The sequence below is a fragment of the Anopheles marshallii genome, chromosome 2, assembly GCF_943734725.1.
Source record: "Anopheles marshallii chromosome 2, idAnoMarsDA_429_01, whole genome shotgun sequence".
NCBI lineage: Eukaryota > Metazoa > Arthropoda > Insecta > Diptera > Culicidae > Anopheles > Anopheles marshallii.
Window position 1 is genome coordinate 60,043,124 of NC_071326.1, and position 144,179 is coordinate 60,187,302.

General features: G+C 40.4%; 4 protein-coding genes and 10 pseudogenes across 4 annotated transcripts; 3 read left to right on the plus strand and 11 right to left on the minus strand.

The window, feature by feature from the left end:
• Nucleotides 1-45,015: 45,015 nt before the first annotated feature.
• On the minus strand, nt 45,016-49,172 carry LOC128718259 (uncharacterized; annotated as a pseudogene).
• Nucleotides 49,173-49,582: 410 nt separating this feature from the next.
• On the minus strand, nt 49,583-53,739 carry LOC128718260 (uncharacterized; annotated as a pseudogene).
• Nucleotides 53,740-54,149: 410 nt separating this feature from the next.
• LOC128718261 (uncharacterized) lies at nt 54,150-58,306 on the minus strand (annotated as a pseudogene).
• Nucleotides 58,307-58,716: 410 nt separating this feature from the next.
• On the minus strand, nt 58,717-62,873 carry LOC128718262 (uncharacterized; annotated as a pseudogene).
• Nucleotides 62,874-63,283: 410 nt separating this feature from the next.
• Nucleotides 63,284-67,440, minus strand: LOC128718263 (uncharacterized; annotated as a pseudogene).
• A 410-nt stretch (nt 67,441-67,850) lies between these two features.
• Nucleotides 67,851-72,007, minus strand: LOC128718264 (uncharacterized; annotated as a pseudogene).
• A 3,269-nt stretch (nt 72,008-75,276) lies between these two features.
• LOC128718265 (uncharacterized) lies at nt 75,277-76,574 on the minus strand (annotated as a pseudogene).
• A 4,324-nt stretch (nt 76,575-80,898) lies between these two features.
• LOC128718266 (uncharacterized) lies at nt 80,899-93,976 on the minus strand. The gene is made up of 4 exons (XM_053811915.1): nt 93,826-93,976; nt 91,870-92,194; nt 91,644-91,795; nt 80,899-81,116 (listed from the first exon to the last, which is right to left on the minus strand). Exons 1-4 carry the CDS (start codon nt 93,974-93,976, stop codon nt 80,899-80,901), a joined length of 846 nt encoding a protein of 281 aa, XP_053667890.1.
• Nucleotides 93,977-110,987: 17,011 nt separating this feature from the next.
• On the minus strand, nt 110,988-112,679 carry LOC128718269 (putative nuclease HARBI1; annotated as a pseudogene).
• Nucleotides 112,680-113,125: 446 nt separating this feature from the next.
• LOC128718271 (uncharacterized) lies at nt 113,126-114,263 on the plus strand (annotated as a pseudogene).
• A 224-nt stretch (nt 114,264-114,487) lies between these two features.
• Nucleotides 114,488-115,457, plus strand: LOC128718272 (uncharacterized). Its single transcript, XM_053811919.1, has 3 exons — nt 114,488-114,956; nt 115,274-115,402; nt 115,453-115,457. Exons 1-3 carry the CDS (start codon nt 114,488-114,490, stop codon nt 115,455-115,457), a joined length of 603 nt encoding a protein of 200 aa, XP_053667894.1.
• Nucleotides 115,458-127,119: 11,662 nt separating this feature from the next.
• On the minus strand, nt 127,120-128,069 carry LOC128718273 (uncharacterized). The gene is made up of 3 exons (XM_053811920.1): nt 127,971-128,069; nt 127,244-127,690; nt 127,120-127,170 (listed from the first exon to the last, which is right to left on the minus strand). The coding sequence occupies exons 1-3, from the start codon at nt 128,067-128,069 to the stop codon at nt 127,120-127,122; spliced, it is 597 nt and encodes a 198-aa protein (XP_053667895.1).
• Nucleotides 128,070-129,513: 1,444 nt separating this feature from the next.
• LOC128718274 (uncharacterized) lies at nt 129,514-133,572 on the minus strand (annotated as a pseudogene).
• Nucleotides 133,573-141,860: 8,288 nt separating this feature from the next.
• Nucleotides 141,861-142,861, plus strand: LOC128718275 (uncharacterized). Its single transcript, XM_053811921.1, has 2 exons — nt 141,861-142,068; nt 142,413-142,861. The coding sequence occupies exons 1-2, from the start codon at nt 141,861-141,863 to the stop codon at nt 142,859-142,861; spliced, it is 657 nt and encodes a 218-aa protein (XP_053667896.1).
• The last annotated feature ends 1,318 nt before the right edge of the window (nt 142,862-144,179 follow it).

A 144,179-nucleotide genomic window follows, 5' to 3' on the forward strand; every position in this document is an offset into this window, starting at 1 on the left:
ACACAACAGTAGAAAAACACACGAAACACTAAAAAAGAAAGAAATGAAAATACTGGCAACAAAAAACACCACAACAATTTCACTGCAGGCACGAAAAATTTGCACAACACTATAATGCGTTCAGCATCCACGCACTAACATCATCACAGCATCGCAGCTGATCGATGCGTCACTGACCGGCATTAAGTTCAATGCGCTATGCGTAGAACAAAATTTGCTTGATAGCAACGTTGTCGCGCGCTATCGCCGTAGCATCGTCTTAACACGGGCACCGCAAACACACGTGGTAAGTTACATGTCTTATAATCGAAGTTCAATTCCGTTTTCTCTTCCTTCACTTCCTTAGTAAAATACAGACCTGAGGCGAGAGCTGGCAGTAATCACTTCACACTTGTTCTGACGCTGTAGGCGATTTGTGCTATCCACGACACAAGCGCACCACACTTACCTTACATCGATCACTCTCCCCTACACACATGCAACGGTATTAGCAAATTCGGACATGTAAAACGTTGGCGGTTGGCATGGTAACGCGTAACGCGAATATCAAAAACACCCGACACACCAACAGGGAAATCATATGGCAAAACGAGCGTCAGCTGAATATGCAGCGGTGTGGCAGTAGGCGACAAAACAGCGCAGCGCGCATATCTAAGCCCCAAAAAATAGCTAGGCAGCGCGCGAGCGTGTGAACGAGACGATTGACAAGTATAAGCGTCCCAGCGAGTAATTGAAGCACGCCCAATCAAATTTTATTTGGCCTACACGCGACGTGAGATAAAAGACAAACACACACGTCATACACACGCGAAATCACGGTACGCCCTCGATCGCGCGTGTACGGACGTACGAAGCGCACCAACACATGCAAAGCGACCGACCGCAAGTTCGACTTCCGCATGGTTCTGTGGAGTCCCGCTTCATGGCATTACCGGTGTGTAATTTCGGTGTTGCATTTCATGCATTTAATAGCATTTAATTTATTATTTATTTACAAACCATCGATTGCAAAGTATTGACAACACTTTAAGCTAACATTCGGAATACTTTTTGCTAAGATATTTTGAAAAACAAGAGCTTAAATTCATTGACCAATACTTGGTATAATTAGATACATTCCGAGGCAATGCATTGCGGCGGTCGTTTGAGACGGGTGTTTGAGAATAGCAAAAAAAGCATAATTTAAATAATTTTATTAAAAAAAGGAAATGTATTTCTCTATAACTTTCCTATGTAAAATTTTTACTGCCGATAGAATGAAAAAAATTCAAATAAATATAAATAAAAGAAGACTTTTTAATTTTGAATTTTAATTTTAAATATTATTATTCAGAATTTATTTGCTGTTATAAGTTATTACATAATTGCTTTAAATCAATAAACTAAATTCTGGTATACTTGCAACTACTTCTTCCATTACCCGTCAATTTTGCCCGTTAAGCAGCGTGTTTTAATTTTAATTTTTAAAAACCAATCACTGCTTCTGTGGTCGGTGTCCCGTAACCGCATTTACCGACCTCTCTCAACAGATTAATAATATGAGTTTTGTTAGAGAATTGGACTTTTGGGCAAGTTCTGCCGGTACCTGTCCACTTGTAACTGCCAAACAAATGTTTATCTAACATCAGGTCCAGAGCGTCTTGCATGCGGTTCTTTGGATCATCGCGACGGATTTGGTCACTTAGCCACGCTGTCATTGCTGCCAAGAACTCTGCATCTGTTTCCAACCTTTCCTCCAAACTGTCCAGTTGTTCCGGTGTATTTATTATTTCGAAATTAAAGCCACTTGGAGCCTGCGATGAAGGGACTGTCCTAACGATATCGTGCACTGTTGAAACGATCGCCTGTACATTATCGCTCTTTAAAGCCTGCTTTTGCGAAATTGCAATGAGTTGCTTGTTTTCCAACCTGAGCTGCTTTACGTCCCCTCTAAGCTGTTTTACGTCCTCCCTGAGTTGTTTTAGCTCCTGCAACACCGCTTCCATTGTATTGTTACTGGTGAAAGAAGAAACTCTGGCTGGACCTTTGCGTTGACTCTGTACTATGTTTACGGTTGGCTGTGGTGGTTCTGGCAAATCTGAGCAATACTGTGGATGTTGGAGTCCTGACGTTGAAGGCTGCTGGAGTGTTGTCGTTAAAGTTGGGACTATTTTTTCGGTGTATTGTTTGCTACCGACCGAAGACATTTAGTTTTCAGGCTCTAAAGTTGAATGCTGCTGGAGTTCTGTTGTCGAAGTTGGGACCAAATCCGCAATGTCCAAAGACGGCAATTGGATATTGGCTACAACGTGAACACCGGTGTCGATGATATCCATTTCTTGGATGGAGGATGGAGGTGCGTACTTCATCCTGTCTTAATATACTCAAATTTTAGGCTTAATAACTTACCTGTACCACATATAGGAATGGGTATATTTTTACATCTCCCTTTATGCATCTTACTTACGTACACCTATTGGATTTTCCCTGTTTGGTTCTAGTGTCAGGTACTAAACATAAAACATGTTCTAGCTGACACCCGTGTTAATGGGCCAACATATGCATATTTATCCGTATTTTCAAGATTTCCTTGTGAAGCTCAAATTATCTTAGCTTACGACCTGTTTCATATTATGCAATTTGTTTTGTCACTTAAAAACAATATCAATCAGTCACATTTTAAAACTTCACGTTTTAACTGATTGCATCGTTCATCGTACTTTCCTTAAATTACACAAAAACGCATATACGAAAGAAAACTTCGGAATAAGTTAATAAGTTTTTCAGTGTTGCTTCATATACGGCTTGGAGTTGCTTGAGATCCGATTACTGTTCACAATAAACACATTTTTTTAAACGAATGTTATTATTAAAACTGCTTAACAAATTGAATGTAATTATAAATGAATCCGGAACATAAACCATTCAGGTAGAGTATGTCACACATAATAAATTTGTTCAAGGACTGTGATAAAAGTTGTATTCTAAACTTTATAGTACGCAATACTGTTATTCTTTTACAAATTTTGTGTATTAGACTCAAAGTTTTTAATCGATTTTTTATCAAAGCTTAGCCATATTGTCAAATGTGTTTAAGGTGGACATGCACCTTCCACAACTTACTCAAAGTAATATTTTTGTATATAACAGTGCACAGGTGTACATTTTGAACGTAACGTTGTACAGAAGTTGTTAAAAAAGGTAAAATGTTGTGCATATGAGAACTAACAGGTAGTTTGTACGGTATGCAAAGAATATTTTTTACCTTTAATAACTTTGCACAAACGGTCTAAAGGTTTTACATTCGGTTCTTTGAATCATCGTGACCGACTGTTGAAACTACGAGCACCACATTACGCAAGCGTGGTCGTCCTAAAGAAAGCTTTCCATGAAGCAGCATACAAGAATTTTATGCTGTTATTTTGTGCAGCAACATTCAACATGAAGCAGCATGTTACAAGAATTTTATGCTGTTATTTTGTGCAGCAACATTCTTATCATCTTCCGTATATGACAGCGAATGGGAACTTACAAAATAAATGCTGGATCAGTTCGTCAATGATTTTCCCACTATTTATGGAGAAAGAAGTATTTCAAGCAATGTTCACAATATTCAGTATGTTTACGAGGACGTCGTAAGATTTGGACCTTTGAAAGAAATCTCCACGTATGCTTTCGAAACCGAACCAACACCTGAAGCGTCGGATGAAAGGAAGGAGCAAATTTTTGGAACAAATTGTTAACAGAGTGTATGAACTACATCATGAAAATGTAGCCACAGTAAACAACGAAACCAGCAATTACCCAACGATAACTACAAAAGGGCATAACATTTCGTTACACATCACTCCCAAATTCAGCTTAAGGAAAGGACCCAGGAACGATTGATTTTTATTGAAGGACAACACCATAATGAAATATTGCCAGAGCCTTTGCGTGCTTTAATTTAAGTTTTAAAAATTCTGCCACATACTGTGCTGTTGGTAGTAGCGAATCGTTACCTCCTATGGTTCTGAACAATTGCAAAACATTCGCAAACTTATTTAATTGCACCTTGCGTTCCAAGGCCTAGTGTCACCAGTCCACGATATTTGTGCAAAAATTGGTTTGCTGAACAGCAAATCGATCGCCTGATGCAGACGATTGTTGACGTCTGCGCGAGGAATTTGCTGGCGTAAAAATTGCTCTACCTTTTCCCTATACTCCGAATCTGCCTGCAGGCCGTGATCGAAATCCTCCAGCTGTGCCTCCGTTTCTAGCGGTGTAAACTCAAACTCCGGCCGCCGAACAAACCCTTCGCGCGGCTGTGTTGCCGCCAAAAATTCCTCCATCGCCTGTCTTTGGCGAGCAGTATCCCGCGTGATCGCGTCCAATCGTAAGTCGATACGTGTTTTCAAATACGCGTTCTCTTGCTCCAGGTCGCGAATCCTTTGCTGGGCTTGCCGCAGCAACTCACTACAGTCACAGCAACGTCCTCCGGGGAAAGAGGTCGGGGTATCACGAGCTAAAAAGTCGAAAATGCGTCTTAGTTTGTTTTCTTCACATTTTACTAAGCTACATTAGCAAGCACTGATATTCTTACCATGTGAGTGTTGTGGTGCACGACCCATTGTCCCCGCTTCGGAACGTGTAGACAGTACCGGGGACACTGACGAAGACGAGACATCTGGTGACAACCGGACAACAGGAACGGGGACACTGGGACACGACGAACTGACCGGAACGGCCGCATTTGATTGCGAAACGCCGGTAGCGGTTCCGGAACTACCTGTAGAACAAATTAGGAAAACACATTTCACGCCCTTTTGTCGCTTACACATTCACAACAGTACCGTTTGGCCAGACTTACCAGCATTCCCCGCATTGATGGTGTAGCTAGCAGATGGTTGCGCATGCAGCGGTGGTTGAGTGGGCGCTGCAAAGGAAAAAAAACATGCATTAATGCACATGTTACGCAATGTTACTCTGCACAACACATCACTTACATTGCGGGAGTTGCAACGAAGCAACATTCGCGTCCGCCAGCGCGGTCGACTCGGGATTAACAATCAGTAGTGGGACGCCGTTTACATAAACAATTTGGCCTTCCATAGCACACACACAACAATGCACACAACAGTAGAAAAACACACGAAACACTAAAAAAGAAAGAAATGAAAATACTGGCAACAAAAAACACCACAACAATTTCACTGCAGGCACGAAAAATTTGCACAACACTATAATGCGTTCAGCATCCACGCACTAACATCATCACAGCATCGCAGCTGATCGATGCGTCACTGACCGGCATTAAGTTCAATGCGCTATGCGTAGAACAAAATTTGCTTGATAGCAACGTTGTCGCGCGCTATCGCCGTAGCATCGTCTTAACACGGGCACCGCAAACACACGTGGTAAGTTACACGTCTTATAATCGAAGTTCAATTCCGTTTTCTCTTCCTTCACTTCCTTAGTAAAATACAGACCTGAGGCGAGAGCTGGCAGTAATCACTTCACACTTGTTCTGACGCTGTAGGCGATTTGTGCTATCCACGACACAAGCGCACCACACTTACCTTACATCGATCACTCTCCCCTACACACATGCAACGGTATTAGCAAATTCGGACATGTAAAACGTTGGCGGTTGGCATGGTAACGCGTAACGCGAATATCAAAAACACCCGACACACCAACAGGGAAATCATATGGCAAAACGAGCGTCAGCTGAATATGCAGCGGTGTGGCAGTAGGCGACAAAACAGCGCAGCGCGCATATCTAAGCCCCAAAAAATAGCTAGCCAGCGCGCGAGCGTGTGAACGAGACGATTGACAAGTATAAGCGTCCCAGCGAGCAATTGAAGCACGCCCAATCAAATTTTACTCGGATCTCTCTTTCTGGCCTACACGCGACGTGAGATAAAAGACAAACACACACGTCATACACACGCGAAATCACGGTACGCCCTCGATCGCGCGTGTACGGACGTACGAAGCGCACCAACACATGCAAAGCGACCAACCGCAAGTTCGACTTCCGCATGGTTCTGTGGAGTCCCGCTTCATGGCATTACCGGTGTGTAATTTCGGTGTTGCATTTCATGCATTTAATAGCATTTAATTTATTATTTATTTACAAACCATCGATTGCAAAGTATTGACAACACTTTAAGCTAACATTCGGAATACTTTTTGCTAAGATATTTTGAAAAACAAGAGCTTAAATTCATTGACCAATACTTGGTATAATTAGATACATTCCGAGGCAATGCATTGCGGCGGTCGTTTGAGACGGGTGTTTGAGAATAGCAAAAAAAGCATAATTTAAATAATTTTATTAAAAAAAGGAAATGTATTTCTCTATAACTTTCCTATGTAAAATTTTTACTGCCGATAGAATGAAAAAAATTCAAATAAATATAAATAAAAGAAGACTTTAATTTTGAATTTTAATTTTAAATATTATTATTCAGAATTTATTTGCTGTTATAAGTTATTACATAATTGCTTTAAATCAATAAACTAAATTCTGGTATACTTGCAACTACTTCTTCCATTACCCGTCAATTTTGCCCGTTAAGCAGCGTGTTTTAATTTTAATTTTTAAAAACCAATCACTGCTTCTGTGGTCGGTGTCCCGTAACCGCATTTACCGACCTCTCTCAACAGATTAATAATATGAGTTTTGTTAGAGAATTGGACTTTTGGGCCAGTTCTGCCGGTACCTGTCCACTTGTAACTGCCAAACAAATGTTTATCTAACATCAGGTCCAGAGCGTCTTGCATGCGGTTCTTTGGATCATCGCAACGGATTTGGTCACTTAGCCACGCTGTCATTGCTGCCAAGAACTCTGCATCTGTTTCCAACCTTTCCTCCAAACTGTCCAGTTGTTCCGGTGTATTTATTATTTCGAAATTAAAGCCACTTGGAGCCTGCGATGAAGGGACTGTCCTAACGATATCGTGCACTGTTGAAACGATCGCCTGTACATTATCGCTCTTTAAAGCCTGCTTTTGCGAAATTGCAATGAGTTGCTTGTTTTCCAACCTGAGCTGCTTTACGTCCCCTCTAAGCTGTTTTACGTCCTCCCTGCGTTGTTTTAGCTCCTGCAACACCGCTTCCATTGTATTGTTACTGGTGAAAGAAGAAACTCTGGCTGGACCTTTGCGTTGACTCTGTACTATGTTTACGGTTGGCTGTGGTGGTTCTGGCAAATCTGAGCAATACTGTGGATGTTGGAGTCCTGACGTTAAAGGCTGCTGGAGTGTTGTCGTTAAAGTTGGGACTATTTTTTCGGTGTATTGTTTGCTACCGACCGAAGACATTTAGTTTTCAGGCTCTAAAGTTGAATGCTGCTGGAGTTCTGTTGTCGAAGTTGGGACCAAATCCGCAATGTCCAAAGACGGCAATTGGATATTGGCTACAACGTGAACACCGGTGTCGATGATATCCATTTCTTGGATGGAGGATGGAGGTGCGTACTTCATCCTGTCTTAATATACTCAAATTTTAGGCTTAATAACTTACCTGTACCACATATAGGAATGGGTATATTTTTACATCTCCCTTTATGCATCTTACTTACGTACACCTATTGGATTTTCCCTGTTTGGTTCTAGTGTCAGGTACTAAACATAAAACATGTTCTAGCTGACACCCGTGTTAATGGGCCAACATATGCATATTTATCCGTATTTTCAAGATTTCCTTGTGAAGCTCAAATTATCTTAGCTTACGACCTGTTTCATATTATGCAATTTGTTTTGTCACTTAAAAACAATATCAATCAGTCACATTTTAAAACTTCACGTTTTAACTGATTGCATCGTTCATCGTACTTTCCTTAAATTACACAAAAACGCATATACGAAAGAAAACTTCGGAATAAGTTAATAAGTTTTTCAGTGTTGCTTCATATACGGCTTGGAGTTGCTTGAGATCCGATTACTGTTCACAATAAACACATTTTTTTAAACGAATGTTATTATTAAAACTGCTTAACAAATTGAATGTAATTATAAATGAATCCGGAACATAAACCATTAAGGTAGAGTATGTCACACATAATAAATTTGTTCAAGGACTGTGATAAAAGTTGTATTCTAAACTTTATAGTACGCAATACTGTTATTCTTTTACAAATTTTGTGTATTAAACTCAAAGTTTTTAATCGATTTTTTATCAAAGCTTAGCCATATTGTCAAATGTGTTTAAGGTGGACATGCACCTTCCACAACTTACTCAAAGTAATATTTTTGTATATAACAGTGCACAGGTGTACATTTTGAACGTAACGTTGTACAGAAGTTGTTAAAAAAGGTAAAATGTTGTGCATATGAGAACTAACAGGTAGTTTGTACGGTATGCAAAGAATATTTTTTACCTTTAATAACTTTGCACAAACGGTCTAAAGGTTTTACATTCGGTTCTTTGAATCATCGTGACCGACTGTTGAAACTACGAGCACCACATTACGCAAGCGTGGTCGTCCTAAAGAAAGCTTTCCATGAAGCAGCATACAAGAATTTTATGCTGTTATTTTGTGCAGCAACATTCAACATGAAGCAGCATGTTACAAGAATTTTATGCTGTTATTTTGTGCAGCAACATTCTTATCATCTTCCGTATATGACAGCGAATGGGAACTTACAAAATAAATGCTGGATCAGTTCGTCAATGATTTTCCCACTATTTATGGAGAAAGAAGTATTTCAAGCAATGTTCACAATATTCAGTATGTTTACGAGGACGTCGTAAGATTTGGACCTTTGAAAGAAATCTCCACGTATGCTTTCGAAACCGAACCAACACCTGAAGCGTCGGATGAAAGGAAGGAGCAAATTTTTGGAACAAATTGTTAACAGAGTGTATGAACTACATCATGAAAATGTAGCCACAGTAAACAACGAAACCAGCAATTACCCAACGATAACTACAAAAGGGCATAACATTTCGTTACACATCACTCCCAAATTCAGCTTAAGGAAAGGACCCAGGAACGATTGATTTTTATTGAAGGACAACACCATAATGAAATATTGCCAGAGCCTTTGCGTGCTTTAATTTAAGTTTTAAAAATTCTGCCACATACTGTGCTGTTGGTAGTAGCGAATCGTTACCTCCTATGGTTCTGAACAATTGCAAAACATTCGCAAACTTATTTAATTGCACCTTGCGTTCCAAGGCCTAGTGCCACCAGTCCACGATATTTGTGCAAAAATTGGTTTGCTGAACAGCAAATCGATCGCCTGATGCAGACGATTGTTGACGTCTGCGCGAGGAATTTGCTGGCGTAAAAATTGCTCTACCTTTTCCCTATACTCCGAATCTGCCTGCAGGCCGTGATCGAAATCCTCCAGCTGTGCCTCCGTTTCTAGCGGTGTAAACTCAAACTCCGGCCGCCGAACAAACCCTTCGCGCGGCTGTGTTGCCGCCAAAAATTCCTCCATCGCCTGTCTTTGGCGAGCAGTATCCCGCGTGATCGCGTCCAATCGTAAGTCGATACGTGTTTTCAAATACTCGTTCTCTTGCTCCAGGTCGCGAATCCTTTGCTGGGCTTGCCGCAGCAACTCACTACAGTCACAGCAACGTCCTCCGGGGAAAGAGGTCGGGGTATCACGAGCTAAAAAGTCGAAAATGCGTCTTAGTTTGTTTTCTTCACATTTTACTAAGCTACATTAGCAAGCACTGATATTTTTACCAGGTGGGTGTTGTGATGCACTGCCCATTGTCCCCGCTTCGGAACGAGTAGACAGTACCGGGGACACAGACGAAGACAAGACGGGTGGCGTCAATCGGACAACAGGAACGGGGACACTGTGACACGACGAAATGACTGGAACGGCCGCAGCTGGTTGCGAAACGCCGGTAGCGGTTCCGGAACTACCTGTAGAACAAATTAGGAAAACACATTTCACGCCCTTTTGCCGCTTACACATTCACAACAGTACCGTTTGGCCAGACTTACCAGCAGCCCCCGCATTGATGGTGTAGCTAGCAGATGGTTGCGCATGCAGCGGTGGTTGAGTGGGCACTGCAAAGGAAAAAAACATGCATTAATGCACATGTCACGCAATGTTACTCTGCACAACACTTCACTTACATTGCGGGAGTTGCAACGAAGCAACATTCGCGTCCGCCAGCGCGGTCGACTCGGGATTAACAATCAGTAGTGGGACGCCGTTTACATAAACAATTTGGCCTTCCATAGCACACACACAACAATGCACACAACAGTAGAAAAACACACGAAACACTAAAAAAGAAAGAAATGAAAATACTGGCAACAAAAAACACCACAACAATTTCACTGCAGGCACGAAAAATTTGCACAACACTATAATGCGTTCAGCATCCACGCACTAACATCATCACAGCATCGCAGCTGATCGATGCGTCACTGACCGGCATTAAGTTCAATGCGCTATGCGTAGAACAAAATGTGCTTGGTAGCAACGTTGTCGCGCGCTATCGCCGTAGCATCGTCTTAACACGGGCACCGCAAACACACGTGGTAAGTTACACGTCTTATAATCGAAGTTCAATTCCGTTTTCTCTTCCTTCACTTCCTTAGTAAAATACAGACCTGAGACGAGAGCTGGCAGTAATCACTTCACACTTGTTCTGACGCTGTAGGCGATTTGTGCTATCCACGACACAAGCGCACCACACTTACCTTACATCGATCACTCTTCCCCACACACATGCAACGGTATTAGCAACTTCGGACATGTAAAACGTTGGTGGTTGGCATGGTAACGCGTAACGCGAATATCAAAAACACCCGACACACCAACAGGAAAATCATATGGCAAAACGAGCGTCAGCTGAATATGCAGCGGTGTGGCAGTAGGCGACAAAACAGCGCAGCGCGCATATCTAAGCCCCAAAAAATAGCTAGCCAGCGCGCGAGCGTGTGAACGAGACGATTGACAAGTATAAGCGTCCCAGCGAGCAATTGAAGCACGCCCAATCAAATTTTACTCGGATCTCTCTTTCTGGCCTACACGCGACGTGAGATAAAAGACAAACACACACGTCATACACACGCGAAATCACGGTACGCCCTCGATCGCGCGTGTACGGACGTACGAAGCGCACCAACACATGCAAAGCGACCGACCGCAAGTTCGACTTCCGCATGGTTCTGTGGAGTCCCGCTTCATGGCATTACCGGTGTGTAATTTCGGTGTTGCATTTCATGCATTTAATAGCATTTAATTTATTATTTATTTACAAACCATCGATTGCAAAGTATTGACAACACTTTAAGCTAACATTCGGAATACTTTTTGCTAAGATAATTTGAAAAACAAGAGCTTAAATTCATTGACCAATACTTGGTATAATTAGATACATTCCGAGGCAATGCATTGCGGCGGTCGTTTGAGACGGGTGTTTGAGAATAGCAAAAAAAGCATAATTTAAATAATTTTATTAAAAAAAGGAAATGTATTTCTCTATAACTTTCCTATGTAAAATTTCTACTGCCGAAAGAATGAAAAAAATTCAAATAAATATAAATAAAAGAACTTTTTAATTTTTAAAGACTTTTTAATTTTGAATTTTAATTTTAAATATTATTATTCAGAATTTATTTGCTGTTATAAGTTATTACATAATTGCTTTAAATCAATAAACTAAATTCTGGTATACTTGCAACTACTTCTTCCATTACCCGTCAATTTTGCCCGTTAAGCAGCGTGTTTTAATTTTAATTTTTAAAAACCAATCACTGCTTCTGTGGTCGGTGTCCCGTAACCGCATTTACCGACCTCTCTCAACAGATTAATAATATGAGTTTTGTTAGAGAATTGGACTTTTGGGCCAGTTCTACCGGTACCTGTCCACTTGTAACTGCCAAACAAATGTTTATCTAACATCAGGTCCAGAGCGTCTTGCATGCGGTTCTTTGGATCATCGCGACGGATTTGGTCACTTAGCCACGCTGTCATTGCTGCCAAGAACTCTGCATCTGTTTCCAACCTTTCCTCCAAACTGTCCAGTTGTTCCGGTGTATTTATTATTTCGAAATTAAAGCCACTTGGAGCCTGCGATGAAGGGACTGTCCTAACGATATCGTGCACTGTTGAAACGATCGCCTGTACATTATCGCTCTTTAAAGCCTGCTTTTGCGAAATTGCAATGAGTTGCTTGTTTTCCAACCTGAGCTGCTTTACGTCCCCTCTAAGCTGTTTTACGTCCTCCCTGAGTTGTTTTAGCTCCTGCAACACCGCTTCCATTGTATTGTTACTGGTGAAAGAAGAAACTCTGGCTGGACCTTTGCGTTGACTCTGTACTATGTTTACGGTTAGCTGTGGTGGTTCTGGCAAATCTGAGCAATACTGTGGATGTTGGAGTCCTGACGTTAAAGGCTGCTGGAGTGTTGTCGTTAAAGTTGGGACTATTTTTTCGGTGTATTGTTTGCTACCGACCGAAGACATTTAGTTTTCAGGCTCTAAAGTTGAATGCTGCTGGAGTTCTGTTGTCGAAGTTGGGACCAAATCCGCAATGTCCAAAGACGGCAATTGGATATTGGCTACAACGTGAACACCGGTGTCGATGATATCCATTTCTTGGATGGAGGATGGAGGTGCGTACTTCATCCTGTCTTAATATACTCAAATTTTAGGCTTAATAACTTACCTGTACCACATATAGGAATAGGTATATTTTTACATCTCCCTTTATGCATCTTACTTACGTACACCTATTGGATTTTCCCTGTTTGGTTCTAGTGTCAGGTACTAAACATAAAACATGTTCTAGCTGACACCCGTGTTAATGGGCCAACATATGCATATTTATCCGTATTTTCAAGATTTCCTTGTGAAGCTCAAATTATCTTAGCTTACGACCTGTTTCATATTATGCAATTTGTTTTGTCACTTAAAAACAATATCAATCAGTCACATTTTAAAACTTCACGTTTTAACTGATTGCATCGTTCATCGTACTTTCCTTAAATTACACAAAAACGCATATACGAAAGAAAACTTCGGAATAAGTTAATAAGTTTTTCAGTGTTGCTTCATATACGGCTTGGAGTTGCTTGAGATCCGATTACTGTTCACAATAAACACATTTTTTTAAACGAATGTTATTATTAAAACTGCTTAACAAATTGAATGTAATTATAAATGAATCCGGAACATAAACCATTAAGGTAGAGTATGTCACACATAATAAATTTGTTCAAGGACTGTGATAAAAGTTGTATTCTAAACTTTATAGTACGCAATACTGTTATTCTTTTACAAATTTTGTGTATTAGACTCAAAGTTTTTAATCGATTTTTTATCAAAGCTTAGCCATATTGTCAAATGTGTTTAAGGTGGACATGCACCTTCCACAACTTACTCAAAGTAATATTTTTGTATATAACAGTGCACAGGTGTACATTTTGAACGTAACGTTGTACAGAAGTTGTTAAAAAAGGTAAAATGTTGTGCATATGAGAACTAACAGGTAGTTTGTACGGTATGCAAAGAATATTTTTTACCTTTAATAACTTTGCACAAACGGTCTAAAGGTTTTACATTCGGTTCTTTGAATCATCGTGACCGACTGTTGAAACTACGAGCACCACATTACGCAAGCGTGGTCGTCCTAAAGAAAGCTTTCCATGAAGCAGCATACAAGAATTTTATGCTGTTATTTTGTGCAGCAACATTCAACATGAAGCAGCATGTTACAAGAATTTTATGCTGTTATTTTGTGCAGCAACATTCTTATCATCTTCCGTATATGACAGCGAATGGGAACTTACAAAATAAATGCTGGATCAGTTCGTCAATGATTTTCCCACTATTGGGGTAGATCACGGGATAAGCCAGTTTTTTGTATGCGTTTTGACGTTTCCAGGCTTATAAGCTTACAGCTTCCCATACAAACTGCCAAGCCAGATAAGCCTGGGAATCGATGGTTAGATTGTTTTGCTTATGAAAGTGCTCGACAGCTGCTCGACAAATATCAAAACAAAGCATTTTTCTAGCAGGTTTAAACTAGGTTAGGCCATATTTCCCATAGGCTTAGGATGTTAAAAAAGGAAAAAAAATACATAAATACGCATTATTAATAAGTTTTTTTTTTTTTTTAATTTCTGGTGTTCTGGTGTTTAACAATTATTATTTTTATAAAAAAATCAGTTAAAAAAAAATTATCAAAAAAGGTAAATTATTATTTCAATTTACTTGCAGTTTTCCAGTTCACAGTTTACAAAGTCTAAACATCACTTAAATATTGCCTTGAAAATAACACGAAACATAAATTATGCTTTAAAACTGAACCGAAGTTTGCGTCCTCCGATTATTTCTCTCGATTATAATAGCATACAGAATATGAACATACCGTTTGTTGTTGCGTTGTGATGCGCAAGCTCATTTAATTTAGCTCACCCTCGTAGCTTCTATCCTTTTAAAAAATATGGTGATGTATTACTTTCTACTTCATGGAACTGTTTCGTGCATTTATACATTTTTACTGTTTGATGTCAAACTTCAACAACACGGAACCCAAACTAAGCGATCTAGAGTAACTAACATTTTGTAGTCCTTTACTTTAATTAAACCCGTTGCGGTTTACCGTTGTACATGGAATTTTATATAAAAGACCCTGGCATTCTGTTAGATTCGAGATTCACCGACTGCTTTAAAATTAAGCATGTGCTGTTAAGAATAAACAGAGATCTTAATTACCTGCACCATTTGGATTGTCAGTTTTGGATAATGGGATGCTTGAGAGTGCTATACAATTTCTTTGGCTGAAGTATGCTTCTTTGATTGGTGTCCTTCCTTAATACAGCTATAGCACGAGGGGAATGATTCGACGAAGTTTTCACACGACAGCGCAAGGTGTATGGAAATACATGTTCAACAAAACCTCAGTACTCTAAGCGTTGCCAGTTAGTTCGTTATAGCTCTTCTCTTCAAAGCCATGAACGTCCGTTCCTTATACTTCTCGATCTCTGGCTTACTCATGGTACAGCAATCATCGCTCGTAATGAGAACGTCATAACCATACTGACGGGAAGCCAGCAAATAATTCGTCCAGCTCTCATCAATCTATCAGCATTATAGGCTGCTTCGATGGTCAATCACTGTTTAAAAAAGTTTTTTTAGTGCCGCACCATGACCGTCACGATCTGGATTATATTCTTCGAGTCCGGCCGTATCAGTGTCTTCCACTTGCCATGTTCTTCATCGTTGATACAGTAAAATGCTTCGGATATATTCGCAACGTTGTTCTAAGGATCATGCTTCAAACTCGAACGTTTGTCAGTTAACACACTGAACACTCGAAAATGCGACATGCATGTGATTTCTCCTTTTATTTATACACCAGATTTAGCTACATACGGATCGCATACCAACTACAACGCCTACTTTGAACACAACTTACACAACACAACAAAACTGTGATGTTTCTTTAATCACAGTATTCAAACGAATGAGAACGAAAGCGCGAATGAGATATAATCCTTTGATTTTTTTAACATGTGGCGTGACGGGTGACGGGTTAGTTGTCAGCATCGGATTGAATTCTTGAGTTCTTCGCTCGACTCAACAATTGATAATTTTTTAAGTTGAATGTTTTTTTTAATGTTGAAATAAAGGAATTTCATCCTTTATAAATTACATAAAATTGTTTTTGACTCACGATACTTGAGGAAATTTCTTAGCTTGTATTTACGTATTCCCATAAGTATGAGTATAAAAAACGGTTTGAACATGCTTGAACCAATCTTTTGAAAGACATGTAAATACCGAGTAGGATTAATAAGCTCATAAAGGTTTTGAACCGGCTTTTCTTGTTGAGACGGCTCAATTGACTGATATATAAATAAGGTTAATTATTATAAGTATCTATGTATATAAAAAATGTAGATACAATTTTAAACTAAAATAAAAAATAAATATCCTGAAAATCTCGGTACAGAATACCTAATGTCATTCTTTATGCCAAAAATCTATGTCCGTATGTGATTGATGCAACCCGTTACCGATTCGCCGCTCGAAATCTGCTCGATTATTTGACACATACCGGCTTAAGCTTAAGCTTTCTAACTTTTGGGATGATCTACCTCATTTATGGAGAAAGAAGTATTTCAAGCAATGTTCACAATATTCAGTATGTTTACGAGGACGTCGTAAGATTTGGACCTTTGAAAGAAATCTCCACGTATGCTTTCGAAACCGAACCAACACCTGAAGCGTCGGATGAAAGGAAGGAGCAAATTTTTGGAACAAATTGTTAACAGAGTGTATGAACTACATCATGAAAATGTAGCCACAGTAAACAACGAAACCAGCAATTACCCAACGATAACTACAAAAGGGCATAACATTTCGTTACACATCACTCCCAAATTCAGCTTAAGGAAAGGACCCAGGAACGATTGATTTTTATTGAAGGACAACACCATAATGAAATATTGCCAGAGCCTTTGCGTGCTTTAATTTAAGTTTTAAAAATTCTGCCACATACTGTGCTGTTGGTAGTAGCGAATCGTTACCTCCTATGGTTCTGAACAATTGCAAAACATTCGCAAACTTATTTAATTGCACCTTGCGTTCCAAGGCCTAGTGCCACCAGTCCACGATATTTGTGCAAAAATTGGTTTGCTGAACAGCAAATCGATCGCCTGATGCAGACGATTGTTGACGTCTGCGCGAGGAATTTGCTGGCGTAAAAATTGCTCTACCTTTTCCCTATACTCCGAATCTGCCTGCAGGCCGTGATCGAAATCCTCCAGCTGTGCCTCCGTTTCTAGCGGTGTAAACTCAAACTCCGGCCGCCGAACAAACCCTTCGCGCGGCTGTGTTGCCGCCAAAAATTCCTCCATCGCCTGTCTTTGGCGAGCAGTATCCCGCGTGATCGCGTCCAATCGTAAGTCGATACGTGTTTTCAAATACGCGTTCTCTTGCTCCAGGTCGCGAATCCTTTGCTGGGCTTGCCGCAGCAACTCACTACAGTCACAGCAACGTCCTCCGGGGAAAGAGGTCGGGGTATCACGAGCTAAAAAGTCGAAAATGCGTCTTAGTTTGTTTTCTTCACATTTTACTAAGCTACATTAGCAAGCACTGATATTCTTACCATGTGAGTGTTGTGGTGCACGACCCATTGTCCCCGCTTCGGAACGTGTAGACAGTACCGGGGACACTGACGAAGACGAGACATCTGGTGACAACCGGACTGACCGGAACGGCCGCATTTGATTGCGAAACGCCGGTAGCGGTTCCGGAACTACCTGTAGAACAAATTAGGAAAACACATTTCACGCCCTTTTGCCGCTTACACATTCACAACAGTATCGTTTGGCCAGACTTACCAGCAGCCCCCGCATTGATGGTGTAGCTAGCAGATGGTTGCGCATGCAGCGGTGGTTGAGTGGGCGTTGCAAAGGAAAAAAACATGCATTAATGCACATGTTACGCAATGTTACTCTGCACAACACATCACTTACATTGCGGGAGTTGCAACGAAGCAACATTCGCGTCCGCCAGCGCGGTCGACTCGGGATTAACAATCAGTAGTGGGACGCCGTTTACATAAACAATTTGGCCTTCCATAGCACACACACAACAATGCACACAACAGTAGAAAAACACACGAAACACTAAAAAAGAAAGAAATGAAAATACTGGCAACAAAAAACACCACAACAATTTCACTGCAGGCACGAAAAATTTGCACAACACTATAATGCGTTCAGCATCCACGCACTAACATCATCACAGCATCGCAGCTGATCGATGCGTCACTGACCGGCATTAAGTTCAATGCGCTATGCGTAGAACAAAATTTGCTTGATAGCAACGTTGTCGCGCGCTATCGCCGTAGCATCGTCTTAACACGGGCACCGCAAACACACGTGGTAAGTTACATGTCTTATAATCGAAGTTCAATTCCGTTTTCTCTTCCTTCACTTCCTTAGTAAAATACAGACCTGAGGCGAGAGCTGGCAGTAATCACTTCACACTTGTTCTGACGCTGTAGGCGATTTGTGCTATCCACGACACAAGCGCACCACACTTACCTTACATCGATCACTCTCCCCTACACACATGCAACGGTATTAACAAATTCGGACATGTAAAACGTTGGCGGTTGGCATGGTAACGCGTAACGCGAATATCAAAAACACCCGACACACCAACAGGGAAATCATATGGCAAAACGAGCGTCAGCTGAATATGCAGCGGTGTGGCAGTAGGCGACAAAACAGCGCAGCGCGCATATGTAAGCCCCAAAAAATAGCTAGGCAGCGCGCGAGCGTGTGAACGAGACGATTGACAACTATAAGCGTCCCAGCGAGTAATTGAAGCACGCCCAATCAAATTTTATTTGGCATACACGCGACGTGAGATAAAAGACAAACACACACGTCATACACACGCGAAATCACGGTACGCCCTCGATCGCGCGTGTACGGACGTACGAAGCGCACCAACACATGCAAAGCGACCGACCGCAAGTTCGACTTCCGCATGGTTCTGTGGAGTCCCGCTTCATGGCATTACCGGTGTGTAATTTCGGTGTTGCATTTCATGCATTTAATAGCATTTAATTTATTATTTATTTACAAACCATCGATTGCAAAGTATTGACAACACTTTAAGCTAACATTCGGAATACTTTTTGCTAAGATATTTTGAAAAACAAGAGCTTAAATTCATTGACCAATACTTGGTATAATTAGATACATTCCGAGGCAATGCATTGCGGCGGTCGTTTGAGACGGGTGTTTGAGAATAGCAAAAAAAGCATAATTTAAATAATTTTATTAAAAAAAGGAAATGTATTTCTCTATAACTTTCCTATGTAAAATTTTTACTGCCGATAGAATGAAAAAAATTCAAATAAATATAAATAAAAGAAGACTTTTTAATTTTGAATTTTAATTTTAAATATTATTATTCAGAATTTATTTGCTGTTATAAGTTATTACATAATTGCTTTAAATCAATAAACTAAATTCTGGTATACTTGCAACTACTTCTTCCATTACCCGTCAATTTTGCCCGTTAAGCAGCGTGTTTTAATTTTAATTTTTAAAAACCAATCACTGCTTCTGTGGTCGGTGTCCCGTAACCGCATTTACCGACCTCTCTCAACAGATTAATAATATGAGTTTTGTTAGAGAATTGGACTTTTGGGCCAGTTCTACCGGTACCTGTCCACTTGTAACTGCCAAACAAATGTTTATCTAACATCAGGTCCAGAGCGTCTTGCATGCGGTTCTTTGGATCATCGCGACGGATTTGGTCACTTAGCCACGCTGTCATTGCTGCCAAGAACTCTGCATCTGTTTCCAACCTTTCCTCCAAACTGTCCAGTTGTTCCGGTGTATTTATTATTTCGAAATTAAAGCCACTTGGAGCCTGCGATGAAGGGACTGTCCTAACGATATCGTGCACTGTTGAAACGATCGCCTGTACATTATCGCTCTTTAAAGCCTGCTTTTGCGAAATTGCAATGAGTTGCTTGTTTTCCAACCTGAGCTGCTTTACGTCCCCTCTAAGCTGTTTTACGTCCTCCCTGAGTTGTTTTAGCTCCTGCAACACCGCTTCCATTGTATTGTTACTGGTGAAAGAAGAAACTCTGGCTGGACCTTTGCGTTGACTCTGTACTATGTTTACGGTTGGCTGTGGTGGTTCTGGCAAATCTGAGCAATACTGTGGATGTTGGAGTCCTGACGTTGAAGGCTGCTGGAGTGTTGTCATTAAAGTTGGGACTATTTTTTCGGTGTATTGTTTGCTACCGACCGAAGACATTTAGTTTTCAGGCTCTAAAGTTGAATGCTGCTGGAGTTCTGTTGTCGAAGTTGGGACCAAATCCGCAATGTCCAAAGACGGCAATTGGATATTGGCTACAACGTGAACACCGGTGTCGATGATATCCATTTCTTGGATGGAGGATGGAGGTGCGTACTTCATCCTGTCTTAATATAATCAAATTTTAGGCTTAATAACTTACCTGTACCACATATAGGAATGGGTATATTTTTACATCTCCCTTTATGCATCTTACTTACGTACACCTATTGGATTTTCCCTGTTTGGTTCTAGTGTCAGGTACTAAACATAAAACATGTTCTAGCTGACACCCGTGTTAATGGGCCAACATATGCATATTTATCCGTATTTTCAAGATTTCCTTGTGAAGCTCAAATTATCTTAGCTTACGACCTGTTTCATATTATGCAATTTGTTTTGTCACTTAAAAACAATATCAATCAGTCACATTTTAAAACTTCACGTTTTAACTGATTGCATCGTTCATCGTACTTTCCTTAAATTACACAAAAACGCATATACGAAAGAAAACTTCGGAATAAGTTAATAAGTTTTTCAGTGTTGCTTCATATACGGCTTGGAGTTGCTTGAGATCCGATTACTGTTCACAATAAACACATTTTTTTAAACGAATGTTATTATTAAAACTGCTTAACAAATTGAATGTAATTATAAATGAATCCGGAACATAAACCTTTAAGGTAGAGTATGTCACACATAATAAATTTGTTCAAGGACTGTGATAAAAGTTGTATTCTAAACTTTATAGTACGCAATACTGTTATTCTTTTACAAATTTTGTGTATTAGACTCAAAGTTTTTAATCGATTTTTTATCAAAGCTTAGCCATATTGTCAAATGTGTTTAAGGTGGACATGCACCTTCCACAACTTACTCAAAGTAATATTTTTGTATATAACAGTGCACAGGTGTACATTTTGAACGTAACGTTGTACAGAAGTTGTTAAAAAAGGTAAAATGTTGTGCATATGAGAACTAACAGGTAGTTTGTACGGTATGCAAAGAATATTTTTTACCTTTAATAACTTTGCACAAACGGTCTAAAGGTTTTACATTCGGTTCTTTGAATCATCGTGACCGACTGTTGAAACTACGAGCACCACATTACGCAAGCGTGGTCGTCCTAAAGAAAGCTTTCCATGAAGCAGCATACAAGAATTTTATGCTGTTATTTTGTGCAGCAACATTCAACATGAAGCAGCATGTTACAAGAATTTTATGCTGTTATTTTGTGCAGCAACATTCTTATCATCTTCCGTATATGACAGCGAATGGGAACTTACAAAATAAATGCTGGATCAGTTCGTCAATGATTTTCCCACTATTTATGGAGAAAGAAGTATTTCAAGCAATGTTCACAATATTCAGTATGTTTACGAGGACGTCGTAAGATTTGGACCTTTGAAAGAAATCTCCACGTATGCTTTCGAAACCGAACCAACACCTGAAGCGTCGGATGAAAGGAAGGAGCAAATTTTTGGAACAAATTGTTAACAGAGTGTATGAACTACATCATGAAAATGTAGCCACAGTAAACAACGAAACCAGCAATTACCCAACGATAACTACAAAAGGGCATAACATTTCGTTACACATCACTCCCAAATTCAGCTTAAGGAAAGGACCCAGGAACGATTGATTTTTATTGAAGGACAACACCATAATGAAATATTGCCAGAGCCTTTGCGTGCTTTAATTTAAGTTTTAAAAATTCTGCCACATACTGTGCTGTTGGTAGTAGCGAATCGTTACCTCCTATGGTTCTGAACAATTGCAAAACATTCGCAAACTTATTTAATTGCACCTTGCGTTCCAAGGCCTAGTGCCACCAGTCCACGATATTTGTGCAAAAATTGGTTTGCTGAACAGCAAATCGATCGCCTGATGCAGACGATTGTTGACGTCTGCGCGAGGAATTTGCTGGCGTAAAAATTGCTCTACCTTTTCCCTATACTCCGAATCTGCCTGCAGGCCGTGATCGAAATCCTCCAGCTGTGCCTCCGTTTCTAGCGGTGTAAACTCAAACTCCGGCCGCCGAACAAACCCTTCGCGCGGCTGTGTTGCCGCCAAAAATTCCTCCATCGCCTGTCTTTGGCGAGCAGTATCCCGCGTGATCGCGTCCAATCGTAAGTCGATACGTGTTTTCAAATACGCGTTCTCTTGCTCCAGGTCGCGAATCCTTTGCTGGGCTTGCCGCAGCAACTCACTACAGTCACAGCAACGTCCTCCGGGGAAAGAGGTCGGGGTATCACGAGCTAAAAAGTCGAAAATGCGTCTTAGTTTTCTTCACATTTTACTAAGCTACATTAGCAAGCACTGATATTCTTACCATGTGAGTGTTGTGGTGCACGACCCATTGTCCCCGCTTCGGAACGTGTAGACAGTACCGGGGACACTGACGAAGACGAGACATCTGGTGACAACCGGACAACAGGAACGGGGACACTGGGACACGACGAACTGACCGGAACGGCCGCATTTGATTGCGAAACGCCGGTAGCGGTTCCGGAACTACCTGTAGAACAAATTAGGAAAACACATTTCACGCCCTTTTGCCGCTTACACATTCACAACAGTATCGTTTGGCCAGACTTACCAGCAGCCCCCGCATTGATGGTGTAGCTAGCAGATGGTTGCGCATGCAGCGGTGGTTGAGTGGGCGTTGCAAAGGAAAAAAACATGCATTAATGCACATGTTACGCAATGTTACTCTGCACAACACATCACTTACATTGCGGGAGTTGCAACGAAGCAACATTCGCGTCCGCCAGCGCGGTCGACTCGGGATTAACAATCAGTAGTGGGACGCCGTTTACATAAACAATTTGGCCTTCCATAGCACACACACAACAATGCACACAACAGTAGAAAAACACACGAAACACTAAAAAAGAAAGAAATGAAAATACTGGCAACAAAAAACACCACAACAATTTCACTGCAGGCACGAAAAATTTGCACAACACTATAATGCGTTCAGCATCCACGCACTAACATCATCACAGCATCGCAGCTGATCGATGCGTCACTGACCGGCATTAAGTTCAATGCGCTATGCGTAGAACAAAATTTGCTTGATAGCAACGTTGTCGCGCGCTATCGCCGTAGCATCGTCTTAACACGGGCACCGCAAACACACGTGGTAAGTTACATGTCTTATAATCGAAGTTCAATTCCGTTTTCTCTTCCTTCACTTCCTTAGTAAAATACAGACCTGAGGCGAGAGCTGGCAGTAATCACTTCACACTTGTTCTGACGCTGTAGGCGATTTGTGCTATCCACGACACAAGCGCACCACACTTACCTTACATCGATCACTCTCCCCTACACACATGCAACGGTATTAACAAATTCGGACATGTAAAACGTTGGCGGTTGGCATGGTAACGCGTAACGCGAATATCAAAAACACCCGACACACCAACAGGGAAATCATATGGCAAAACGAGCGTCAGCTGAATATGCAGCGGTGTGGCAGTAGGCGACAAAACAGCGCAGCGCGCATATGTAAGCCCCAAAAAATAGCTAGGCAGCGCGCGAGCGTGTGAACGAGACGATTGACAAGTATAAGCGTCCCAGCGAGTAATTGAAGCACGCCCAATCAAATTTTATTTGGCATACACGCGACGTGAGATAAAAGACAAACACACACGTCATACACACGCGAAATCACGGTACGCCCTCGATCGCGCGTGTACGGACGTACGAAGCGCACCAACACATGCAAAGCGACCGACCGCAAGTTCGACTTCCGCATGGTTCTGTGGAGTCCCGCTTCATGGCATTACCGGTGTGTAATTTCGGTGTTGCATTTCATGCATTTAATAGCATTTAATTTATTATTTATTTACAAACCATCGATTGCAAAGTATTGACAACACTTTAAGCTAACATTCGGAATACTTTTTGCTAAGATATTTTGAAAAACAAGAGCTTAAATTCATTGACCAATACTTGGTATAATTAGATACATTCCGAGGCAATGCATTGCGGCGGTCGTTTGAGACGGGTGTTTGAGAATAGCAAAAAAAGCATAATTTAAATAATTTTATTAAAAAAAGGAAATGTATTTCTCTATAACTTTCCTATGTAAAATTTTTACTGCCGATAGAATGAAAAAAATTCAAATAAATATAAATAAAAGAAGACTTTTTAATTTTGAATTTTAATTTTAAATATTATTATTCAGAATTTATTTGCTGTTATAAGTTATTACATAATTGCTTTAAATCAATAAACTAAATTCTGGTATACTTGCAACTACTTCTTCCATTACCCGTCAATTTTGCCCGTTAAGCAGCGTGTTTTAATTTTAATTTTTAAAAACCAATCACTGCTTCTGTGGTCGGTGTCCCGTAACCGCATTTACCGACCTCTCTCAACAGATTAATAATATGAGTTTTGTTAGAGAATTGGACTTTTGGGCCAGTTCTACCGGTACCTGTCCACTTGTAACTGCCAAACAAATGTTTATCTAACATCAGGTCCAGAGCGTCTTGCATGCGGTTCTTTGGATCATCGCGACGGATTTGGTCACTTAGCCACGCTGTCATTGCTGCCAAGAACTCTGCATCTGTTTCCAACCTTTCCTCCAAACTGTCCAGTTGTTCCGGTGTATTTATTATTTCGAAATTAAAGCCACTTGGAGCCTGCGATGAAGGGACTGTCCTAACGATATCGTGCACTGTTGAAACGATCGCCTGTACATTATCGCTCTTTAAAGCCTGCTTTTGCGAAATTGCAATGAGTTGCTTGTTTTCCAACCTGAGCTGCTTTACGTCCCCTCTAAGCTGTTTTACGTCCTCCCTGAGTTGTTTTAGCTCCTGCAACACCGCTTCCATTGTATTGTTACTGGTGAAAGAAGAAACTCTGGCTGGACCTTTGCGTTGACTCTGTACTATGTTTACGGTTGGCTGTGGTGGTTCTGGCAAATCTGAGCAATACTGTGGATGTTGGAGTCCTGACGTTGAAGGCTGCTGGAGTGTTGTCATTAAAGTTGGGACTATTTTTTCGGTGTATTGTTTGCTACCGACCGAAGACATTTAGTTTTCAGGCTCTAAAGTTGAATGCTGCTGGAGTTCTGTTGTCGAAGTTGGGACCAAATCCGCAATGTCCAAAGACGGCAATTGGATATTGGCTACAACGTGAACACCGGTGTCGATGATATCCATTTCTTGGATGGAGGATGGAGGTGCGTTCTTCATCCTGTCTTAATATAATCAAATTTTAGGCTTAATAACTTACCTGTACCACATATAGGAATGGGTATATTTTTACATCTCCCTTTATGCATCTTACTTACGTACACCTATTGGATTTTCCCTGTTTGGTTCTAGTGTCAGGTACTAAACATAAAACATGTTCTAGCTGACACCCGTGTTAATGGGCCAACATATGCATATTTATCCGTATTTTCAAGATTTCCTTGTGAAGCTCAAATTATCTTAGCTTACGACCTGTTTCATATTATGCAATTTGTTTTGTCACTTAAAAACAATATCAATCAGTCACATTTTAAAACTTCACGTTTTAACTGATTGCATCGTTCATCGTACTTTCCTTAAATTACACAAAAACGCATATACGAAAGAAAACTTCGGAATAAGTTAATAAGTTTTTCAGTGTTGCTTCATATACGGCTTGGAGTTGCTTGAGATCCGATTACTGTTCACAATAAACACATTTTTTTAAACGAATGTTATTATTAAAACTGCTTAACAAATTGAATGTAATTATAAATGAATCCGGAACATAAACCTTTAAGGTAGAGTATGTCACACATAATAAATTTGTTCAAGGACTGTGATAAAAGTTGTATTCTAAACTTTATAGTACGCAATACTGTTATTCTTTTACAAATTTTGTGTATTAGACTCAAAGTTTTTAATCGATTTTTTATCAAAGCTTAGCCATATTGTCAAATGTGTTTAAGGTGGACATGCACCTTCCACAACTTACTCAAAGTAATATTTTTGTATATAACAGTGCACAGGTGTACATTTTGAACGTAACGTTGTACAGAAGTTGTTAAAAAAGGTAAAATGTTGTGCATATGAGAACTAACAGGTAGTTTGTACGGTATGCAAAGAATATTTTTTACCTTTAATAACTTTGCACAAACGGTCTAAAGGTTTTACATTCGGTTCTTTGAATCATCGTGACCGACTGTTGAAACTACGAGCACCACATTACGCAAGCGTGGTCGTCCTAAAGAAAGTTTTCCATGAAGCAGCATACAAGAATTTTATGCTGTTATTTTGTGCAGCAACATTCAACATGAAGCAGCATGTTACAAGAATTTTATGCTGTTATTTTGTGCAGCAACATTCTTATCATCTTCCGTATATGACAGCGAATGGGAACTTACAAAATAAATGCTGGATCAGTTCGTCAATGATTTTCCCACTATTTATGGAGAAAGAAGTATTTCAAGCAATGTTCACAATATTCAGTATGTTTACGAGGACGTCGTAAGATTTGGACCTTTGAAAGAAATCTCCACGTATGCTTTCGAAACCGAACCAACACCTGAAGCGTCGGATGAAAGGAAGGAGCAAATTTTTGGAACAAATTGTTAACAGAGTGTATGAACTACATCATGAAAATGTAGCCACAGTAAACAACGAAACCAGCAATTACCCAACGATAACTACAAAAGGGCATAACATTTCGTTACACATCACTCCCAAATTCAGCTTAAGGAAAGGACCCAGGAACGATTGATTTTTATTGAAGGACAACACCATAATGAAATATTGCCAGAGCCTTTGCGTGCTTTAATTTAAGTTTTAAAAATTCTGCCACATACTGTGCTGTTGGTAGTAGCGAATCGTTACCTCCTATGGTTCTGAACAATTGCAAAACATTCGCAAACTTATTTAATTGCACCTTGCGTTCCAAGGCCTAGTGCCACCAGTCCACGATATTTGTGCAAAAATTGGTTTGCTGAACAGCAAATCGATCGCCTGATGCAGACGATTGTTGACGTCTGCGCGAGGAATTTGCTGGCGTAAAAATTGCTCTACCTTTTCCCTATACTCCGAATCTGCCTGCAGGCCGTGATCGAAATCCTCCAGCTGTGCCTCCGTTTCTAGCGGTGTAAACTCAAACTCCGGCCGCCGAACAAACCCTTCGCGCGGCTGTGTTGCCGCCAAAAATTCCTCCATCGCCTGTCTTTGGCGAGCAGTATCCCGCGTGATCGCGTCCAATCGTAAGTCGATACGTGTTTTCAAATACGCGTTCTCTTGCTCCAGGTCGCGAATCCTTTGCTGGGCTTGCCGCAGCAACTCACTACAGTCACAGCAACGTCCTCCGGGGAAAGAGGTCGGGGTATCACGAGCTAAAAAGTCGAAAATGCGTCTTAGTTTTCTTCACATTTTACTAAGCTACATTAGCAAGCACTGATATTCTTACCATGTGAGTGTTGTGGTGCACGACCCATTGTCCCCGCTTCGGAACGTGTAGACAGTACCGGGGACACTGACGAAGACGAGACATCTGGTGACAACCGGACAACAGGAACGGGGACACTGGGACACGACGAACTGACCGGAACGGCCGCATTTGATTGCGAAACGCCGGTAGCGGTTCCGGAACTACCTGTAGAACAAATTAGGAAAACACATTTCACGCCCTTTTGCCGCTTACACATTCACAACAGTATCGTTTGGCCAGACTTACCAGCAGCCCCCGCATTGATGGTGTAGCTAGCAGATGGTTGCGCATGCAGCGGTGGTTGAGTGGGCGTTGCAAAGGAAAAAAACATGCATTAATGCACATGTTACGCAATGTTACTCTGCACAACACATCACTTACATTGCGGGAGTTGCAACGAAGCAACATTCGCGTCCGCCAGCGCGGTCGACTCGGGATTAACAATCAGTAGTGGGACGCCGTTTACATAAACAATTTGGCCTTCCATAGCACACACACAACAATGCACACAACAGTAGAAAAACACACGAAACACTAAAAAAGAAAGAAATGAAAATACTGGCAACAAAAAACACCACAACAATTTCACTGCAGGCACGAAAAATTTGCACAACACTATAATGCGTTCAGCATCCACGCACTAACATCATCACAGCATCGCAGCTGATCGATGCGTCACTGACCGGCATTAAGTTCAATGCGCTATGCGTAGAACAAAATTTGCTTGATAGCAACGTTGTCGCGCGCTATCGCCGTAGCATCGTCTTAACACGGGCACCGCAAACACACGTGGTAAGTTACATGTCTTATAATCGAAGTTCAATTCCGTTTTCTCTTCCTTCACTTCCTTAGTAAAATACAGACCTGAGGCGAGAGCTGGCAGTAATCACTTCACACTTGTTCTGACGCTGTAGGCGATTTGTGCTATCCACGACACAAGCGCACCACACTTACCTTACATCGATCACTCTCCCCTACACACATGCAACGGTATTAACAAATTCGGACATGTAAAACGTTGGCGGTTGGCATGGTAACGCGTAACGCGAATATCAAAAACACCCGACACACCAACAGGGAAATCATATGGCAAAACGAGCGTCAGCTGAATATGCAGCGGTGTGGCAGTAGGCGACAAAACAGCGCAGCGCGCATATGTAAGCCCCAAAAAATAGCTAGGCAGCGCGCGAGCGTGTGAACGAGACGATTGACAAGTATAAGCGTCCCAGCGAGTAATTGAAGCACGCCCAATCAAATTTTATTTGGCATACACGCGACGTGAGATAAAAGACAAACACACACGTCATACACACGCGAAATCACGGTACGCCCTCGATCGCGCGTGTACGGACGTACGAAGCGCACCAACACATGCAAAGCGACCGACCGCAAGTTCGACTTCCGCATGGTTCTGTGGAGTCCCGCTTCATGGCATTACCGGTGTGTAATTTCGGTGTTGCATTTCATGCATTTAATAGCATTTAATTTATTATTTATTTACAAACCATCGATTGCAAAGTATTGACAACACTTTAAGCTAACATTCGGAATACTTTTTGCTAAGATATTTTGAAAAACAAGAGCTTAAATTCATTGACCAATACTTGGTATAATTAGATACATTCCGAGGCAATGCATTGCGGCGGTCGTTTGAGACGGGTGTTTGAGAATAGCAAAAAAAGCATAATTTAAATAATTTTATTAAAAAAAGGAAATGTATTTCTCTATAACTTTCCTATGTAAAATTTTTACTGCCGATAGAATGAAAAAAATTCAAATAAATATAAATAAAAGAAGACTTTTTAATTTTGAATTTTAATTTTAAATATTATTATTCAGAATTTATTTGCTGTTATAAGTTATTACATAATTGCTTTAAATCAATAAACTAAATTCTGGTATACTTGCAACTACTTCTTCCATTACCCGTCAATTTTGCCCGTTAAGCAGCGTGTTTTAATTTTAATTTTTAAAAACCAATCACTGCTTCTGTGGTCGGTGTCCCGTAACCGCATTTACCGACCTCTCTCAACAGATTAATAATATGAGTTTTGTTAGAGAATTGGACTTTTGGGCCAGTTCTACCGGTACCTGTCCACTTGTAACTGCCAAACAAATGTTTATCTAACATCAGGTCCAGAGCGTCTTGCATGCGGTTCTTTGGATCATCGCAACGGATTTGGTCACTTAGCCACGCTGTCATTGCTGCCAAGAACTCTGCATCTGTTTCCAACCTTTCCTCCAAACTGTCCAGTTGTTCCGGTGTATTTATTATTTCGAAATTAAAGCCACTTGGAGCCTGCGATGAAGGGACTGTCCTAACGATATCGTGCACTGTTGAAACGATCGCCTGTACATTATCGCTCTTTAAAGCCTGCTTTTGCGAAATTGCAATGAGTTGCTTGTTTTCCAACCTGAGCTGCTTTACGTCCCCTCTAAGCTGTTTTACGTCCTCCCTGAGTTGTTTTAGCTCCTGCAACACCGCTTCCATTGTATTGTTACTGGTGAAAGAAGAAACTCTGGCTGGACCTTTGCGTTGACTCTGTACTATGTTTACGGTTGGCTGTGGTGGTTCTGGCAAATCTGAGCAATACTGTGGATGTTGGAGTCCTGACGTTGAAGGCTGCTGGAGTGTTGTCATTAAAGTTGGGACTATTTTTTCGGTGTATTGTTTGCTACCGACCGAAGACATTTAGTTTTCAGGCTCTAAAGTTGAATGCTGCTGGAGTTCTGTTGTCGAAGTTGGGACCAAATCCGCAATGTCCAAAGACGGCAATTGGATATTGGCTACAACGTGAACACCGGTGTCGATGATATCCATTTCTTGGATGGAGGATGGAGGTGCGTTCTTCATCCTGTCTTAATATAATCAAATTTTAGGCTTAATAACTTACCTGTACCACATATAGGAATGGGTATATTTTTACATCTCCCTTTATGCATCTTACTTACGTACACCTATTGGATTTTCCCTGTTTGGTTCTAGTGTCAGGTACTAAACATAAAACATGTTCTAGCTGACACCCGTGTTAATGGGCCAACATATGCATATTTATCCGTATTTTCAAGATTTCCTTGTGAAGCTCAAATTATCTTAGCTTACGACCTGTTTCATATTATGCAATTTGTTTTGTCACTTAAAAACAATATCAATCAGTCACATTTTAAAACTTCACGTTTTAACTGATTGCATCGTTCATCGTACTTTCCTTAAATTACACAAAAACGCATATACGAAAGAAAACTTCGGAATAAGTTAATAAGTTTTTCAGTGTTGCTTCATATACGGCTTGGAGTTGCTTGAGATCCGATTACTGTTCACAATAAACACATTTTTTTAAACGAATGTTATTATTAAAACTGCTTAACAAATTGAATGTAATTATAAATGAATCCGGAACATAAACCTTTAAGGTAGAGTATGTCACACATAATAAATTTGTTCAAGGACTGTGATAAAAGTTGTATTCTAAACTTTATAGTACGCAATACTGTTATTCTTTTACAAATTTTGTGTATTAGACTCAAAGTTTTTAATCGATTTTTTATCAAAGCTTAGCCATATTGTCAAATGTGTTTAAGGTGGACATGCACCTTCCACAACTTACTCAAAGTAATATTTTTGTATATAACAGTGCACAGGTGTACATTTTGAACGTAACGTTGTACAGAAGTTGTTAAAAAAGGTAAAATGTTGTGCATATGAGAACTAACAGGTAGTTTGTACGGTATGCAAAGAATATTTTTTACCTTTAATAACTTTGCACAAACGGTCTAAAGGTTTTACATTCGGTTCTTTGAATCATCGTGACCGACTGTTGAAACTACGAGCACCACATTACGCAAGCGTGGTCGTCCTAAAGAAAGCTTTCCATGAAGCAGCATACAAGAATTTTATGCTGTTATTTTGTGCAGCAACATTCAACATGAAGCAGCATGTTACAAGAATTTTATGCTGTTATTGTGTGCAGCAACATTCTTATCATCTTCCGTATATGACAGCGAATGGGAACTTACAAAATAAATGCTGGATCAGTTCGTCAATGATTTTCCCATTATTTATGGAGAAAGAAGTATTTCAAGCAATGTTCACAATATTCAGTATGTTTACGAGGACGTCGTAAGATTTGGACCTTTGAAAGAAATCTCCACGTATGCTTTCGAAACCGAACCAACACCTGAAGCGTCGGATGAAAGGAAGGAGCAAATTTTTGGAACAAATTGTTAACAGAGTGTATGAACTACATCATGAAAATGTAGCCACAGTAAACAACGAAACCAGCAATTACCCAACGATAACTACAAAAGGGCATAACATTTCGTTACACATCACTCCCAAATTCAGCTTAAGGAAAGGACCCAGGAACGATTGATTTTTATTGAAGGACAACACCATAATGAAATATTGCCAGAGCCTTTGCGTGCTTTAATTTAAGTTTTAAAAATTCTGCCACATACTGTGCTGTTGGTAGTAGCGAATCGTTACCTCCTATGGTTCTGAACAATTGCAAAACATTCGCAAACTTATTTAATTGCACCTTGCGTTCCAAGGCCTAGTGCCACCAGTCCACGATATTTGTGCAAAAATTGGTTTGCTGAACAGCAAATCGATCGCCTGATGCAGACGATTGTTGACGTCTGCGCGAGGAATTTGCTGGCGTAAAAATTGCTCTACCTTTTCCCTATACTCCGAATCTGCCTGCAGGCCGTGATCGAAATCCTCCAGCTGTGCCTCCGTTTCTAGCGGTGTAAACTCAAACTCCGGCCGCCGAACAAACCCTTCGCGCGGCTGTGTTGCCGCCAAAAATTCCTCCATCGCCTGTCTTTGGCGAGCAGTATCCCGCGTGATCGCGTCCAATCGTAAGTCGATACGTGTTTTCAAATACGCGTTCTCTTGCTCCAGGTCGCGAATCCTTTGCTGGGCTTGCCGCAGCAACTCACTACAGTCACAGCAACGTCCTCCGGGGAAAGAGGTCGGGGTATCACGAGCTAAAAAGTCGAAAATGCGTCTTAGTTTGTTTTCTTCACATTTTACTAAGCTACATTAGCAAGCACTGATATTCTTACCATGTGAGTGTTGTGGTGCACGACCCATTGTCCCCGCTTCGGAACGTGTAGACAGTACCGGGGACACTGACGAAGACGAGACATCTGGTGACAACCGGACAACAGGAACGGGGACACTGGGACACGACGAACTGACCGGAACGGCCGCATTTGATTGCGAAACGCCGGTAGCGGTTCCGGAACTACCTGTAGAACAAATTAGGAAAACACATTTCACGCCCTTTTGCCGCTTACACATTCACAACAGTATCGTTTGGCCAGACTTACCAGCAGCCCCCGCATTGATGGTGTAGCTAGCAGATGGTTGCGCATGCAGCGGTGGTTGAGTGGGCACTGCAAAGGAAAAAAACATGCATTAATGCACATGTCACGCAATGTTACTCTGCACAACACTTCACTTACATTGCGGGAGTTGCAACGAAGCAACATTCGCGTCCGCCAGCGCGGTCGACTCGGGATTAACAATCAGTAGTGGGACGCCGTTTACATAAACAATTTGGCCTTCCATAGCACACACACAACAATGCACACAACAGTAGAAAAACACACGAAACACTAAAAAAGAAAGAAATGAAAATACTGGCAACAAAAAACACCACAACAATTTCACTGCAGGCACGAAAAATTTGCACAACACTATAATGCGTTCAGCATCCACGCACTAACATCATCACAGCATCGCAGCTGATCGATGCGTCACTGACCGGCATTAAGTTCAATGCGCTATGCGTAGAACAAAATGTGCTTGATAGCAACGTTGTCGCGCGCTATCGCCGTAGCATCGTCTTAACACGGGCACCGCAAACACACGTGGTAAGTTACACGACTTATAATCGAAGTTCAATTCCGTTTTCTCTTCCTTCACTTCCTTAGTAAAATACAGACCTGAGACGAGAGCTGGCAGTAATCACTTCACACTTGTTCTGACGCTGTAGGCGATTTGTGCTATCCACGACACAAGCGCACCACACTTACCTTACATCGATCACTCTTCCCCACACACATGCAACGGTATTAGCAACTTCGGACATGTAAAACGTTGGTGGTTGGCATGGTAACGCGTAACGCGAATATCAAAAACACCCGACACACCAACAGGAAAATCATATGGCAAAACGAGCGTCAGCTGAATATGCAGCGGTGTGGCAGTAGGCGACAAAACAGCGCAGCGCGCATATCTAAGCCCCAAAAAATAGCTAGCCAGCGCGCGAGCGTGTGAACGAGACGATTGACAAGTATAAGCGTCCCAGCGAGCAATTGAAGCACGCCCAATCAAATTTTACTCGGATCTCTCTTTCTGGCCTACACGCGACGTGAGATAAAAGACAAACACACACGTCATACACACGCGAAATCACGGTACGCCCTCGATCGCGCGTGTACGGACGTACGAAGCGCACCAACACATGCAAAGCGACCGACCGCAAGTTCGACTTCCGCATGGTTCTGTGGAGTCCCGCTTCATGGCATTACCGGTGTGTAATTTCGGTGTTGCATTTCATGCATTTAATAGCATTTAATTTATTATTTATTTACAAACCATCGATTGCAAAGTATTGACAACACTTTAAGCTAACATTCGGAATACTTTTTGCTAAGATAATTTGAAAAACAAGAGCTTAAATTCATTGACCAATACTTGGTATAATTAGATACATTCCGAGGCAATGCATTGCGGCGGTCGTTTGAGACGGGTGTTTGAGAATAGCAAAAAAAGCATAATTTAAATAATTTTATTAAAAAAAGAAAATGTATTTCTCTATAACTTTCCTATGTAAAATTTCTACTGCCGAAAGAATGAAAAAAACATGGGCTGTTTGGTTTGTTTTCACTGTCGCTGTATTCCCATGCGTAGGCATCAGGTATGTATGGCCTGCGTAAACTACTCCTATAACAGCAAGCAAACGACGATACCGTATATGTCGCATCAAACTTCGTATCACTCTTTTCGGCAAATTTCCTCCTATTAAATCCCAAAATCTGTTGATTTTAGTAAACAGCATCAAACGCCTACTACAATATAGCAGCTTCTTGTGGTGACCCGCTGCATTCAACCGAGCCAGTGTATGGCCTTTTCCAATCAACACAAGATGTTTAGGCTGACAGGGCAATTGGGATAAATTTGCTCGTTCACCAACGATGTTGTCTTTCGAATTCAGGAACGGGGTAAGTCTTCTCAATAGCGACTGTGTTTTGATGCAACTTTCTTTTTTTAGATTCCGAATCACTTCTGGGCAAGATTCACGTAGATAGATTGATGAATCTGTCGCAAGACCATGTGGAGACCAACTGATGCCAAGTGCCTTCATGACTTCCCTTGAAGCGAGGCACATCCTGGATTTGGTTCCAAGCCTTCGGGACACGTCTTCACAATTTGAAAATCGATGTGGCAGTCCATAACCGCCCTTTCGCATCAACTCGGTCACCTCAACTTGTAACACGGTAGCCTCTTCTACCGCATGCACTTCAGGCTGGGCAACGTTGAGCGACGCAACATGCGCATGAGTGTCTGGCATGGATGCTTCTGGACGTTCCGATGCCACAACTTTAGCTTCCGCTGAGTCTGAAAAACAATGCAAAAGGATATGATGTTTCTCACCACAAAGTTTGCACCTGGACGACGTAGCACAGTTTCTTGCTAAATGACCCGTCTGTAAGCAGTTGTTGCAAACCATCTTCACCTTAGCAATCTGAATGCGCTCAGATAGTGGAAGCTGGCAATGCATGAAGCAACTGCTCAGGGCATGCTCATTCTGGCAATATGGGCACCATTCTGATTTGCTCGCAATGGATGAGCAGGAAGAAAAGTGCTGCGATACGTGTCGTACAACACTCGGGTGAGTAGTTTCACTTTCAGCATGGTGATTAATTGAAACAAAATTTTTCGTTTTTAGTAAAGTAGCTGTGGGTTTCCTTACTTGGAAACACGAGGCACAAGCCGGTGCAGCGCAAGTCTTTAGCAGCAGCAAACCTTGCAGCTTGGCTCGTATGGACATTATGGTGTCCTCCATCATTGCGCGCAAATGGCTCTCCAGTGCGCGTCCCTGGGAAGTAACTCCATTTTCTATCTGCTGCTGCACACGGTCGTATTCATCGGATAACTTTTCCATTTCAGCAACATAGAAGATCACTTGCAGCTCATCTCGAACAGGAGCAGAACTCTCGACGAATGCAGCTATGTGTTGAATCCTCTCCGCCAATGCCATTCTTCGAGAATGAATTTCAGCAGTTGCAGCCATGATACCGACGCGCAAGTCCGATGCAATGGCCGATCACAAATGATGGCACAAATTTGCAGGAAGCAATTTCACAAGCGAACCAGCTCACTCCACAACACGATCCTTTACAAACGATCAGCAATCAATGTTCACATTCAAATACGCGACACTGTATACAGTACGCTACAGATACAGATACAGTACGCTACACACAGTGCTGAAAACAACGAATTTTGGCGAATTGCACAAGTGTTCACACTCAACGGGTAGTGCACAACCTAGCTACACGTAGCAACGGTTAGTCCGGAAAAATAAACAATTTCACTCCGAAAGAAACGAATCCTGGTCACGGCACCAAATGTTCGCGATCGATCCCTACGTTGTGTTTAGTGATTCTTTCAAAAACCAGTGAAGTGCTTAACGATTGTTCCGGGTTGGCCGTTCGGCGTACGTGCTGCTCTATTTCGTGGTTGTTTATACAATGGTGATAATTTTTACGCATCCGAAATGGCCGTAGCCCTAACGCAGCCAAAGATTAAACTAACGCTGCCCCAGTGAAAATATTGATACATTAAACAGGTGCGCGGACAGCCAACAAAAAACGTCACAACAAAAACAAACAGTGTGTGACGTGCAAAGCGTAAACACACACTTTTTGTTATTAATTTAAAACACAAGGATGAAACCATATGTTTGAACAATATAGTGTATTTATTAACACATTTTATTAATCATAACTATGTAGTAACTAACATATGGTTGCAAAGTATGTAATAACGGAATTACAACGAGTCCTCGTGATTGATCCACATTAATTCCTACTAGCTTACTGCGGATATCGGAAACCGACACTTGTCTTATCGAAGGGAAAGGTCACTCACACTGGCTTGGAACATCATTAGCCTTGTAGAAGAACAAGTATAGTAAAACAATTCGTACTGACGAACGAAGTAATAACCATAGACGGTTATACCTTCAGTTTCTGATTGACCTACAATATTTCTTTATGATGTTGTCCTTCAATAAGAACCACTCATTCCTGGGTCCTTTCCTTAAGCTGGATTCGGGAGTGATTTGTTATTTGTTATTTATTTTAAATTCAATGGGCCTCATGTGACCCCTTTGAAGCATTTTAAGATTAGTTTTACAATTATGATGACGATTATGAGAAAACAAATTAACAGGAAGTTGACCGCACAGCACGAATACAGTTTGAAAAACGCATAACGCGACATGTCAGGTTCGTAACGATCACAAACAGCATTAAACTCTCGGCACAAAATTAAAAACGGATCAGAGGAACCGAAACGACTATGACTTTCCTCTAAGTCAAGTAACATCCTAGCACGGAGCCTTCTAGCTGGGACGTATAGATTCAGTCTGGAGAGCAGCGTCGGCGAGTCAATTCGATAGTCAAGCAGCCCAGCAATAAATAATCTCTGCGCATTACAGTTCCGCTGTTTTAGCGACTCCAGGCCAAGTAATGCGCAGCGTCCATCATAATTCACTTGGACGTTCCAGGAACGAAGTGCAAACCGCGTGAATTTACGCTGAATGGACTCTAGGCGCGCCATGGGACGCGCGGCTGTAGGCCACCACACCACAGATGCATATTCTATTACAGATCGAACTAGCGAACAGTAAATCATCTTAGCAGAGACCGGATCGTTGATGTCGCGCGCAAGTTTTTTGAGCAGGCCAATTAGCTGGTTACCCTTAGCAGCTGTATGTTCAAGCTGGTCATTGAAGCTCAACTTATCATCAAGGAGCACTCCAAGGTCTCTGATACAATTTTTGCGCTCAAGAGGGGAGTCGCTAATGGTGTACTGGTAAAGTAATGGGTTGCGTTTTCTGGGTTATGTTATGGCCGCACACTTATCGACGCTAAGCTTAAGGCCGTTCGTGAAGCACCAAGACTGGAACATTCTCAATGCCTCCTGGAGAAACAACTGGTCTGCATGGTTGTGGATAGTCAGAAACAGCTTTGCATCGTCAGCATACAATAGATGGCTTCCTGGGGGAAGCACCCATGACACGTCGTTGATGTAGATCACGAACAGTAGCGGGCCAAGATTGCTACCTTGTGGCACTCTAGAGCAAGCATTGATACGGCGCGAGGTGAGGATTCCCATCTTCACTTGGTAAGTTCGGTCGCTTAGATAGGACCGCATCCAGGCCATCATTTGTTCAGGAAGACCCAGAACTTGAAGCTTGGCAAGAAGCAACGCATGCGGAACGCTGTCAAAAGCTACTTTTAAGTCAGTATACACAGCATCGACCTGGAGACCTGCATCAATGGACCTGTGGCAGAGGCTAACAAATTCCACGAGGTTGGTGGAAGTCGAGCGCTTGGGGACAAACCCGTGTTGTGCGGCACTAATGTAGTTCAAAGCGCCAGCAAGGAGTGGTTCGTACATTAAAAGCTCGAAGACCTTAGCACAGGCACAAAGCGAAGTGATGCCACGGTAGTTGGAAGCATTCGATAAATCACCCTTTTTAAACACTGGAACTAGCCACGAAGTTTTCCAGCAGGCAGGATAGACACCCAATCGCAGCGATTCGTCAAAATTTGCAACCAATATGGGGACAACCGTTACGGCGCAGCGTTTCAAGATAGATGGCGGGATTCCGTCAGGACCCGATGCAAGCCGACGAAGCATCAATCGATGGGAGATTGGGCACCATGGCATCCATTGGAACGTTAGATAATGCGTCTTTTACCTGGCTCTGTTCAATAGCGTTCGGAAGAAAAGTGCTGGCAAAGCGCGTAGCGAAGATGTCACAGACTTCTGCTGGAGTGTTACCTTCGTAGCCATTAAAGCTGACGCTACTAGGAAATCCAGAGGATTTTCGCTTGGAATTGACGAAGCTCCAAAGTACGCGAGGGTTCCGACGGGAGCGTGTGCCCAGGCGTCGCAAGTGCGCCTGGTAGCGGATTCTATTGTAGCGGCGGTAAATCATATGAGCTACATTGTAGTTACGCCGAGGAGCACTACTCCTTCGCAAACGGTATTCACGAAAAGCAGCAGCCTTAGTCGCTTTCAGTCTCCGAAGGGTCCGGTCATTCCAGGGTGGACCACGTCTAATGCGCTTAATTGGAGTGCACTCTTTGAGAGCGTTACACATGAATAGCGTAAAATCAACGACTGCAAGGTCGAAAGAGCCGTAGTTAGAACATTTGAAGCCATCAGCGAAAGATATGACCATCGCTACAAGTCTGTTAATGTCAGTGCGTGCGTAGTCAAGGCAGGGTATTGGAGCAATAACAGCCGGGTTAGATACCGACGCACCGTCGGTAGAGTCAAGGGATACAGCAGAAGAGTGGCAGATAACGGCCATCGCGGTGTTTCGCGCGAGATAGCTGACGACACAGAAAAGTCGGGATTATAGTGGTAAATTGCGATCGCGACGGTGCAAAACAGTGACTCAATAACAGGAAACAGATCAGGAACGAGCAGAACAAATGAAAGCGTGATACACCACAGAAAACACAGAAGATTTTTAGAAACAATTACGAGCACCGCGGGAAAGCGTCTAAACAAACAGACTGTTATGACATTTGCATTCTGAAAAGGATAAGATGATATTGTATGAAGTGGACCGAATTGATCAACTTCTTTGTAAATATGTTAAAGGTTATGTATATTGCTTGAAATATATTCTGGATCGTAAATAACTTCAAATTGTTTGACAAAGACCTGGAGAAAAGAATATGTTACTGACCAATGCTCCTTGTACACAACAGACGAAAGCATTGTAATGCTACAAAAATACAGCATGAAGTGTTTATAGTGTTTTTCACTTAACGTTTCTTTGAGAACACCTGCCGATGCGTAAAATCGCGTAATGCGTAAAATCGGAAACGAGGCAAACTCAGATCCTTTCCAATATTTAAGTTCACTTAATGAACGGAACTTTCTATGTATCTCTATAGGTAACTTTATGCTTACTAACATTGCCGACATGTTATTAATATGTTGTGTTGATAACTTATTATCCATACCGAGTTTACCATTTCCCCAGCCGTTAAGCATTCGTTTCGTATTACCTAAGTCAATTAAATGCAATGAAACACCAACTATTATTTGACTGATCAAATCTAAGTTATCCAAGTTTAAAATAGGAGAATCAAATTTATGATGATCGCCATACACGCGTATTTTAAATCCTTCGTCTGTGCGCTCTGGAGCAATACATGTCGGGAATGTTACTCTTCTTCGCATATTCCGTCCTTCCGTAATGCACTTCAAGCAACCGTCACGAGCGTTGTAGTTGGCTACACCTGTTCAAAAAAGATTTAGGTAATATGAAAGTTGATGTAATGTTGTAATTGTTTTATATTACCTTTGATATATGCACGAGCTGGAGAATCAGCTATAATGGCACGTATTTGTATCGCTACTATTCTGTTTTCGATGAGTAGTCCATTCTTCATGAGAAAGTTTAGCTCATCCACGAAAGGCCAAAGAAAGTGTTCGATACTTGCCGGTTTTGACGATCCACAATATATGGCAGCTACCATAACTGGCACTTCTGGCATTCCATGAATGTTGAATAGTATTGGCCAAAATTGTTGTTTACTGCTTTTGAAAATCGGTAAACCGTCGATTGATATATTCAGCAAAAGCGTTGAATCGGGACGAATATTTGCAATGCTACAAACAAACATAATCGTATATACCAGTATGACTTATGTTTAGATTATTTACCCCAGATCAATTACCTTAGGTCGTGTAAAAAACATTTTTGGATTCCGTGGTACCAGTATTGGCCTCCTTGTATCGTTAATATTTCCAAAGAAGGGTTTCGATTGGTTTTCAGCAAGGTTCTTGCATCTTTAGGCAGCTTACAGTTACTTATTCGTCGTATTATCTCCATAACTTCCTATCGACTACAGTATTGCAATAGTTACTCATCGAAATTTCGATCCATACAAGCATCGGTCTAATCTCAGCGAGGATATACTGCATGGTAGTTTGAAGTAAACACGTAAGTCGTTAGCACAGGCTTGAACAAACTGATTGGTTGATTCGGTTGAACTGATTGATTGGTATCTTTGGTTACACAATACAATTTATTAACATAAAAACGGAATGAAATACTATTTTACAAACAACGGTTAAAACTTTTCTTAGGACGGAGACCCTCAACGTCCGATCGTTGGACTAACGTTCAGCAACCTAAAAGACCGTTCTCCTTGAGTGTGTCAACCGAACGCACCCATCACCAGTCCCAGTCACCCAGTGGCAGTCCCTGTCACCTGTGAGTGAAGATGAAGTACGGTTTTCACTCCGACGTGCTTCATCTCGGTTGACACACACTATTATGTTGACACCAACAAAACATAAATGATTGATTTTATGCATATGAAACTATAACATATTTCCTTTCTTTCGTTTCAGCTTTGATGGTTTCATAGAAACGTTTTCTGGACTAATGGACAATGCTTTTAATGGTATGAAAGATAATATATTATTTCACGATGAATACAACGTTTACAACGCTTCATTACTATTATTTTGATGGCAGCTAGAGGTATTCACATATTTGCGTCACTTTGCGTTATCACTATGATTTAGTTTTAATTGCATCCAATCTTTCAATTCCGATTCGGAACGATTTCCTCCTATCTCTCTAATTACTAACAGTATGTTCTGATACTTAGATAGGGGTATTTTTATCCCAGTTTTTCCCCTTCCTGTCCACGAAATTTGCATCAACAAACTAGAATCTATGATTATCGTAAGCGCATCGCAAGCCCGTTTGTTGAAATTCTCACTTGCGATTTGGTTTTTTAGCCATTGCACATTTCCAATCCGTTTGTCTTCCTCTTTCAATTCTATATCCAGCGATTCCAAAGCTTCGAAAGTTTCCACAAAAGAAAAGGATGCTATTGCTTTTGGCTGGCTGATTTGCTGGCTGGCGTTCTGGTCCGCTCCTTGCTGCAACATCGTGATTATGGTGTCCATTTTTTGGTTGAGCAAGTCCATTTGGATCTTCAGGTGCCCTTGTATTTTCCGCATCATTAGGTACTCTTTGGCCACCGCAGGGGGTATAGCATCGTTATTGTTTTCATCTGCTTTCTTAGAATCCATCTGTAAACAGTTTTATCCTCAATGTATTATATGCATTTACTTAAAGCGTTTCTCACTTGACATTGTAATATTGTTCCCGTTTCTTGTAAAGTTCTTAGTTGAAATGACACACGTCACTAGATGACACTGCAAACGCTTTAGTTGTCATTGTAGGCCATGAAGCTTTTTTGTAAAGCTACCCTCTGATGAATCTTATAGTAATTATTTTTGTGCTTATGTGAAACTGAGCTTCCGTGCCTCTCCGAGTATCATGTATTTTACGAAAATGGTTTACTTGTGGCGTGTTTCTGGTGTAATAAGATCTCTTGCTCGGATAAGATGTCTGTGCGCGATTCTTCGTCTGCTGCGTTGGGTTGCGGTTCCGTCATGTACGATCTATGTTTAAAAAGATGCTCATTTTACGTGTTATCAACTGGGTGGGTTGTGGCTATCGTTTAGTCTTTAGTTGATATCATGGGAAACCACATTTTTATTATATTAATATTCTTACCAGTATAAAAAAATCTAATTTCACCTAATCATTCAACAGGGGATGTCCGGTAGTATGATGGCAGAACATAATCCTCGTTTCGCTAACCAAGAGCTAAGTATTTAACAATTCAGTTCAGTTTTAATTTTTACTATTTCCTAAGAAAGCCATTACATTTGATAATTTTATCTCATTTACAGAATACAAAATCAACGAATTAACGCAACCATTTGACCTTGCACTCAATCCCCCAAGAACCTCTGGAGGGCCTTCCTGAACTCATATGTCTCTGCTGTTTTCCATCCAGCATCATCCGTTCAAGTTGCTGGAACTGGCCCGCATATCCAAGCATGGTGATACGGAGAAACATGCTTCCACTCTGTACGACGGTGACGAGACGAAAGAGAAGTTGCGAAGGAGAGCCTGTTCCAGAAATTTCGGATGCAGACACTCCGTTGCCAAGCATTTTAGTGCAAATAAAATCGATAAATCACCCTTTTTAAACACTGGAACTAGCCACGAAGTTTTCCAGCAGGCAGGATAGACACCCAATCGCAGCGATTCGTCAAAATTTGCAACCAATATGGGGACAACCGTTACGGCGCAGCGTTTCAAGATAGATGGCGGGATTCCGTCAGGACCCGATGCAAGCCGACGAAGCATCAATCGATGGGAGATTGGGCACCATGGCATCCATTGGAACGTTAGATAATGCGTCTTTTACCTGGCTCTGTTCAATAGCGTTCGGAAGAAAAGTGCTGGCAAAGCGCGTAGCGAAGATGTCACAGACTTCTGCTGGAGTGTTACCTTCGTAGCCATTAAAGCTGACGCTACTAGGAAATCCAGAGGATTTTCGCTTGGAATTGACGAAGCTCCAAAGTACGCGAGGGTTCCGACGGGAGCGTGTGCCCAGGCGCCGCAAGTGCGCCTGGTAGCGGATTCTATTGTAGCGGCGGTAAATCATATGAGCTACATTGTAGTTACGCCGAGGAGCACTACTCCTTCGCAAACGGTATTCACGAAAAGCAGCAGCCTTAGTCGCTTTCAGTCTCCGAAGGGTCCGGTCATTCCAGGGTGGACCACGTCTAATGCGATTAATTGGAGTGCACTCTTTGAGAGCGTTACACATGAATAGCGTAAAATCAACGACTGCAAGGTCTAAAGAGCCGTAGTTAGAACATTTGAAGCCATCAGCGAAAGATATGACCATCGCTACAAGTCTGTTAATGTCAGTGCGTGCGTAGTCAAGGCAGGGTATTGGAGCAATAACAGCCGGGTTAGATACCGACGCACCGTCGGTAGAGTCAAGGGATACAGCAGAAGAGTGGCAGATAACGGCCATCGCGGTGTTTCGCGCGAGATAGCTGACGACACAGAAAAGTCGGGATTATAGTGGTAAATTGCGATCGCGACGGTGCAAAACAGTGACTCAATAACAGGAAACAGATCAGGAACGAGCAGAACAAATGAAAGCGTGATACACCACAGAAAACACAGAAGATTTTTAGAAACAATTACGAGCACCGCGGGAAAGCGTCTAAACAAACAGACTGTTATGACATTTGCATTCTGAAAAGGATAAGATGATATTGTATGAAGTGGACCGAATTGATCAACTTCTTTGTAAATATGTTAAAGGTTATGTATATTGCTTGAAATATATTCTGGATCGTAAATAACTCCAAATTGTTTGACAAAGACCTGGAGAAAAGAATATGTTACTGACCAATGCTCCTTGTACACAACAGACGAAAGCATTGTAATGCTACAAAAATACAGCATGAAGTGTTTATAGTGTTTTTCACTTAACGTTTCTTTGAGAACACCTGCCGATGCGTAAAATCGCGTAATGCGTAAAATCGGAAACGAGGCAAACTCAGATCCTTTCCAATATTTAAGTTCACTTAATGAACGGAACTTTCTATGTATCTCTATAGGTAACTTTATGCTTACTAACATTGCCGACATGTTATTAATATGTTGTGTTGATAACTTATTATCCATACCGAGTTTACCATTTCCCCAGCCGTTAAGCATTCGTTTCGTATTACCTAAGTCAATTAAATGCAATGAAACACCAACTATTATTTGACTGATCAAATCTAAGTTATCCAAGTTTAAAATAGGAGAATCAAATTTATGATGATCGCCATACACGCGTATTTTAAATCCTTCGTCTGTGCGCTCTGGAGCAATACATGTCGGGAATGTTACTCTTCTTCGCATATTCCGTCCTTCCGTAATGCACTTCAAGCAACCGTCACGAGCGTTGTAGTTGGCTACACCTGTTCAAAAAAGATTTAGGTAATATGAAAGTTGATGTAATGTTGTAATTGTTTTATATTACCTTTGATATATGCACGAGCTGGAGAATCAGCTATAATGGCACGTATTTGTATCGCTACTATTCTGTTTTCGATGAGTAGTCCATTCTTCATGAGAAAGTTTAGCTCATCCACGAAAGGCCAAAGAAAGTGTTCGATACTTGCCGGTTTTGACGATCCACAATATATGGCAGCTACCATAACTGGCACTTCTGGCATTCCATGAATGTTGAATAGTATTGGCCAAAATTGTTGTTTACTGCTTTTGAAAATCGGTAAACCGTCGATTGATATATTCAGCAAAAGCGTTGAATCGGGACGAATATTTGCAATGCTACAAACAAACATAATCGTATATACCAGTATGACTTATGTTTAGATGATTTACCCCAGATCAATTACCTTAGGTCGTGTAAAAAACATTTTTGGATTCCGTGGTACCAGTATTGGCCTCCTTGTATCGTTAATATTTCCAAAGAAGGGTTTCGATTGGTTTTCAGCAAGGTTCTTGCATCTTTAGGCAGCTTACAGTTACTTATTCGTCGTATTATCTCCATAACTTCCTATCGACTACAGTATTGCAATAGTTACTCATCGAAATTTCGATCCATACAAGCATCGGTCTAATCTCAGCGAGGATATACTGCATGGTAGTTTGAAGTAAACACGTAAGTCGTTAGCACAGGCTTGAACAAACTGATTGGTTGATTCGGTTGAACTGATTGATTGGTATCTTTGGTTACACAATACAATTTATTAACATAAAAACGGAATGAAATACTATTTTACAAACAACGGTTAAAACTTTTCTTAGGACGGAGACCCTCAACGTCCGATCGTTGGACTAACGTTCAGCAACCTAAAAGACCGTTCTCCTTGAGTGTGTCAACCGAACGCACCCATCACCAGTCCCAGTCACCCAGTGGCAGTCCCTGTCACCTGTGAGTGAAGATGAAGTACGGTTTTCACTCCGACGTGCTTCATCTCGGTTGACACACACTATTATGTTGACACCAACAAAACATAAATGATTGATTTTATGCATATGAAACTATAACATATTTCCTTTCTTTCGTTTCAGCTTTGATGGTTTCATAGAAACGTTTTCTGGACTAATGGACAATGCTTTTAATGGTATGAAAGATAATATATTATTTCACGATGAATACAACGTTTACAACGCTTCATTACTATTATTTTGATGGCAGCTAGAGGTATTCACATATTTGCGTCACTTTGCGTTATCACTATGATTTAGTTTTAATTGCATCCAATCTTTCAATTCCGATTCGGAACGATTTCCTCCTATCTCTCTAATTACTACCAGTATGTTCTGATACTTAGATAGGGGTATTTTTATCCCAGTTTTTCTCCTTCCTGCCCACGAAATTTGCATCAACAAACTAGAATCTATGATTATCGTAAGCGCATCGCAAGCCCGTTTCTTGAAATTCTCACTTGCGATTTGGTTTTTTAGCCATTGCACATTTCCAATCCGTTTGTCTTCCTCTTTCAATTCTATATCCAGCGATTCCAAAGCTTCGAAAGTTTCCACAAAAGAAAAGGATGCTATTGCTTTTGGCTGGCTGATTTGCTGGCTGGCGTTCTGGTCCGCTCCTTGCTGCAACATCGTGATTATGGTGTCCATTTTTTGGTTGAGCAAGTCCATTTGGATCTTCAGGTGCCCTTGTATTTTCCGCATCATTAGGTACTCTTTGGCCACCGCAGGGGGTATAGCATCGTTATTGTTTTCATCTGCTTTCTTAGAATCCATCTGTAAACAGTTTTATCCTCAATGTATTATATGCATTTACTTAAAGCGTTTCTCACTTGACATTGTAATATTGTTCCCGTTTCTTGTAAAGTTCTTAGTTGAAATGACACACGTCACTAGATGACACTGCAAACGCTTTAGTTGTCATTGTAGGCCATGAAGCTTTTTTGTAAAGCTACCCTCTGATGAATCTTATAGTAATTATTTTTGTGCTTATGTGAAACTGAGCTTCCGTGCCTCTCCGAGTATCATGTATTTTACGAAAATGGTTTACTTGTGGCGTGTTTCTGGTGTAATAAGATCTCTTGCTCGGATAAGATGTCTGTGCGCGATTCTTCGTCTGCTGCGTTGGGTTGCGGTTCCGTCATGTACGATCTATGTTTAAAAAGATGCTCATTTTACGTGTTATCAACTGGGTGGGTTGTGGCTATCGTTTAGTCTTTAGTTGATATCATGGGAAACCACATTTTTATTATATTAATATTCTTACCAGTATAAAAAAATCTAATTTCACCTAATCATTCAACAGGGGATGTCCGGTAGTATGATGGCAGAACATAATCCTCGTTTCGCTAACCAAGAGCTAAGTATTTAACAATTCAGTTCAGTTTTAATTTTTACTATTTCCTAAGAAAGCCATTACATTTGATAATTTTATCTCATTTACAGAATACAAAATCAACGAATTAACGCAACCATTTGACCTTGCACTCAATCCCCCAAGAACCTCTGGAGGGCCTTCCTGAACTCATATGTCTCTGCTGTTTTCCATCCAGCATCATCCGTTCAAGTTGCTGGAACTGGCCCGCATATCCAAGCATGGTGATACGGAGAAACATGCTTCCACTCTGTACGACGGTGACGAGACGAAAGAGAAGTTGCGAAGGAGAGCCTGTTCCAGAAATTTCGGATGCAGACACTCCGTTGCCAAGCATTTTAGTGCAAATAAAATCGATAAATCACCCTTTTTAAACACTGGAACTAGCCACGAAGTTTTCCAGCAGGCAGGATAGACACCCAATCGCAGCGATTCGTCAAAATTTGCAACCAATATGGGGACAACCGTTACGGCGCAGCGTTTCAAGATAGATGGCGGGATTCCGTCAGGACCCGGTGCAAGCCGACGAAGCATCAATCGATGGGAGATTGGGCACCATGGCATCCATTGGAACGTTAGATAATGCGTCTTTTACCTGGCTCTGTTCAATAGCGTTCGGAAGAAAAGTGCTGGCAAAGCGCGTTGCGAAGATGTCACAGACTTCTGCTGGAGTGTTACCTTCGTAGCCATTAAAACTGACGCTACTAGGAAATCCAGAGGATTTTCGCTTGGAATTGACGAAGCTCCAAAGTACGCGAGGGTTCCGACGGGAGCGTGTGCCCAGGCGCCGCAAGTGCGCCTGGTAGCGGATTCTATTGTAGCGGCGGTAAATCATATGAGCTACATTGTAGTTACGCCGAGGAGCACTACTCCTTCGCAAACGGTATTCACGAAAAGCAGCAGCCTTAGTCGCTTTCAGTCTCCGAAGGGTCCGGTCATTCCAGGGTGGACCACGTCTAATGCGCTTAATTGGAGTGCACTCTTTGAGAGCGTTACACATGAATAGCGTAAAATCAACGACTGCAAGGTCGAAAGAGCCGTAGTTAGAACATTTGAAGCCATCAGCGAAAGATATGACCATCGCTACAAGTCTGTTAATGTCAGTGCGTGCGTAGTCAAGGCAGGGTATTGGAGCAATAACAGCCGGGTTAGATACCGACGCACCGTCGGTAGAGTCAAGGGATACAGCAGAAGAGTGGCAGATAACGGCCATCGCGGTGTTTCGCGCGAGATAGCTGACGACACAGAATAGTCGGGATTATAGTGGTAAATTGCGATCGCGACGGTGCAAAACAGTGACTCAATAACAGGAAACAGATCAGGAACGAGCAGAACAAATGAAAGCGTGATACACCACAGAAAACACAGAAGATTTTTAGAAACAATTACGAGCACCGCGGGAAAGCGTCTAAACAAACAGACTGTTATGACATTTGCATTCTGAAAAGGATAAGATGATATTGTATGAAGTGGACCGAATTGATCAACTTCTTTGTAAATATGTTAAAGGTTATGTATATTGCTTGAAATATATTCTGGATCGTAAATAACTCCAAATTGTTTGACAAAGACCTGGAGAAAAGAATATGTTACTGACCAATGCTCCTTGTACACAATAGACGAAAGCATTGTAATGCTACAAAAATACAGCATGAAGTGTTTATAGTGTTTTTCACTTAACGTTTCTTTGAGAACACCTGCCGATGCGTAAAATCGCGTAATGCGTAAAATCGGAAACGAGGCAAACTCAGATCCTTTCCAATATTTAAGTTCACTTAATGAACGGAACTTTCTATGTATCTCTATAGGTAACTTTATGCTTACTAACATTGCCGACATGTTATTAATATGTTGTGTTGATAACTTTTTATCCATACCGAGTTTACCATTTCCCCAGCCGTTAAGCATTCGTTTCGTATTACCTAAGTCAATTAAATGCAATGAAACACCAACTATTATTTGACTGATCAAATCTAAGTTATCCAAGTTTAAAATAGGAGAATCAAATTTATGATGATCGCCATACACGCGTATTTTAAATCCTTCATCTGTGCGCTCTGGAGCAATACATGTCGGGAATGTTACTCTTCTTCGCATATTCCGTCCTTCCGTAATGCACTTCAAGCAACCGTCACGAGCGTTGTAGTTGGCTACACCTGTTCAAAAAAGATTTAGGTAATATGAAAGTTGATGTAATGTTGTAATTGTTTTATATTACCTTTGATATATGCACGAGCTGGAGAATCAGCTATAATGGCACGTATTTGTATCGCTACTATTCTGTTTTTGATGAGTAGTCCATTCTTCATGAGAAAGTTTAGCTCATCCACGAAAGGCCAAAGAAAGTGTTCGATACTTGCCGGTTTTGACGATCCACAATATATGGCAGCTACCATAACTGGCACTTCTGGCATTCCATGAATGTTGAATAGTATTGGCCAAAATTGTTGTTTACTGCTTTTGAAAATCGGTAAACCGTCGATTGATATATTCAGCAAAAGCGTTGAATCGGGACGAATATTTGCAATGCTACAAACAAACATAATCGTATATACCAGTATGACTTATGTTTAGATTATTTACCCCAGATCAATTACCTTAGGTCGTGTAAAAAACATTTTTGGATTCCGTGGTACCAGTATTGGCCTCCTTGTATCGTTAATATTTCCAAAGAAGGGTTTCGATTGGTTTTCAGCAAGGTTCTTGCATCTTTAGGCAGCTTACAGTTACTTATTCGTCGTATTATCTCCATAACTTCCTATCGACTACAGTATTGCAATAGTTACTCATCGAAATTTCGATCCATACAAGCATCGGTCTAATCTCAGCGAGGATATACTGCATGGTAGTTTGAAGTAAACACGTAAGTCGTTAGCACAGGCTTGAACAAACTGATTGGTTGATTCGGTTGAACTGATTGATTGGTATCTTTGGTTACACAATACAATTTATTAACATAAAAACGGAATGAAATACTATTTTACAAACAACGGTTAAAACTTTTCTTAGGACGGAGACCCTCAACGTCCGATCGTTGGACTAACGTTCAGCAACCTAAAAGACCGTTCTCCTTGAGTGTGTCAACCGAACGCACCCATCACCAGTCCCAGTCACCCAGTGGCAGTCCCTGTCACCTGTGAGTGAAGATGAAGTACGGTTTTCACTCCGACGTGCTTCATCTCGGTTGACACACACTATTATGTTGACACCAACAAAACATAAATGATTGATTTTATGCATATGAAACTATAACATATTTCCTTTCTTTCGTTTCAGCTTTGATGGTTTCATAGAAACGTTTTCTGGACTAATGGACAATGCTTTTAATGGTATGAAAGATAATATATTATTTCACGATGAATACAACGTTTACAACGCTTCATTACTATTATTTTGATGGCAGCTAGAGGTATTCACATATTTGCGTCACTTTGCGTTATCACTATGATTTAGTTTTAATTGCATCCAATCTTTCAATTCCGATTCGGAACGATTTCCTCCTATCTCTCTAATTACTAACAGTATGTTCTGATACTTAGATAGGGGTATTTTTATCCCAGTTTTTCCCCTTCCTGTCCACGAAATTTGCATCAACAAACTAGAATCTATGATTATCGTAAGCGCATCGCAAGCCCGTTTGTTGAAATTCTCACTTGCGATTTGGTTTTTTAGCCATTGCACATTTCCAATCCGTTTGTCTTCCTCTTTCAATTCTATATCCAGCGATTCCAAAGCTTCGAAAGTTTCCACAAAAGAAAAGGATGCTATTGCTTTTGGCTGGCTGATTTGCTGGCTGGCGTTCTGGTCCGCTCCTTGCTGCAACATCGTGATTATGGTGTCCATTTTTTGGTTGAGCAAGTCCATTTGGATCTTCAGGTGCCCTTGTATTTTCCGCATCATTAGGTACTCTTTGGCCACCGCAGGGGGTATAGCATCGTTATTGTTTTCATCTGCTTTCTTAGAATCCATCTGTAAACAGTTTTATCCTCAATGTATTATATGCATTTACTTAAAGCGTTTCTCACTTGACATTGTAATATTGTTCCCGTTTCTTGTAAAGTTCTTAGTTGAAATGACACACGTCACTAGATGACACTGCAAACGCTTTAGTTGTCATTGTAGGCCATGAAGCTTTTTTGTAAAGCTACCCTCTGATGAATCTTATAGTAATTATTTTTGTGCTTATGTGAAACTGAGCTTCCGTGCCTCTCCGAGTATCATGTATTTTACGAAAATGGTTTACTTGTGGCGTGTTTCTGGTGTAATAAGATCTCTTGCTCGGATAAGATGTCTGTGCGCGATTCTTCGTCTGCTGCGTTGGGTTGCGGTTCCGTCATGTACGATCTATGTTTAAAAAGATGCTCATTTTACGTGTTATCAACTGGGTGGGTTGTGGCTATCGTTTAGTCTTTAGTTGATATCATGGGAAACCACATTTTTATTATATTAATATTCTTACCAGTATAAAAAAATCTAATTTCACCTAATCATTCAACAGGGGATGTCCGGTAGTATGATGGCAGAACATAATCCTCGTTTCGCTAACCAAGAGCTAAGTATTTAACAATTCAGTTCAGTTTTAATTTTTACTATTTCCTAAGAAAGCCATTACATTTGATAATTTTATCTCATTTACAGAATACAAAATCAACGAATTAACGCAACCATTTGACCTTGCACTCAATCCCCCAAGAACCTCTGGAGGGCCTTCCTGAACTCATATGTCTCTGCTGTTTTCCATCCAGCATCATCCGTTCAAGTTGCTGGAACTGGCCCGCATATCCAAGCATGGTGATACGGAGAAACATGCTTCCACTCTGTACGACGGTGACGAGACGAAAGAGAAGTTGCGAAGGAGAGCCTGTTCCAGAAATTTCGGATGCAGACACTCCGTTGCCAAGCATTTTAGTGCAAATAAAATCGATAAATCACCCTTTTTAAACACTGGAACTAGCCACGAAGTTTTCCAGCAGGCAGGATAGACACCCAATCGCAGCGATTCGTCAAAATTTGCAACCAATATGGGGACAACCGTTACGGCGCAGCGTTTCAAGATAGATGGCGGGATTCCGTCAGGACCCGGTGCAAGCCGACGAAGCATCAATCGATGGGAGATTGGGCACCATGGCATCCATTGGAACGTTAGATAATGCGTCTTTTACCTGGCTCTGTTCAATAGCGTTCGGAAGAAAAGTGCTGGCAAAGCGCGTAGCGAAGATGTCACAGACTTCTGCTGGAGTGTTACCTTCGTAGCCATTAAAGCTGACGCTACTAGGAAATCCAGAGGATTTTCGCTTGGAATTGACGAAGCTCCAAAGTACGCGAGGGTTCCGACGGGAGCGTGTGCCCAGGCGCCGCAAGTGCGCCTGGTAGCGGATTCTATTGTAGCGGCGGTAAATCATATGAGCTACATTGTAGTTACGCCGAGGAGCACTACTCCTTCGCAAACGGTATTCACGAAAAGCAGCAGCCTTAGTCGCTTTCAGTCTCCGAAGGGTCCGGTCATTCCAGGGTGGACCACGTCTAATGCGCTTAATTGGAGTGCACTCTTTGAGAGCGTTACACATGAATAGCGTAAAATCAACGACTGCAAGGTCGAAAGAGCCGTAGTTAGAACATTTGAAGCCATCAGCGAAAGATATGACCATCGCTACAAGTCTGTTAATGTCAGTGCGTGCGTAGTCAAGGCAGGGTATTGGAGCAATAACAGCCGGGTTAGATACCGACGCACCGTCGGTAGAGTCAAGGGATACAGCAGAAGAGTGGCAGATAACGGCCATCGCGGTGTTTCGCGCGAGATAGCTGACGACACAGAATAGTCGGGATTATAGTGGTAAATTGCGATCGCGACGGTGCAAAACAGTGACTCAATAACAGGAAACAGATCAGGAACGAGCAGAACAAATGAAAGCGTGATACACCACAGAAAACACAGAAGATTTTTAGAAACAATTACGAGCACCGCGGGAAAGCGTCTAAACAAACAGACTGTTATGACATTTGCATTCTGAAAAGGATAAGATGATATTGTATGAAGTGGACCGAATTGATCAACTTCTTTGTAAATATGTTAAAGGTTATGTATATTGCTTGAAATATATTCTGGATCGTAAATAACTCCAAATTGTTTGACAAAGACCTGGAGAAAAGAATATGTTACTGACCAATGCTCCTTGTACACAACAGACGAAAGCATTGTAATGCTACAAAAATACAGCATGAAGTGTTTATAGTGTTTTTCACTTAACGTTTCTTTGAGAACACCTGCCGATGCGTAAAATCGCGTAATGCGTAAAATCGGAAACGAGGCAAACTCAGATCCTTTCCAATATTTAAGTTCACTTAATGAACGGAACTTTCTATGTATCTCTATAGGTAACTTTATGCTTACTAACATTGCCGACATGTTATTAATATGTTGTGTTGATAACTTATTATCCATACCGAGTTTACCATTTCCCCAGCCGTTAAGCATTCGTTTCGTATTACCTAAGTCAATTAAATGCAATGAAACACCAACTATTATTTGACTGATCAAATCTAAGTTATCCAAGTTTAAAATAGGAGAATCAAATTTATGATGATCGCCATACACGCGTATTTTAAATCCTTCATCTGTGCGCTCTGGAGCAATACATGTCGGGAATGTTACTCTTCTTCGCATATTCCGTCCTTCCGTAATGCACTTCAAGCAACCGTCACGAGCGTTGTAGTTGGCTACACCTGTTCAAAAAAGATTTAGGTAATATGAAAGTTGATGTAATGTTGTAATTGTTTTATATAACCTTTGATATATGCACGAGCTGGAGAATCAGCTATAATGGCACGTATTTGTATCGCTACTATTCTGTTTTTGATGAGTAGTCCATTCTTCATGAGAAAGTTTAGCTCATCCACGAAAGGCCAAAGAAAGTGTTCGATACTTGCCGGTTTTGACGATCCACAATATATGGCAGCTACCATAACTGGCACTTCTGGCATTCCATGAATGTTGAATAGTATTGGCCAAAATTGTTGTTTACTGCTTTTGAAAATCGGTAAACCGTCGATTGATATATTCAGCAAAAGCGTTGAATCGGGACGAATATTTGCAATGCTACAAACAAACATAATCGTATATACCAGTATGACTTATGTTTAGATTATTTACCCCAGATCAATTACCTTAGGTCGTGTAAAAAACATTTTTGGATTCCGTGGTACCAGTATTGGCCTCCTTGTATCGTTAATATTTCCAAAGAAGGGTTTCGATTGGTTTTCAGCAAGGTTCTTGCATCTTTAGGCAGCTTACAGTTACTTATTCGTCGTATTATCTCCATAACTTCCTATCGACTACAGTATTGCAATAGTTACTCATCGAAATTTCGATCCATACAAGCATCGGTCTAATCTCAGCGAGGATATACTGCATGGTAGTTTGAAGTAAACACGTAAGTCGTTAGCACAGGCTTGAACAAACTGATTGGTTGATTCGGTTGAACTGATTGATTGGTATCTTTGGTTACACAATACAATTTATTAACATAAAAACGGAATGAAATACTATTTTACAAACAACGGTTAAAACTTTTCTTAGGACGGAGACCCTCAACGTCCGATCGTTGGACTAACGTTCAGCAACCTAAAAGACCGTTCTCCTTGAGTGTGTCAACCGAACGCACCCATCACCAGTCCCAGTCACCCAGTGGCAGTCCCTGTCACCTGTGAGTGAAGATGAAGTACGGTTTTCACTCCGACGTGCTTCATCTCGGTTGACACACACTATTATGTTGACACCAACAAAACATAAATGATTGATTTTATGCATATGAAACTATAACATATTTCCTTTCTTTCGTTTCAGCTTTGATGGTTTCATAGAAACGTTTTCTGGACTAATGGACAATGCTTTTAATGGTATGAAAGATAATATATTATTTCACGATGAATACAACGTTTACAACGCTTCATTACTATTATTTTGATGGCAGCTAGAGGTATTCACATATTTGCGTCACTTTGCGTTATCACTATGATTTAGTTTTAATTGCATCCAATCTTTCAATTCCGATTCGGAACGATTTCCTCCTATCTCTCTAATTACTAACAGTATGTTCTGATACTTAGATAGAGGTATTTTTATCCCAGTTTTTCCCCTTCCTGTCCATGAAATTTGCATCAACAAACTAGAATCTATGATTATCGTAAGCGCATCGCAAGCCCGTTTCTTGAAATTCTCACTTGCGATTTGGTTTTTTAGCCATTGCACATTTCCAATCCGTTTGTCTTCCTCTTTCAATTCTATATCCAGCGATTCCAAAGCTTCGAAAGTTTCCACAAAAGAAAAGGATGCTATTGCTTTTGGCTGGCTGATTTGCTGGCTGGCGTTCTGGTCCGCTCCTTGCTGCAACATCGTGATTATGGTGTCCATTTTTTGGTTGAGCAAGTCCATTTGGATCTTCAGGTGCCCTTGTATTTTCCGCATCATTAGGTACTCTTTGGCCACCGCAGGGGGTATAGCATCGTTATTGTTTTCATCTGCTTTCTTAGAATCCATCTGTAAACAGTTTTATCCTCAATGTATTATATGCATTTACTTAAAGCGTTTCTCACTTGACATTGTAATATTGTTCCCGTTTCTTGTAAAGTTCTTAGTTGAAATGACACACGTCACTAGATGACACTGCAAACGCTTTAGTTGTCATTGTAGGCCATGAAGCTTTTTTGTAAAGCTACCCTCTGATGAATCTTATAGTAATTATTTTTGTGCTTATGTGAAACTGAGCTTCCGTGCCTCTCCGAGTATCATGTATTTTACGAAAATGGTTTACTTGTGGCGTGTTTCTGGTGTAATAAGATCTCTTGCTCGGATAAGATGTCTGTGCGCGATTCTTCGTCTGCTGCGTTGGGTTGCGGTTCCGTCATGTACGATCTATGTTTAAAAAGATGCTCATTTTACGTGTTATCAACTGGGTGGGTTGTGGCTATCGTTTAGTCTTTAGTTGATATCATGGGAAACCACATTTTTATTATATTAATATTCTTACCAGTATAAAAAAATCTAATTTCACCTAATCATTCAACAGGGGATGTCCGGTAGTATGATGGCAGAACATAATCCTCGTTTCGCTAACCAAGAGCTAAGTATTTAACAATTCAGTTCAGTTTTAATTTTTACTATTTCCTAAGAAAGCCATTACATTTGATAATTTTATCTCATTTACAGAATACAAAATCAACGAATTAACGCAACCATTTGACCTTGCACTCAATCCCCCAAGAACCTCTGGAGGGCCTTCCTGAACTCATATGTCTCTGCTGTTTTCCATCCAGCATCATCCGTTCAAGTTGTTGGAACTGGCCCGCATATCCAAGCATGGTGATACGGAGAAACATGCTTCCACTCTGTACGACGGTGACGAGACGAAAGAGAAGTTGCGAAGGAGAGCCTGTTCCAGAAATTTCGGATGCAGACACTCCGTTGCCAAGCATTTTAGTGCAAATAAAATCGATAAATCGCCCTTTTTAAACACTGGAACTAGCCACGAAGTTTTTTAGCAGGCAGGATAGACACCCAATCGCAGCGATTCGTCAAAATTTGCAACCAATATGGGGACAACCGTTACGGCGCAGCGTTTCAAGATAGATGGCGGGATTCCGTCAGGACCCGGTGCAAGCCGACGAAGCATCAATCGATGGGAGATTGGGCACCATGGCATCCATTGGAACGTTAGATAATGCGTCTTTTACCTGGCTCTGTTCAATAGCGTTCGGAAGAAAAGTGCTGGCAAAGCGCGTAGCGAAGATGTCACAGACTTCTGCTGGAGTGTTACCTTCGTAGCCATTAAAGCTGACGCTACTAGGAAATCCAGAGGATTTTCGCTTGGAATTGACGAAGCTCCAAAGTACGCGAGGGTTCCGACGGGAGCGTGTGCCCAGGCGCCGCAAGTGCGCCTGGTAGCGGATTCTATTGTAGCGGCGGTAAATCATATGAGCTACATTGTAGTTACGCCGAGGAGCACTACTCCTTCGCAAACGGTATTCACGAAAAGCAGCAGCCTTAGTCGCTTTCAGTCTCCGAAGGGTCCGGTCATTCCAGGGTGGACCACGTCTAATGCGCTTAATTGGAGTGCACTCTTTGAGAGCGTTACACATGAATAGCGTAAAATCAACGACTGCAAGGTCGAAAGAGCCGTAGTTAGAACATTTGAAGCCATCAGCGAAAGATATGACCATCGCTACAAGTCTGTTAATGTCAGTGCGTGCGTAGTCAAGGCAGGGTATTGGAGCAATAACAGCCGGGTTAGATACCGACGCACCGTCGGTAGAGTCGAGGGATACAGCAGAAGAGTGGCAGATAACGGCCATCGCGGTGTTTCGCGCGAGATAGCTGACGACACAGAAAAGTCGGGATTATAGTGGTAAATTGCGATCGCGACGGTGCAAAACAGTGACTCAATAACAGGAAACAGATCAGGAACGAGCAGAACAAATGAAAGCGTGATACACCACAGAAAACACAGAAGATTTTTAGAAACAATTACGAGCACCGCGGGAAAGCGTCTAAACAAACAGACTGTTATGACATTTGCATTCTGAAAAGGATAAGATGATATTGTATGAAGTGGACCGAATTGATCAACTTCTTTGTAAATATGTTAAAGGTTATGTATATTGCTTGAAATATATTCTGGATCGTAAATAACTCCAAATTGTTTGACAAAGACCTGGAGAAAAGAATATGTTACTGACCAATGCTCCTTGTACACAACAGACGAAAGCATTGTAATGCTACAAAAATACAGCATGAAGTGTTTATAGTGTTTTTCACTTAACGTTTCTTTGAGAACACCTGCCGATGCGTAAAATCGCGTAATGCGTAAAATCGGAAACGAGGCAAACTCAGATCCTTTCCAATATTTAAGTTCACTTAATGAACGGAACTTTCTATGTATCTCTATAGGTAACTTTATGCTTACTAACATTGCCGACATGTTATTAATATGTTGTGTTGATAACTTATTATCCATACCGAGTTTACCATTTCCCCAGCCGTTAAGCATTCGTTTCGTATTACCTAAGTCAATTAAATGCAATGAAACACCAACTATTATTTGACTGATCAAATCTAAGTTATCCAAGTTTAAAATAGGAGAATCAAATTTATGATGATCGCCATACACGCGTATTTTAAATCCTTCATCTGTGCGCTCTGGAGCAATACATGTCGGGAATGTTACTCTTCTTCGCATATTCCGTCCTTCCGTAATGCACTTCAAGCAACCGTCACGAGCGTTGTAGTTGGCTACACCTGTTCAAAAAAGATTTAGGTAATATGAAAGTTGATGTAATGTTGTAATTGTTTTATATTACCTTTGATATATGCACGAGCTGGAGAATCAGCTATAATGGCACGTATTTGTATCGCTACTATTCTGTTTTTGATGAGTAGTCCATTCTTCATGAGAAAGTTTAGCTCATCCACGAAAGGCCAAAGAAAGTGTTCGATACTTGCCGGTTTTGACGATCCACAATATATGGCAGCTACCATAACTGGCACTTCTGGCATTCCATGAATGTTGAATAGTATTGGCCAAAATTGTTGTTTACTGCTTTTGAAAATCGGTAAACCGTCGATTGATATATTCAGCAAAAGCGTTGAATCGGGACGAATATTTGCAATGCTACAAACAAACATAATCGTATATACCAGTATGACTTATGTTTAGATTATTTACCCCAGATCAATTACCTTAGGTCGTGTAAAAAACATTTTTGGATTCCGTGGTACCAGTATTGGCCTCCTTGTATCGTTAATATTTCCAAAGAAGGGTTTCGATTGGTTTTCAGCAAGGTTCTTGCATCTTTAGGCAGCTTACAGTTACTTATTCGTCGTATTATCTCCATAACTTCCTATCGACTACAGTATTGCAATAGTTACTCATCGAAATTTCGATCCATACAAGCATCGGTCTAATCTCAGCGAGGATATACTGCATGGTAGTTTGAAGTAAACACGTAAGTCGTTAGCACAGGCTTGAACAAACTGATTGGTTGATTCGGTTGAACTGATTGATTGGTATCTTTGGTTACACAATACAATTTATTAACATAAAAACGGAATGAAATACTATTTTACAAACAACGGTTAAAACTTTTCTTAGGACGGAGACCCTCAACGTCCGATCGTTGGACTAACGTTCAGCAACCTAAAAGACCGTTCTCCTTGAGTGTGTCAACCGAACGCACCCATCACCAGTCCCAGTCACCCAGTGGCAGTCCCTGTCACATGTGAGTGAAGATGAAGTACGGTTTTCACTCCGACGTGCTTCATCTCGGTTGACACACACTATTATGTTGACACCAACAAAACATAAATGATTGATTTTATGCATATGAAACTATAACATATTTCCTTTCTTTCGTTTCAGCTTTGATGGTTTCATAGAAACGTTTTCTGGACTAATGGACAATGCTTTTAATGGTATGAAAGATAATATATTATTTCACGATGAATACAACGTTTACAACGCTTCGTTACTATTATTTTGATGGCAGCTAGAGGTATTCACATATTTGCGTCACTTTGCGTTATCACTATGATTTAGTTTTAATTGCATCCAATCTTTCAATTCCGATTCGGAACGATTTCCTCCTATCTCTCTAATTACTAACAGTATGTTCTGATACTTAGATAGGGGTATTTTTATCCCAGTTTTTCCCCTTCCTGTCCACGAAATTTGCATCAACAAACTAGAATCTATGATTATCGTAAGCGCATCGCAAGCCCGTTTGTTGAAATTCTCACTTGCGATTTGGTTTTTTAGCCATTGCACATTTCCAATCCGTTTGTCTTCCTCTTTCAATTCTATATCCAGCGATTCCAAAGCTTCGAAAGTTTCCACAAAAGAAAAGGATGCTATTGCTTTTGGCTGGCTGATTTGCTGGCTGGCGTTCTGGTCCGCTCCTTGCTGCAACATCGTGATTATGGTGTCCATTTTTTGGTTGAGCAAGTCCATTTGGATCTTCAGGTGCCCTTGTATTTTCCGCATCATTAGGTACTCTTTGGCCACCGCAGGGGGTATAGCATCGTTATTGTTTTCATCTGCTTTCTTAGAATCCATCTGTAAACAGTTTTATCCTCAATGTATTATATGCATTTACTTAAAGCGTTTCTCACTTGACATTGTAATATTGTTCCCGTTTCTTGTAAAGTTCTTAGTTGAAATGACACACGTCACTAGATGACACTGCAAACGCTTTAGTTGTCATTGTAGGCCATGAAGCTTTTTTGTAAAGCTACCCTCTGATGAATCTTATAGTAATTATTTTTGTGCTTATGTGAAACTGAGCTTCCGTGCCTCTCCGAGTATCATGTATTTTACGAAAATGGTTTACTTGTGGCGTGTTTCTGGTGTAATAAGATCTCTTGCTCGGATAAGATGTCTGTGCGCGATTCTTCGTCTGCTGCGTTGGGTTGCGGTTCCGTCATGTACGATCTATGTTTAAAAAGATGCTCATTTTACGTGTTATCAACTGGGTGGGTTGTGGCTATCGTTTAGTCTTTAGTTGATATCATGGGAAACCACATTTTTATTATATTAATATTCTTACCAGTATAAAAAAATCTAATTTCACCTAATCATTCAACAGGGGATGTCCGGTAGTATGATGGCAGAACATAATCCTCGTTTCGCTAACCAAGAGCTAAGTATTTAACAATTCAGTTCAGTTTTAATTTTTACTATTTCCTAAGAAAGCCATTACATTTGATAATTTTATCTCATTTACAGAATACAAAATCAACGAATTAACGCAACCATTTGACCTTGCACTCAATCCCCCAAGAACCTCTGGAGGGCCTTCCTGAACTCATATGTCTCTGCTGTTTTCCATCCAGCATCATCCGTTCAAGTTGCTGGAACTGGACCGCATATCCAAGCATGGTGATACGGAGAAACATGCTTCCACTCTGTACGACGGTGACGAGACGAAAGAGAAGTTGCGAAGGAGAGCCTGTTCCAGAAATTTCGGATGCAGACACTCCGTTGCCAAGCATTTTAGTGCAAATAAAATCGATAAATCGCCCTTTTTAAACACTGGAACTAGCCACGAAGTTTTTTAGCAGGCAGGATAGACACCCAATCGCAGCGATTCGTCAAAATTTGCAACCAATATGGGGACAACCGTTACGGCGCAGCGTTTCAAGATAGATGGCGGGATTCCGTCAGGACCCGGTGCAAGCCGACGAAGCATCAATCGATGGGAGATTGGGCACCATGGCATCCATTGGAACGTTAGATAATGCGTCTTTTACCTGGCTCTGTTCAATAGCGTTCGGAAGAAAAGTGCTGGCAAAGCGCGTAGCGAAGATGTCACAGACTTCTGCTGGAGTGTTACCTTCGTAGCCATTAAAGCTGACGCTACTAGGAAATCCAGAGGATTTTCGCTTGGAATTGACGAAGCTCCAAAGTACGCGAGGGTTCCGACGGGAGCGTGTGCCCAGGCGCCGCAAGTGCGCCTGGTAGCGGATTCTATTGTAGCGGCGGTAAATCATATGAGCTACATTGTAGTTACGCCGAGGAGCACTACTCCTTCGCAAACGGTATTCACGAAAAGCAGCAGCCTTAGTCGCTTTCAGTCTCCGAAGGGTCCGGTCATTCCAGGGTGGACCACGTCTAATGCGCTTAATTGGAGTGCACTCTTTGAGAGCGTTACACATGAATAGCGTAAAATCAACGACTGCAAGGTCGAAAGAGCCGTAGTTAGAACATTTGAAGCCATCAGCGAAAGATATGACCATCGCTACAAGTCTGTTAATGTCAGTGCGTGCGTAGTCAAGGCAGGGTATTGGAGCAATAACAGCCGGGTTAGATACCGACGCACCGTCGGTAGAGTCAAGGGATACAGCAGAAGAGTGGCAGATAACGGCCATCGCGGTGTTTCGCGCGAGATAGCTGACGACACAGAAAAGTCGGGATTATAGTGGTAAATTGCGATCGCGACGGTGCAAAACAGTGACTCAATAACAGGAAACAGATCAGGAACGAGCAGAACAAATGAAAGCGTGATACACCACAGAAAACACAGAAGATTTTTAGAAACAATTACGAGCACCGCGGGAAAGCGTCTAAACAAACAGACTGTTATGACATTTGCATTCTGAAAAGGATAAGATGATATTGTATGAAGTGGACCGAATTGATCAACTTCTTTGTAAATATGTTAAAGGTTATGTATATTGCTTGAAATATATTCTGGATCGTAAATAACTCCAAATTGTTTGACAAAGACCTGGAGAAAAGAATATGTTACTGACCAATGCTCCTTGTACACAACAGACGAAAGCATTGTAATGCTACAAAAATACAGCATGAAGTGTTTATAGTGTTTTTCACTTAACGTTTCTTTGAGAACACCTGCCGATGCGTAAAATCGCGTAATGCGTAAAATCGGAAACGAGGCAAACTCAGATCCTTTCCAATATTTAAGTTCACTTAATGAACGGAACTTTCTATGTATCTCTATAGGTAACTTTATGCTTACTAACATTGCCGACATGTTATTAATATGTTGTGTTGATAACTTATTATCCATACCGAGTTTACCATTTCCCCAGCCGTTAAGCATTCGTTTCGTATTACCTAAGTCAATTAAATGCAATGAAACACCAACTATTATTTGACTGATCAAATCTAAGTTATCCAAGTTTAAAATAGGAGAATCAAATTTATGATGATCGCCATACACGCGTATTTTAAATCCTTCATCTGTGCGCTCTGGAGCAATACATGTCGGGAATGTTACTCTTCTTCGCATATTCCGTCCTTCCGTAATGCACTTCAAGCAACCGTCACGAGCGTTGTAGTTGGCTACACCTGTTCAAAAAAGATTTAGGTAATATGAAAGTTGATGTAATGTTGTAATTGTTTTATATTACCTTTGATATATGCACGAGCTGGAGAATCAGCTATAATGGCACGTATTTGTATCGCTACTATTCTGTTTTTGATGAGTAGTCCATTCTTCATGAGAAAGTTTAGCTCATCCACGAAAGGCCAAAGAAAGTGTTCGATACTTGCCGGTTTTGACGATCCACAATATATGGCAGCTACCATAACTGGCACTTCTGGCATTCCATGAATGTTGAATAGTATTGGCCAAAATTGTTGTTTACTGCTTTTGAAAATCGGTAAACCGTCGATTGATATATTCAGCAAAAGCGTTGAATCGGGACGAATATTTGCAATGCTACAAACAAACATAATCGTATATACCAGTATGACTTATGTTTAGATTATTTACCCCAGATCAATTACCTTAGGTCGTGTAAAAAACATTTTTGGATTCCGTGGTACCAGTATTGGCCTCCTTGTATCGTTAATATTTCCAAAGAAGGGTTTCGATTGGTTTTCAGCAAGGTTCTTGCATCTTTAGGCAGCTTACAGTTACTTATTCGTCGTATTATCTCCATAACTTCCTATCGACTACAGTATTGCAATAGTTACTCATCGAAATTTCGATCCATACAAGCATCGGTCTAATCTCAGCGAGGATATACTGCATGGTAGTTTGAAGTAAACACGTAAGTCGTTAGCACAGGCTTGAACAAACTGATTGGTTGATTCGGTTGAACTGATTGATTGGTATCTTTGGTTACACAATACAATTTATTAACATAAAAACGGAATGAAATACTATTTTACAAACAACGGTTAAAACTTTTCTTAGGACGGAGACCCTCAACGTCCGATCGTTGGACTAACGTTCAGCAACCTAAAAGACCGTTCTCCTTGAGTGTGTCAACCGAACGCACCCATCACCAGTCCCAGTCACCCAGTGGCAGTCCCTGTCACCTGTGAGTGAAGATGAAGTACGGTTTTCACTCCGACGTGCTTCATCTCGGTTGACACACACTATTATGTTGACACCAACAAAACATAAATGATTGATTTTATGCATATGAAACTATAACATATTTCCTTTCTTTCGTTTCAGCTTTGATGGTTTCATAGAAACGTTTTCTGGACTAATGGACAATGCTTTTAATGGTATGAAAGATAATATATTATTTCACGATGAATACAACGTTTACAACGCTTCATTACTATTATTTTGATGGCAGCTAGAGGTATTCACATATTTGCGTCACTTTGCGTTATCACTATGATTTAGTTTTAATTGCATCCAATCTTTCAATTCCGATTCGGAACGATTTCCTCCTATCTCTCTAATTACTAACAGTATGTTCTGATACTTAGATAGAGGTATTTTTATCCCAGTTTTTCCCCTTCCTGTCCACGAAATTTGCATCAACAAACTAGAATCTATGATTATCGTAAGCGCATCGCAAGCCCGTTTGTTGAAATTCTCACTTGCGATTTGGTTTTTTAGCCATTGCACATTTCCAATCCGTTTGTCTTCCTCTTTCAATTCTATATCCAGCGATTCCAAAGCTTCGAAAGTTTCCACAAAAGAAAAGGATGCTATTGCTTTTGGCTGGCTGATTTGCTGGCTGGCGTTCTGGTCCGCTCCTTGCTGCAACATCGTGATTATGGTGTCCATTTTTTGGTTGAGCAAGTCCATTTGGATCTTCAGGTGCCCTTGTATTTTCCGCATCATTAGGTACTCTTTGGCCACCGCAGGGGGTATAGCATCGTTATTGTTTTCATCTGCTTTCTTAGAATCCATCTGTAAACAGTTTTATCCTCAATGTATTATATGCATTTACTTAAAGCGTTTCTCACTTGACATTGTAATATTGTTCCCGTTTCTTGTAAAGTTCTTAGTTGAAATGACACACGTCACTAGATGACACTGCAAACGCTTTAGTTGTCATTGTAGGCCATGAAGCTTTTTTGTAAAGCTACCCTCTGATGAATCTTATAGTAATTATTTTTGTGCTTATGTGAAACTGAGCTTCCGTGCCTCTCCGAGTATCATGTATTTTACGAAAATGGTTTACTTGTGGCGTGTTTCTGGTGTAATAAGATCTCTTGCTCGGATAAGATGTCTGTGCGCGATTCTTCGTCTGCTGCGTTGGGTTGCGGTTCCGTCATGTACGATCTATGTTTAAAAAGATGCTCATTTTACGTGTTATCAACTGGGTGGGTTGTGGCTATCGTTTAGTCTTTAGTTGATATCATGGGAAACCACATTTTTATTATATTAATATTCTTACCAGTATAAAAAAATCTAATTTCACCTAATCATTCAACAGGGGATGTCCGGTAGTATGATGGCAGAACATAATCCTCGTTTCGCTAACCAAGAGCTAAGTATTTAACAATTCAGTTCAGTTTTAATTTTTACTATTTCCTAAGAAAGCCATTACATTTGATAATTTTATCTCATTTACAGAATACAAAATCAACGAATTAACGCAACCATTTGACCTTGCACTCAATCCCCCAAGAACCTCTGGAGGGCCTTCCTGAACTCATATGTCTCTGCTGTTTTCCATCCAGCATCATCCGTTCAAGTTGCTGGAACTGGACCGCATATCCAAGCATGGTGATACGGAGAAACATGCTTCCACTCTGTACGACGGTGACGAGACGAAAGAGAAGTTGCGAAGGAGAGCCTGTTCCAGAAATTTCGGATGCAGACACTCCGTTGCCAAGCATTTTAGGGCAAATAAAATCGATAAATCGCCCTTTTTAAACACTGGAACTAGCCACGAAGTTTTTTAGCAGGCAGGATAGACACCCAATCGCAGCGATTCGTCAAAATTTGCAACCAATATGGGGACAACCGTTACGGCGCAGCGTTTCAAGATAGATGGCGGGATTCCGTCAGGACCCGGTGCAAGCCGACGAAGCATCAATCGATGGGAGATTGGGCACCATGGCATCCATTGGAACGTTAGATAATGCGTCTTTTACCTGGCTCTGTTCAATAGCGTTCGGAAGAAAAGTGCTGGCAAAGCGCGTAGCGAAGATGTCACAGACTTCTGCTGGAGTGTTACCTTCGTAGCCATTAAAGCTGACGCTACTAGGAAATCCAGAGGATTTTCGCTTGGAATTGACGAAGCTCCAAAGTACGCGAGGGTTCCGACGGGAGCGTGTGCCCAGGCGCCGCAAGTGCGCCTGGTAGCGGATTCTATTGTAGCGGCGGTAAATCATATGAGCTACATTGTAGTTACGCCGAGGAGCACTACTCCTTCGCAAACGGTATTCACGAAAAGCAGCAGCCTTAGTCGCTTTCAGTCTCCGAAGGGTCCGGTCATTCCAGGGTGGACCACGTCTAATGCGCTTAATTGGAGTGCACTCTTTGAGAGCGTTACACATGAATAGCGTAAAATCAACGACTGCAAGGTCGAAAGAGCCGTAGTTAGAACATTTGAAGCCATCAGCGAAAGATATGACCATCGCTACAAGTCTGTTAATGTCAGTGCGTGCGTAGTCAAGGCAGGGTATTGGAGCAATAACAGCCGGGTTAGATACCGACGCACCGTCGGTAGAGTCAAGGGATACAGCAGAAGAGTGGCAGATAACGGCCATCGCGGTGTTTCGCGCGAGATAGCTGACGACACAGAAAAGTCGGGATTATAGTGGTAAATTGCGATCGCGACGGTGCAAAACAGTGACTCAATAACAGGAAACAGATCAGGAACGAGCAGAACAAATGAAAGCGTGATACACCACAGAAAACACAGAAGATTTTTAGAAACAATTACGAGCACCGCGGGAAAGCGTCTAAACAAACAGACTGTTATGACATTTGCATTCTGAAAAGGATAAGATGATATTGTATGAAGTGGACCGAATTGATCAACTTCTTTGTAAATATGTTAAAGGTTATGTATATTGCTTGAAATATATTCTGGATCGTAAATAACTCCAAATTGTTTGACAAAGACCTGGAGAAAAGAATATGTTACTGACCAATGCTCCTTGTACACAACAGACGAAAGCATTGTAATGCTACAAAAATACAGCATGAAGTGTTTATAGTGTTTTTCACTTAACGTTTCTTTGAGAACACCTGCCGATGCGTAAAATCGCGTAATGCGTAAAATCGGAAACGAGGCAAACTCAGATCCTTTCCAATATTTAAGTTCACTTAATGAACGGAACTTTCTATGTATCTCTATAGGTAACTTTATGCTTACTAACATTGCCGACATGTTATTAATATGTTGTGTTGATAACTTATTATCCATACCGAGTTTACCATTTCCCCAGCCGTTAAGCATTCGTTTCGTATTACCTAAGTCAATTAAATGCAATGAAACACCAACTATTATTTGACTGATCAAATCTAAGTTATCCAAGTTTAAAATAGGAGAATCAAATTTATGATGATCGCCATACACGCGTATTTTAAATCCTTCATCTGTGCGCTCTGGAGCAATACATGTCGGGAATGTTACTCTTCTTCGCATATTCCGTCCTTCCGTAATGCACTTCAAGCAACCGTCACGAGCGTTGTAGTTGGCTACACCTGTTCAAAAAAGATTTAGGTAATATGAAAGTTGATGTAATGTTGTAATTGTTTTATATTACCTTTGATATATGCACGAGCTGGAGAATCAGCTATAATGGCACGTATTTGTATCGCTACTATTCTGTTTTTGATGAGTAGTCCATTCTTCATGAGAAAGTTTAGCTCATCCACGAAAGGCCAAAGAAAGTGTTCGATACTTGCCGGTTTTGACGATCCACAATATATGGCAGCTACCATAACTGGCACTTCTGGCATTCCATGAATGTTGAATAGTATTGGCCAAAATTGTTGTTTACTGCTTTTGAAAATCGGTAAACCGTCGATTGATATATTCAGCAAAAGCGTTGAATCGGGACGAATATTTGCAATGCTACAAACAAACATAATCGTATATACCAGTATGACTTATGTTTAGATGATTTACCCCAGATCAATTACCTTAGGTCGTGTAAAAAACATTTTTGGATTCCGTGGTACCAGTATTGGCCTCCTTGTATCGTTAATATTTCCAAAGAAGGGTTTCGATTGGTTTTCAGCAAGGTTCTTGCATCTTTAGGCAGCTTACAGTTACTTATTCGTCGTATTATCTCCATAACTTCCTATCGACTACAGTATTGCAATAGTTACTCATCGAAATTTCGATCCATACAAGCATCGGTCTAATCTCAGCGAGGATATACTGCATGGTAGTTTGAAGTAAACACGTAAGTCGTTAGCACAGGCTTGAACAAACTGATTGGTTGATTCGGTTGAACTGATTGATTGGTATCTTTGGTTACACAATACAATTTATTAACATAAAAACGGAATGAAATACTATTTTACAAACAACGGTTAAAACTTTTCTTAGGACGGAGACCCTCAACGTCCGATCGTTGGACTAACGTTCAGCAACCTAAAAGACCGTTCTCCTTGAGTGTGTCAACCGAACGCACCCATCACCAGTCCCAGTCACCCAGTGGCAGTCCCTGTCACCTGTGAGTGAAGATGAAGTACGGTTTTCACTCCGACGTGCTTCATCTCGGTTGACACACACTATTATGTTGACACCAACAAAACATAAATGATTGATTTTATGCATATGAAACTATAACATATTTCCTTTCTTTCGTTTCAGCTTTGATGGTTTCATAGAAACGTTTTCTGGACTAATGGACAATGCTTTTAATGGTATGAAAGATAATATATTATTTCACGATGAATACAACGTTTACAACGCTTCATTACTATTATTTTGATGGCAGCTAGAGGTATTCACATATTTGCGTCACTTTGCGTTATCACTATGATTTAGTTTTAATTGCATCCAATCTTTCAATTCCGATTCGGAACGATTTCCTCCTATCTCTCTAATTACTAACAGTATGTTCTGATACTTAGATAGAGGTATTTTTATCCCAGTTTTTCCCCTTCCTGTCCATGAAATTTGCATCAACAAACTAGAATCTATGATTATCGTAAGCGCATCGCAAGCCCGTTTCTTGAAATTCTCACTTGCGATTTGGTTTTTTAGCCATTGCACATTTCCAATCCGTTTGTCTTCCTCTTTCAATTCTATATCCAGCGATTCCAAAGCTTCGAAAGTTTCCACAAAAGAAAAGGATGCTATTGCTTTTGGCTGGCTGATTTGCTGGCTGGCGTTCTGGTCCGCTCCTTGCTGCAACATCGTGATTATGGTGTCCATTTTTTGGTTGAGCAAGTCCATTTGGATCTTCAGGTGCCCTTGTATTTTCCGCATCATTAGGTACTCTTTGGCCACCGCAGGGGGTATAGCATCGTTATTGTTTTCATCTGCTTTCTTAGAATCCATCTGTAAACAGTTTTATCCTCAATGTATTATATGCATTTACTTAAAGCGTTTCTCACTTGACATTGTAATATTGTTCCCGTTTCTTGTAAAGTTCTTAGTTGAAATGACACACGTCACTAGATGACACTGCAAACGCTTTAGTTGTCATTGTAGGCCATGAAGCTTTTTTGTAAAGCTACCCTCTGATGAATCTTATAGTAATTATTTTTGTGCTTATGTGAAACTGAGCTTCCGTGCCTCTCCGAGTATCATGTATTTTACGAAAATGGTTTACTTGTGGCGTGTTTCTGGTGTAATAAGATCTCTTGCTCGGATAAGATGTCTGTGCGCGATTCTTCGTCTGCTGCGTTGGGTTGCGGTTCCGTCATGTACGATCTATGTTTAAAAAGATGCTCATTTTACGTGTTATCAACTGGGTGGGTTGTGGCTATCGTTTAGTCTTTAGTTGATATCATGGGAAACCACATTTTTATTATATTAATATTCTTACCAGTATAAAAAAATCTAATTTCACCTAATCATTCAACAGGGGATGTCCGGTAGTATGATGGCAGAACATAATCCTCGTTTCGCTAACCAAGAGCTAAGTATTTAACAATTCAGTTCAGTTTTAATTTTTACTATTTCCTAAGAAAGCCATTACATTTGATAATTTTATCTCATTTACAGAATACAAAATCAACGAATTAACGCAACCATTTGACCTTGCACTCAATCCCCCAAGAACCTCTGGAGGGCCTTCCTGAACTCATATGTCTCTGCTGTTTTCCATCCAGCATCATCCGTTCAAGTTGCTGGAACTGGCCCGCATATCCAAGCATGGTGATACGGAGAAACATGCTTCCACTCTGTACGACGGTGACGAGACGAAAGAGAAGTTGCGAAGGAGAGCCTGTTCCAGAAATTTCGGATGCAGACACTCCGTTGCCAAGCATTTTAGTGCAAATAAAATCGATAAATCACCCTTTTTAAACACTGGAACTAGCCACGAAGTTTTCCAGCAGGCAGGATAGACACCCAATCGCAGCGATTCGTCAAAATTTGCAACCAATATGGGGACAACCGTTACGGCGCAGCGTTTCAAGATAGATGGCGGGATTCCGTCAGGACCCGGTGCAAGCCGACGAAGCATCAATCGATGGGAGATTGGGCACCATGGCATCCATTGGAACGTTAGATAATGCGTCTTTTACCTGGCTCTGTTCAATAGCGTTCGGAAGAAAAGTGCTGGCAAAGCGCGTTGCGAAGATGTCACAGACTTCTGCTGGAGTGTTACCTTCGTAGCCATTAAAGCTGACGCTACTAGGAAATCCAGAGGATTTTCGCTTGGAATTGACGAAGCTCCAAAGTACGCGAGGGTTCCGACGGGAGCGTGTGCCCAGGCGCCGCAAGTGCGCCTGGTAGCGGATTCTATTGTAGCGGCGGTAAATCATATGAGCTACATTGTAGTTACGCCGAGGAGCACTACTCCTTCGCAAACGGTATTCACGAAAAGCAGCAGCCTTAGTCGCTTTCAGTCTCCGAAGGGTCCGGTCATTCCAGGGTGGACCACGTCTAATGCGCTTAATTGGAGTGCACTCTTTGAGAGCGTTACACATGAATAGCGTAAAATCAACGACTGCAAGGTCGAAAGAGCCGTAGTTAGAACATTTGAAGCCATCAGCGAAAGATATGACCATCGCTACAAGTCTGTTAATGTCAGTGCGTGCGTAGTCAAGGCAGGGTATTGGAGCAATAACAGCCGGGTTAGATACCGACGCACCGTCGGTAGAGTCAAGGGATACAGCAGAAGAGTGGCAGATAACGGCCATCGCGGTGTTTCGCGCGAGATAGCTGACGACACAGAAAAGTCGGGATTATAGTGGTAAATTGCGATCGCGACGGTGCAAAACAGTGACTCAATAACAGGAAACAGATCAGGAACGAGCAGAACAAATGAAAGCGTGATACACCACAGAAAACACAGAAGATTTTTAGAAACAATTACGAGCACCGCGGGAAAGCGTCTAAACAAACAGACTGTTATGACATTTGCATTCTGAAAAGGATAAGATGATATTGTATGAAGTGGACCGAATTGATCAACTTCTTTGTAAATATGTTAAAGGTTATGTATATTGCTTGAAATATATTCTGGATCGTAAATAACTCCAAATTGTTTGACAAAGACCTGGAGAAAAGAATATGTTACTGACCAATGCTCCTTGTACACAACAAACGAAAGCATTGTAATGCTACAAAAATACAGCATGAAGTGTTTATAGTGTTTTTCACTTAACGTTTCTTTGAGAACACCTGCCGATGCGTAAAATCGCGTAATGCGTAAAATCGGAAACGAGGCAAACTCAGATCCTTTCCAATATTTAAGTTCACTTAATGAACGGAACTTTCTATGTATCTCTATAGGTAACTTTATGCTTACTAACATTGCCGACATGTTATTAATATGTTGTGTTGATAACTTATTATCCATACCGAGTTTACCATTTCCCCAGCCGTTAAGCATTCGTTTCGTATTACCTAAGTCAATTAAATGCAATGAAACACCAACTATTATTTGACTGATCAAATCTAAGTTATCCAAGTTTAAAATAGGAGAATCAAATTTATGATGATCGCCATACACGCGTATTTTAAATCCTTCATCTGTGCGCTCTGGAGCAATACATGTCGGGAATGTTACTCTTCTTCGCATATTCCGTCCTTCCGTAATGCACTTCAAGCAACCGTCACGAGCGTTGTAGTTGGCTACACCTGTTCAAAAAAGATTTAGGTAATATGAAAGTTGATGTAATGTTGTAATTGTTTTATATTACCTTTGATATATGCACGAGCTGGAGAATCAGCTATAATGGCACGTATTTGTATCGCTACTATTCTGTTTTTGATGAGTAGTCCATTCTTCATGAGAAAGTTTAGCTCATCCACGAAAGGCCAAAGAAAGTGTTCGATACTTGCCGGTTTTGACGATCCACAATATATGGCAGCTACCATAACTGGCACTTCTGGCATTCCATGAATGTTGAATAGTATTGGCCAAAATTGTTGTTTACTGCTTTTGAAAATCGGTAAACCGTCGATTGATATATTCAGCAAAAGCGTTGAATCGGGACGAATATTTGCAATGCTACAAACAAACATAATCGTATATACCAGTATGACTTATGTTTAGATTATTTACCCCAGATCAATTACCTTAGGTCGTGTAAAAAACATTTTTGGATTCCGTGGTACCAGTATTGGCCTCCTTGTATCGTTAATATTTCCAAAGAAGGGTTTCGATTGGTTTTCAGCAAGGTTCTTGCATCTTTAGGCAGCTTACAGTTACTTATTCGTCGTATTATCTCCATAACTTCCTATCGACTACAGTATTGCAATAGTTACTCATCGAAATTTCGATCCATACAAGCATCGGTCTAATCTCAGCGAGGATATACTGCATGGTAGTTTGAAGTAAACACGTAAGTCGTTAGCACAGGCTTGAACAAACTGATTGGTTGATTCGGTTGAACTGATTGATTGGTATCTTTGGTTACACAATACAATTTATTAACATAAAAACGGAATGAAATACTATTTTACAAACAACGGTTAAAACTTTTCTTAGGACGGAGACCCTCAACGTCCGATCGTTGGACTAACGTTCAGCAACCTAAAAGACCGTTCTCCTTGAGTGTGTCAACCGAACGCACCCATCACCAGTCCCAGTCACCCAGTGGCAGTCCCTGTCACCTGTGAGTGAAGATGAAGTACGGTTTTCACTCCGACGTGCTTCATCTCGGTTGACACACACTATTATGTTGACACCAACAAAACATAAATGATTGATTTTATGCATATGAAACTATAACATATTTCCTTTCTTTCGTTTCAGCTTTGATGGTTTCATAGAAACGTTTTCTGGACTAATGGACAATGCTTTTAATGGTATGAAAGATAATATATTATTTCACGATGAATACAACGTTTACAACGCTTCATTACTATTATTTTGATGGCAGCTAGAGGTATTCACATATTTGCGTCACTTTGCGTTATCACTATGATTTAGTTTTAATTGCATCCAATCTTTCAATTCCGATTCGGAACGATTTCCTCCTATCTCTCTAATTACTAACAGTATGTTCTGATACTTAGATAGGGGTATTTTTATCCCAGTTTTTCCCCTTCCTGTCCACGAAATTTGCATCAACAAACTAGAATCTATGATTATCGTAAGCGCATCGCAAGCCCGTTTCTTGAAATTCTCACTTGCGATTTGGTTTTTTAGCCATTGCACATTTCCAATCCGTTTGTCTTCCTCTTTCAATTCTATATCCAGCGATTCCAAAGCTTCGAAAGTTTCCACAAAAGAAAAGGATGCTATTGCTTTTGGCTGGCTGATTTGCTGGCTGGCGTTCTGGTCCGCTCCTTGCTGCAACATCGTGATTATGGTGTCCATTTTTTGGTTGAGCAAGTCCATTTGGATCTTCAGGTGCCCTTGTATTTTCCGCATCATTAGGTACTCTTTGGTCACCGCAGGGGGTATAGCATCGTTATTGTTTTCATCTGCTTTCTTAGAATCCATCTGTAAACAGTTTTATCCTCAATGTATTATATGCATTTACTTAAAGCGTTTCTCACTTGACATTGTAATATTGTTCCCGTTTCTTGTAAAGTTCTTAGTTGAAATGACACACGTCACTAGATGACACTGCAAACGCTTTAGTTGTCATTGTAGGCCATGAAGCTTTTTTGTAAAGCTACCCTCTGATGAATCTTATAGTAATTATTTTTGTGCTTATGTGAAACTGAGCTTCCGTGCCTCTCCGAGTATCATGTATTTTACGAAAATGGTTTACTTGTGGCGTGTTTCTGGTGTAATAAGATCTCTTGCTCGGATAAGATGTCTGTGTGCGATTCTTCGTCTGCTGCGTTGGGTTGCGGTTCCGTCATGTACGATCTATGTTTAAAAAGATGCTCATTTTACGTGTTATCAACTGGGTGGGTTGTGGCTATCGTTTAGTCTTTAGTTGATATCATGGGAAACCACATTTTTATTATATTAATATTCTTACCAGTATAAAAAAATCTAATTTCACCTAATCATTCAACAGGGGATGTCCGGTAGTATGATGGCAGAACATAATCCTCGTTTCGCTAACCAAGAGCTAAGTATTTAACAATTCAGTTCAGTTTTAATTTTTACTATTTCCTAAGAAAGCCATTACATTTGATAATTTTATCTCATTTACAGAATACAAAATCAACGAATTAACGCAACCATTTGACCTTGCACTCAATCCCCCAAGAACCTCTGGAGGGCCTTCCTGAACTCATATGTCTCTGCTGTTTTCCATCCAGCATCATCCGTTCAAGTTGCTGGAACTGGACCGCATATCCAAGCATGGTGATACGGAGAAACATGCTTCCACTCTGTACGACGGTGACGAGACGAAAGAGAAGTTGCGAAGGAGAGCCTGTTCCAGAAATTTCGGATGCAGACACTCCGTTGCCAAGCATTTTAGTGCAAATAAAATCGATAAATCACCCTTTTTAAACACTGGAACTAGCCACGAAGTTTTCCAGCAGGCAGGATAGACACCCAATCGCAGCGATTCGTCAAAATTTGCAACCAATATGGGGACAACCGTTACGGCGCAGCGTTTCAAGATAGATGGCGGGATTCCGTCAGGACCCGGTGCAAGCCGACGAAGCATCAATCGATGGGAGATTGGGCACCATGGCATCCATTGGAACGTTAGATAATGCGTCTTTTACCTGGCTCTGTTCAATAGCGTTCGGAAGAAAAGTGCTGGCAAAGCGCGTAGCGAAGATGTCACAGACTTCTGCTGGAGTGTTACCTTCGTAGCCATTAAAGCTGACGCTACTAGGAAATCCAGAGGATTTTCGCTTGGAATTGACGAAGCTCCAAAGTACGCGAGGGTTCCGACGGGAGCGTGTGCCCAGGCGCCGCAAGTGCGCCTGGTAGCGGATTCTATTGTAGCGGCGGTAAATCATATGAGCTACATTGTAGTTACGCCGAGGAGCACAACTCCTTCGCAAACGGTATTCACGAAAAGCAGCAGCCTTAGTCGCTTTCAGTCTCCGAAGGGTCCGGTCATTCCAGGGTGGACCACGTCTAATGCGCTTAATTGGAGTGCACTCTTTGAGAGCGTTACACATGAATAGCGTAAAATCAACGACTGCAAGGTCGAAAGAGCCGTAGTTAGAACATTTGAAGCCATCAGCGAAAGATATGACCATCGCTACAAGTCTGTTAATGTCAGTGCGTGCGTAGTCTAGGCAGGGTATTGGAGCAATAACAGCCGGGTTAGATACCGACGCACCGTCGGTAGAGTCAAGGGATACAGCAGAAGAGTGGCAGATAACGGCCATCGCGGTGTTTCGCGCGAGATAGCTGACGACACAGAAAAGTCGGGATTATAGTGGTAAATTGCGATCGCGACGGTGCAAAACAGTGACTCAATAACAGGAAACAGATCATGAACGAGCAGAACAAATGAAAGCGTGATACACCACAGAAAACACAGAAGATTTTTAGAAACAATTACGAGCACCGCGGGAAAGCGTCTAAACAAACAGACTGTTATGACATTTGCATTCTGAAAAGGATAAGATGATATTGTATGAAGTGGACCGAATTGATCAACTTCTTTGTAAATATGTTAAAGGTTATGTATATTGCTTGAAATATATTCTGGATCGTAAATAACTCCAAATTGTTTGACAAAGACCTGGAGAAAAGAATATGTTACTGACCAATGCTCCTTGTACACAACAAACGAAAGCATTGTAATGCTACAAAAATACAGCATGAAGTGTTTATAGTGTTTTTCACTTAACGTTTCTTTGAGAACACCTGCCGATGCGTAAAATCGCGTAATGCGTAAAATCGGAAACGAGGCAAACTCAGATCCTTTCCAATATTTAAGTTCACTTAATGAACGGAACTTTCTATGTATCTCTATAGGTAACTTTATGCTTACTAACATTGCCGACATGTTATTAATATGTTGTGTTGATAACTTATTATCCATACCGAGTTTACCATTTCCCCAGCCGTTAAGCATTCGTTTCGTATTACCTAAGTCAATTAAATGCAATGAAACACCAACTATTATTTGACTGATCAAATCTAAGTTATCCAAGTTTAAAATAGGAGAATCAAATTTATGATGATCGCCATACACGCGTATTTTAAATCCTTCATCTGTGCGCTCTGGAGCAATACATGTCGGGAATGTTACTCTTCTTCGCATATTCCGTCCTTCCGTAATGCACTTCAAGCAACCGTCACGAGCGTTGTAGTTGGCTACACCTGTTCAAAAAAGATTTAGGTAATATGAAAGTTGATGTAATGTTGTAATTGTTTTATATTACCTTTGATATATGCACGAGCTGGAGAATCAGCTATAATGGCACGTATTTGTATCGCTACTATTCTGTTTTTGATGAGTAGTCCATTCTTCATGAGAAAGTTTAGCTCATCCACGAAAGGCCAAAGAAAGTGTTCGATACTTGCCGGTTTTGACGATCCACAATATATGGCAGCTACCATAACTGGCACTTCTGGCATTCCATGAATGTTGAATAGTATTGGCCAAAATTGTTGTTTACTGCTTTTGAAAATCGGTAAACCGTCGATTGATATATTCAGCAAAAGCGTTGAATCGGGACGAATATTTGCAATGCTACAAACAAACATAATCGTATATACCAGTATGACTTATGTTTAGATTATTTACCCCAGATCAATTACCTTAGGTCGTGTAAAAAACATTTTTGGATTCCGTGGTACCAGTATTGGCCTCCTTGTATCGTTAATATTTCCAAAGAAGGGTTTCGATTGGTTTTCAGCAAGGTTCTTGCATCTTTAGGCAGCTTACAGTTACTTATTCGTCGTATTATCTCCATAACTTCCTATCGACTACAGTATTGCAATAGTTACTCATCGAAATTTCGATCCATACAAGCATCGGTCTAATCTCAGCGAGGATATACTGCATGGTAGTTTGAAGTAAACACGTAAGTCGTTAGCACAGGCTTGAACAAACTGATTGGTTGATTCGGTTGAACTGATTGATTGGTATCTTTGGTTACACAATACAATTTATTAACATAAAAACGGAATGAAATACTATTTTACAAACAACGGTTAAAACTTTTCTTAGGACGGAGACCCTCAACGTCCGATCGTTGGACTAACGTTCAGCAACCTAAAAGACCGTTCTCCTTGAGTGTGTCAACCGAACGCACCCATCACCAGTCCCAGTCACCCAGTGGCAGTCCCTGTCACCTGTGAGTGAAGATGAAGTACGGTTTTCACTCCGACGTGCTTCATCTCGGTTGACACACACTATTATGTTGACACCAACAAAACATAAATGATTGATTTTATGCATATGAAACTATAACATATTTCCTTTCTTTCGTTTCAGCTTTGATGGTTTCATAGAAACGTTTTCTGGACTAATGGACAATGCTTTTAATGGTATGAAAGATAATATATTATTTCACGATGAATACAACGTTTACAACGCTTCATTACTATTATTTTGATGGCAGCTAGAGGTATTCACATATTTGCGTCACTTTGCGTTATCACTATGATTTAGTTTTAATTGCATCCAATCTTTCAATTCCGATTCGGAACGATTTCCTCCTATCTCTCTAATTACTAACAGTATGTTCTGATACTTAGATAGGGGTATTTTTATCCCAGTTTTTCCCCTTCCTGTCCACGAAATTTGCATCAACAAACTAGAATCTATGATTATCGTAAGCGCATCGCAAGCCCGTTTCTTGAAATTCTCACTTGCGATTTGGTTTTTTAGCCATTGCACATTTCCAATCCGTTTGTCTTCCTCTTTCAATTCTATATCCAGCGATTCCAAAGCTTCGAAAGTTTCCACAAAAGAAAAGGATGCTATTGCTTTTGGCTGGCTGATTTGCTGGCTGGCGTTCTGGTTCGCTCCTTGCTGCAACATCGTGATTATGGTGTCCATTTTTTGGTTGAGCAAGTCCATTTGGATCTTCAGGTGCCCTTGTATTTTCCGCATCATTAGGTACTCTTTGGCCACCGCAGGGGGTATAGCATCGTTATTGTTTTCATCTGCTTTCTTAGAATCCATCTGTAAACAGTTTTATCCTCAATGTATTATATGCATTTACTTAAAGCGTTTCTCACTTGACATTGTAATATTGTTCCCGTTTCTTGTAAAGTTCTTAGTTGAAATGACACACGTCACTAGATGACACTGCAAACGCTTTAGTTGTCATTGTAGGCCATGAAGCTTTTTTGTAAAGCTACCCTCTGATGAATCTTATAGTAATTATTTTTGTGCTTATGTGAAACTGAGCTTCCGTGCCTCTCCGAGTATCATGTATTTTACGAAAATGGTTTACTTGTGGCGTGTTTCTGGTGTAATAAGATCTCTTGCTCGGATAAGATGTCTGTGCGCGATTCTTCGTCTGCTGCGTTGGGTTGCGGTTCCGTCATGTACGATCTATGTTTAAAAAGATGCTCATTTTACGTGTTATCAACTGGGTGGGTTGTGGCTATCGTTTAGTCTTTAGTTGATATCATGGGAAACCACATTTTTATTATATTAATATTCTTACCAGTATAAAAAAATCTAATTTCACCTAATCATTCAACAGGGGATGTCCGGTAGTATGATGGCAGAACATAATCCTCGTTTCGCTAACCAAGAGCTAAGTATTTAACAATTCAGTTCAGTTTTAATTTTTACTATTTCCTAAGAAAGCCATTACATTTGATAGTTTTATCTCATTTACAGAATACAAAATCAACGAATTAACGCAACCATTTGACCTTGCACTCAATCCCCCAAGAACCTCTGGAGGGCCTTCCTGAACTCATATGTCTCTGCTGTTTTCCATCCAGCATCATCCGTTCAAGTTGCTGGAACTGGCCCGCATATCCAAGCATGGTGATACGGAGAAACATGCTTCCACTCTGTACGACGGTGACGAGACGAAAGAGAAGTTGCGAAGGAGAGCCTGTTCCAGAAATTTCGGATGCAGACACTCCGTTGCCAAGCATTTTAGGGCAAATAAAATCGATAAATCGCCCTTTTTAAACACTGGAACTAGCCACGAAGTTTTTTAGCAGGCAGGATAGACACCCAATCGCAGCGATTCGTCAAAATTTGCAACCAATATGGGGACAACCGTTACGGCGCAGCGTTTCAAGATAGATGGCGGGATTCCGTCAGGACCCGGTGCAAGCCGACGAAGCATCAATCGATGGGAGATTGGGCACCATGGCATCCATTGGAACGTTAGATAATGCGTCTTTTACCTGGCTCTGTTCAATAGCGTTCGGAAGAAAAGTGCTGGCAAAGCGCGTAGCGAAGATGTCACAGACTTCTGCTGGAGTGTTACCTTCGTAGCCATTAAAGCTGACGCTACTAGGAAATCCAGAGGATTTTCGCTTGGAATTGACGAAGCTCCAAAGTACGCGAGGGTTCCGACGGGAGCGTGTGCCCAGGCGCCGCAAGTGCGCCTGGTAGCGGATTCTATTGTAGCGGCGGTAAATCATATGAGCTACATTGTAGTTACGCCGAGGAGCACAACTCCTTCGCAAACGGTATTCACGAAAAGCAGCAGCCTTAGTCGCTTTCAGTCTCCGAAGGGTCCGGTCATTCCAGGGTGGACCACGTCTAATGCGCTTAATTGGAGTGCACTCTTTGAGAGCGTTACACATGAATAGCGTAAAATCAACGACTGCAAGGTCGAAAGAGCCGTAGTTAGAACATTTGAAGCCATCAGCGAAAGATATGACCATCGCTACAAGTCTGTTAATGTCAGTGCGTGCGTAGTCTAGGCAGGGTATTGGAGCAATAACAGCCGGGTTAGATACCGACGCACCGTCGGTAGAGTCAAGGGATACAGCAGAAGAGTGGCAGATAACGGCCATCGCGGTGTTTCGCGCGAGATAGCTGACGACACAGAAAAGTCGGGATTATAGTGGTAAATTGCGATCGCGACGGTGCAAAACAGTGACTCAATAACAGGAAACAGATCATGAACGAGCAGAACAAATGAAAGCGTGATACACCACAGAAAACACAGAAGATTTTTAGAAACAATTACGAGCACCGCGGGAAAGCGTCTAAACAAACAGACTGTTATGACATTTGCATTCTGAAAAGGATAAGATGATATTGTATGAAGTGGACCGAATTGATCAACTTCTTTGTAAATATGTTAAAGGTTATGTATATTGCTTGAAATATATTCTGGATCGTAAATAACTCCAAATTGTTTGACAAAGACCTGGAGAAAAGAATATGTTACTGACCAATGCTCCTTGTACACAACAAACGAAAGCATTGTAATGCTACAAAAATACAGCATGAAGTGTTTATAGTGTTTTTCACTTAACGTTTCTTTGAGAACACCTGCCGATGCGTAAAATCGCGTAATGCGTAAAATCGGAAACGAGGCAAACTCAGATCCTTTCCAATATTTAAGTTCACTTAATGAACGGAACTTTCTATGTATCTCTATAGGTAACTTTATGCTTACTAACATTGCCGACATGTTATTAATATGTTGTGTTGATAACTTATTATCCATACCGAGTTTACCATTTCCCCAGCCGTTAAGCATTCGTTTCGTATTACCTAAGTCAATTAAATGCAATGAAACACCAACTATTATTTGACTGATCAAATCTAAGTTATCCAAGTTTAAAATAGGAGAATCAAATTTATGATGATCGCCATACACGCGTATTTTAAATCCTTCATCTGTGCGCTCTGGAGCAATACATGTCGGGAATGTTACTCTTCTTCGCATATTCCGTCCTTCCGTAATGCACTTCAAGCAACCGTCACGAGCGTTGTAGTTGGCTACACCTGTTCAAAAAAGATTTAGGTAATATGAAAGTTGATGTAATGTTGTAATTGTTTTATATTACCTTTGATATATGCACGAGCTGGAGAATCAGCTATAATGGCACGTATTTGTATCGCTACTATTCTGTTTTTGATGAGTAGTCCATTCTTCATGAGAAAGTTTAGCTCATCCACGAAAGGCCAAAGAAAGTGTTCGATACTTGCCGGTTTTGACGATCCACAATATATGGCAGCTACCATAACTGGCACTTCTGGCATTCCATGAATGTTGAATAGTATTGGCCAAAATTGTTGTTTACTGCTTTTGAAAATCGGTAAACCGTCGATTGATATATTCAGCAAAAGCGTTGAATCGGGACGAATATTTGCAATGCTACAAACAAACATAATCGTATATACCAGTATGACTTATGTTTAGATTATTTACCCCAGATCAATTACCTTAGGTCGTGTAAAAAACATTTTTGGATTCCGTGGTACCAGTATTGGCCTCCTTGTATCGTTAATATTTCCAAAGAAGGGTTTCGATTGGTTTTCAGCAAGGTTCTTGCATCTTTAGGCAGCTTACAGTTACTTATTCGTCGTATTATCTCCATAACTTCCTATCGACTACAGTATTGCAATAGTTACTCATCGAAATTTCGATCCATACAAGCATCGGTCTAATCTCAGCGAGGATATACTGCATGGTAGTTTGAAGTAAACACGTAAGTCGTTAGCACAGGCTTGAACAAACTGATTGGTTGATTCGGTTGAACTGATTGATTGGTATCTTTGGTTACACAATACAATTTATTAACATAAAAACGGAATGAAATACTATTTTACAAACAACGGTTAAAACTTTTCTTAGGACGGAGACCCTCAACGTCCGATCGTTGGACTAACGTTCAGCAACCTAAAAGACCGTTCTCCTTGAGTGTGTCAACCGAACGCACCCATCACCAGTCCCAGTCACCCAGTGGCAGTCCCTGTCACCTGTGAGTGAAGATGAAGTACGGTTTTCACTCCGACGTGCTTCATCTCGGTTGACACACACTATTATGTTGACACCAACAAAACATAAATGATTGATTTTATGCATATGAAACTATAACATATTTCCTTTCTTTCGTTTCAGCTTTGATGGTTTCATAGAAACGTTTTCTGGACTAATGGACAATGCTTTTAATGGTATGAAAGATAATATATTATTTCACGATGAATACAACGTTTACAACGCTTCATTACTATTATTTTGATGGCAGCTAGAGGTATTCACATATTTGCGTCACTTTGCGTTATCACTATGATTTAGTTTTAATTGCATCCAATCTTTCAATTCCGATTCGGAACGATTTCCTCCTATCTCTCTAATTACTAACAGTATGTTCTGATACTTAGATAGGGGTATTTTTATCCCAGTTTTTCCCCTTCCTGTCCACGAAATTTGCATCAACAAACTAGAATCTATGATTATCGTAAGCGCATCGCAAGCCCGTTTCTTGAAATTCTCACTTGCGATTTGGTTTTTTAGCCATTGCACATTTCCAATCCGTTTGTCTTCCTCTTTCAATTCTATATCCAGCGATTCCAAAGCTTCGAAAGTTTCCACAAAAGAAAAGGATGCTATTGCTTTTGGCTGGCTGATTTGCTGGCTGGCGTTCTGGTTCGCTCCTTGCTGCAACATCGTGATTATGGTGTCCATTTTTTGGTTGAGCAAGTCCATTTGGATCTTCAGGTGCCCTTGTATTTTCCGCATCATTAGGTACTCTTTGGCCACCGCAGGGGGTATAGCATCGTTATTGTTTTCATCTGCTTTCTTAGAATCCATCTGTAAACAGTTTTATCCTCAATGTATTATATGCATTTACTTAAAGCGTTTCTCACTTGACATTGTAATATTGTTCCCGTTTCTTGTAAAGTTCTTAGTTGAAATGACACACGTCACTAGATGACACTGCAAACGCTTTAGTTGTCATTGTAGGCCATGAAGCTTTTTTGTAAAGCTACCCTCTGATGAATCTTATAGTAATTATTTTTGTGCTTATGTGAAACTGAGCTTCCGTGCCTCTCCGAGTATCATGTATTTTACGAAAATGGTTTACTTGTGGCGTGTTTCTGGTGTAATAAGATCTCTTGCTCGGATAAGATGTCTGTGCGCGATTCTTCGTCTGCTGCGTTGGGTTGCGGTTCCGTCATGTACGATCTATGTTTAAAAAGATGCTCATTTTACGTGTTATCAACTGGGTGGGTTGTGGCTATCGTTTAGTCTTTAGTTGATATCATGGGAAACCACATTTTTATTATATTAATATTCTTACCAGTATAAAAAAATCTAATTTCACCTAATCATTCAACAGGGGATGTCCGGTAGTATGATGGCAGAACATAATCCTCGTTTCGCTAACCAAGAGCTAAGTATTTAACAATTCAGTTCAGTTTTAATTTTTACTATTTCCTAAGAAAGCCATTACATTTGATAGTTTTATCTCATTTACAGAATACAAAATCAACGAATTAACGCAACCATTTGACCTTGCACTCAATCCCCCAAGAACCTCTGGAGGGCCTTCCTGAACTCATATGTCTCTGCTGTTTTCCATCCAGCATCATCCGTTCAAGTTGCTGGAACTGGCCCGCATATCCAAGCATGGTGATACGGAGAAACATGCTTCCACTCTGTACGACGGTGACGAGACGAAAGAGAAGTTGCGAAGGAGAGCCTGTTCCAGAAATTTCGGATGCAGACACTCCGTTGCCAAGCATTTTAGTGCAAATATAATTAAAAAGTAAGTATTTATCGTTTGAGTTTTACTTGATACCAAATTATTTCCCTATTGTTTATTGCAAATTAAATCGATTCGTCTTATTCTATTTACAGAACACGGAATGCACCGATCGATCGATGTAATTCAACGGATGAATTCATCGATGCTGATTTCAAAAGGTAAATATGATAACATAAAAAATCATTTCAAGTGCGTTCAAGAAGAGTGAATAGAAAATATTTTGTCTCCTTCCTGCAATGTTTGTTGCATTTTATTATTGCAATCAGTTTGCTAACTGTAAAATTCCTCACAATGCTGTACGCTTGATTAGAGCGCTTATCGTTATAACGATTATTGATAATTAATTACATACTTAGTGCTTATATAAGATCTTTTTTTCTATTCAAGTGCAATTATCATGGCAGATGAAGGAGGACAATCCAACCAAAATCTAGGAGAAACGAAATACGTCCTGTAATGCGATATTTCTCTCAGTTCACGCTTTGAGGAAATGGTACTCAACGAGGCGCTGTCTGATGCAATGCGATGCTGTCGACAAGAAAATTCAACGAGAGCGAATTGAAGTCGTTCGGATTTAGTTTGTGAGTTGTTGTGTTAATTGTAGCATTGATTAGGTTTATGTTTTAAAGTTTCAATTCTAAATTGTGAAAAAAATGTAAAACTGAAATATCGAGAAATAAATACAATTAACCTTTTTTATTATCGAACTGATAATTCAAAATTAATCAGCTGGGCGAAAGAAAACGAAAATCACTACTACATGCACAAACCGAGCGATCTCACTCACACATGCATACTCCCGGGCTGCAATCGCTCACTCTCTCTCACACCCTCAGAAGCTCGTAGCAGAACGTCCTCATTTTCTCCTCAGCCTATACAAAAACGTCCTCATATTTGTATGGGCCTGTGCCCGGTGACACAAAATTAGAACTTTGCCTTTGGGTTCTAGCACTTGTTTGCCTAGTGGGAGTCAACGTGTTAAAGAGCAACGTTTAATGCACGTTTATTCCAGTTCATGCAGTTGCTTTCATGCAGTTCTTCTAGTGTTAATGGTCATCCAAGCTGCCAAATGACAGCGCTAATAAAAGTAAACCAACAACCGTTTAGCGTTCAGCTATATATTGAAAATTATGAAAAAACGTAAATTCTCCGTCGGATTAGTTTTTTTCTGCATTCGCCGGTATTGCTGTAAAAGAAAAGAAAAAGGTATGTTAATTGAGTTTGAGTTTGAGTATGAGTTTTACATCAGATAAAATCAGATAAAATAAAAGAGGTTTATTACCTATATATATGTTCCGTGTAGGGAAAATGTCTCGGGAACCAACATCGGAAAATCGTGCATATACGCTGCTGGCGCTGAAGACCAAATTTCCGGGCTGACGATAAAAACCCACCGGAAAACCGAACCGTCACAATCCAATACTCCAGCATCCACCATCGTTGCAGCTCCGGAACCACTGACTTCTGCGAAACAAAAATCGAACGCTCTTCCTTTGTTGTATCGACCAGCACCTATTGTTTTGAGAACTGAAAGGCTGTACCGAACTTTGGATAAACCTTCCAGTACGATCTCGTTTCCGGAATCACGTAATACATCGTCATCGACTGCTATTGGCACCGCAGTGTCAACGGCAATAACAACAGCACCGGCACTGCTCTCTTCTGGAAAGAAACAAATAAACAAACGTTCAGAAATTTTTAAACCAGGAACGCTCTACCGACCACAAATAATGAATAATAATACTACATCAGCTCAGATCGTGACTCTGAAACCATTTAGTACACCACCATCAACCATCGCTCTTGCACCATCTATCCCAGTACCAAAGAGTGCGGAAAGTGAAGATAAAATTCTTTAATCTTTAATCTTTAATCTTTAATCTTTAATCATTTATTAATAACATTAATTTGCCTTTAATGGCTCAACAATGTACCCTAATTCAAAACTAAAACTAAAGACAACAAGTAAGTTCAAAATCAGACAAGGACTATCGAAAAACTCAAAGCGGAAGCAATGGGAACAGGAAAAAAGAACAACAAAAAGGAACAGATAGACATTAACATTGGGAACGAGCACGAGAACGGAAGGAAGCTAAGGAAGAGTTGAAGTCAAAATGGTCAGAAAAATGATTGAACCATCTGAAAGTCGAGAGGAGAGGATCGTTAAAGCAATACAAAGTGTGACGGGTTTCAACAGACAAAGGATCACGACGACGGAGAGCACGGGAGGGAACATAGAAACAAATAGAAGAGAGAAGATCAGGAGCATCCGTAGAGCCGAGCAGCAATCCACCCACAACACAAGCTTGCGCTAAATGACGTCTTTGAATTAATGATTCAATGCCTAAAAGCCGACAACGCATATCATATGTGCGTATGGATTTAGTTCTGTAATAGCGTAGAAACACCATCCTCGAAAAATAACGCTATACGCTCTCGATTCTAGAATAACCTTCAATGCTACAAGGACTCCAAACCGCGCTAGCATATTCCAGAAAAGAGCGAACCAGACTGCAATATAACGTCCGCAGGCAGAATGGATCACTAAAATCAGAAGTAGCACGCAGTATGAAGCCTAATGTCCTGTTTGCTCTACACAAGACCTCATTGAGTTGCAATTTGAAGTTCACAACAACAACGCATCGTCAACCATTTCCATACTTACATCGCGCAAGGAAAGGCAAATTAAATTACTAGGTGTATAATCCAAAGCACGTGTAATACGAATTGAATCACTGATCGGATCCTCAAACATACTAGAAAAGTGGTCAGCAAACAGCTCACAGATGTCAGCTGGGCAAGAAGCAGTAAGAGAATTGAGACGCATTACTTTGGGCAAAGCATTACAGTTTCTACGAGATTTAATGAACTGCCAGAAGGAACGGGGATGAGAGTGGAAACGTAACTGAATTCTACGTAAATAAGAATCATAACGCGCTCGATTATATAAACGATAAGCCGAGGCTGCAAATTTAAATAGACGCAGGGTATAGAAGGAAGGGGATCGGCGGTAAGCACGAAGATATTTTCTCCTGTCTTTTTTCAGATGTCGCAGAGTGTTGTCTGACCACGGAGGTTTAGGAGTGGGATGAAGTGTAGGACAACAGGATTGAAGGGCAGATGAAACAAGGGCATTGAAAAACAGCACAGCCTCGTTGACTGATGTACATTGACAAAAAAAAGACCAGTCAGCACGAGAAAGGATAGAGTTGAGTTTACCATAATCCGTACGACGAAAGTTAAGACGACTAACATTAGACATAACAGAGCGCATGGACCGGTGGTCACTTGTAGAGTGGGATTCCGTAAAAGATACTTCGATAGGCGGATGATGTGTGTCAGAAGGCACAAGCGATGAAGTGGCACGATAAACAGAGCAGCAGGCAGCAGCAGGTAGATTAGCTAGTACCAGGTCTAAGCAGCGGTTCAGCGGGTTGCATATACCGCTGAGTTGAAACAGATCATGCAGATTAATCATATCGAGGAAGCATGATGATGACGACGTCGAAGAAGCACTCATAATGGGGTTGTAATGTGGGAAGCGAGGTAAAGATGAACCGATGTTAGTGTCGCCAGCGTCAGGCATCCAGGACAGAGATGATTGGTTGAAGTCCCCAAATAGTGGGGTAGATCACGGGAAAAGCCAGTTTTTTGTATGCGTTTTGACGTTTCCAGGCTTATAAGCTTACAGCTTCCCAAACAAACTGCCAAGCCAGATAAGCCTGGGAATCGATGGTTAGATTGTTTTGCTTATGAAAGTGCTCGACAGCTGCTCGACAAATATCAAAACAAAGCATTTTTCTAGCAGGTTTAAACTAGGTTAGGCCATATTTCCCATAGGCTTAGGATGTTAAAAAAGGAAAAAAAATTACATAAATACGCATAATTAATAAGTTTTTTTTTTAATTTCTGGTGTTCTGGTGTTTAACAATTATTATTTTTTTAAAAAAATCAGTTAAAAAAAAATTTATCAAAAAAGGTAAATTATTATTTCAATTTACTTGCAGTTTTCCAGTTCACAGTTTATAAAGTCTAAACATCACTTAAATATTGCCTTGAAAAAATAACACGAAACATAAATTATGCTTTAAAACTGAACCGAAGTTTGCGTCCTCCGATTATTTCTCTCGATTATAATAGCATACAGATGAACATACCATTTGTTGTTGCGTTGTGATGCGCAAGCTCATTTAATTTAGCTCACCCTCGTAGCTTCTATCCTTTTAAAAAATATGGTGATGTATTACTTTCTACTTTATGGAACTGTTTCGTGCATTGATACATTTTTACCGTTTGATGTCAAACTTCAACAACACGGAACCCAAACTAAGCGATCTAGAGTAACTAACATTTTGTAGTCCTTTACTTTAATTAAACCCGTTGCGGTTCACCGTTGTACATGGAATTTTATATAAAAGGCCCTGGCATTCTGTTAGATTCGAGATTCACCGACTGCTTTAAAATTAAGCATGTGCTGTTAAGAACAAACAGAGATCTTAATTACCTGCAACATTTGGAATGTCAGTTTTGGAAAATGGGATGCTTGAGAGTGCTATACAATTTCTTTGGCTGAAGTATGCTTCTTTGATTGGTATCCTTCTTTAATACAGTTAGAGCACGAGGGGAATGATTCGAAGAAGTTTTCACACGACAGCGCAAGGTGTATGGAAATACATGTTCAACGAAACCTCCGTACTCTAAGCGTTGCCAGTTAGTTCGTTATAGCTCTTCTCTTCAAAGCCATGAACGTCCGTTCCTTATACTTCTCGATCTCTGGCTTACTCATGGTACAGCAATCATCGCTCGTAATGAGAACGTCATAACCATACTGACGGGAAGCCAGCAAATAATTCGTCCAGCTCTTATCAATCTATCAGCATTATAGGCTGCTTCGATGGTCAATCACTGTTTAAAAAAGTTTTTTTAGTGCCGCACCATGACCGTCATGATCTGGATTATATTCTTCGAGTCCGGCCGTATCAGTGTCTTCCACTTGCCATGTTCTTCATCGTTGATACAGTAAAATGCTTCGGATATATTCGCAACGTCGTTCTAAGGATCATGCTTCAAACTCGAACGTTTGTCAGTTAACACACTAAACACTCGAAAATGCGACATGCATGTGATTTCTCCTTTTATTTATACACCAGATTTAGCTACATACGGATCGCATACCAACTACACCGCCTGCTTTGAACACAACTTACACAACACAACAAAACTGTGATGTTTCTTTAATCACAGTATTTAAACGAATGAGAACGAAAGAGCGAATTAGATATAATTCTTTGATTTTTTTTTAACATGTGGCGTGATGGGTGACGGGTTAGTTGTCAGCATCGGATTGAATTCTTGAGTTTTTCGCTCGACTCAACAATTGATAGTTTTTTAAGTTGAATGTTTTTTTTTAATGTTGAAATAAAGGAATTTCATCCTTTATAAATCACATAAAATTGTTTTTGACTCACGATACTTGAGGAAATTTCTTAGCTTGTATTTACGTATTCTCATAAGTATGAGTATAAAAAACGGTTTGAACATGCTTGAACCAATCTTTTGAAAGACATGTAAATACCGAGTAGGATTAATATGCTCATAAAGGTTTTTGAACCGGCTTTTCTTGTTGAGACGGCTCAATTGACTGAGATATAAATAAGGTTAATTATTATAAGTATCTATGTATATAAAAAATGTAGATACAGTTTTAAACTAAAATAAAAAAATTAATATCCTGAAAATCTCGGTACAGAATACCTAATGTCATTCTTTATGTCAAAAATCTATGTCCATATGTGATTGATGCAACCCGTTACCGATTCGCCGCTCGAAATCTGCTCGATTATTTGACACATACCGGCTTAAGCTTAAGCTTTCTAACTTTTGGGATGATCTACCTCATTAGTGGAAAGCATCGTTTTCATCCATAAGAACATGTTTTCAGAAGTGACATGTGGCTTCACATTAGTGAAATATAACCATGCCTTAGCAGTTCGGATGTTGAAGGCTGGGGATTTGCTTGATCCAGGCAAGTTTCCATGGTTGCGCTCCTTAATCGTATCTCCTGAGAGCGTTAAGTGCGATTCCAATGCATCACTTTGGGGCTGGTGCACGAATGTTCTACGTGAGAATGTGCTCGTGGTCGTAGTTTGTGGTTTTGACGTGATTGCAGATGAGTTTGTGTGATCCCGATGCGTAAGTGATGAAACAGGTAACTCAGAGGATACAGATTTCTTCGTGTTGGTGAGAGTACCTACGGCAGACTGTAGTTCACTTTCAATTCTCGTTCTTAGTGCAGAGAGTGATGTTTCGAGTGAGATGAGAATATCAGCTTTCATTCTCTCGAGCAATGCAGCTAACTTTTGCACATCCAAAAAATGTGATCACTGCGGCTGAGCTCTCTAGTGAAATCCCGTGACAAGCCGGTGCAATGAGTATGATGCACGGAACCACAATAGCCACTGCAGGAGACGATGGAATCGTTTTCGGTTGGAGCATTGCATGACGCGCACAACATTTTCTTAACAGCGTTTGCGCACAAAGTGTAGTAGTATGAGTGGTAGTGAAGCGTCTGAGTAGTTTGTGAACAGTGATTGATGGCCGTGTAACGAATGAAGCGCCCGCAAAAGAAACGCCGCTCATACTAGTTCTGGGTATCGTAGGAGTAATCAATTGATGACCAATTGAAAAGAGCCAATAGCCAAAGGTAAAACAAGCCACACGGTTCAAATTAAGCCTCAAATATACACCAAAAATACGCAACTTTATGGGAGCTAGCACTGGATGCAACAGTCCGGTATGACAGGTCAACACTCAATCGATGGAATATCGAGAATCCAAGAAATGTCGGGAGTGATGTTGAAGTCAATGTCCCTTGTACGGTTCCAATTTATTTAGTATTTGAATTTCTAACGATTGAAATATTTGTTTATGATCCACTTTAAATCAATATGTCAAATTCTTTCGAACTTCGAAAAGTGCGATCATCCATGACAGGTAGGTCGAAGAGAGAGAAAGGCCGAATATAAAGTTCAGATGAACAAGAGACATGGTACGGAGTACATGTAGTTCGCTCAAGTAATAAAGCAATAAAGAACACAACGTAGGGCAAAAATAAAGAAAGTCTTATTTTCTGCAAACAAGTGTTTCGGAACAAAGGAAACTAAATTACTAAACATCCCGTGTTTGGTCTGAGCTAAGCTACTGCACGGATCACAAAAGAAAATCGGCAAATGCAAAGGAACAAGAAACAAGAACAAAACGTTCATCTTCTGTGACTGTTTAAAGCTATTGGTGAAGATGCCGGATTCCCGGTCACAAACGAAGATGTGGAAACATTTTTTAAAACTAAATTATACGATGCGAAAAGCAGTTTAAATAATAACAGAGGCGTGATTAAAAGCTCCGCCAAAATTACTCACAAACGTGTGAACAAAGTTCCTAAACGATTTTTGTTGTTTTTGTAATCAAACTTGATAATTTTTTTTTCTTCAAGGTTAATGAAACCTGCGTTTATAAAACAAGAGGTTTTTCATTACTCATGTTATGTATTATTAAGTACTGAAGAAATTGAATTACACGCAATAACAATCTGTGAATCTGTGTGTCTATGAACAATCTGTGAATCTTGTCCCTGCCACGCGTTGAAGCAGAATTAAAAAGTTTTCATCAATTTCAAATATCAAAATTGTCTAAGTTTTCCAATGGGGATCGCCAAGACTTATGATGGTCCACACATACTCTACTACGAAACCCTGCGTCCGTCCGCAGGGGAGCATCGATCGTATCAAAAATCATTTTTTTACGATCGGCTAAGTATTCGCCAACAGCAGAACACTTCAAACAACCGTGATATCCGTTGTAGCTCGTTGTTGCTGAAAAAGAAAACGAAAAACCCATTAACAGTCTATCTTATTATTACTGTATTATAAATAGTGCATTAAAGTAGTAAAACATTTTAAAAAATCTTACCCTTTAAAAGAGCTCGAGGACCACTAAATGTAGCTACCATCATCACCGGCAGCTTTGGCAACTCTACCACTCTCACTAATATTGGCCACAGCTCGGTTGGCCCACTATGGTGCAGTGGTAGCCCGTCAATTGAAACGTCCAGTGAAAAAGGTGTCACTCCGGGATTGACGTTCCTGTAATAAAATCACATACGAAAGCGAAAGTGAGTTTTCTATATTATGCACAAAATGGATCATGAAATACTTACTGCAAATGCTGGGCCAGGACCGGCTTAAGTCCTCCATACCAAAAATCACCACCAGGGATGGGAGTTATAATCCTCCCAACCCCAGTGGCTGTCTTCACAAGCGTCCGCGCATCTTTGGGAAGATCTAATTTAAGCTTCTTCCGTAGGATCGCCAGCATCATGTTGACCGTCGAACGGGGGAGCTGATGCGATACAGCAAGGTATCTCAGACAGTCAATTAAAAACATGTCATCGAATATGTCGAACGCATCGTCCCAACCGACCGCGTCTTCTTCAAAATCGGCACGGTCGTCCCCGTCCGAATGAATGTCCTCCTGGTCGGTATCTATACTAATGTTAGTAGAGCTAGTAGAGGTGGTTAGTTAGAACCACCACCATGATTAAAATTACAATAATTTAAAAAATCATAATTGTCCCCTCCGCCGTGGTCTGCGTCGCTGGTTCCTAGTAGTGATCCTTCTTTTGCTGCGCTGATGCCAGGCATGGGTGATGCTGCGATTAAATCTAAAAAGAGAACATGAAATATTCAATCTCGTTACACTACTGTCTTATATATAGTAGAAAATAACATATGACCACGCGTACACGTTTTTTATTCCGTTCATTCCACGCTTGCACTCGCGATTACACTATCAGGGTGTGGCAGATAAGATACGACTACATAAGTTTCACAGAGCGTAGGTTTTTGAAGTTATGTTTGCACTGTCCACTACATTACAGCCATCTTAATTCCATCAGAGCATTTAAGTACAGTTTTTGCATTAGCATATTAAATTATCGCAGATTAATTAAAACTATTTATTATTAATCGGTCAAATTAAACTCACAATTCCATTAATTTTGTTCCACACAAAATTAATTAACACACTTTGAAATTAACACACTTTTTGGAATTATAACCACGACGGAGCCATTTATGGATTTCCTTGTGTTGTTTTGGATTTTCACTCTTGCGTGCATTCCGGCCTTTTTTAAAATGGGATTTGGAACCGGACCTCCTATGTAAGAAAGCTGCAACCGCTGCACCACCTACGTAACATTATACTATCACATAGTTGTGTTTTTTCAATTTTGGAACTGTAATTTTGAGGTCTTGGCATGCTATTTCTGACATGTCGAACTCAATGGTAGCACGATAGCTCAGCCCTATCTACGAGATTACAGCACAGACGGAAATTGGTGATGCTATCGTTTGAAGACAAGCGGCATTACCATCTACATCAGTGGTCTCCAACCTATGGTCCGCGGACCACTTGTGATCCGTGGCACTAGTAAAAATGAACCGCGAAAGAAATTCTTTGGTCCTTGAATCGAACGCTATCACTTTAAATGCCATGCCAAGCAAATTCGTTTGTTGTGTTTAATTCACAGCGATACATATATGTATCCTACTGAACAATTAATCGTAAGCTAATTTGACACTTTCATCAATGTTTTGTTATTTTTATTGGTAGTCCAAGCATATAGCCTGCACATGAGGGCTGCGATAAAATATGTTGAATCAAAGTGATCCGCGGTACTTAAAAGGTAGGAGAGCACTGATCTACATCAAAGGAGCCACCTCCCGATAGTTTTTTACTTTGAATTTTGAATAATGTTTTATCTAAAGTTGATTTAGAGTTGATTTTCGAAGGTTTTTGAAGTTATGTTTGCACTGTCCACTACATTAAAGTTGAGTTGAGTTGAATATTATTTGTTCGCATATCTTGTTATTTGGTCACGCACAAGTAATGTTGGTCTTGGCTTACCAAGCATAATGACCAAATATTTGTTTTCAAAATTTCCTACAGTCACCTATAGGACACACGGACCAGTTAATAATTCAGTCACAACTGAAACGTGCTAAACACTTTTCAAAAACACAAACGCACTTTTCACACAATATTCGCACACTTGACACAGTTGATGTATTATTTTTTGGTATAAAAACATAGAACTACACTATTCATTACTTACCAATATCCGGAAGAGGAACGAAATTGAACAATCCACTACTTCCTGTACGGCGCAGCCGCTCCGTTGTCTCGTAGAAATTGCGGTCCAGCTCTTCCATTGCATGGCGATATTTCGTATAGAAATAGCCATTCATTTTCGGCATTTTCGGCATTTCTGGATTCATTTTAATCACTAGTCACTATAATTACACAACATATTTATCAAATTTAACCCACTATCATGTACATATTTCACTTTTTAAGTCTATATTTCACAAAACTTTTAGGAAAACACTTGAACGTACCGGTATGCGTTGAATCGTGTAAAAAGTTATTTTTCTGTGTCTACTACACAAGCAAATAATTCTTCTATTCTGCATCTGTCGCGTTAAAATCGTTTCCGCACTTACACCAAACCGAAATCATTCGTTACCATCGAAGCACACAACTTCTTCTTTCATTTTTCAGATCTTTGCTTATATTGATTCGATCGTGTAGCAAAAAAGAAAAAAAAACAAGAAAAACAACAGAATGTGCTCGGAGCGTTCGGACCGCTAATTTTACACCAACACATCAACAAAAGTACTCTTCGAGGAACCCGAATGCCCGAAATCACTCAATTAGAGCGAGAGGAAACGATGAAAAAAAGAGAGGTCAACATGAAATCATCGGTTTTTGTCACTTGGGTAAGATCGATTGCAGATCGATTTCAGAGTGAAATTTGAGTTACTTTTGTCAGGTGGGATCGGAGACTTGCAAACTGGGATGTGAGTTCATCACAAATGATCGCTCGTGAGCAATCGTTCGCCGTAAACCATGCCTTTGTGTCAAACGTCCTCAGTCTCTCTTTTCCCTCAAAAAGTAACACAAAGGTCTCCATTGCCTCCTTGAGGGTTTCCTCACGTTTAGTCACTCAACCTGTCATTGGGGTAGATCACGGTCTAAGCCAGTTTTTTTGTATGCGTTTTGACGTTTCCAGGATTATCCGCTTACAGCTCGCCATACAAATGGCAAGCCAAGTTAGGCCTAGGAAAGAAGGATTAGATTGGTTTCTCAATGAAAGTACCCAAGTACCCAAAACCCAAACTCGACAAATGTCAAAACAAAGAATTTTGCTAGCTGGTCTGACCCAGGTTAGGCCATGTTTCCCGTGTGCGAAAAATGTAAACAATTTTTTTAACGAAAACAACTGAAAAAGGATTATTTTAATAATCAGACTTGTATATTATTTCAAATACATTGAAATTAAAATTAAATTACTAAACTTAAATCGATTTTTCTCAAATTTTAGTTTCACAAAAATGATCCCTTGTGTCATTCTTTATGTCAAAATCCTATGTCCTTTACGAATCTGTACAGAATGATTCAGCCCGGTACCTGGATTATTTGACAGATACATGCTTAAAGCTTAAGCTTTCTAAATTTTGGGATGATCTACCCCATTCTTGGCGGCCATGCTGGATCTCTTTTCGACGGTGACAACATGCAGTGTGTGACAAATAAAATGTATTAAATGAATTTGTATATTTTGCGTCTAGAGTGTTTTTGTTTGAATATTGTTTGAAATGTTATCCATTAAATGTGAATTGAGTGTACAAAAAAATATTATCATTTTTATTTGTTAAAGATAGTTAGTTCATGAATAGTTTTTCAGTAGTAGAGTATCAATTGCAAAACAAAGTTACACACTACTCTTGTCAACAACTGTTCAGTTAGGACATGATTATGTTGACATAATTAGATAGCATTACCATTGAAGAAAAAAAATATTAAACGATAGTTCGGCATGTAAGTGCAGTTAAATAAGAATTAATGTGTGTTTCAGGGTTTTCAACCATATTGATTTGAAAAAATGTTGAACTTTTAGAAACAACACCCAGTTTATGGAAATTTTGCAGTCGCCCCATTGGGTGGGGGTGTTGACGAGAGTATTAGCAATGGGCTTACTGCGGCGTAGGAGGGTTTCGGCTTTAATCCGTCAGTGATGGATGAGGCCGTTATTTATTCAAAGAAATGAGGCAGGAAACCGGCTTCTTTCTACTTTAATGGAAGAAGAATTCGTCGGAGCCACATTAATTTTTTTTGCGAATGAACAAAATGGATTTCGATTTACTTTTGTGCCTCGTGGAACCCAGTATCAGCAAACTTGATACAAATATGCGACAATCAATAACTGCCTAGGAGCGTCTGCTGATAACGCTCAGATATCTAGCAACTGGTGACAGTTATACAAGTTTGGAGTATTTGTTTCGGGTAAGTTAACGATCATTGTAAATTATTAAGCAATAGCTATTGTAGCATTACCTATTTACAGGTGTCTAAACGGTCCATCGGCCGCATTGTTCCGGAAGTTTGCATAGCCATTGTTCAATCGCTTCGAGATTATGTACGGGTAAGAACACGAATACTTTATATTTATTTTAGGTAGATATAAGTGAAACGTATTTTATTTATTTGTTGGAATCATGGTTGTTGACAAGTGCTACTATTTGGTCGTACGTAGACTTTCTTTTGCTTTGCTCCATCGTTTGTAATAGGCCCATAATATTTTTTCCGTATTGCAAGACATCTGCATCGCACATAGTTTGCTCATATACTACATGCAAAATTTCACTAAACAATTGATCACGTTTTTCTGGTGAGAAATGTTTCACAATGTCGCATATGGGTTGTCCAAATTTTATTGCTTGCGGGTCCTGATGCTGTACAGTGTGGTTAGCTAATACTCTTAAAACATAAATTGTTTCGGTATCGCTGCTTAAATAACTGACCATTTGTGTTCGTCCATTCCGGGTTAATGCTGGGCTGACTGTAGCGCTCATTGTCCTTGTTGCCGGTCTTTGTACTGAAGGAAGTTGTTGCATAGTACGCTGGGACAAGTGCTCTACATTGGTTTCGTGTTCAGATATTGGTAGCATAGTCGGTTGAGCCATGTGTGCAACAACGGTTGCATCTTCGACTGTTGGTTGCATTGTAAGACGGTACTGGGAGGATGATGAAACCCCTGAATCCTCCGAAAGTTTATCTATTTCAATAAAAGGCTGGTCGGTTGCAGGAACGTTCGACGGAATAGAAGGTAATATCTCGGTTGGATTCGCAGTTACTTGTGTGGTAGAAACAGAGTTTGAGACTGTTGTGAATATCTTCGGCATCAGCTGCAATACAAACCAAGATCTGTCATTAAATTTTCGAAATTAAAATAAAAACATTCATTTGATTGCTTTTTGTTGTAATAATGCTATGTTAGTCTGATTACAAATTGAAATTATTATTGTACTATTTCAGTTACTATTTACAAGCACGGAATGGTTAAATGTGGGTCAAGGATTCCAAACTCGATACAACTTTCTTCACGCTATCGGGGCAGTTGATGGAAAACACGTTCGGATCCAGCCGCCGAACCACAGCGGAAGTGAATTCTTCAATTATAAAAGCTTTTACAGCATTGTATTGCTTGCAGTTTGCGATGCCAACAACAGCATATATGCGGACGTTGGATGCCAAGGACGAGTATTGGATGGCGGAGTGTTTAAGAATTGTTCCCTTTATCCGTTGTTAGATAATAATGCCTTCAATATTCCCGCCCCACAATTCCTGAGCACGGCTTATCCCGAAGCATTACCATTTGTTTTGCTAGGTGATAAGGCGTTCGTAATGACGGATTACCTCATTCGTCCGTTTGCAGGCATCCATGCAGCTGGATCCGTTGAACGTGTTTTTAATCAACGGCATTCTGCTGCTCGAAGCACAATTGAAAATGTGTTCGGCATAATGTCGAGCAGGTTTCGAGTGCTGGATGGTCCCATCCAGTTGGAGCCGGAGCTGGCAAGGGCGGTGGTAATGGCCACTGTTTACCTACATAATTTCATTCGCGCTCGGAACTCGGCCCAGGTAGTGGAAGGCGATGTTGTGGTTGTTCCTCGGCAAGCAGCGACATCCTCGATTGCCGATCTAGCAGGAGTTTGCATCAGAACATCTCGTCAAATTATGGCGATGCGAATGCGGTTTGCCAATTATTTTTCTAGATTTTAGTTTTTAATATCCTTGTAGCTTTAGATGTAGTTTTGTTAGTTAGGTACTAGTCCGATGTGTACATACGAGTTGTGTGATAAATTTTGTTAGATAAAATCTATTTTTATATTTTTATATCTGTTAAGTACGTAAGGTGCTCTAAGCGTAAACGCTCTAAAAATGAACAATTTATTTAATGTAGAATAGTTTCAAAAATATAGTACTCATGGTTGGTTTACAGTTCCCGACGTGTTCCATAAAACTCATGTTTCATAAGCAAACCACGAAGGTTTAAAAATAGCATTCGTAGCTGAAAATTAACAACAATTACAATGATTTAATGATAATGTCTTCTGAATTAATATGTATCAACTTACCGGAACCGGCCACTTTACTTTTAGACATTTTCGAAACATAGTGTCAGTACGTTTCACAAAGTGATTTCCACTTGTTCTGCAAACTCAAAACTGGAATGCCGGTGGCAACACAAATCTCCATTCACGCGTCTGCTTTTTTTTTGGGTATCTTTGTAAAACGGATTCTCACGATTCCACAAGATTTCACGTTGTTGAATTAAATTAATGAAAGTCAATGTGCAAACAAAACAAAATTCAGCATACAAAACTTTTAAACTATCAACTGCGTTTAAAGGATGACGAAATACTGTGGTGTTAATTATGGATTTGCTAACAAATCAGCTGCAAATTGTTCTTCAAAAAGTTTTTTTTATTTTCCGTAAACTTACTATAAAAGGTACATATTTTTGTTTTTTAGCAGTCAATCGTCATCAACATCTGCAACCTATTCTCGTTTCGCATACCACCAGCGGTAAAATACGTTTTGTTTACATTCTGAGCAGCTGACTGGTCGGATCTGTCAATAAGATTCCTCAAGAAATCTCAAAACAAATTTTGAGACTTTTGTTGATGAGCCAGGTTTACCTCAAAATCCAATTCACTCAAAATCACTCGTGAGTGACTGAGGTTTTGAGTTATGAGGGAACCCGGCGGAAAAAAATCGCTCATTTTGAGTGACAACATTCAATTTCCATGCGTTTCATGCCACTTTCACCTGTTGTCTCACTTCACATACCCACAAAATAGAATACCTCCCTAAGTGAAAAAAACCGATGGTTTTATATTGACCTCTCGTTTTTTCATCGTTTCCTCTCGCTCTAATTGGCTGGGCACACACGTACGTCCACAAGACGTCCACAAAGCACGAAGTGAAAGAGGATTCGGAAATAATTCTCTCGAGAGCAGATCAGTGGACTTGTACTTACCCGCTTACGCAGCCTTGCTGTTGTAGAGTAAAAAGGATGGATTGCATAAAGATGGGTTGTGATCGAACCGTTGTGAGAACTAGGAAGAAAAGCATTGGATTTTTTTGTGATGAAATGTTTAAACACCACAACATATTGCGAAGCGGTTCCCGATATTTTGGAACAATATTATTTTTTTTATTAACTCTTTATTTGCAATGGTTTATCTTAAACCTACATGAAAAATATAATTACATGAACAAATTTTAGACTACGCGAAATAAGCACACGAAAATGCTCGATAGTACTGTTTTTTTTTACATGTACCGGCAGAAATAGAAGGTTTAACGTCCACATCGAACTTCGTGCAAATCCGAACATAAACGCCTATCCTTTACCGTACGCGCAAGCGAGACACAATAGTCGTCCGATCGGCCCGTATGCTCCGTACGCGTCATTCTAATAGAAGCATACGTAAAATTCAGAGAGGATCTAGGATCTTACCCCCTAGTTCCTTTCATAAACATTTTCTTTGCGTTTTGAGAGCCAGATATGATGTTCATTTAGCCTAGTCTAAAATTTGTTCATGTAATTATATTTTTCATGTAGGTTTAAGATAAACCATTGCAAATAAAGAGTTAATAAAAAAAATAATATTGTTCCAAAGTATTGGGAACCGCTTCGCAATATGTTGTGGTGTTTAAACATTTCATCACAAAAAAAACCAATGTTTTTCTTCCTAGTTCTCACAACGGTTCGATCACAACCCATCTTTTTGCAATCCATCCTTTTTACTCTACAACAGCAAGGCTGCGTAAGCGGGTAAGAACAAGTCCACTGATCTGCTCTCGAGAGAATTATTTCCGAATCCTCCTTCACTTCGTGCTTTGTGGACGTCTTGTGGACGCGTCCACGGCAGGACCCAATTTTTTTGAATTTTTGTATGACTTCGTGGATTTTGGACGTCCAGTGGACGTACGTGTGTGCCCAGCCAAAGAAAGAAAGGGACCCTATAATCGTGTGATATATTCTAGCAGTGGTATGTAAATTTGGAACAAAATTCAAGGATAATTTTAAATTTATGAATAAAAATGTGTATTTTTTAATTTTAGCTTTGGAAAACAATAATACCGCACGGAGTTATACGAAGTTGGTAAGTATGTGCGTGTTTTTAGCGGTGCGGCATTCGCTCGCAATTGGAAGCACTTTATGTGTATGTGTGTTTTTTTTTTTTGACGAGGAGTTTAAAATCTTCAAAAGACACCACTAGGGGCGACATGGGATTTTTACCCAGTAAAAAATCTCCTTGGACCCTATGCACCCTCCCACGGGATCACTTCGCGGTATAACTTCGTGAGAGGGGCAGTGCTGTGGCACTCACTCTGTCTTTGGTAACGCGCTAGCAACATACACTATCAGACACTTACTGACGCTCACTGCACAGACATATCACATAACACTTAACACTCAGGCGCGACCAATTGCCTGGTCGTCTTTCCACTGCCTTTGTAGCTCCACCAGAATCAGACGCATCGTTGTGGCTGCGGCTTCCCACAGATCTCCGCTCTGTAGCATCAACTACATCAGGTTCGACTTGCATACCTCCGTTCCGCATTTGTCGTTCAACTGCTGACGCTGCTCGGCGAATCTTGGACAGCGGAACATGACGTGTTCCGTCATCGACCACACACGCTGAACACCGAGGTGAGGAGCGATGTCATCTGCAAAACCGGTGAGCTGTGCTTCTGGGGGCAGTGCAAGGGTTAACACGCCATCATACATGACGTTCCAAAGGGTGGGACCAAGAACTGATCCCTGTGGTACGCCTGCTGTGATGCTTACTATCCTTACGCCTGCATCCGTGTCGTACTGCAACACGCGTCCGTTGAGGTAGCTCCTCGGCACCCGGCACAGATACGGGGGAACACTCATGCCCTGCTGCGTGACCGCAATCGCCTCCCAGCTGGCGCTATTAAAAGCGTTTTTGACGTCGATGGTGATGACCGTGCAGTAACGAGCGCCACACTTCTTTCACCGATACGCCGCATAGCCGTTCTCCAGCACTGCCAGTATCGCGTCAACTGTCGATCTGTTTTTCTGGAAGCCAAACTGCCGCTCCGAAAGACCATCTTGGCCTTCCGTATACGTAGTCAGGCGGTCCAGAATTGGCATCTCCTGTACCTTTGCCAGGTTATCGACCAGTCCTAAAGGTCTTAGGGCTGAAGGACCGCCCGGGGGCTTACCTGGCTTTGGTATAAGCACCAGTCTTTGCCGCTTCCATATCGACGGAAATTGGCCAGACGACAGTGTGCTTTGGAGAATGACCTGGAACACCGATGGATACGCCTGCATGGCAGCCTTTAGAGCCTCGTTAGGAATGCCGTCCGGACCGGGGGCCTTTCCTGGCTTGAGGCGTGCAGCAAACCTCAGGATTTCGTCTATTGTTACCGGCACAGGTTCGGACTCTGGGTTGCTGAAAATAGGGCTCAGCACCGGAGCGCCATGAGTCGGGAACAGCTGCTCAATGATGCCCTTAAGCTTTACGGGGCATCTTTCAACCGGCTCGTGCTTCCTCCCTTTCCCCATCAGCACCTTGAAGGCGGTCCCCCACGGTTTCCGAGCGACGGTGGCGCAGAGCTCGAGGAAATGCCGCCTTTTGCTCGCCTTGATCATCCTCTTCAGGTCCGACCTAGCCGTAACGTAGTTGGCCCTCAGTTGCTCCTTAGTTGCAGGACACCTCTCGCGTTGTAGTTTTCTGCGCATCGCTATGCATTCGTATGATGGAAGTATTCCACCAGCAAGCTGGGGGTCTTGCATGGCTCTGCGCTTTCCTCCTGGGCATCGTGGCGTTGCGTGCCCTGGACAAAGCTGCCACTAGAGCCTGTGCGTCACGTGTTTCTCCGAAATCGCCGAAGTTTAACGCCGCCAGGAACAGTTCCTCGTCGAACAGATGAGTTTTCCAACCACGGATATTCGGTGTGGGAAAGTGTACTGGACCGCGCTTTCTGTTGATGCAGTACCGGATCACACGATGGTCGCTGATAGTGTACGCTTCGCTCACTCGCCAGTTCAGGTCGTGCGTCAGGACGGGACTGCAGAACGTTACGTCAATAATCGACGTCCTGTCGTTTCTGCTAAACGTGGGAGTAGAGCCAACCTTGCCTTATACCTCGTCCAATTGAGCGAAGCTCTCGGGCACCGCGTCTCTCCTGCTGTTCGTCCGTACACTTCCCCATTCCACTGCCCAGGCGTTAAAATCTCCAGCGATGACAACCGGGGTTCGCCCACGAAGCTCCGCAACTATGTTGTCCAGCATTGTGGTGAACTTCTCCAGGTCCCACCTCGGGGGTGCATATCAGCTGCAGATGGACACTCCGTTAACCACGGCGATGACGAAACCCTCGAACACACAGGACACAACATCCTGGATTGGGGAGTCCCACAGCCCAGATTGCAGCCATTCCAGTTTTGTCCGCTACCCAGTTGATGCTTCCGCCTATCGGTGCTTTGTACGGCTCTGATAGGATGACGATATCGCCCTTCTCTTCTGCCACCAGCTGGCACAACAGGTCTTGTGCAGCCTCACAGTGGTTTAAATTAATTTGAACTACTTCCATGCCTGTTGTGCTGCCTGGCAATACCGTCCTCCTTGGTGGGCATTTTTGCCCGGGGCGCATAACAGGCATATCGCAGGTTTGGTACAGGAACGAGCCAGGTGGCCAGCCAGCCAGGCCAAACACTTTCTGTTTGGCGGGAGAATCCGAACCCGGCACATGGACCAGTTAACCTCTAGCTCTCTTTCAGCCGCTACCATCGAGGATTGCTTGATGGGCAGCTTAATATATGCGGTCTGCGTCCCGTTAAACGCTGGCTTCATTCTTATGTTGAGCTTGGCACTGCCCAGCTCGGAACGACCTCGCAACGTGTTTTCAATCTGCTCTGCCGTTGTCACCTCGTCTATGTCGCGAATTTCGATCGTCGCGAGGTTTCCGCGAAGAGAAACGTGACGAGCTTCACCCACTGTTGTTTGCAAGGGATCTTTGAAATCTCCTCCACTGACATTCTCATCCTACTTAAGCTCAAAGATCACGTTGCCTTCTTTAGTGCGCCTGATTTTGGATACCTGTTTCCCCAGTGGCTGCAGATTCGGATCGGTTTTGACCCTACGCAGGATGTCTGCATAAGATCCTTTTTCCTTCAAACCAATAACAATGGCTTCAGGCCTTTGTCGCATTTTGGTCATCGTTTTGTGCGGAGGTTTCGAGATCTCTGTTGGCTTCTCACTCGTGGTCTTGTTTTTCCTTTTCGCCACAGTGATCCACTCCTCGTTGGATGAGGCGGCTACACGTGGTTTAGGGTAGGCGTCGCTCTTCGCTTTCTTCTGCATTTCTCCTACTGCTTCATTTTCTGACGTACTTTCATTCCGCATCTGCTTTGGTGGTATAATCAAAGGTCCGTGATGAGGGTACACTATGCGCTGTAGATGAGTGATCGTCACTCATGTTGAAGGTGAGAGGCGTCAGACAAAGAAAAAGATAGGACAAAAACTGTTTTATTTTATTTTAACAAGTCGTTACAATTTTTACAATGTTTGTACCGTGGAATCTAAAGAGCGACTGACGCATTTTTTATCTTGTCCTATCTTTTTTTGTCCGACGCCTCTCACCTTCAACGTGAGTGACGATCACTCACTTACAGCGCATAGTGTTCCTTCATCACGGACCTTTGATTATCTTCGAATGGGCCACATAAATCTATGCCAGTATTGTAGAACGTGTAGGATTCATTGACTCTTTCTGCCGGAAGTTGTCGCATTTTTTGAGCTTATAGACTTGGCCTGGCTCTTACGCATATGATGCATTTTCTTAATATCCCTTATACAGTCCTTCTTAGATCTCTCATCCAGTACCTTTCCCGAAATGCGTTCATGACTATGTTAAGACCTGCGTGGTAATGATGTTCGTGTTAATGTCGAATGATCACTCTCGCAAATGGGTGGGCTTTCGGTATTAAGATTGGGTTTTTGAATGCAAAATCAATAACATTTTCGAGTCTACCTTTTATATGTATTAATCCAATGGTGATTTTTGCATTTAGATGCTGAAACTCTTCCTTTGCATTGATGTGCCCATCATCCTTGAAATCTTGCATTTCATTAGGGTATACGCTAGATTGCATGATCTTGATGATGAATGTTAAACCTTTCTGACGTTCAGCTACAGAAAGCGGGCCTGTAGTTCTTGCAGAGTCAGGATCAAGTTTCTTCGTAGTCTTACTATTTACCTTCATATTGTGAATCGCACGATTCACTAATGCAAAATGTTCGACGGTCTTGGTGTAAGATGAATGGTGCGGATAGTTACTAATCATATCGTTGCAAGTGGGCCCGATTGTGGCTACAAGGATAGATGCTGACGACCTTTTTTGTTCGATTTCTGCAGTAGAGTCGTATTGATATTTTGACATGTTAGCATTCCCTAGATCATTTAACAGGAATACCGGACCCGATAACTAAAACTTCAACGTATTTCCAACCAGTTTGCTAGGAACTATTCCTCGGGAAACTAAATCTGCCGGGTTTTCTCTGGTCGAGACGTATCCCCAATCGTCCTTGTTAGTAGCACTGTGATAACGATCAATTCGTCTCGCTACAAATTCCTGCCACCTATCGTTACTAGATTTGATCCAAGATAACGCCACTTGTGAGTCACTATAATAATGCTCATTTGCCACGTTACGCAACTGCATCCTTAATCTTGCGATCAGTTCTGCCAATAGTACAGCTGCAAGAAGTTTCAACCTTGGTAGGGTTATTTCCTTTACGTGGGCCACTCTGGATTTCGAACATAAAAGTTTAGTTGTTTTTGCTCCATCATCATTTTGAAACAGTACGTAAATCGCGCATCCATATGCTTTCTTCGAAGCATCTGCGAATCCATGAATCGCCAATTTACTTGGATTGCTAGATATAGCCATTCGTGGGATGTTAATCTTTTGTAGCATTGACAACTGCTCGCAGAGGGTTATCCAACTCTGATATGCTGTGTTAGGGACCTTATCATCCCAACCGATCTTTTCTCGCCATAGTTCTTGCATGATAATCTTTCCTGTTACTATGACAGGCTGCATTAAACCTATCGGATCAAACAATTGTAGGACTTCAGCGAATAACTGTCTTTTTGTAAGATATCTTTTATCATGTTTGATTTCATGAACCTTGAGTTTAAAGATGTCTTCTGAGGGAGACCAAATTACACCTAATGTTTGTATGGTGTCAAAATCGCCAAATCGAGTTTCTATCGAGAGATGGTTTCTAGATCTTGTTCAGGTATAGTTTGCAACAATTCCATATCATTTGTTGCCCATTCCCTTAGGGGAAATCCGTGGCCTGATAATGCTGATTCAATTGCTTTCTTTAGGGCCATAAGTTCTGTGCTGTTCGCCGCGCCGACCATGAGATTGTCACTTCATTGAGAGATCTGCATGCTAGGTAGGACGATGCAGCCTCTCCATAGGTTACCGTTAGCAGTCAGTCGCTCTTTAGATTCCACGGTACAAACGTTGTATTAAATTGTAACGGCTTATTAAAACAAAATAATTCATTTTGGTGACCCCGACGTGATTCTGTTAAGTGCGATACGTTGTAATACGAGTGAGCAATGAAGAAAGCTGCTAATACAGACTCCGTTTCTGTAGAAGAAGATCAAGTTGCCTCGTGGTACCGTTAGCTGCAATGTATAGAAAACGCGATGGCGTACATCGTGAAATATGCAAATGGTGTTCAGGAAGAAGCCCCACCGGCCATCGCGGAATTGGATGCCAGACACGAGGCATTAGAAATCTTCTATAAGCAAGCAAACGATATTCTACTTCTAATCGAAGGAGCGTCCACTGGTGAAAGTCGACGCATGATTATAGTGGACAACTATGTTGTAACAAAAGGCCGGTTGAAGCATCTTATCCAGATCAGCACAGAGCGGCGTCAAGAACGGGAACGTGACACTGGATCAATAGCTAACAGTTCAGTGCACCCGAATAATAGCAGCGCCGATATACTGCCTAAGCTCGAATTGCCTAAATTCAACGGCGCGCCAACACAATGGATTGCGTTCAAAACAAGGTTCGTGTTGTGAATGGTTGCGTCCCACGACGTTCGTAATAATGTAACGATATTTGTTAGCGTATCGAAAATATCACAAAATTAGTTTTTTTTGGCGGTCGCAGTTAAAAGAGAGCGAAGGTGCTTCCTTCGGTCCTATTAATACATTTGGATTGACGCGTCCGCTGCTACAATGATGGTGGCACTGTTTAGCCATCGTCCTAATACCGGAACCCTACAACGGCTAGATTTGTAGGGCGTTACTGCTAGCCTAACATCAAAACAAACGTGTCGTGATCGTAATCACGACAGTTCGAGAAACGAATCGGGCATCTGATCGACGATGCACACAAATACGCGAACCTGTCGAACGTAATGGGAGCATTCGAACCAGGAAGAAATGCTTGTGAAGCATTCGATCAATTCGTTTCGCTGCATATTCCTGCCATCTATCGTTACTAGACTTTTATGTTCGAAATCCAGAGTGGCCCCCGTAAAGGAAATAACCCTACCAAGGTTGGAACTTCTTGCAGCTGTCCTATTGGCAGAACTGATCGCAAGATTAAGGATTCAGTTGCGTAACGTGGCAAATGAGCATTATTATAGTGACTCACAAGTGGCGTTATCTTGGATCAAATCTAGTAACGATAGGTGGCAGGAATTTGTAGCGAGACGAATTGATCGTTATCACAGTGCTACTAACAAGGACGATTGGGGATACGTCTCGACCAGAGAAAACCCGGCAGATTTAGTTTCCCGAGGAATAGTTCCTAGCAAACTGGTTGGAAATACGTTGAAGTTTTGGTTATCGGGTCCGGTATTCCTGTTAAATGATCTAGGGAATGCTAACATGTCAAAATATCAATACGACTCTACTGCAGAAATCGAACAAAAAAGGTCGTCAGCATCTATCCTTGTAGCCACAATCGGGCCCACTTGCAACGATATGATTAGTAACTATCCGCACCATTATCATCTCCAAAACCGCCAAACAAAGATGCTTTTTTTCACATAAACTACCAAATATGTTAATATATTCTTGTATACACGTGTGAATAAACAAGGGTCTGCATCGCTCGTAACAAAACCTAACTTTTCGATTACATTGCATAGAGTTTCATTCCAGCATCTTCCTAACTGTTTCACGCTTAGTCGATCTCGCCACAATAGGTGTCATGGGGGGGCACCTTCGCTAAGGGCCTTCTCAGCACGCTCAGCTCGCATCTTCCACGTGATTAGCTCGCGTTCAACGCTGCTAAGGGCGGACAGAACTTGACCGCCATCCTTTTGATCGGAGCGTGGACATTATGCCGATCCTCCACGTAGAGGTGAAGTTCCTTCGCTGTCACCAAGGCTTCTTGCAGCTCTCCGCCTTTCTGTACATCGTTGCTGCTTTGATTTACGGAGCTTGTCGACTCCGTGCGACGGACCACGTTCACTCTCTGTTCCACGTTCCCTGCTGGACCTGCAGGATCATTTTCGCTAGCATTTTTCTCCTTACCTGCCGTACTTCTTACAAGTGGTTCCCCAGCATCATTTTTGTGCGGAGAGCGAGCAGTATTGCTACTCCTGCCAAAAAACTCCTTCAGGGCCGCACCCAAACTGGTGTCGTGATCACTCATCCCGTTCAGAGCTTCATGAAATCGTGTAAAGGACCCTTTTATGTCGGGCACTCACACTGGCACTCATGGTACACGAGTTGGACACGAAGTGCTTCCCGAACTTTCGCTGCCCCACTAAGCCACCTACGCACTAATACAACTAACACGCGTTACCGACGCTAACAACAAACGACAACACTTAGGACGCGCACCTTTGATGCTTAGCTACGCACCTAACAGATTGTTTATAAACATTTGCGTACCACAGCACTACGATATAATAAGTGGGCACTATACGTTGGCGACCGCTGTGGCAATTAATTGCCTCTGGCTCCGAGAGCCTCTAGTGGCTCGCCACAACCGCGGTTAGGAGGCTTTGGGCTAGCTCGAAAGCGAAGATTTTTGCCACTCTTATTCCACTCGTAAAACACGGGATAGCCACCCGAACTTAAGACTGCCACAAGCGTATGGGCTAATCTTTCACTATATCACAAACACAAGTTGATAGTAACACTATTTGCACTATTTGTGTACGCTATTCTGCAGAGCGGCAAAGTAAACGTCTGTCTTCTCCGACTTGCACCGACAGATCCAAGTGTGAATGTTTTTTTTTTTGCAAGGAGTTTTGCAAGGAGTTTTCCTTTTGTTGTCTCCGGTGTTGTTTTTGAAACAAAGAATCTGGACCTTTATGACCACGTTTATTTTTTCTTGTTCTCTTTGTACCCCTGCTGCCCTGTTCATCGATGCTATTGGCGTTACTGCTCAATTCCTGCTTTGGATACTGGTGCTCCTGCTGTTCCTCGTTGTTGGTGCCCTTGCTGCCCACTACATTGCCCGGTGTTGTTGCCTAATTCCTGCCGTTGCTAACCCCACTGCTGCGGTTATAATTTTCAACGTTAATTTTTACCGTTTACCGTAAGGATCCGTCCGTTCGCAAACGTGATTTCCATTAATGTTGCAGCCCCCTCCAATGGCGTTCGTAAACTTTGAAAGACCTCCAAGCAGATATAATAACGTTTCTTGCAATTGCAATGCGAAGCAGCAGAAACATTCAATTTTTTATGTAGCTGGGTTATGGTGATAGTGAACTAATAATCGAATAGGAATTGATCGTTTTGTCGCTCATTTAATGTTGATTATAGGACATCGAATCAAGCGTACGGCTTCTCGAAGCGGTACACCAAAAACCCCATATTGTGGGAGAAGCGTAGTCCGTATTACAAAAATAGTACCCTGCGTGGCGATGCTAGGGTAGAGGTGGCCGAGTTCTTAAACCTCAGAAAAGAGGAGGTGGAAAACCGCTGGAAGAAGCTGGTATCATGCTACCGGGTGAATAAGGCGATGACCAAAAAAACCCAGCAAAGCGGAGCAGGTAAGTGCCTGTGAGTCCCAATTTAAAGCATATGAACGTATTAATTTATGAAACATTATTTTATTGCAGCTTCTGCGGATGCCTTCCGGCCAACGTGGTTCGCCTACGAATCCATGAGGTTTTTGGATGACGCCACGAAGGATGGCCAGCATTGCAACACAGTAAGTAAACCTTTTAATTTTACAATTAAACTGTCCTGCTCGGAGTGCTTTAGCATGATGTGCTGCAGATTGGATAGTTTGGCACTGTTGTGAGAATGAACCCATCCCATTTAATGAATGTAGCCGTAAAGCACCTTTAACACTGGCCTTATAATAGGAAAACGGATTCAATGATCATTTGATTTAATTTTTTTTCTTTTATTTTGTAATGGATTGTTTATCGAGTTCGACAATTGTTGCGAACAATGGGGTAGATCACGGTCAAAGCCAGTTTTTTTGTATGCGTTTTGACGTTTCCAGGCTTATCCGCTTACAGCTCGCCATACAAATGGCAAGCCAAGTTAAGCCTAGATAGAGACGAATGCAGCCAGGAGGCCAAAGTCTCTATAATTCAAATATAATAATAAGTTAAGCCTAGGAAAGAAGGATTAGATTGGTTTATCAATGAAAGTACCCAAGTACCCAAAAGCCAAACTCGACAAATGTCAAAACAAAGAATTTTGCTAGCTGGTCTGAGCCAGGTTAGGCCATGTTTCCCGTGTGCGAAAAGGTAAACAATTTTTATTTAACGAAAACAACTAACAAAAGATTTTTTTTAATAATCAGACTTGTATATTATTTCATTGCATTGAAATTAAAATCAAATTACTAAACTTAAATCGATTTTTCTCAAATTTTAGTTTCACAAAAGTGATCCTGTTGGAAAACTGCTGGTTTTCCAACTGATTTGCAGAGAATAAGACTTTTTTTGCCGGACACGGATATAACGTGTGCCAAAAAATTGGTCTTTATTCTTCACGTGTCGTTTTCAAAAAGGTCGCAGGCGCATCCTGCGGTCGGTTTTATAATGTATCTTCTTTCTTTTTGATGTGTTGCTAATTTTTTTCCCTAGCTACCTGACAGGTCGTGGGAACATTTCTCCCACTGTTGTAGTGTTTCCAACAGATCCCTTGTGTCATTCTTTATGTCAACATGCTATGTCCTTTATGAATCTGTACAGAATGATACAGCCCGGTACCTGGATTATTTGACAGATACAGGCTTAAAGCTTAAGCTTTATAACTTTTGGGATGATCTACCCCAATGTGGGATGCTATATTCTTGCGAATGTTCAGCAATACGTTGGATGTCCTTGATGAGAAGTTTTGCAAATTTGTCATTGTTCCCGTCGATCTATCGTTTGATCTGTCGACCAACGTTAGGTGAGTGTCGTTAAGCCATGAATTCCGTTTTCTAATAAAATTGTGAAGGTATACCGTCGTCAATACGACGGTCTTCTCTGTCTCGGGTTCAAGATGGATGGGACCTTTGTAAATCCGGAACCGGTTAGCCAAAATGCCGAACGCATTTTCCACAACTACTCGAGCGCGAGAGTAGCGTGTGTTAAATATTCGCTCCATACTTCCTGCAGGATGCTCACCACCAAAAGGACGTATGCATTAATTTGTAAAAGCAAACGCCTTGTCTCCTAGCAGGAAGTATGGAACTCGAATGGTGTATGGTATCTGCAATGGTTCAGGTTCCGGGATGTTGAGGCTATTGTTTTCCAAACGCTGGAATAGGCTACTGTTTTTAAATACACCTCCGTCTGAAATGCCACCTTTTCCTCCAATATCGGCAAGCAGAAAATTATAGTCAGCATCAACTACCGCAAGTAGTACGATACTGACAAAATATTTTTAGTTATAATATTCTAAACCACTGTGGCTTGGTGCTCGAATTTGAACATGTTTCCCATCGATGGCTCCTCGATGGCATGGGGGAAATTCCACTGGTCTTCGAACTTCTTTGAAATTTCTCGCCATTGCTGTGTAGTGGACGGTAACTGAAAGAAAAACATAACATTTAAAGTTATTTTTTTATTTGAAAATTTATTTATTGAATACCAAACCACTACGCCGGTATTTTATTAATAGATACTTTGTGTTACTTGTGCCTTGTGTTTATAAACTTTTAGCAGATGATTTTACAAGTTTATTACAATCTTAAGATTAAATGTATTTGTTTTATTTGCTTTCAGTTCTACGACGACGATGACAACGACAACGACCAAGGACTACGCTTCTTCCAAACCATCCCTCCACCAAACCAAACATCCTCTCGTTCATCTTCTTCCCATACTAATCCAGAACTGTCCGCTAATAAACATAGTGATCCTGAACCATCCATTTCCTCTACTAGTCCCATAATGTCCTCTAACCCTCTCATCCTCACTACATCACTACCCAACACCCTACCACTTCCTGCTCCTGCAGTTACCATATGCCGCACAACAGAAGAGCAAGGTGTTCGTGCCACTGTTTACGGGCAGTACATAACTTTATGGGTGCTGGCTTACGATGCTTCCGAGCAGCTGGAGGCAATTAACTGCCTGGAAGAGGCAAAGCTGCTCTTTGATAAAGCGCATCCGTAATTCGCTTAATTTTTTTCCGCGCGGAAACTGAGAGCGAGTTAGAAATATAAGTAGTAAATAAATACTATGTTATAATTTAATAATATTTTTCTTGTTTCCTCATTTCAAGCGAGCTTGTTTCCTCGACTGAAAGTGAGCAACAGGAGTAATCCTTGACTGTGAATCTGAATCCATAACTCCCAAGATACAGAAGACTCTACAAAGAAACGTATATCATGCTCGGATACGTCCGGTAATCTTCTATAGTCCTGAGTCTTGAACGATGTAAGTTCCTCAAACGCCTGTGATAAAGTTATTATCTTTATTATTATAAAGGCATTATCTTTCCTTTTGATGACTTGAAATACTTTAGGAGCATTAGGAAACTAAAACCTTTTCACGGCGTGGTGCAAAAATTAACAAGCGACTCTATATTACCGTTCAAATAAATAAAAAAAACAAGCACTTACATTTACATAGGTCCGTAAATGCTCGTTGAGGACCGAACACACATCCCTCACAATCAAGCTTATTGACGATTTGGAAACCTAAAATAAATATAAGGAGCATTATTTTAATTATTAGCTTAAACAATATTAGAAAATATATTTACTTACGCGGAACACAAAATGGAGGCTGGTGAATGTCTCTCCAGTTGCCAAAAAGCGCAGAGTGATCATCAACCGTTCTTGGGCCGTAATTGATTCCTGCATATGTGTCCAACGGCAAATCCAACGGCTGGATGTTGGATTTTAGGACCAATAAGCGATAGTAAATAATCAAAATCTTCCTTCGTCATCCGCAGGAATGTCTTGATCGTCTCGTTCACCTGTTCGGCCATAATGGTATCCAACAGCCGGTTTCCAGCCTGGTCTCTACGGTGGAACAATTCTATTACCCACCATCGACGATCCCTTCGCTGTCGCCTGTTATAGGTATGGTCATTTTCGTTGGCCAATACAACACCGTCTACACTCATCTTTTATACACTTGGTCACAACCTAAAACGTTTCACGGGACAATAGGATTAATAACTGTTGATCTGTTTTGAATGCACACAATTTTTCAGAGAAATAGGAACAGTAATGCCAGAAATTGCGTTTATAAATTCGGGTTAGGATCGAGTGTAGAGCTGTCAGAAAGATTAATCGCAATTTCGCATTAATCGCAAAATTAATATTAATCTCAAAATTAATCGTGTCTAAACGTACGGTAAAGCATGCAAAGCATGCAAACAAATACAAAGAAAAAGTGATTTCATACAATGTTCATCGTGCCGCTCCTATTCTACGCTTCTTTTTTTTTGCTGTGTAGTGTGACGTATTGAAATCAGATATTTTTTGTTTACGTTTTGAACGGTAAGTGTGCTGATCAAACGGAGATAACTTTATTGACAATAACTATGGATATTTCGAAGGACTTAACATGGATTCATCAAAACTGCGGAAGGATGGAAATTTCAATCGAAAACGCAAGCGGGAATTGGAAGAATTGGACAGAATATGCGACGAGTAGCTTTCAAATGCAAATGTTTCTGGGTCGTATATTCCATGGCCGAATTTAGAACTAGGTAAATTTGTTTGTTAGATATTTTAGTTATGTTAGTTTTATACATTATAGGCAGAAAGTTAATAATTTTACATTTTTTAATGATACAGAACCTTCGGAAAATCTGGTGGATTTTAATTCTTCATTGTTTTGGGGAGATGGTGCTGATGAAAGTAGTTTTCTAGAGGATGTGGAGGATGGTGAAGGACAATGGATTGTGGACTGGACGATGATTTGAGTTTTGTGAATAATTTATCCTTAACTGATGCGCTTGTCATCTGGTCATCACATCTCCCGCTTCGCAACTAAAGCTATCCCAACTATATTAAGGAAACACTTTCAAGCACCGGTTCCAAAATCACCCCAAACTATTTTAAAGACTCCATCTCATGTGGGTAAACAAATTACACCGATAAATGGCGGGCAATTGTGGTATCGAGGAATACAGCCAGTGCTTGCTAGTTATTTTGGGTAAGTACATCGAAATGATACGATACTGGTAAGTGTTTTATGAGATTACTAATCCAAATTTTATCTTCTTTTAGAAACACAATCCTAGACATGACACAAGTTTCAATAGATGTGTCAATTGATGGTCTCCCGCTATTTACAAAGGATCGGAACAGTGTTATTCCGATTCAAATAAGAGTAGTAGAGTTGAGTTTTCTTCCGGTTTTTTGTAATCGGGATTTTTGGTGGATCATCGAAGCCGGGTAGCTTGGAAGAATTCCTTCAGCCATTAGTGACGGAAATCAATGACCTCCAGCGGAATGGTTTGAAGATCGGTGACAAAGTAGTACCATTTCATATGCGTGTCTTTATCGCAGATGCACCGATGCGTGCATTTTTAAAGGGTATGTTGTCAATCTGTAGCAATTGTATACCGGTACCTGTTTACTGATTCATTTTCCACTTTATTCTATTACAGCAACCATTAGCTACAACGGATACAATGGTTGCCTGCATTTCCTACAGCTGTGCACGCCCGTACGATCAGGAAGAGGTTTTACTGTAGTTTTTAACGAAGTAAATGCTTCTCCCCGTTCAGATGAGGATTTTAGGAACCGGGTATGTACAAGGCACCATACCGGATGGTCACCCTTGGAAAATATTGAATCATTTAATATGGTAAAGGATGTCCCTGGTTCTGATCGACTTCATTTAATTGATGAAGGATCAAGTAAAAGAATACTTGAAGGCGTAACGGAAAACAAATTCGACAGCAATTATATCATCCATATGTTTCCTCGTCAAAAAGAAGTGGTATCTGCTTTTTTGATCAAGACTCGCTTACCTTCTGAAATACCGCGCCGAATGCGGCATCTGAAGGAAATTTCTTTATGGAAGGCTACGGAGTTAAGAACCTTTTTGCATTACATTAGTGTTGTGGTGCATAAAAACTTCATGCAGATTAAAGCATACAGCCATTACTTGCTTTATTTTTGCGGTATTACCATCTTAAGTACAATGGAATACAAACACCTTTTTCCACTAGCAAAAAAGATGCTTGATAAATTTGTTAAAGATTTCAGTAAATACTATGGCTTGTCACATTTAGCAAGTAATATACACAACTTGGAGCACGTTGCTGAAGATGTTGAGCGATTGGGACCACTTGACTCATATTCAGCATATGAATTTGAGAACAATATGCGGTTTATAAAACCGTGTGTTCGATCGGGGACAAAAATTGTGGAACAGGTTGCTGGTAGGATGGCGGAACAGGGCCTTATTCGCAAAGCCATTTATCGTATTGAACGAACCTATCCATATATGAAAGAAAGGGTCGTTTTCAAGAAGCAGCTGATTTTGAGCTCAGACCACAATTTCAAAATAGTTGGTTCCTTACTAAAGATAACAAAATTATTAGGTACATAAAAGTATCAAAATGTACGCTTCTGTCATATACCATTCTTGGTTTAGAAGTAAGATCCTGGGACAAGATGTTTGACGTATATTTTCTAGATACTGAGGAATTGGAGGTTTTCAATTTAACTTCTATAGATACAAACATTTTTAAACTAGACGTAGATATTGGTTCTAGAAGGATAGAATTGCCTCCTACTTGCATTAAATGTAAATTAGTACCCGTTTTCCTTCCCAGTCGTCCTCTTTCCCAGCTCTCCGTGCAACGCTCATCTCAACCCAATTCATGTATGCTTTCTCCCCTGCTTCATACCTTCCAATGTAATGTTCCAATGTAGTATAATAGTATATCATTTGAACCATATTAGAAATGTACTATAACTATAAATGTTTTCCATGGAGTGTGTACGCTTCCTTTATAAGCTGAATACCGGGTAATAATTAATTGAATGTAAGATTTTTACACTTGCGTTGTTTTATCTTTGAGTAGCATAAAATGATAACGATTAATTTGATGGTTAAATAAAATTCAGTAAAAATGCACAGGTAATGCGTTTTATTGAGACACGTGCGCGTTTTCGTCATACAAATAGCAAATGTTATAAGAAAATTAGAATTTCGCTTTTTCTCAATACTTCGCATGGGTAAGCGGTGGGACATCACTATCATCTAAGAATACTTACACAATCATTGATTAATTTTTATTCCTATATAGCGATGGTGATGATGAGATCATAAACAACAATAAAGTGAAACATTAACTTTATTTCATAAATTCAATTAAATGCAACGCTTTTTTAATATACAATAACGAAAGTAAAATAAAAAGTAAACTAATTTCCTCATTCATTTGACCTAACAATGCTTCGCTTATGTTCGGTATGAACAACACTTTTCCTGATACGTTTTGTGTTACACGCACTTTTGGCATTATAAAGCTTACATTTAAGATATTTTTCAAACTCCGTTTTTTCTTCAAATCCTCCTACCGTCCTCAACACTTTGATGACAAACGGATATTTTACTAAACCTACTTTAGTAGGGTTTCCTATTTTGGAAGAACCGGTCCAATTACATTGTGCTAAAAAACTTCTAAAAATTATTTTTCCCAGTGCTTCGTGAGTGCTTTGTCTTGGATTCGTACTTTTAATTTTCTCCTTAAGCCAAAGTTCCATAATTCTGAAATTTTCCGGCAAAAAGATTGGCGATTGGCTTCCAACGAATCCAGTTGTTCCTTTGAGGACAATTCCGAACCATGGAACAATGGCCTCTTATTTATCAAAGATAGATTTGGAATGGATGTAGGTTTGGAATTTACATTGGGCGTTGGTTGTGCTGAATTTATTAGGCTTGCACTTTTCAAAACCATTTTCATATCTACTATTGCGATTGTTAGTTTGAAAGTCTGTTTATTATTTTCGTCGATGCACTGCTGACAAGCTGCAATTGCCTCCAGAATTTGTTTTGCTGCCATTTTATATTAGCTACAAAGAAATATATAATAATTAATTGATCTTTTTGATGATTATATGGTTACCTCGTACTTATTATAATTTAATTACAATTGACAAATAATTTACACGCACGAAACACGAGTATACAATCAATGTTGTTTTACTCGTTTCGATCTAGTTTTGATGTGCTCTTTTCTCCGTTGCAATGTCAAATATTATTGCAGGGTTAGGCCCGGGTCTATGAAAAAGTTGCGGCAGCATTTGTGCCTTGGCAACAAACTGATGTGGTCTATGAATATCATAGTTGCAACAAGCAACAGTGTTATGTCAAATTGAAAGATGTCATCTTTTCAAAATAAACAATGGCGTTTATTAGCAAATCAACAGTTGAACAATAAACACGGATGGAAAACGAGATGGAAAGTGCTTCACCCAATTTAAATAACTTTTGCACGCTTGAAGGAGGATCGTCAACTTTGATGGTATGCTTGATGGCAGAAGCAGCATTGCAGAGACCGGGAAAAACTGCTCTACTGCAAGAACGTGGCATAAAATGTGAATTTTCAACGTTGTTCCCGCAATTGCTTCGCGACCCAGTGAAATTTCATGATTATATGCGTATGGATAAAGGAACCTTTTTTTATATACTTGGTTATATAAGGAACAGCATAGATAAGGCGAAGAAAAACAATGCGTACATCAGTCCTGAGGTCCGGCTCATGATAACCTTAAGGTAAGTATATTACTTACTCTTGTATCGATGAATTCTATTCACTTTTCATTCGGGCCTTGTATTGAAGCGTATACGTATACGAACTTATACATCTGCGTGGTACAAGCAAGCATTGAAAGCTTGCGTATATTCAAAATTTTTCTTTTAGTCAATGGTTCGCAGCCCGATGCGATTTTGTAGCGGTCTTGTAAATTTTTTTCGACACAGTAAAAACGTTCATACTTTTTTCTACTTTATAGGAATCGATCCATAATTGTTTCTTTCATGCTAATTTGAAGTATGAATACAATACATTATAATACTTAAAGAATGAAACAAAAGTATTTATTCGTCTTCCATGTTTTGGAATTTTGAAATTACTTCCATTATGTTCATGCGTGCTGCAAGCTGGTATTTTTTTGGTATTTCTTTAAGAGGTTCTATAATGCTAATAGCAAAATGGTATTCGCTGTCGTTCAAATTAAACCTTTCTGTCTTATCCTTCTTTAAATTTAACAACTCATTTGTGATGGAAACAAGATCTTTTTTGGAACGTATGACCGGTTTACTTGGTCCTGCCATCTGAAGCATCCTAGCGGGAGTTGTAACATCTTCGATGTTTTCAATATCTTCGTCGGTTGACATTTCGAGGTATTCTAAAAAAAAAGTTAAGTTCAAAATTACAATTATTTAATTATTTATTTTCACTCCAATTCAATTGTTACCTTCTTCTATTGCTGGCATATTTCCCACCATTGGACGCGATCCGAATACGTCATTTAAAAAGCTTAGTTGTTCAAAGTGTTTCCACTGCTTGTGGTTGCTTGCAGCCAATCCAGTTGTTCGATTCTTTTTATTTAGTTCTCGCTTGTACTGGCTTCGCAACACGTGCCATTTCTTCTTCAACATGTCCACTGAAACATACAAAAGTGTGGGAATTATCATATTATTTATTCAAATTTATTTTTTAATTACAGATATCTTTCAACTGGATTAACCTTCAGAGCACTTTCGTCGTCGTTTCGTATCTCTCATCAAGCAATTGCTAGTATAATCTACGAAACGTGTGAAGCAATTTGGAAAACGCTGCAACCAGTACATATGCCAGTACCAACGATTGCTTCATTTATGGAAGTATCAAAAGATTTTGAAGCGAAATGGAATTTTCCTAACTGTATTGGGGCCATTGATGGAAAACACATCAGAATCAGATGCCCATCGAACTCTGGGTCAACATTTTTCAATTATAAAACTTTTTTCTCCATCTATCTGCAAGCCATTTCTGATGATAATTGTAAATTTATCACGGTGGACATCGGAGATTATGGAAGACGATCTGACAGTGGAGTATTTGCTAACTCTGCAACGTATAAGCACATCGAAAATAATACATTTAACATGCCTCCTCCTAAACCCCTGCGAGGAACTTTTTCCAATATGCCGTACGTGTTGATTGGTGATCAAGGATACCCATTAAAAACTTATTTAATGAGGCCGTATAGTAGTGGGTTGGACGAAGAAAAAGAATCATTCAACACCACATTAAGCAGAGCTAGAAAGACAGTAGAATGTGCTTTTGGAATTTTGGCCTCAAAATGGAGATGTCTTTATAGTCTCATACAAATATCACCCAAGAATGTGGATGTTATAGTAAAAACAATGTGCATTTTGCACAATATTTGCATTGATAGAAGAGTGATTTTGGACACACAGTTATGGAGCGATATTTTGACACGGTCTGTACCTAGTAATAATTTAAGGGCGAACAACCGAAGTAGTCAGTTAGCGTATGCCATTAGAGAAAACTTCAAACGTTATATAGTATCAGGCGCAACCGTTGAGTTAAACATATGAATTCAACACAAAAATATTCCGATTCAACTATATGTCTATCTAATTTGGATATAAGATACCACTACTGCCACATTTACTTTCAGAAATATTATACTGCAACAATAAACTATAAGTTACTTAAGATATTTCTTTTACATCATCACGAGTAATCTTCACGAATGTATGCATGGTTTCCCGGGGTAATGGTCCATATTTTATCTACACTGGCTTAAGGAATGGTTATGTTACACGCATACGCGGAAATTTGGAGACTGATAAATAAACTGCCATGCTACCCACTTTGACGACTACCTTGCGGACAGGGTCGCATCTTCTGGCAACTGAAGAAATGCGAAAATGTTATTTATGGAAGCAGCGCTTCTCGACAAAATATACGCACGTTGTTATAAAATTGTACACAAGCAACTACAGGCATAATACACGACCGGCATTTTTTGAGAACACAAATTTGGACAAGCAGAATACGGAACAAACTAATCCACAAAAGCTATGCCACTTTTATTAAATCATCTGTATGACCACGTTGATCTTCTAGATACTGATTGTGTGGGTTTTCCTTTCACCTTTTTAGGTGTAAGGTGGCAGATGATGTACATTTTACTACCATTTTCAGGAGCTTGTAAACACTATTCCTTTTATTCTAGTTTGTAATAAAAAAAAACGCTTGTGCACATTACAGCGACCCATTACGTTCTGTGAAACCCCCAGAAGATTATTTAAGTTAAAGCTTTCCTTTGATACGAAATGTAAAGTGTCAACTTTACCTGATTTGGAAGCCTGAATGTCTGAATGTCGTTTGGAAGCCTTAAATAGAGAAACTGCCCAAAATTAAGCCAGTTCGATCAGAATTGCTGGCAAAAGGAAAAGCGCGGGAACAAGTTATATTTGGTTTGTTTTAATCACATGCGAGTGCATTGGGAACAAATGTTTCTTTGATACCGTGGGCCAACCACATAGTTTCAATAACTATGACAATAGTAATTTTGCACAGTTTATACACTACTTGAAAATCACCACACGCTAATTATGTATAAACTTACCAGGAACATTGGTGATTTCTTGAATTTCCTGCCAAAGTTTCTTGTCCGAGTTGCGAATATGGTATTCCTTTAACTTGGTATCCCAAAACGCCGGCCGTAGTTCAATCAAGTCGATGAATAATTCCTCGTTCATTGTAAACGCACTTGCTCTATAAACAAATATATGATTATGCGTTTGTTTTTATGACTAATTTTGCCACATGAATAACATCTTACCTTAAATTTCTTTCGTGTATTCGTTTCACTTTGCTATCACTGGTATATTGCGCACATGAATACAGGCGGTTGAAAAATCGAATTCGCGGAATTTTTAGCCTTTGTACGTGTTTTGACAGCCATCCATGGGTGAAGCAATATCATATGGGCTGGGGTGAGCCAAGTTTCACCAAGGTATTTAGTTGCGGGAAGATTCGAACATGAATTTCAAACATTCGAACTGAAACAAATCGGTTTGTTCCTCTTGCAGCAAAAATCTTCATGCAGCTTGAATTTGACATTTCATCCATACGATTTGGCAACAAAAGTGCCCGCAACATTTTCATAGACCCGGCCCTAAATTACACGCCTTCGAAGCTGGTTCACGAGGCGTCGAAATGTCTGCTGGTTATGCGTCGTGATTTCATACATCACGCTACCCACTCGTTTTGAGACTTTACCGGCGACCCATTTCCAAGTATTTCGGTGGAACATTTTGGCGTAGACAGGACCCCTTTGAACGGCTCTTCTACGTGCTGCTGGTCAGGTTAGGCTTCTAACGCTGACGGTGGGCGTAGCAACTCCAACGACGTTCTAATATTTCGACCGAACATGATGTCAGCCGGCGTACGCCCGTCAAGACCTCGATGCGGTGTCGAGCGATATGATAAAAGGAAGGTTTCATGAGCTTCCTCGAGTGTTACATTATCCGTTCTGCTTTTTCGTAGGGCGCGCTTGAAGGTATCCACGAATCGTTCGGCCTGCCCGTTAGACTGCGGATGAAACGGTGCCGTGGTTACGTGCTCGATGCCATTGTGGACACAAAAATCGCTGAAAGCTTCGCTGGTGAATTGCGCCCCGTCATCGCTGACTAGCTTCAGTGGCATTCCGAAACGCGCAAACATATTCCGTAGAATTGAAACGGTAGCCATCGCCGTTATAGTTGACGTTTTAACGATTTCGGGCCACTTGGAGAGTGCGTCAACGGCGATTTGGTAGTAGAGGTCCTCTATTGGCCCGGCGTAGTCTATATGGACTCGCTCCCATGGTTTCGACGGTTTCGGGTGTGTGCTTTTTCTATGGACAGCTAGCACTTGTTCACTCGATTTTGCACCAATCATCACACTGTCCCCTTTTTTTGTGTTATACGCCGACACTCAGCTGCTAGTTCATCTAGCGTGACGTCATTACGCTCTTCCTCTCGCGCGAGAAGCCTTGTGCGGCCCAAACGACAAAGTGCTCGACTGAGAGTGAATTTCGAGTGGAATTCATGGCTTCACAAGCAGCTTCACAACGGCTTCATAGCAGAAATTGTGAAGAAGTTTTTGAGAGTGTGTGCGTGAGGGTCATCCTGTCTCGAGAGCGTTTATCCCAAGTAACAATTTTTCAACAATTAATAACAATAAACAATTAACAATAAATAACAATTAACCGTTGGCTGACATTTGCCAACGATACAATAAATATACACAAACAAAAATTAAACAATTCTCGTTTTTATTCTACATTGTTTTACTTTGGTAATCGTCCATTTTGCACCTTTAAACGCAATCTTAAATAAAAAAGCTGGAATTAAGAAGAGATAAAAATTAATTAACTTTTAATAACGTTTGTCCCTTGTCTAATCTACTTGTAGTATATTATATCTTTATTTCAATACCTTGACGTACCATTTCAATAAACCTTGTATGATTGTTAATTGGGTTGTCAAACACTCACACACACAATTGACATGTGACCCGACAGGGCCGGAAAAGACATGGACATTCACATGCAGACTATCGACAGCGACGGACACGTTACTACACTACTTATCTTTCACAATTGGCAAAACGCGGTTCAAATCAGCATTCCATTCATGCTGAATAGTCCTGTACGAGGTAGACAGCAAAAAAGATGTATAATTTAAAACTGTACAAGAAGCATAATATATATCGGTTTTGCTGTAGAATGTTGTCCGAAACGCAGAGGACGAAACAGGGGTGCTTTCAGAAGATCGTTTTCGTTGAATTTGAGTTGGACGGGTTCCAATCACCACCCGATATGTTCCGGTTTATATTAGCCTTCGTCCATTGGATACTCACAAACGGCGGAAGCTAAAACAAACACAAAAATTTGCATAATGCAAGACACAGTGGTAACATAAGTGTTCTTCAGTTTCCTCCGATATCAATTAATGAAGGTGAGGATAACAAATACATTGATGCAATCGGAAGAACCATTGGCAGCAAAACTTACCGATTTGGGACGCATCAGCAAAGCAAACACTGACAAGACGTGGAAGTACGTGATCAACGTGGAGCAATATGGTTGTTGCGAGTGAGTTTAATGAGCTTTCTCACTAGAATGATGGTTCCGATGATCATGTGTACCTGCAGTTACGGAGGACTTTTGCTGACCAAGTGTATCCCACTAAAATAGGCTCTGGAACGTAATCGGCTGGCTGAAGCGACGTGCCATCGTAATTGATAGGTTAAATTTCAATCAGTAAACCTAAATGTAGTTAACTGATGCTTGGAAAACTATTTTAATCACAACACATCGAAAACGCGTGGGCACTACAAATTGTAAACAAACTACTGTCAGAGAAATGATTGTGTACTTCTCTGACAGTAGCGCGGGCTCTGACAGTGTCGGCGATGTAACAGTAAACATTTGGCACTACGTATTTGCAGCTTTGTTGCTTGCACTAATTCCGCATTAAACCTGTTATTTAACAGTTTTTGTGGACCAGACAATAAGGTTAAAGTGAGATGATTTAAATTTAACATAGATACTACAAATTCAACTAATTTAATATCCCACAGAATTGGATAATAGAAAACAAATCGATGGAGATCCTGAATATGTTGAAGGCAAGATTGCCGCAATTGACTGTTATTAGTCAACCAGTAAATGCAGTGCCTACAACACATATTAGAGCAAATGATGTGGTTGAATCAAGATTTGCTACATCAACTATGAACGCGATACGCACATCAGAAGACATTACCGCCAACAAAACGGTTCTTTCGTCCCAGTTAGATCTTACGCCCAGTGTTGCCAACATACGACGTATTCAGGGAGAAGCTACCGATAGTACGGAAGCGGGTCCTTCCTTTCAGACATCCTTGGCTTCTAATTTTTCTGTTAAAAAACGTTTGATACGTCCGGTAGAAGCTACCGACATTGTAAAAGCGATTCCTGTGTCGATACCTGCTGCGGTTTCAAGTGTTTCTAGTAAAAGACGCTTGATAACTCCGGTAAAAGATACCTTCATTGTAAAAGCGGTTCCTTTGTCGCAGCCATCCAATGCCACTACAAGTACAAAAACAGATTTAAAAAACTTGCCATCTATGGGGCAGGAAGACTTTAAGCAACACGTTATAAAAGATTTATCAATTGTAAAGATGGCGGACAACTTGAAATAACGGAAGTATAACTGAAGTCTGAAGGTGTTCACTCTTTCGAGGCTCAAACGATAATAATAATTTATTTTCAGTCCGTGATTTCAGGCGTATGTTGAGCTGTCATTGTGACAGCTGTCAAGGCCTATATACATAAGGTGGATAAGTGGATAAGGATATATACATAAGTGGTCAAGGTTTATAATTTTGAACCATCTACAACTCGGCCAACCTGACAAATGAATTGGCCTCAATTCTCTTAATTTATATTACGGCCTGAATTCGTAACGGCAACGTGTTGCCTGGAGAGTTTTCGATATATAGAAACGAATGTGGTTGCACCCAGTGTTTTAATTTGTCTGATTCTAAGACTCCGTCGAATGGTAATTGGGTTACTTGATAACCGTCAATATCACGTACTACATAGCGATCATTTGGTAGGATTTTGTGGATAAAATACGGTCCTCTGTATTTTGCTATTAGTCTTTTATTTGAATTAGGTGCCGTATCTATATTTTTTATGACTACGTAATCTCCTATGTTGTATACTGGTGCGGGATTATTTTTCTTCAGAAATTGTTGTTCGTTTGTTTTTTGAGATTTAACGATGTTTTCAGAAGCTTGGCGACGTATGGTTTCAAAGTCTCTAGAATGTGTATCATTTTTCATTTCCAAAAATTCACTCAGTTCATCGACTAAAGGACCACGTTGTTCGACTCCGAAAAGCATAACTGAAGGTGTAAATTTAGTTGACGCATGAACTGTATTATTCTGGGCATACTCTGCTTTGGTTAATTGAAAGCTCCAATTTCCGTGGTCTAAAGAGTTGGAAAGTTTACTTTAAATTGGTCGTAAAATCTATTAACTCGCTCTACTTGCCCATTTGCTTGTGGTGAACTAGTAGCATTTAGAACATGACAAATTCCTCGTTCATTTAAAAACTTTTCAAATAGTGCAGATGTGAAACACGTGGCTCGATCACTAATAACACGACTAGGTCGACTATAATAAGCCATATATTGTGAAAGCGCATTGCAAACTTCTTGTGCATTTGTGGAAACTGTTGGGTATAATTTTACAAATTTAGTGAATGCATCAATTACTACTAATACATATTTTTTCTTTGACTGAATGCAAGGTAGGGGGCCTAAGTGGTCAATGTGTATTGTATCAAATGGAATTGCTATTTTGATTATACTATGGAGATTTCGATTATTGTTTCTTACAGGTGAAGTATAAATGATACATTTAAGGCAATTTTTAATGAAATTTTCGACCCTGGTTTTCATTAGGGGAAACCAATAGTATTTGCTTATTTGATCACAACACTTCCCAGTTCCTAAGTGTCCTATTTTCTCATGGGTATATCGAATTACATTATCTATCATTTCTCTAGGCACATAAAGCTGCAGTTTATTTGAAGGTGACTGTCGGTAAACTAAGCCATCTTGAAAAACATAGCCTTTCATAGGTCTATTCTCCAATTCGTTTTTTAGTGCTTCTATGTCTGCGTCCCGGGATTGCGTTATTTGTTGTTGGCTATCAATATCTATTTCTTTTACTATATTCACAGAAAATGATCGACTTAGAGCATCCACATGGCTCATTGCAGTTCCCGGACGATGTTGCATAGTGTAATTATAATTTTCAAGGAAAAGAGACCAACGTGCTATTTTTGCGGAAGCATTACGGTTTTTCAAAGTTTCTACGAGAGAATTGCAATCAGTGATTATTTTTATTGGAATACCATGAACATAACTGTGGAATCGTTTGAGAGCATATATGACAGATAATGTTTCTAGTTCATAACTATGTAGTTTGGACTCATCTTTAGATGTGGCTTTTGAAAAATAGGCAATGGGATGAAATTTGTTGTCTTCTTGCTTTTGCAATAATACGGATCCAAAGCCGATTGTGCTCGCATCACAGTGCAATTCTGTTTCACGAGTGGGGTCAAAAATAGAAAGAACTGGAGACTCAATTAGTTTTTGTCGAAGGGTTTCAAATGCGTTTGTACATTCTGAGTCAAAAATGAACGACTTATCTGATCGAAGTAAATTTGTAAGGGGTTTAGCAAGAATGGAAAATGAAGGTACAAAACGGCGGAAGTAGGAGAAAAGTCCAACGCATCTCTGAATTTGTTTGGTATCTTTAGGTACAGGGTAATTTTTGATCGCCAAAATATGTTTATCAGTAGGACGTATGCCATGTGAATTTGCCCTGTAACCTAAATAATCTAGTTCGTTTTGAGCGATATGGCATTTATCAAGACGCAATTCTAAACCACTTTGACGAATTTTGCGAAGAACTTCGCTTAATACTTGAATATGGGTATTAAAATCTACTGAAGCAATAATGAAATCATCTAGATAAACAACTAATTTTTCAGAATCTATGAATTCTCTAAGAATTGAGTTAATGAATCTTTGGAATTCCGATGGGGCATTTTTAAGACCAAACGGCATGTATAGGTATTCATATTGTCCGTCTGGTGTGACGAATGATGTATACTTTACAGAGTCTTCGTGCATTTTCACTTGATGGAACCCTCTTTTCAAATCCAATAAACTAAAAAAATGTTTATTGCTTAAATGTTCTAAACATGAGTCTATTAAAGGAATTGGAAAATTGTCTCTAATTGTTATTTTGTTAATTGGTCTATAGTCCACACATTTCCTAATCTCTCCGTTCTTTTTGCGTACTAGAACGAGTGCTGAAGCGTAAGGAGAATTGCTAGGGCGAATTATATTTTTATCTAGCAGGTCTTTGACTATTTCCCTAACCTGATTTCGTTCCGCGTATGATAGACGTCGTGGTTTACAGTGTATTGGTGTGTCATGAATGAGATTTATTTTCATACTATGGTCAGGAAACTTAATTTGGTCTGAAGGAATGTGAAAATAATTAGCGTCTATTGTTTTTTTAAGGGTAGCTATTTGTTCCTTTGTAAGTTTGTAATTTATATGCGGTTCTTTCCTTTCATCCATTTCAATCGCGCAAAGTTCTGCGAAGCTATTATCCAAGGGTGCAACCTCTTCTTTCATTTTTGTGCTATCATGTTTCAAAATACCGATATGTTGGAGTTGTGAAGATATGCGTGGGTCTAACGTAGGAAGGTTGGTTTTATTATTCATATTTAATAGTTGTTGTTTATTGTATTTAAATATCACTTGCGTCAGATGGACATCAAATTTAGTTAATAAATCACGACCAATTATCAATGGCCATGCCATTGAACCTTTACTGAGTATATTGAAAATATGATACTTGTTATAGTCTTTGAACTTAATGCGGCATTGCAGCTGACCGCGCATTCTTAATTGTTTGTTCCCTGATCCGAAATATTTTGAAGTGTTAATGGCACTTAAACATGATCTAGGGACCAGTGATTCATCAATGAAGCTTGCTGGACTTCCTGAATCAAAAAGACAACGCACGCATTTAATTTCATCGCTCCAACAATCTCTCAATTTAAAGGCAACACTTACCTCCTGTGTTTCTTGCAGTTTCGTAACTGCATCCGTATTAGCTGCGAAGACTGCAGTCGAAGATTTCTTCCGTTCTGGACAATCTTTGTACAGATGACTAGTTTGAAAGCATCGGAAACAGGACCCTGGTGGACGAGGGGGCTTTGGGCACTTGTCACGCAAATGACCAAAAGCCGAACAGTTGAAACAGCGGGTTTCTGAGGCAGTGACTTCTGGACTGGTGGTGGAAGCTTGTTGGGGTTTGACGCGGGTAGAAGAACCAGGTTCTTTCAGCATGCGTATTTGTTCATATTTTCCTAACATTGCTTTCAGCTCCCCTATGGTGTTGGCTGAGTAACGCATCGCACTCGTATTGCTTGCATCGCCCATGTTATCGATGATGATGGAAACTAATTCTTCTTCCGGTATAGGTCCATTCTTCGCTATTTTTCCATATCCAGAACATATCTAAATGTTGTTCCGAAGGTAGAAGCCGTCGACGCCGAAGCTGCTGGTACACACACTCTAAAGTAGGCCCCTTTCCAAATGCAGAAGTCAGTTGCGTTTTGAGCTCAGCGTAGGTCTGCATAGTAAGCGTCTTTGCAAAAATAGCTGCAGTTCCGGATAGAAGGCGACGCGTAACAATAAGCATTGTTGTATCCTTGAGCTGCAGCAGATCACATGCTTTGTCCACTTCTTGAAACCACGCTTTGATATTCTCTCTATTGTCGCCCGAAAAAGTTGTTACCATGCTGCTAATGCACTCGAACGCGTCACGCATCTTTGCAGGAGCGTTTTCACCGTTTGCAAATGATTTGTCACCAATGCTTGCTTTAATCTCTGCCATTTCTTTTTGGAGTGAAAGAATTGTTTTCTCCTGTTGAATTGGTACCGCGGCCGCCGCGTATAACTTTGGTTGTTAATTTTGAACTTCGGCACGGCTCGGCTCAGCTCGGTTTAGGTCGGCTTTCAAATCTTCCGCGGCAGGTTGTCAAATCTCCGCGCCTAACTGTCAAACAGGCGCTCCGCGGAAGGCGTTGCCGCGGAAACGCAGCTTTGTTGAACATCGACAAATCTGCGGCACAGCAGGCACCGCGGTAGATTTGACAGTCGAGCGCGGCGAGCTGGTATACAAATTCTATTTTGACAACGACAGTCATACGCGGCCGCCGCGGTACCGCGGTCCGTGTGGAGGCGACCTAACACAAGTCCTGATTTTTAAGGTTAAATGCAATACTGAACCGAGAATGATTATGAATGATTGCCTAAGGCTATTATTCAGCAGAGCTTTTCTAGTGCAGTGTTGCTGGAGGGGTGGTGGACACTGCGGAAAAATTCCGATAAATAGTTACCCAAAAATATTGGAGTTATTTAAACTTGTAGCTTGTAAACTTGCAGAAATGTTCGTTATAACGGATGCGGATGTAGAACTATTTTTTAAATGCAAGCTCAAGAATGCTTATAGCAATTTCAAAAATTACCGGAATATTCGAAAAGGGTCCTGTAAAAAACGATATACGCGTGTAAATAAAACTAAGAGCTAAGCTTGTCTATTATAATTGTCTGTAAACGTTCTTCCCGCACATTTCTTACCAGCGGGTATTGAGATACACTCGCGTCACTGTAAACTCGCTTACCTGCACAGTTCTTACCAATGGGTAACGGGGAACACTCGCGCCACACTTTCCGGAGTCTTGATCAGTTACGCTGGCATCGTACGATCGGACGAAAGAACTTCGATCGTTAGGGTGGTTCGTCAGAACTCTACTGTTGGAGACATTGAGGCCTTACCTTGGGTAGGGGGACACTCAAAGCTCTTGAAATGAGAAGACGTAAGTTTTGGTTGAGTAATATCTAGCTCAGACGGTCCAAACGATTCTGTCCGTTCTGAGCTGCGGCATCTTTATTTATACTCAATTTTACATTGTGGTTTTTACTCTATTTGTTAAACTATGTGAACGGAAATGGCCTCAATATAATTGTTTATTATTTATAGTGCAATAATTGTTCAAAGTTGGCGTTGAGTTCACGCGGGTTTGTAAGAATGCTTACTTTGCTTAACACATCACCTGAGCGTTCTTCAGCGCCTCATATTGTTTATGTTTTCATTTGCGTTGGTCACTAGCTGCGCGCAATTGCTGATTTTTGTTATTTCTTTCAGGGGTTTGCTATACGTGGGTCACTGTCCCAGACCGGGTTGTTGTTATGTTGGTATAAAATGTACTATGGTATATCGTTTGATGTGAGGTGGTCAAAATGTTTTCTGTATCCAAATGTAAGCTGTTTAGCATTTATGCTACATGTCGTTTTATTTTTTTCTTGAATACAATAGCCATGTTCTGTAATGAAAATTAGTACGCCAAATAAGAAACAGTTTATGTAGGCTTTATTAATTAATTAAATTATGATTGAATTATATTAGTACTAGAAAAGTGATAATGCTAACTAATCGGACAACAACGTGTGTAAAAGAGGGAAAAACATTTGGACACCAGAAATTGAAGGGGAAGAGACAGCAACTAACTTGCACCTTATTTGATGCAAAGGTATTTGCACTTCTCTGGTAGATGTATCAGCGTCAGTTCGATAAATGAAAATGTCGGCAGATGAAAATTCTACATTTTGACCCTCTTCAGTAAATTCAAAACTGAACAAATCAGTTACGTAACTGAACAAATCAGTTACGTATTCAAATCGCATTCCAACAATGATCAGCGACAATTCTTTGTACACGGGACTAAATTTTACAACCTCATTATTTTTTGTTAAAAACCACTCATCGCCTGACAAAGCTTTTAATGTGAAATCGGCAGCCAATCGAATCCCTTTTCCGTTGTGCACTATCCGGGGATAATCACAACTGGATGTGGCTAAACTTCGAACATCCGCTCGCTCTTCGGACCTAGCTGCAATTTGCACACCGCATTTGAAACCGGATCGTACTGAGCGTTTCAATATTCCTAAATAGTTCTCGAAGCAATATGTCGAAAAACTATCTAGCGGGCCATAGCGAAGAACATCTCGAGCAACATGTTGGAGGTTATGAATATTGCTCGTCAAATGTTTTCGACCAAAAATTGCACCAAAATCCCGCACATACGTATCTAAGAAAATAAATGCACGGTTCCAATGTCGGCGATGAAATTCCGTGGAATATATAGTTAGAGCGCAAAAATATAGCAACAAATGGTTGTACGCCCGTGAGCTCAAAATTTCCTCCATAACCACAACGCTGCCGTAGTGCAAAAATGAACGGAATTGCGTGCCTTTCCATTTGTGTATAAACACTGGATCTAATATTTTCCTATTGATTTCCGAAGGTAGCCGTAGCGACGTACAAAAATTCGTTAAAACATTCCTCTGGGAAGAAGTCAACCGAGGAAACGATAAAAACTTTCTATCCCAAATCCCATACAACCATCTCCTTGTCGCTCCTAGATCGCATAAATGCAAACAGTCACTAGTTGGTACATTTTGTACTATATCAAATTCAACCAGATCTTCTAGAGGTGTATCCCACGGCTGATGATGATCAATGCAGACTCTTGAGCGGAATCCAGCATCGGTCCTTAATGGCGCACCGACAGAATCTAACACAATCTTATGACTGTTGGGATCATATTCACCAACGCAAGTACATCTTAAGCAACCATGCACTGCGTTGTAGGACTAAGTTGCTGTAAATTTAAAAATGAAATTTGTCATGAAATATGCAAACAGAGATGCACTGAGGACAAATGTTGGTACAATAATTTTTACCTTTTATAAATGCTCTTGCCGGAGAATCCGCAATAAATGCACGGATCTTAAATCTGATGGTTGCGGCTCCGATTTGAACCCCTCTTGCGTACAGCTCGTTTGCTTCCACTACGAGGGGACGCAGAAAATCCTCAACGCTTTTTGGTTTTCCGTTGCCAGAAAACACAGCAACCATCATTTAGGTAGATCATCCCAAAAGTTAGAAAGCTTAAGCTTTAAGCCTGTATCTGCCAAATAATCCAGTTACCGGGCTGTATCATTCTGTACAGATTCGTAAAGGGATAATTTTTGTGAAACTAAAATTTGAGAAAAATCGATTTAAGTTTAGTAATTTGATTTTAATTTCAATGTATTTGAAATAATATACAAGTCTGATTATTAAAATAATCTTTTGTTAGTTGTTTTCGTTAAAAAAAATGTTTACTTTTTTCGCACACGGGAAAAATGGCCCAACCTGGCTCAGACCAGCTAGCAAAATTCTTTGTTTTGACATTTGTCGAGCTTGGGTTTTGGGTACTTTCATTGAGAAATCAATCTAATCCTTCGTTCCTATGCTTAACTTGGCTTGCCATTTGTATGGCGAGCTGAAAGCGCATAAGCCTGGAAACGTCAAAATGCATACAAAAAACTGGCTAAGAGCGTGATCTACCCCATTATTGAAGCATCCTTTACCTCTTCCACCTTCATCAAAATGGGCCAAACTTCCATTTTGACGCTTTTATGGAGAGGAAGGCCGTCAACTGAGAATTGAACCGTAAATTGCTCCGTGTTTGGTGTAGAAGATCTGTATAAATGAATGGTTTACATCATGTTTGAATGAATGGTTTACATCATGACATAAAACACTTAAAAATGATATATCTATAAAATAATAAAATTTACTTGAAATATTGTTTAAATGACTTTTCAATGCCTTTGTACCAATTTTGTACCACCAGGAATTTGCTTCATTTCCTGGCTTATAGTGGTACAAGTTTTGAGTAATGTTCGACAATCTTTGGGAAGATCCAAGTCAGTGTTGTTTCTTAAAATTTCCAAGCAAGCAATCTCTGATTGTAGAATGGTTTCCACAATTGTGATAAGATTTCCCGTAGGCAACATTTCCCTCATTTTTTATATTCCTCGCTCAGGAATATTTTCCTCGCTGTCTGTATCTACTACAAACATAGTATCATCGTCTGAAAGTACTACTAAAATTAAACAACAAATACAAATTATTATGTCATACTGGACATGGTATTTTATGCTAACGTACCGTCATGTGTATTTTGTAGACAGCTTCTTTTCCTATTTTCGGATAAAATTAACAGATTATCGGCATCATTGGTTAAGGTTGAATCTTGCAAAATAAATAAAAGACATACAAGCGCTTGCGCTATTGATTTTCGGACCAATAAAATGTGTGTTGCAACAAGAACACGAAGGAATAATAAATCAAATTTATTATTTCAGTATCACGTACTACTTGCAATACATATTATTTCCTATTTAAATAGTACAGCATGTTCCACTGCATGTATTTCGCATTGTAAAACACTACATATCATAAAACATGTGAACGCATACCATGCTTCAAATTATTTACCACGTTGTGATGAGAAACCTCGGCACGGTCCTGCCACTGCTTCGTCATATTCAGCCGAAAGCTGCTCCAACAGTTTATCGCGTTGACGATAAGCTATTCCCGTCTTTCGATTTTGTGACATTATACGATAAATTTATAGAAACAATTTGCAATTTTTTGTCACACCACTATCGTAACTGCTAATGTTTCACGTAAGAAAATAGCCAGTCATGTGTTGACAGATTCAACTTTTATGAAACGCCGATTTCAATACATTCATGAGATATGACAGCAAAACCAAATGTTCATGACAGCCCTATATCGACACAGCCGGCCACGCACACACTCTCATAATCCGGTGGTTCGAGGAAATTTCATGCAGATTTTGACAGGGAAACGCACCAAATTCATCGTTCGATGAACAAATTGTCGTTTGGGGGATTTCTGCATCCGTTTCATCCTTCAGCCCACATACTAATATTAAACACTTGAACTGATCCTCGTTCATCGATGAAAACTGGAAATCGACGCATGAACGGTTCACGCGGCAAATGAACGCTAGAATATCTTCCGAGCGCGTTTTTGCTAGCTGCATGCACTGGTATCGCTTGCTGACGATTGATTCGGCGGTTCCGAACAACGACTTCAGAATGCACACTGTTTCCTCGAATGACACGTCGCGCGGAAGACGGGGCAGGATGTAGTTGGAATAGCGAGAGTGTTCCATCGTTCCCAGCTTCCTTAGTAGCAGGCGAACTTTCGCCGCATCGTCCAGTCGGGAGGCGTCCTGCTGAAATAAATCCTCGTAACGAGCAAATCATGCTTCGAACGTTACGTTGGATTCGGCCTCGTACCGAAGCTCTGTTAGGCTGCGCGCCAAAGCTTCCATGATAAGCTCGGGCTTCTGCTGACTAAGCGACTTCTGTTGATGCTGGGATTCTGGATTACGATGGTTCGTATGCATTTGCATCATTTGCGCCATCATTTGCTGCTGCTGGGACATCTGTTGTTGCATTAACTGCAACATTTGGTAAAACGCAGCGTTTTCGGGAATCTGCGCTAATTATCCCGCTTGCTGAAAAGACGGCGTCCCAGGATGCTGCGATGATGCCGACGGTACGCTCTGCGGAGGGGCGTAGAGATGAGAAGGGCCAAAGGCCTAGCGCCTCAGGCGGATCAGTGATGATCTCCGTGCTTCCTCTTCGCTCGCGTCGGATGCACCGTTCTCGTTGGTGCTCATCTTTCGCTTTTTTGTCGGTGGCGGCGGAATTTTTAACTAACACACGAAACTATCACAGGATTAAAATTTTGTCACAGGCACAAACGCACAGTAAAACTTTATCACAAAAAAAAATAGTTCAGGTAGATCCCATCCTCGTCGCCACTTTTATGTTTCGTGTAATGTTCGTGATATCTTGTGATCAAATCAATGAAAAACCTGTGAACGCATGGATTTACGACCTTAACTATAGTTTAACGTAAAAACAGATAAGTACTCAACAGGACACGCGGGCACCGACCGATAGCACAACTCTCTTAAAATTGCACCATTGCTCTCCTTCTACTCGTGCCTTGTGACCGTTGACCTGCCGAACTGATCCTTCACCTACACATCGACACGTTGACAGCTTGACTGTCAACGACGAGCAACTGGTCTAATCAGCTCGGTCAGGTTGGATCACAACACCTTTCCTGATCCTGCGAAACTTATACATGATTGATTATCTTCATATTATTGTTGGTCCACTCGTATTTTCTCGCAGATTTCGCAGAGAACAGCTTTTGCCATACTATTTCTTGGCACGCTTCAGTAAGGGCACAGTATTCGACCTCCATGGATGATACAACTCTGACGTCTACTGACCCAGGATATAACTCCTCCAGCATAAAGAATCATAAACTCCGTGATGAATTTCCTGCTACTAACATCTCCTGCCCAATCTGCATCGCAAAACGCTTTAAGAACTTCCCAAATAGCCAGATTTGCTTAAGCAGCCAATTTGGCAAAGTTAAAGCTCGTTCTTTAAATAGGTCGTTTGCAGTAGATAACCAGCCTCCCAGCCCGCAAATGCTGTAAGTTTTTCGGGCAAGGGGCTATGAGAAAGGTGGAAAATGGCGACTGCGACGAGTTTGAAGTTCAATTGACAGGCCAAGGGAAAGAAGTGTGTGTGCAAGAGGCCAGAGAGGTCACGTCAGTCCGAATGTTTACGTTTTTTGCAGGTGCGCGGTAAAATTGTTAAGAAATTTGAAACGTTTTATTGTGACATATGTGTGTGCGCCTGAATAAAATGGAACGGTCTAAACTAGCAACTGGAACGGCAAAACGAGTTATAAAGTTTCCAAAGTGGGGAATTTATTGTGGGAACAATGTGCAAAGGAGCTGGAAGAAGAAAATCGGTCAGGAACTAGCAGTAGCGCTTGTGCGGATGCTGCAGGTACAATTTTTAGAACGCAAACAACATGAGTATGAGAAGTTATAGATGACAAATTTTATTTCCGTTCTAGATAATTTGCGACCTGATGACATTGATCAAGCACCAATGGAATATACGATAGTGGACGATGATGCACAGATTATTTTAGAAGATGATGAAGATGCTCTCGATGAGAACCTGCCGTATGAAAACGTGACAGACGAAGAAAATGATACAAGTGCATTTTCAGATAGATTACGATCCTGGGCGTTATCGTATCAGATATCACATGCTGCGTTGAACGAGTTGCTTGTATTGCTTCGGGAAAGCATCACTTTCATTCTGTCAAAAGATTCTAGGACGTTTTTAAAAACTCCTCTTAAAGTTGGACACGAAATTGTGAGTGTAGCTGGTGGGCAGTTGTGGTATCAAGGAGTACAGAAGTCGCTGAAATATTATTTCCGGTAAGTTTTGCTTACCATATAAATATTAAAAAGTTAATTAACTATTAACAGTTGTTGTACGTTACTTTACAGCCAGGAGATTCCTAATGTTAACACTTTTGAAATCAACATTAACATGGACCGATTGCCCCTCCATAACAGCGGCAAAACTGAACTTTGGCCGATTTTGATGCAGGTGCATAATGTTGAAATGGTTCCAATTATGGTCATCGGAATATATTGCGGCTTATTAAAACCGGGGAATGTAGAAGGATATTTGCGCCCATTCGTAGACGAGCTGAATATAATTTTGGATCAAGGCATCATTATCAACGGAAAGTTTATAGATATCCGAATTAGAGCTTTCATTGCTGATACTCCTGCAAGAGTTTTTATCAAAGGTAAATAAAATAAGCTATTAAAATTGTTGCTCACATAAATTGTTCACATAAATAATCACCCATAAATGGGTATCACGGATGTATGAAATGCAAAGTGATCGGTGTTTACGACAAAGAAGCAAGGAAAATGGTGTTTGAAGGAGTTGGACAAGATAGAACGGATACAGAATTCAGAAGTGGCTTATACGCTAACAGTCACCAAAAACGCCCTTCTCCGTTGTTAGACCTATTAGACATTGACATCGTGCAGGACATAATTGTAGCCGATCCACTTCATTTAATAGATTTAGGAATAACCAGGACGTTGTTAAAGGGATACGTTTTTCGATCGTTACATCCTTTTCCAAAGTGGTCGTCACTAGAAGAACAATCAATTTCAGACATATTGATGAACATAGTTTTACCATCTGAGATACACCGCAAATTAAGACCATTTTCTTACTTTAAATTTTGGAATGGATCGGAATTATCCTCGTTTTTGATGTATGCTAGTATTCCAATTAAAAAAAATAGAATATCGAAGGATGCTTTTGATCATTTCGCTTTATATTACGTTGCAGTTACAATTTTTTCATCGAAAGTTTACGAAAGACATTATAGCAATGAGGCAAAATTAATGGAAAAATTTGTGGAACAGTTTGGTTCTATTTATCACAGTTCATATATAACTACTAATATTCATAATCTTCTTCATATTTATACAGACGTTAACAGATTTGGACCACTACCTTCCATATCCGCATATCCTTTTGAAAATAGATTACAATACATTAAACATTTAATCAGAGGAGGAAGTAAATTCCTAGAGCAGGCTGTAGGCAGACTATCCGAATTAAGAGAAATAGAAAAAGTATCAAATGAGAATCCATCCATATCATATCCATTTTTAAAAATTCAGAAAGGTGTAATAATACTTCACGTAGCAGCTAAATTTCAGTTAAGGCAGGGAAACAGAGACGGATGGTTTTTAACCCGAGACCATACATTGGTAAAATTCGATGGTGTAGAAGAATCATCAAATCCATTAATATTAATTGGTCATTCGTTATTAGAGAAGCAGCCAGCATTAAGTTATCCACCTGATGCGAATATTATACACGTATACACATGAAGAATAGCGGATTTATCAACTTATTCAATAGCAGTTCCCATAACAAACATATTATGCAAAATAGTAGCCGTTTCAATAGATAACGGAAGTACATATTACTTCACTCCTCTCGTGCATACATTAACGTAACAAATACATTTCTTATTGCTTATTAACTTTGGTTTAAATGTATCTTATATTGTAAAATTTCTTTCAAAACAAAACCACTGATGCTTTGAATAACCAAAAAATGTGTAACTAAACCTAAACAAATGAGATACATTTAGATTTTTATTCCGAATGTCTGCGGCTTTGAGTTTGGAACATTCGCAAACCTGTAGCAGCGCATCTGCTTTTTCCTTGTTTAAGTTTTTTTACAAAAAAGTTTTTAATGTATTCATCCGTTAATTGGATGAATTTTATACCTCCTGCAAATTTAAACAGACCCAATACATTTTTATATTTTTCCAACTGAACCTTTGGTCCAGGGAACCCTTGCCCTGTCCAGCTGCATAAAGAAAGAAATTCTCTTTCGAAAACGAGTTCTAAAATGATGTCAATCAACGATCGACATCATGCTCCTGGCTCAGTATGAAAAGCAAGTTACTTATGACTTCTGCCATATACAGACTGTCGTTTCCTAGCTTTTCGCCGAAACTTTTCAAACCATCTTCATCACTTAGTTTGTTCATTTTAAAGGTTCTGTTTATTGCCTGGTGTTTAGTGCCTGGACCGCAACAAATTACGTTGAACATTAGGTGAATTTCACCTAATATTTTCTTAACCATTTTTGTCAAAATATCAATTTTCTCATTACTATTGTTCTGCGTTGGGATGGTTATCGTAGATGTTGTAGGTTGCATGTTTTGTCTTGTTGATTCCGGTGAAACTAGTTCACGACTGTATGTGTGGTCTAACGCTGCTGGAAGTGTGTTAGAAGAGGCTGCTGCACAACGTTTTTGTCTGCTTTGTTCCGTATTTCCTAAAATATGTTGAAAAATTTAGAACAATTATTTTCAAGTTGTCTTTGAATGCCATATTTACCGAATGTAGAAATACAACGATGATGATATTAAGTTCTCTGGTACGTTTCGTAGTAAGCTTTTAATAAATCACAACTTCAACGAAAAACACCACCGATTTAGCAGTAGACGTAGCGCACGGAATAGCTGATCCTGATATTGGGGTAGATCACGGGATAAGCCAGTTTTTTGTATGCGTTTTGACGTTTCCAGGCTTAAAAGCTTACAGCTCCCCATACAAACTGCCAAGCCAGATAAGCCAGGGAATCGATGGTTAGATTGTTTTGCTTATGAAAGTGCTCGACAGCTGCTCGACAAATATCAAAACAAAGCATTTTTCTAGCAGGTTTAAACTAGGTTAGGCCATATTTCCCATAGGCTTAGGATGTTAAAAGGGAAAAAAAATACATAAATACGCATGATTAATAAGTTTTTTTTTTTAATTTCTGGTGTTCTGGTGTTTAACAATAATTATTTTTATAAAAAAATCAGTTAAAAAAAATTTATCAAAAAAGGTAAATTATTATTTCAATTTACTTGCAGTTTTCCAGTTCACAGTTTATAAAGTCTAAACATCACTTAAATATTGCCTTGAAAAAATAACACGAAACATAAATTATGCTTTAAAACTGAACCGAAGTTTGCGTCCTCCGATTATTTCTCTCGATTATAATAGCATACAGATGAACATACCGTTTGTTGTTGCGTTGTGATGCGCAAGCTCATTTAATTTAGCTCACCCTCGTAGCTTCTATCCTTTTAAAAAATATGGTGATGTATTACTTTCTACTTTATGGAACTGTTTCGTGCATTGATACATTTTTACCGTTTGATGTCAAACTTCAACAACACGGAACCCAAACTAAGCGATCTAGAGTAACTAACATTTTGTAGTCCTTTACTTTAATTAAACCCGTTGCGGTTCACCGTTGTACATGGAATTTTATATAAAAGGCCCTGGCATTCTGTTAGATTCGAGATTCACCGACTGCTTTAAAATTAAGCATGTGCTGTTAAGAACAAACAGAGATCTTAATTACCTGCAACATTTGGAATGTCAGTTTTGGAAAATGGGATGCTTGAGAGTGCTATACAATTTCTTTGGCTGAAGTATGCTTCTTTGATTGGTATCCTTCTTTAATACAGTTAGAGCACGAGGGGAATGATTCGAAGAAGTTTTCACACGACAGCGCAAGGTGTATGGAAATACATGTTCAACGAAACCTCCGTACTCTAAGCGTTGCCAGTTAGTTCGTTATAGCTCTTCTCTTCAAAGCCATGAACGTCCGTTCCTTATACTTCTCGATCTCTGGCTTACTCATGGTACAGCAATCATCGCTCGTAATGAGAACGTCATAACCATACTGACGGGAAGCCAGCAAATAATTCGTCCAGCTCTTATCAATCTATCAGCATTATAGGCTGCTTCGATGGTCAATCACTGTTTAAAAAAGTTTTTTTAGTGCCGCACCATGACCGTCATGATCTGGATTATATTCTTCGAGTCCGGCCGTATCAGTGTCTTCCACTTGCCATGTTCTTCATCGTTGATACAGTAAAATGCTTCGGATATATTCGCAACGTCGTTCTAAGGATCATGCTTCAAACTCGAACGTTTGTCAGTTAACACACTGAACACTCGAAAATGCGACATGCATGTGATTTCTCCTTTTATTTATACACCAGTTTTAGCTACGTACGGATCGCATACCAACTACACCGCCTACTTTGAACACAACTTACACAACACAACAAAACTGTGATGTTTCTTTAATCACAGTATTTAAACGAATGAGAACGAAAGAGCGAATTAGATATAATTCTTTGATTTTTTTTAACATGTGGCGTGACGGGTGACGGGTTAGTTGTCAGCATCGGATTGAATTCTTGAGTTCTTCGCTCGACTCAACAATTGATAGTTTTTTAAGTTGAATGTTTTTTTTTTAATGTTGAAATAAAGGAATTTCATCCTTTATAAATCACATAAAATTGTTTTTGACTCACGATACTTGAGGAAATTTCTTAGCTTGTATTTACGTGTTCCCATAAGTATGAGTATAAAAAACGGTTTGAACATGCTTGAACCAATCTTTTGAAAGACATGTAATACCGAGTAGGATTAATAAGCTCATAAAGGTTTTTGAACCGGCTTTTTTTTGTTGAAACGGCTTAATTGACTGAGGTATAAATAAGGTTAATTATTATAAGTATCTATGTATATAAAAAATGTAGATACAATTTTAAACTAAAATAAAAAATAAATATCCTGAAAATCTCGGTACAGAATACCTAATGTCATTCTTTATGTCAAAAATCTATGTCCATATGTGATTGATGCAACCCGTTACCGATTCGCCACGCGAAATCTGCTCGATTATTTGACACATACCGGCTTAAGCTTAAGCTTTCTAACTTTTGGGATGATCTACCTCATTGATGGGCTCAAACCTCTTCAAGTAAAAATTTGTACAGGAACAAAAAAAAATTCTCTCCTTCTCTTCTCTCCTCCACAGCAGTATCACTGAACAAAACGCCAGAAAACAGAACTCAACATCATAGGAAGTGCTGGAAGAACAACACTCCAGGCGAATGCACAACAGAATACAATGGGCAAGTTCTCGGGAAAACGAACGACACAACGAACAAAGCAAATCAAATGGCATACTATTATTTCCAAGCAATTGTTTAAAATTTTTCGAATGTCGCATTTAATTTTTTTATTGGAAATAAACTTTTCGAAAATAAATGTTAAAACAATGATGGCTTCGCCCCTATTGACATAACCGCCGTATAGTCTGCGAATCTGCAGGCTGTCAGATTAAACGTCAAATTTTGCGAGCTGGGCTTGGAGTTCCGCGAACTTTTAAGTAACCGTCAAGCAACCTTCAAACGTCTTATATCAAAATATAGTTTTTCATCTGCATTAAGGTAGCCGGACACGCTAGCTACAAGTAGCCAGCTACATTTGACGTCTACAGCTTTCCATTGTTCTCTCGTCGCCGGCTTGTATTCCAGATAGGCGGGATACGAGCCAGCGACGCTGCTGACAGCTCAGCGACCGCAAAGGTTATACTAGTCGGGTTAACAAGTTGATGCATGTTCGGTGAGAAGATAATTCGCGGATTTGAATTTCCGCCGTTGAAACCGGCGTTTTGAAACCGAACATTGTTATGCTTTTCCAATTGTTATGAATTAAAGGAGCATTACGGCGAGTATTATAGAATGTATGTCATTTGTTAAACACAGTATACACACAAACGCTACCGATGCATTTCAAGGCCACACTACAGTTTACCTTCCAATTCTTGCACGTGTTATATGGGAAATTATTGCGTGGACGTAATTTCGTAAATAATACGCTTGGTTAGCGCATAGCACTGTTTACCTTTTAACATTGAAAGAAATTACGTGTAAAGAATTTCCCCGTTAATTGTATTTCTAATGGTAAAATCGCTAGATGAAACATAATGTAACATATTAACATAATCGCGTACTGCGGAAACTTGTATACACATCAGATTACTGTGTTCGTCTAAACAAGAATGTTTTCTTCAAAATTTAATAGATTCGAGAGTAAATAGTAATTACAACTTGTATAACTAAGTGTTAATAGTTTGTTAAAATGAAGAATTCGTTATTATTGAAGACGTCATCGGATCCATCAACTTTCACGACATAAACACACCGACATGTCGCTTGACCGACGATCGACAGCCACAGCGGCAGCGACCGCAGAAGGCCCGAAAACGTTAGCTACTTGTAGCTGCATCTACGTCAATGAACCCCGTCGAAGAACAAAGGAAAATCGCTGGCTGTCAAATGTAGCTGGCTACTTGTAGCTTCAACGAAGCGAATTGAAACGAATTGAACGACAGGCCATATCACTCATTCCAAGCGCACCGGTTGGACCGAATAGTCGCAGAAAATACAAGGTGAGAATAGGACATGGCACAACAGTTTTTTTTTGTCCAGGGAACAAGTGAAGGAAAGACGTATGTTATGTGGCCAAATTGTCGACAGAAGGATCGCCTAAACGAGCTTCTGGAAAATGAAGCAAGTGTTCCTTCCAATTTTGGGGAAAGAATTATGTGTAAAGTGAAGCGCGAATATACTTCTACATACGCCGAAACGGGCAGCATAATTCAGAATATGTGTATGGTCACAACAGATTCTAGTGAAGTGAATTTGAACTCGCAGAACAAAAATCGCAAGCAAAATTCTCGTGCAAAATTTACTATTAAATTTTCAAGCAATGCTTGCACCAGATGATAAGATTGAAGAATGTAGTTTCAATGATTCAATTGAATACTTAGAGAGCGACTATATGGAAGAAGAAACTCAAGCACCAGCAAAAGAATATGATCTTCAATCGCAAGTTTTTCACAACGTTCGAAACGACGGATTTGAAAATGCCTTCTCCACTATCATGAAGAAAATAGAATTTCTAACTAATGAAAGTGTTAATACAAATCTCGAAATCAACAATCGTTTGGATAGGCTACGCAGTATGTACTACTTCAGCCAAACTAGATATACTTACAGTCAAAACAATAGTTCCCACAACGTTGCGCCGTGTGAAAAACAACATAGGGTTCGAAATGATTACCAATGAACAAGAATTAGGTATGTTTGAAAGCAATTTAAATGATGTTAAATATTTTAATGAAATTTCTGCTTGGTTGGAAGACAATATTTTTGAAAACACTCCCGAGAACCGTATGATAGAAATTTTAGACTTGCTTTTTTCTAAACAATTTTTACCAAAATGCAGTTGGACAGGTATCAGTAAAGGTGGAGTAAAGCTGTCAATGATGACGTATAGAAATATTCTCGAAGTAGTAAGAATTCATGGTAGCACGAGCGATATTTCAATAACAAAAAAAGATATAGCGCGGTTCTTTATGAAAAAATTGAAAAAATGCGGCACACAGCATAAATTTAATTAAAGCATATTTTTGGAATTCAACTTTACACTACATGAAACATGTTACATGAAAATTACAATGTCATTTGATTATCTTAACGTATGTATTACAGGAATAAAAACAAATTCTCCAGATTTTTTAGTTTCTTTGGCTATCATCTTACATTTAATATCTGTGAAATGTATTACCTCTTCTGTGCTAAGGATTGCAGAGGTGTTTGCTACATGAATATTCAAGGAAGATGATTTAATTGGATAATCAAAAAAGTTCCACTCCACATGAATTTTTCTACCATAAAATTTATGTGTATGAGGTGATTTGGAATACATTTTAGAAAACCGTACAATTTTGTTATGTTTAGTTAAAATCCAACCATCATGGTGATTGTCTTGCATTTTAAAATTCGTGTTATTAGCATCTAGCACTTGGTCTTCGTAGTGATGAAAATCTTCAAACTCAGACAGTCTATTTATGAGCTGTTGTAAATCCTGTCGCCTGCTTCGGAGTAATTTTTTCAAATGCTGTAACTTATTTTCAAAGGGGTATGTTGAAAGTGTATTTAAGGGAATTTTTTTAACAAAATTTACTTCGTCGTTAACTTGTAATAAATAATGCACAATACTATGCAGAAATTGCTCCCCATATATGCTGCTGTATTGGGATACGAATTCATTTCCCATTGCATTTGCTACGAGCCAAGATTTTTGATAAATTTTTGATGATAACAGAGTTATTGAACATAAAAGTAATAAAAAATGTGTATATGTGTCTTGGGATAAAATATCTTTGGGCAAATGAGCTAAATTCTGAACCTTTCCAATATTTGAGCATGTTAAGGCTTCGGAAGGGCCTATGAATTTCCGATGCGAGTAGTATGTGTCGTAATTTTTCAGATATTTGCATAATTTCTGAAGCAGTTAGCTTGGAGTACAATCCTAATGTGCCGTCTCTCCAACCTATCAGCAATCTTCGCATTACTCCTAAATCAATTAAATGCAGGCGATCTGCAACAGTGATGTCTCTAATGATATCGAGAAATGGTATTTCTAACAGTGGACTTGCCAATTTTTGGTGTTTCCCATACGTTTTTTTTGCGAAAATCGGAATCTGTACGCTTTGCATGATTCGCGCCTTTAAATCTAACTGAATGGGACTCATGATGATATTCACCCAAACACGTACATTTCAAACAGCCATGTGCTGCATTATAATTTGCAACTCCTAAAATAAAAACATGTTTATGTATTTTAAATCGAATTTTAGTTCGCTTACCTTTTATTAAGGTTCTAGCAGGTGAATCGGCTATTATTGCTCGAAGTTTAATAGAAATGTTGCAGTC

Excerpts from the sequence above, each read along its gene's own strand:
- LOC128718266 (XM_053811915.1), bottom strand. The coding sequence starts at position 93,976 with ATGCCGAAAATGCCGAAAATGAATGGCTATTTCTATACGAAATATCGC. Across the intron at positions 91,796-91,869 it reads GTCCTGGCCCAGCATTTGCA|GAACGTCAATCCCGGAGTGA; the intron begins GTAAGTATTTCA and ends ATTTTATTACAG. Across the intron at positions 81,117-91,643 it reads GATGGTAGCTACATTTAGTG|CTGCCATATATTGTGGATCG; the intron begins GTCCTCGAGCTC and ends CAGTTATGGTAG.
- LOC128718272 (XM_053811919.1), top strand. The coding sequence starts at position 114,488 with ATGTTTCCTCGTCAAAAAGAAGTGGTATCTGCTTTTTTGATCAAGACT. Across the intron at positions 114,957-115,273 it reads AATTGTGGAACAGGTTGCTG|ACGTAGATATTGGTTCTAGA; the intron begins GTAGGATGGCGG and ends TTTTTAAACTAG.
- LOC128718273 (XM_053811920.1), bottom strand. The coding sequence starts at position 128,069 with ATGGCAGAGATTAAAGCAAGCATTGGTGACAAATCATTTGCAAACGGT. Across the intron at positions 127,691-127,970 it reads TCGAGTGCATTAGCAGCATG|ATATGTTCTGGATATGGAAA; the intron begins GTAACAACTTTT and ends AACAACATTTAG. Across the intron at positions 127,171-127,243 it reads AACTGCAAGAAACACAGGAG|GAAGTCCAGCAAGCTTCATT; the intron begins GTAAGTGTTGCC and ends TTTTTGATTCAG.
- LOC128718275 (XM_053811921.1), top strand. The coding sequence starts at position 141,861 with ATGGCACAACAGTTTTTTTTTGTCCAGGGAACAAGTGAAGGAAAGACG. Across the intron at positions 142,069-142,412 it reads CAGCATAATTCAGAATATGT|GCTACGCAGTATGTACTACT; the intron begins GTATGGTCACAA and ends TCGTTTGGATAG.